The following is a 144179-nucleotide window of genomic DNA, read 5'->3' on the forward strand; positions in this document are numbered from 1 at the left end:
TAAGTTTGACATATTCTATAGTTAAGTTTTTTTTTTTCTTGACTTGTATACCATAATGTAGTACTTGTCAATACATGTTCTTCGATTAGCGGTATATGCCTAATTTTGAGTCACGGTTAAAATGTTATGGTTTTGAAAAATTTTAAACATTATTATTTTTATCTATATCTAAACTAGTCTATGCTTTTTTCCTATAATGGATCCAAAAACTTATATATACATGGGAATGTGTTCCTTATTAAACAATTGAAAATACCTAAATCATAGGAAAAACTCACATACGTGAGACATCTGAATCAGACTAATTAGACCCTTTGCATGATCGGCCACTAGCAATTCAAGTTTCACTGTTTTTGGCCATTTCTGGCCATAAATAAGCTACACCCAACAGCCTAATTGATTATGCAACATCCCATCCCAAAATACATCAAAATTTTTTGCACGTTGACCGAGTTTATCTTAAGTCACCAATCATAGTACAATTATATGATCTTAAAGAGCACATAATCAATAATTTAAATACCCTCATCACATATATTAAAAGAAAATGAAAACGTCTTCAAAGGTTTACACTACCAGCTAATTCATCGTAAAACAAAAAATTAAAAGTTTTGCAAGCTAGTATAACAAGTCATGTAAAATTGTGAACCAAAATACCACGAGTTAAAAGGCTGGTACATGTAGTGCTCTTTTAAATTGAGCTTTATTTGCTTACTATACTCGATCTTTAAAATCTTATTTGCTATACCTTGATCCCCTCAATAAATTCCTAGATCCATCTTGAGTGGGATAAGAATTGATATGAACCTAGGTCGACTCGCGCCTAAACCCTTATTATATTAGTCTGGATCTAATTATTTTTAAGTTCTAATGGTCACCTTAATTCCTAACCTACCTGTGATTAGAAACCTTGGAATATTGAAGACGCCACAATAGGTGATGTATATCCTATTGATAAGTCAAAACTAAAACAATCATTCACTAATGTTGTTTTAGGTGTTCAAAAATAACAAAGAGAATTCAACCTCACAAATAATTTTCTGTATGAATAAGGTACTAAATATTATTGATAAAACAAGCCCTTAAATAGACTAAAAAATTACAAAATAAAACCCTCATTATCTAGGGAAAACCAGCCACCAAAGAATAGGAAACCTAGCTTGGCCAAAATTTACTTCATTTCCTAATCTAGTTTGGATTAATTAATTCCTTTATTTTGAATAAGGAATTAATTAATTTATAATGAAAATAATAAAATAATAAATTTCTTAAGTTGATTTGTCTAGCAAATAAATAAATAGAAACCAAATGAAAGACTAATTTCCTGAAATAAAAAATCAAAATCAAATTAGAAAACTAGTTGACTAGTTTGACTACTAAGATATCTTTGACCAATCTCCAGCTTGTTTGGGCTCCAAATCAGCTTCCATATACCATTTAAGATGCCAAATATAATTACTAATGATTCCCACACATTGGCCCTTGATTGGAATAAGTCAAACAAGAAGAAAAGTCAAAGTCAGTGGCTAAACAGCACATTTTCGACCAAATTGAGATAGTGTCCATACAAGTCCTTTTTAGATGCTTTTGATTCTACCTTGGTTGGATTCCATGTCCTCTTAATGATATTCATTGATTTCATGAAGTGTTGGAACCATTCCTTGCTGTCCGGAGTCGAAATTTGCAAGAAAACAGCTGCCTAGGTCCGTATAGGCTTCTACCACTTGGAAGCTTAGAACAGGCTTTGTATCTTCGCGTATGGACAAGCTCTTTTGAGAATAAACTATTTCCTATGTAAATGCTCCTAGGTTGTCCTTAAACCTATTGGCTTGAGCTCTAGTGATCGGCCCGGTCTTCATCCGTATCGGGTCAGCACCCTAGCGGGTTGTCGGTTGTACGGGCGCGGGTGGATTCTTGTCATTCCCCTCCTTTTGAAAAGGATTTGTCCTCAAATCAAGATCATCACCTGCAGAAAAAGGAGATAACTCAGCAACATTAAATGTGGCACTAACATTTTATGTCAGGACCCGTTCGAAATTCCTCACCGGAACCCTAGACAAGCCCTGATCCCAGGGAAACCCTACCGGACCCTCCAATGGAAAATCCGGCAGAACCTCCCCTAAGAGTTGGACTTACCACAAATTTACTGCACTGAAAACACACTTCTATATACATCCCCTTATTCCTCCCAAGTTACTACAATATAATTCCACAAATTTCCAGTACTCCAAATGAATAACGGTAAATCAGTGCATAATTAACAACTAAATGTCCAATACAGTATACAGAGCATTATACAAATAAATGTGGAATTAATACAATGTCAGATAAAGAAGCAATACAAGATGAAGAGGAAAAGGGGAAGAAATGCTTCTTGGAATTTCGGCAATGAACTGAGACGTCGGGCTCACCCCGGACGATCAACGTCTCCCAACCTGGACCTAGGGGAACAAAATTTAAAAATATGAGATGTTAATCATCTTAATGAGTGACCTTATCTACTGTACAATTATAATAGTAACGAAAATTATAGTACACTTGATTAATTAAGAAGAAATAAATAAATAAATAATAATTCATTGAAAATAATATTTTCTCTTAAACCCCTCACTATTTACTCCGTTAGAAAGGTTCCCCTTTTAAAACATTTTCACAAAATCCGTTATTCGTATGCCCCCAAATCAAGGAATAATTAATCAAATAACTTTCAAATAAAATACAAGAATTTAAGGATCCAAATTTAAATAAAATGTAATAAAATATAATAAATAATTTTAGAACACTTTAGGGTTTGAAATTTCTATCTGAAAATTTATACTTGACGCACTACACCATATACTAGTGATGTCTCCGATACCCAGTGTCCCGAGCACCGTCTGGCGGGGGGGTTAAAGAGAGAAACTTGCATACGGTCGTTTCGGCGTCTCGACAGCGCCGCTGCTTAAACCGTCATCCCGGCCATGGAGGGGGCGGCTGATGCGCATTATATAAAACTTGCCTGCCCTCGGTCCAATGGCAACTCACGGGAGACATTATAACTTCCACGCTCATCCACATATACAGTATAGAACACCAGTACTGTATGAGTGCGTCTAAAATAAATAACCAAATTTTATTATAAAAAGGTACGTAATTTTTTCCAAAATTCACTGTGGGAATTATACTATTTTTCGAACTCAACCTTCCACATTTTTCTTTAACATTTCCAGTACAAATCCACCAATAACAATATACAAATAATTTTTCTCGTATCACAAAGTCCATCAATTAATATTCCACGGGCATAATTATAAAATTTGAAACCACCAAACTTAAACCAATATTTTCCTTAAAATATTTAAAATCAAATCATGCCCAAAAATAATATTAAAATCCAAATACAATTAATTAATGAAAACACATTTCTCATGCGTAATAAATACAATTAAATCGCAATAATAATAATCGAGAATTTCTTACTAACCCAAACTTCCGTTTAGCATCAATGGGTGTATATATATATATATATAAAATAATATTTTTCCACAATTATATTTAAATTCCACCACATGAGCATAATTCTAGATATCAAATTAATACCAAATAAATATAATTAATCACCCCAAAATAGTTTTAAAGGTAGGTCACTCACCTGGAACACACAATTAAACCACGATCCACCATAGGATCGATTCGTCAATCCACACGTGCTCCTAAAATAACAATTAACACATAGTCAAATAAAATAATATTTTATTCAGACAAATAATACCCGGTACCCGGGGGGACTAACACAAATGTTAACCAAAATTGACAAGTAATATACCGAATCGAAGCTTGAGTGACGAGGATTACGAATCTGGTCTTACTTTTCAAAGATCGGACCGGTGGTGGCCGGAATCTCACCGGAAAGCTCTCGAATTTTAGAGCCTCAATTCTCCCAAACCGTCATGAATTGGAGGAAAAGGATACCGGATTTGGATTCAGGGGGTCGGAATTAGTGGGAAGGGACCGGCGGTGCAACTGTGTACTCGCCGGAACTGGATTTTCCGGCGAGCCGCGGAGACCCACCAGAAACCGTAGCCTCCGGTGGCCGATGGCTGAGTTTTTTTTTTGGGGTTTTGTAGATCGAAGGGAGAGGGTTCCAACAGGACCGGCGATGAGGCAAACGGAGGCTGGAATTGGGAGAAATCTGGGTTTGAAGCTTTCGGCCCCTCGTCAAAAAATACTCCGATCCCCGGCTCGTCGGAGGTCCGGTAGCCATGAAATTTAGTGGGCTAGCCGTAAATGAGGAGGTGGTGAGGGGTGGCTGGGGTGTGTGGCCTGAAAAAGGCCGGAAATGGGTCAAACGGCGGTCGCCAATGGTGGAGGGGAAAAATGGCCGTCGCCGGAAAACGCTCCGATCCTAGCGCGTTATCAGTTGGTGGGCGTGAGATTTGGGTGGACGGTCGGAATTGAGGAGGCGGAGGCAGTGGGGTGGCGCGTGTGGCCCTCCGGTGGCCAGACGATGGCGAACCGATGGTGACCGATTTTTCTCCCCCTCTCTTTCTCTCTCCTCCTTCTCTCTCCTCTCTCTCCTCTCTCTCTCTTCTCTCCCACCTCACCTAATAAAAACCACGTGGGTGCCACTGTGCACTCACAGGAACGGCTGAGATTGCGACACGTGGTGTTTTACTGTTCACCGATTCAAAAATATTAAAATATTACGGTATTCGAAAAATTTCGCATGTCCATAACTTTCAAACCACATGTCCAAATTGGATGTGCCGCTAGTCTACGGACTCGTATCGACGAGTACTTTACAAACATGCATGAGTCAAAGCTCAACTTTACATAAATAAAAAGTCAACTCCGGCACCCCTTGGATAGTTTGGACCTCAACTTGTTTTGCTCATAACTTTCAAACCGTAGCTCCGTTTTCAACGTGCTACTAGTCTATGAACTCGTGACAATGTATACTTCATAACGGTACCTCGATCATACTAGAATTCCATCCGAGTCAAAAAATCAACTTTTGACCCTTGGGTCAAAGATCAACGGTCAAAGTCAACGGTCAACCTCGGTCAAAGTTGGAAAATTTCCGTTGTACTTTGGGACGGGATGTTACATTTTACTCACTTGTTAAATCAAGTTTTCAGGCATTCTCGTTAATCCACTCCAAAACTTGAAAAGGTCCATCCACAGGCACCATAAGCTTTGACTTTCTTTGTTTTGGAAACCTCTTATTTCGTAAGTGCAACCAAACCAAATCTCCTGGGTCAAACACTATCATAACAAAATCTAGAAATGCATACTCATTATGGCAAAAATTACACTTTTTAAAGTTAGCAACTAATCTCTTCCAAATTTTTAAATTTCCATTAAGTAAAGCTCTTAACAATGCAGAAAAAGTTCTATACAATAAAAGCATCTTTAAATAAGCATCTTTATAAATCATAACTAGCAAAGGTTTGTCCTTAAAAAATCTTAGATAAAAATTCTTTTTCTTCTTTTCTTTTTTCTCTATTTCCTTCCCATTCACAGATTCAATGGGTTTTACATCACTCTTCGCTTTTGCACCAAATTTCTCACGCTCTGGTTTATTATAATTTTTCCACTCAACCTAGGTTTTAGAAGACTTACCTTGGACAGCAAGCTCACCTTTTCCCTCTTGAATGGATGGTGAAACCGTTGGTGCCATACTAGTCTTCTCTTTGAGCCTTTCCGCTTACCTCATTTGTTGCATTTGTAATTGGTCTCTAAAAACCTCCTTCGGGGTCAATGGCTCCAGCTTAACCTTCTTGGCTTTAAATCTAAAAACAATACAATTCTCTCGACCATAATGAATAGCATCTTTATCAAATTGTCGTGGCCTACCTAATAAAATATGTGCAGCATGTATAGGTACAACACCACACAATACAACATTCACATATTTATCAATGCTGAATTGTACTTCGGCTTGTTTATTTACTTTCATCTCACCACTATCACTAAGCCATTGTAATCTATATGGTTTTGGATGTTTAATAGTTTTTAAGCCTAATTTATCAACCATAATGTTACTAAATACATTTGTACAACTTTCACTATCAATTATCATACTATATACGTTACTTTGAATTTCGCATCGGGTGTGGAAGATGTTTTCTCTTTGAATTTGATCCTCATTTTTGTATACAGTAAGTACCTTCCTTGCAACAAAGCTCAAGTCAGCCCATGAAGGTTGGAGTGTTTCAGATTCCTCACGCTCATTCCCTCCAAGTTCTTCATAATCCAATTCGGCCTCTCCCCTACTTTCCTCACTTTCGGATTCTAGTTCACCATTACCTTTTAGCACCATGATCCTTCTATTCGGGCATTAATTGGCAATGTGTCCTCGTCCCTAGCACTTAAAACACACAATTTCATGAGTTCTAGAAGGTTTAAAATCATATTTACCTTCATTTTTGTGTGCTTGGACAGATTCGGTTTTGGACTTTCTTTTCGGCCGAGTGGTGCCTTCTTCTCCAAGTTTCGGCTTTTGTCTTACTTCAAAGGTCGGATTACTTCTCCAAGCACTTGGATTTGACCTCCAGCTACTTGAAACTCCTCCAAACCATGAGCTTGTACCTCTCCTTTTAAATTGATGCTTAATTTTAATAGCCACATGCAACATCTCCTCCAATTCCATATATTGTTGCAATTCTAATTGATTTGTTATCTCACGATTCAAACCACCTAAAAACCTTGCCATGGTTGCTTCTCTATCTTCATTCATACTCAACCTCATCATGAGCATCTCCATCTCCTTGTAATAAGGATTGTAACCTTTGATGTAGCAACCTATGGCAATGAGTTGGTACAAATCGTTTCCTTATGGCTCTTTTCATTTATCGCCAAGTAGTAATCAATTCATCACCTACTCTCCTTCGGATATTTTTCTCATTGGTCCACCATTGGAGTGCATAACGTCCAAACTCCATTGCTGCCAATTTAACTTTCTTGGCCTCCGAATAGTTGTAACAATCAAAAATCATCTCCATACGCTCCTTCCATTCTAAGTAAGCCTCCGGATCACTTTTTCTCATGAAAGGTGGTATGTTTACCTTGATATTTCCAAGATCATCATATTCATTCCTTGCTGACATCCCATGGTTTTGACTTCCTTGGAGTGAAAAATTTTCATCAAACTCCTCCTCCAAGTCATCTTCAAAGTTACCTTCCTAAAATTCCTCTCTAAGTCGGCCTCGACCTCCTCGACCTCGTCCTCGGCCTCCATGAGTATCAAATCTTGTATTCGGCATTCTTTGGGATGTTTCTAATCTATCCATCCTTTGATTTATATGGTCAAATTGAGTATTCATCAGCTGTAATTGCTCCAAGATAGCTCTCATGTCCGTTTGCTCACCACTTCTCGTAGCTTGGGATTCACCTTTGAATCCTATGGATTCTTCTTCATTAATTCTTAGTGGTGGATTTCCCCTTCTCAACTTTGAATCTAACATGTTAGTATGAATAATACAAAAATAAAATAGGACCTCACCAAAATCACTCCCTTACATGTTTCACTCAATTAAGGTCTCGACACTCGTGTTTTCACACTACTTTCGGCTCTTTACCCTCTTTTAAACTCACACACTCTTGCCTTTTTTCACTCAAAGAATTATCTCAAAGTTCTGAATAAAACACCCACAAAACAATAATTAGATTACAAGTATATTTTAGTTAGACTTATCAATAAAACAGTAGCAAAAAACAAGCAATACCAAATGAATTTTGAACACCTAATTCTCGGCTTTTCTAACCAAAAATAAGGCAATTTGGTAAAGCAAATTTTGGAATAAATAAGAAATGGACCAGATGGTAGGATATTAAGAATTAAAGAATAAAAATTTAGAAAAAGAAATTAAACACGAACAAGAATCAATTTGGACAAAAATAAGGAATAATTGTTGCTTTTTGTCCTTTGTAATTCAAGTTTTTGTATCAAATCCTTTAACTAATTTTAATCTAATAGTTTTAGCACCCAAAGTTTAAATATCCAGCAGCAAAAAATAAATCTCCAGCAACTCCAAATATTGAATAGATAACCAACAATTCAGCGGGTCAAAGAAATTTTCAGCAAACAAATTCCAACACCAAATTCAACAAACCGATTTTTTTTTTTTTATTTGGCTTTTCTTCTTCTTCTTCTTCTTGTTCTTCTTGTTCTTCTTCTTCTTCTTCTTCTTAAAATTTTTACTTAAATAATGTAAAACAACTCCAGTAGCACAATCAACACCAAAAAAAGTGCAATTTCAACACCAAAAACTACCAAACCCGTGACCACCAACAACAAAATACAAATTTGTAATTTTTTTGTAAATTTATATATGTTGCAGCAAACACACTTCTTCTTCTTTTTTTTTTTTTTTTTTTGAATATATGAATGAAAATATTTAAGATCAAAAAAGCAAAGAAAAATCAACAATAAACTAAATTACTAAGAACAAAGATAAAAGACAACCAACAAACTAGGAAACAAAAATACAATAAAACAAGGAAATCCTAATTTGACTAGGAATTTCCTTTTTTTTTTTTAAGATGCTGAATTTTATGAGATGGATGCAACCTTAACCTAATGCTAAAATTTTAGATTAACACAAAAACAAATAAATCAAATAAAGATAGATCAAACCTGAACAACATTTGGCTGTGATACCAAATGATACAAACCTAGGTCGACTCACTGCTAAACCCGTATTATATTAGTCCGAATCTAATTATGTTCAAGTTCTCATGGTCACCTTAACCCTTAACCAACCTATGATTAGAAACCTTGTTATATTGAAGATGCCATAATAGGTGATGGATATCCTATTGATAAGTAAAAACTAAAACACTCATTTACTAATGGTGTTTTAGGTGTTCAAAGAGAATTCAATCTCACAAATAATTTTCTGTATGAATAAGGTATTGAATATTATTAATAAAACAAGCCCTTAAATAGACTAAAAATTTACAAAATAAAACCCTCATTATCTAGGTAAAACTGGCCACCAAAGAATAGGAAACCTAGCTTGGCCAAAATTCACCTCATTTCCTAATCTAATTTGGATTAATTAATTTCTTTATTTTGAATTAAAAATTAATTAATTTACAATGAAAATAATAAGATAATAACTTCTCTAAGTTGAGTTGTCCAGCAAATAAATAAATAGAAACCAAATAAAAGACTAATTTCCTAAAACAAAAAGTCAAAATCAAATTAGGAAACTAGTTGACTAGTTTGACTACTAAGGTATCTTTGACCAATCTCCAGCTTGTTTGGGCTCCAAAGTAGCTTCTATATGCCATTTAGGATGCCAAATATGACTAATAATGATTCCCACACGTTGCCTTTTGATTGGAATAAGTCAAACAAGAAGAAAAGTTAAAGTCAACAGCTAAACAGCACATTTTTGGCCAAATTGAGATAGTGTCCATACAATACCTTTTTAGATGTTTTTGATTCTGTCTTGGCTGAATTGCTTGTCCCCTTAATGATATTCATTGATTTCATGAAGTGCTGGAACCATTCCTTGCCGCCTGGAGTCCAAATTTGCACGAAAACAGCTACCTGGGTCCGTATCGGCTTCTATCACTCGGAAGCTTAGAACAGACTTTGTATCTTCAGGTATGGACAAGCTCTTTTGAGAATAAACTACTCCCTGTATAAATGCTCCCAAGTTGTTCTTAAACCTCTTAGCTTGAGCTCTAGTAATCCACTCAGTCTTCATCCGTATAGGATCAGCACCCCAGCAGATTGTCGGTTATACGGGCTCGGGGAGATTCTCATCAAGGATCCTCTCCATTCAAATTTTTTAATGGAGGTTTCAATTTTGCTTAATAAAAGTTTGCCACACCAGCTTTTCAGATCAAATGGTTAGAATTGTTTCATATCTTTACTTTTAATTTGAAATAATCACATTAGTCCTTGATGGGGTACTAATTTTCTTATATAGTTTAAAATTAAAAATTAATTAATAAAATATTTTTATCCAAAATTGAATTGCTATTAAATTACTCTTAAAAGAAAAATATTTTAAATAATATATAATATATTTCCATGGTAATTTCCTGTTAATAATATTTATAATTAAATATCATATTCTTTATAAAAAATCAAATTCAATTTGTTCTCATTCAAAAATCTTATCTATTGATGGTGTAATGGTGGAAACTCTACAGGTATGTTTGGAATGACAATCAGCATTTTCATAATCTCTAAATCTATTAACAGCAACTTTGTTTTTAATTTCTTTGATCTTAATTTATTTTATTATTTACTTATAAATATTATTAAAAGATAATTATCTTAGAAATATATATTATTTTATCCCCCTCGTATTATTGCCACAATGATAACAGCAACGCTATGAGAATCCAAATTTTATAAAAAAAATTTACCAAATGATACATCATCATACCAATGTATCAATATATTATTAGTTGAAAAAAAATAATATAATCTAAAGAAGTTTTTTATTTGTTATTATTAGTGTTGTTCATAATATAACTTATTGCTAACATGATAAATGTTAATTGGCTGTGTTTGTTATGTTTTGGCTTTAAAACTAAAATTCTAATATGGAAAAAATATTCATATTGGATTGCCAGTTAAATTGCGTGATAGGAAAACATAATGAAAAATAATATTTTTTCCAATCTAAATATGAATAAATGGTTAAGTTGGTTGGTTCAATTTGTAAATTATTCACATCTATTATGTTATAGGTTTGAAACATTTATATGGAAAAAATTATTGTAATATTAAGAAAAAATAAATAAGTAAACTCTTAAACGTATAAATGAATAAAAAAATAGATTATCATATTATTTAATAGATAAATTTGATGAAAAATTATTCCATAAGCTCATCAATCTATACCAACAAATACCAATATCAAATAATAATGCTTTTTTCATAAATCAAGTCGCCATTGAAGATGCAAAAGAATCTTCAATGAAAAGTGAATCATGATCTATATGGCATTGGAGTTAGAAAATTTTGCTATTCATATGGTATAAATATTCACTTAATGGACTAAACTCCAAAATAAAAACCAATTAACAATGTTCTTGTCTAATATTAATCTGCTTTTTTTTTCTTTTTAAGAAAAATTATATACCTGATAAATATTATCTTAATTTTCTAATTGAGTCGTATTTAGCATACCTTCAACAATCATCTTTACAGTGTTATTTTTTTTTTTTTCCCTTTTTAACCATATCAGCTTAACAATGTTATAATAGAAATATTGGATGATATTGTTTTTAAATAGCCACCTATATTTGTTTTTTTAATATTAGATTTTGGAGGATTTGATTTGAACTTTAATTATTATTTAAAAAATACTGACATTTATCTCTAAAAGCATGCCGGTCCATATTCCTAATCCTAAGGCGGTAGAAGAATTTATCAATCCATATAGTTGTTGAAGGGGGGGGGGGGGGGGGGGGGGGGGGGGGGGGGGGAAGGGGAGGGATTGCCGGTGTGGAACTTTAAATTTATCAGAAATAAAGATAAAACAGTATTTCCTACTAGCTGGCAAAAGTACTGCTCAGAATCACCTCCCACAAAAAAAACAAAAAAAAAAAAAAAAAAAAGGGAATGAAAAGCGGCTGAGGATACACTAAATTTGAAGGGGGGGAAAAAAAAACTTTAAATTTATCAAAAATAAAGATAAAAACAGTATTTCCTACTGACTGGCAAAAGTACTGTTCAGAATCACCTCCCACCAAAAAAAAAAAAAAAGGTAATGAAAAGTTGCCGCTATTATTTGACAATTCATTATTTTAAAACTTTCAGCCAAAAAAATCATTACTTTAATTATCTCTCTTTCCCACATGTGATCTTTTCTCCATGTGATCCTTGCCAAGGCGAGCCACTGTGCAACCCATCATTCGCTCCAAAATTAAGATCAGCTTTCACATGTTTGATTGACAATGACAAGGTTGTCTTCTTGTTTCGAGCTGAGTCGAATAGCCACGTGATTCTCCTTTTAGGCTTTTCCAATTCTCAATAATTTTCAACAAAACAACAAAAAATGTACGTATATCAAGTATGTAGCTATATTAATCAGTGGGCTGTCTATCAGAGATTGAATTCAAAATTTGCTACACTGATATTTATATATTAACCCATAAACAACACCATTCTTTTTTGATTTAAAAAAAGTGAATATGGAATAAATAAACGTGCCTTGATCAAATTATATTGCCACTTCTCTAATTAATTTCTCTGATATCATTTCCATGGTGGTGTACTGAATCACAAACCAAAATCATATAAGAAATCTGGTATATTTTTAGTAATGTTATATGTACTATTTAGTTTATCAAATATATATTTATTATTATTTAATTGATTAATATTTTAATATAAATTTAGATAAGTCAACTTTTGACATTTTAATGTTATTCATACACTAAATACTAGTGTAGCAATAGAATTATTTAATCTATTATGCCTAAGAAATAATTAAGCTCTATACAACTTATATATATATATGCACTTGACAAGGAAAAGGAATAGAGCACATAGATATGGAGAATTCATTAGGTCACCAATATGTGTACGTCGTTTCTTCAATTGGGCCAACTTTGTCCGGTTACTCTTTTATTTTATTTTTTATTTTTTTTAATTATTAATATGTTTATTAATTTTGTGGACCGTATTGAATGCACATTCTTCAAATTATTGAAATGGTCGGCAGTGGTCACTGATTTACCAAGAAAGAAACAGGTGGTCACACTTACGAAGCTGCTGTGCGTCGGACATGATCAGTGGCGAATGTACTATGAGGCAGGCGGGCAGCATGTCTCCTCAATCATTTTACTCACTTAGGAGCAAAAAATGTATGCTTCAGGATTTCGTAGTTTTTTAGATACAAAAATTGTCATGTGAATTTTATACGTGAATTTTACACAATTTTGTATCTAAGGACTATCAAATTTCTAATCCATAAGAGTTTTTTTTATCTTATTTATGCCGTATTTGATGATGGGATTGGAATTGAGATCGAAGTACATGGAATTAACATTAAAATTAACACTGAAATTTCAATATTAATAGAATTAACATACTGTATTTAAGAAGAGGTGGGTGGAATTAACATTAAAATTATTTTTACATCTATTTGAAATGTCCATATAAACGCTTATTAAATTTGTACAATTTCTATATTACCTTAGTTTTATTTAATTTAAAAAAAAAATCAACAGGACAACTCTTTCTCTCTCGCGACTCTGCTTGCCTCATCCCCTCTAACTTTCTCCACTTTGGTAGGTCCCTCTATTCTTTTCCTTACCTGTTCAACTTTCGAAACCAATAGTTATTGATTCAACTTTTTCAACTCCCATCTTCTTTGCCTTGCTAGAGATGATTTCATATTTTTATATATGGGATTTTGTTTTGATTTTCATTGCATTTGGTGGATTATTTATTGGAGAAAAAGGGGTTTTAATCTAATATCTCGTTCCAAAAAATGCTTAAATTTTAAAATTTTAATTGAGTTTAACTAACTAGATCATTTGTTAATCCCATATTTGATTTTTTATAAGGTTAAGGTTTTTGTTTGACTAGTATACCATAGTGTAGAATACATCGATATAAGTTTATAAACTGGAAATATACTTAATTTTGAGTTATGGCTGAAAATTTATTATTCTGAAAATTTTCAAACATCGATATTATATTAGTGTCCAAACTAGTTTGAAATTTTTATCTGTTAGTAAACTAGAGACTTATATATACATGAGGAACCATGCCCTTTATTAAAAACTTACCAAAATATCTAAAAAATTCCAAAATCTCGAAAAACCTAGCAAACCCAACAGAGACCCGAATTGGATCGGTCCAAACCTGTTTGAGCAACAACTGGGTTAAGCCGGTTTTGATCAAATTTTTTACCACCTTAGTGCCATATGCATCGGCCGTTGTGGAAGCCGGTCGAGGCAATCTCGACCACAAATTTTCCAGCTAGTTGGCCAATGGACACGTTGAGATCGGCGACCTAAAGCTGGCGATGGTGAGTTATGGGTCTTACGATAGTTTGGCCACTTTTCGACCATTCTATATCGAACCATACTCCTTATCCACCATTTTTGAACCCTTTGAATCAATTGGCACTCTCTGTTTGCCAATATTCCTCACCGTTTGAGAGATCCATCAACTAGAAGTTTGATTAAATCTTTTAGTGTGTTTTTTCAGCCACCAATGACACTTTTGGACTAGGTGAGCATACCATTGTATTTATCATCTCTTGAGCTTTTGGTTGATATAAAATTTATGAATTTTAGATATTCTTTGATAATTTTTTCATTTTTGAATTAATTAATTAAATACTGGATAAAATTAGACTGTGTTTGAATAATTTAGGATAAAATTAGAATTGATTTTGTGTAATTAGATATTAGTAGGATCTATTAGAATGTTTAATTTCATAAACTTGGCTTTTGGATGAAAAACTTCAATTTTGGATATCAAATCTAAAGGGTTTGTTATATAATTGGACTATTCGATATCTAATTTATGTAATTTTATAGTTGTAAAAAATATTTTAAGACATTTGATACGCACCAATGATTATATTATAGACACCTGTATTGAATCAAGAAGTGACCCTGCAGAAGAGTAGGAGTGAGCATTAGCGATACTTGTGAGTGGTTATATTTTCAAATAGTTTTGCACATGCTGGTACAATATATATGGTTTGATTTAAATATTTATTTTATCTATATATAAATATTAATTTATTCATATATATGTTATAATTTCATATGATTTTTGATAGTATTTTTAATGATTTTAAATTCTAATGAATTTATAATGAACTTGTAAATATTGCTATTAAAATATTTTCGTAATTAAACTTTATTTTAAACCTTTTGAAAAATAATTATTTTGAAAAAGCGGATTGGAAATTTTATATTTTTAAGTATATTTAAGTGTTTTATATTTTTAAGTACTTAAAATAGTTTATGGTTATATATATTTCACTGTTGGTATTTATGTTTTAGCATGCAATGATGATTTGAAATTTTTAGAATATTTGAATAAATGGTTGGATTTGAATATTAAATTATGCTTTATGGTACTATATTGTTGGAAAAATAAAAAAGTATAAACCTGAAAATATTATTTTATAAATATGCATTGTTATTTTTTAATTTATGTATCATATAGTACTAGTATATTTATTTAGTATTATATTATAATGCGCAGGTGTGCCACGATGTCTATAGTACACTATAGGTCATAAAGTGGGTTCACTGTACAGGTTTATTATTGTCACAATATCTTTTATACACTAAGGGTCGTGAAGTATGTTTATCTGTTTATCCCATAGGTTTGTTTATTGCCATGATGTGTTTAGAATGCTAAAGGTCATAAGATAGGTTTGTGTATTGCCATGATGTGTTTAGAATGTTAAAGGTCATAAGATTGGTTCATTCTACAGGTTCTTTTTCATTTTACTATGTAGTAGTGTTTTGAGATACCGTGCATGTAACATCCCAGTCCACCCCTATGTGATATTGTCCACTTTGGGTCTCGTCCGCACGGGTTTAAAACGCGTCATAGTGGTTAGGGGTCCCATCCCTTCACCTACCAGTCCCACTGGCCTGGATCTCCCTGGCCTAACCATGATACTGTCCACTTTGGAAGCTAGATGGTGAGCTCAATCCTACCCCTTACGGTTTTCTATGAGTCTCTATAAGACCACGTAATGCTTCACAAGGGAAAAATATCCACACCCTTATAAGGCATGCTTCGTTCCCCTTTCCAACTGATGTGGGATCTCACAGTGCACCACTTGATAGCTTTAGGTATATCGTAGGTATATTAATTATGTTTTTGAATACATTGTCAGTTTCCTAAAAGTTATAGTTTTACTATACTTTTCATAATTATTTTATGAAGTTGGGGAGTCTTGAGAGGATTCCTAAGGTGGTGGAAGATAAGAATATGCTTCACCACCCCGAAAAAAAAAACAAAAACACAAAAATCCCAATTATAATTTAAAAAAATGAAACTCATTCCCTCGAGAGGCTTACTAATTTTAGGAAACTCAATGTTGAAAAAATCCAAATTTGCCATTTTAGGATACAAGAATAATTTTTAAAAATGCTATTATCGCTATTAATGAATGATTAGAAGTAGAATTTACATGCTACATGTTAATGTAAATGGCTATTACAAAGAGTTCACTTTTAAAATTTTATTATAAAAAATAATAAAATTAAATATCCCAATTAAAATTGCCATATATGTCAGGACCAGTCCAAGATCCCTCACCGGAACCCCAGACAAATCTTGATCCCAGGGAAACCTTACTGGACCCTCTAATGGAAAATCCAGCAGAACCTTCTCTAAGGGTTGGACTTACCACAATTTTCCTGCACTGAAAATACACTTCTATATACACCATCTTATTCCTCCCATCTTATTACAAAGTTTTATCACAAATTTCAGCACTTCAATAATTAACAGGGAACCAGTGCATAATTAAATAAATAAATATCCAAATAGTATACAGAGCTTTATCCACTACAATTGAATATGAAATTAATATAATACAAGATAAAAATAAATAATACAAGATAGAAAGAAAAGGAAAAGCCTCTTGGACTTTCAGCAATGAACCAAGACATCGAGCTCGCTCCAAGACGATCAACGTTGACTAACCTAGGCCTAAGGAAACGGAATTTAAAAACGTGAAATGCTAATCATCTCAGTGAGTGATCCAATCTACTATACAATAATAAGAATAAAAGGGTAAATAACTTAGTTAATTTATTAATAAGAAATAAGTAAATAAATAATAGGTAATTAAAAATAATATTTTCCCTCAAAACCCTCACAATTCACTCAATTTGAAAAGTTCCATTTTTAAAATATTTTCACAAAATCCAACATTTTATGCCCCAAAAATCTAGAAAATATTTAATTAATAATTTGCAAATAAAAAACAATAAATTAATAATCCAAAAATTTTAGTGAGAAATAATTATAAAAAAATAAAGACTAATGACAAATATTAAATTGGAAATAAAATATTGTAAACAATTAATACGAAAACACAATAAAATTTACATTAACAAAAAATGATTCAAGAAATATTTAAATAAATAAAATAAAACCAAAATTAACAATAGAACTCAATTTAGAATACCAAAACAATTTAATTTATAAAACACTATTAAAAATATTTTAATTTAAATAAAATTCTAAAATATTGTATAACTAAAATTATGTCGTGAAAACAATATGATACACCCACTATATACCAGTGGCGCCAACGGTAACTAGCGTCCCAAGCACTGTCAAACAGGAGGTTAAAGAGAGAAACCGGTATACAGTCACATGGTGTCCCACCGTGCCACTGCAAACAAACGTCCCGGCCATGGAGGGGCGGCCTACCCTCGTCCGATGGCAACCACAGGACAACCCCATAAATCACTTGTGCGCTATCCACACCCACCTGCATGCTCACCACATCCACCTGTGCGTTAATTATATCCATGTATTCAGAACACCAGTACATGTATGGTGTATCTAAAAATCATAAAATCAATATATTTTTTCATATCTCAAAACTTCATAAATACCATCGGGTTTATTCCATCCAATTAAACCTGTAAACTTTCCACAATTCCTTTATAAATCATCATCATAAATCCATCGTATAAATTCCATCAATTTCAAATCCATCAATGAAATTAGCAATAATTTAAAATAAATATTCCTTCAGTTCCTCAAAATTCAAAATATAATTAAATTCTACAATTCATCAATATATAAATACACTTTTATAAAACATAAATAAATTCACAATTAAATTCAACAACAATTCAAAATCACAATTTCTTTAAAATTGAATTTCATAAAAATAAAATCTCCATAATTTGTCAAAATCAAATTATGCTTTAATACACATATACATTTCAATTTATTTAAATTGTACCATCAAAATTCCAAATATAATTTTACTAAATATTTAACACATAAATATTAAATCCAAACATTTAATTATCACAAAATAAATATAATTTAACATCCAAAAATTAAGTTTGAAGGTGGGTCACTCACCTCGAGTATGCAATCCAACCAAAATCCTCCATAGCATCAATTCTATGACTCACACGTGCTCCTAGAATAACAATATTATACATGATCAAATAAATTAATATTTTATTCGGATAAATAATACTCGGTACCTGGGGAACTAACACAAACAGTATCCAAAATTCGCAAATAAGGTGTCAATGGAAAGCTAAGGGGACAAGGTATACGTTACCAATGTCCATTGGACTCAACTTGACCGGAGGTGGCTGAAAAGTGGACGGAAGGTTTCGGCCGAACTTTCCCCTCTTCTATCTCACAAACAGCTCAAAATTTAGACAAATGGAGGTTATTTTTGGAATCAGGGGGTCAAAATCTAGGAGGAAGGACCAATCACGGGACCAGTGGCCTTCGAAAAACCGGTCAACCACCACCTCACCGACTGCTGGCTTTGGGCGATAATCCCAGTGCATCCATCGGCCAACCAGCAGGCGACTCGGCGCCCGAACTCGTCCAGCCATGGGCCACCATGTCGTCCAGCGCGTGTAGCCGTACGGTGGCCGAAAGAGATGCAGTAGGGAGAGAGAGAGATTGACAGGAAGGAGAAATGAAGAGAGAAGGAGAAGAAGGAAGAAGAAGCCTGTGGGGAAATTTTCCACTTGGGGGAAAAGGAAAAAAAGAAAAAGAAAATAAATATATATATATATATATATATAAAATAATATTAAAATAATATAGTATTAAAAAAAACTTTGCAGATCCATAACTTGTAAATCACATATCCGTTTCGGATGTGCCACTAGTCTATAAACTCATATCAATGAGTATTTCACAACCGTATGAGTCAAAGCTCAACTTTGCACGAACAAAAAGTCAACTCCGGCACCCCTTGAACAGTTCGGACCTCAACTTGTTTTGCTCATATCTTTCAAACTATAGCTCCATTTTTTACGTGCAACTAGTCTGTACACTCGGGTAGATGCATACTTTGCAACGATACCCCAGTCAAAGAGAAATTTTATCTGGATCAAAAAGTCAAATTTTGACCCTTCTCGGTCAATGACAGTCAAACCCAATCAATCTCGATCAACGAGAAAAAAAATTTTCGATGTTGTTCGGAACAGGGTGTTACAATATAAGCAAGTCAATGTGATCGATGATACTAAATAACAAGACTCAATAATTTTTCTTTCAAAAAATTAGTACAAGGAGTACTTAACTAAGCAATATATGTATGCACAAGTACAAATACATGTTGTTTTAGTGAAGTGAGGCTGCCTCAACATATTTATTAGGTTGTGAATTTGAGATTATATATATATATATATATATATATTATTAGAAATTATTGAAGTGATTAAAAAAAACACATGTTTTAAATAATGACATTGGATAATATTTTTTTTTTTTTGGCTATTTTAAATAATAGAATTGGATTATGCTATTCTAAATAATTGAATTAGATTCTACCATTTTCTTATTAGTTTAAATAATGAAATTGGATTATAATATTTTCTTATATTCAAGTGCAGGCACTTTAATTTTTCTTTTGGTACCCATTTAACACTTGTGTCTTGGCTCCTTTAATGTGAATGAAAAAGAAGAATCAATAAATTTAAGTAATAGAAAGTAATAAAAGGGTTTTGTAATCCAGGTTGTTGATTGTATAATGGGTCTTCTTCTTCTCCTCCTTCCTCTCCTCTCTCTCTCTCTCTCTCCAAACGTTGGATTAGGGGAAAGATCTTTTATCACATAATATTTTTATGATCAAGTGGGATCATGTTTGACAAGTAAAGAATTAGATAGTTCATAATGGATACGTCATTCAAGGATCAAAGAGATGTTGAGGATTGAAAGGAGATTTTGAGAGTTTAAGAATTTAATTCATTCTCATGTTGAAGACTATACTAATCATTCAATTAAATTTTAGGTTGTTTAGGAGCCTCCTAGGATGGGTGTTATTAAGATTAATGTTGCTGCTTCTTTCCCTACTCTACGATGTTCTATTAGACTCATTGCTGAATTTCTTTTGCATTTAAGTAGCCATGGTTTCATATCTTGACAAATTTTGCATTGCTGGCAACAACGACTGCTGTATTTAATGCGCTTGAATTATCATCTCAAGAGCAGTGGATATTAATTATATGTGAATCTGACTCTAAAAATGTTATTGGATAAGGCCAACTCAAAATGCAGTTGAGAATGTGAAAATGTCGTTAACAAAATAAGGTATTTTGCTTGTGGTGGGTTTTTAGAGAGGCCAATGAAGCTTCGCATTTTTCGAGCAAATGGGAACTCTCTTGCTCACTTCAAAACGGATTAATTTATTAGCATAGCTGATGCTAGTCACGAGGTTAAATTTGCTCTATATAAAGATGGATGTATATGATTTTGTTTGTTGATAATGTATTCTTATTCAAAAATATGATAATAATAATAATAATAAAAAAGTGAGTCTAGAAATCTTATGATGGAGAGGAGGCTTTACAAGCGCCACCATGGTTGTGCAATTCGCAATTCCAAAGGTGGAAGCTTTGGAAGCTCATGCAGAAATGGCTTTTGTCTAGGATCTATTTCATTTATACCTTTAAAATTTACATCAATTACAATTTAATCTTTTAAAATTTGAAATTTACAATCTTATAATAATTTGAATGATATTAATATAAGAAGTGTGAATGAAATAATAAAAGTGATTTTTAAAAATTAAAAAAACAATCGATATTTTTGAAATTAAATCAAACTTCAAACAATATATAAATAAAATTAACTAGGTGGTGTGTTCAAAGTGGAAGGTTGAATCGAGAAAGGCGACCATCGAGTGAATTAAGGTTTTTTTTTTTTTTTCCTCCTTTTTTAAATATTAATACACAGTTTTAGGCTTGCTTTCGTGCGCGTGTGTTTGTGTATATTTCCATGTGCCATATTGATCCACTTAAATGATGATGTGACAAAATCTATTAAAATCTAATAGAAACCATAAAATCTAATATACATCCCTTTCGGTATTGATCTTGATTGTCCCTCTAAAGGTTGAAAAAGAAGATCCTCCTTTCCCTACCTTACATGCAGGCAATTTCATCCCTGACAAAATGAAAATTCACAATCAGATGCTCATATTTTTGTCTCTAGCTGAAGTTGTTTAGCCATGCAAATTGAGAGATTTTGGTTTCCTCTTAGAAAGAAATTTAATATATTAACATATTATTATTTTTTTCAATCGTGTGCAACTACTGCCCCTGTTTTAGAAAATAAAGTTTACAGTTAGCTGATATAATTTATAACGAAACCATATCTGACTAGTTAATTGGTTGTAAGAGTAATCTACTTAGTCAGTTTTTGCATTTTATTCTTTATACCAAGTTTGCTTGAAGTACGCATATGTATGTAACCATTCCTTTTATTATCTGGAACGAGTAATTTATGTTTCTGCAACTTTTTTGGTGGATAGGCTGTTGTTAATGAAGAAAAAGAAAAGAGTACCACTATGAGTGTATGAGGTTTAATCTCTAATTCTTTTAAGTGGCTCAGTTTTTCTTTTACATAGTTGTAGTTTAGCTTGGGCCTTTTCTTGTTTTGTACTCTAAAATATTTGTGTCATGGTTCAAATGCAGTCCCTGAAGCTAATATGCAAATATTTCCACCAACTAATGGAGGAGACAGAGGAGGATGGGGTTATCAAACTCTCCAAAGTCCAAGTGCTATCATATCTGGATAAACTAATTTCTATGTATTACATTTTCTTATCAAAGCTAATTTTTTGGTCTTTTTTTTTAAATCATAATTTTATTAGATGTAGCAAGAACTTATGTTCATTGGATTGCAATTGAGAAAAATTATATATATATATATATATATATATATAGAAAAAAAAGAAGATAAAATTTTGTTACTATTATCCTTTTGCGAAATATTTTGTGCTGGAAGAATTAATTTGAAATGCGAGGTATTGTGAGTCTAGATAAGGCTCTATGGTTTAAGTGGATGAAATGGTACCATGTTGTTGACTAATGCAAGAATTAATCTTATGTTTGTCACTCTGTTGATTATGTACTTGCAGTATGTATTTTTTAAAATTCTATTTCATGATAAAAACTAACTATTCATGCATGTTTGCAAAATTTTTTAATCAACATTGTCAAAAGTAGAGCTTAGCACCATAACCAAATATGGTCCTCTAAAAAAAACACCTTGCTTCGATCACCATTTGTTTTTAATTTGAAGATGCTATGAATTGTCTACAGCCATCAAAGAAATTTGGCCAATAGGCATGAGTTAAGGTGGAAGAAACAAATGGAAAAAATAATTTGTTACACTATTTACATTTGACGATTTCAATCATCTTTGTTTTTTAATAATTTATTCGGGCTTCATGACTACGTAATTTCTGGACTCCTTTGTGATTTTCCATACATTTTTAATAGGAATTTTAAAATGACTTGAAAATGTTGAGTGAATTTAAAATTTTAAGACTAATTTGGGACAATTTAGAAGTTTTACAAATCTTTTATTGTCAAAATTGGATTGATATTCAAACTAATAAAATGCTGTTGCACAATTAATCATGAGAAAATTTCAAGCAGGTTTTGAGGTGGTTTGCTACCATAGTTCTCTAGGTTTTGTTTTTGTGTGTGTGTGTGTGTTTTTTTTTTTTTTTTTAAAGCAATTGCAGCATGTAAGTATCGATATATTTCTCCATATACCCTTTGCTCGGCGCATGACTCAGTTGAGTCTCTCCGTGATGCATATTCAGAGACTGGAGATAAATGTCAGTGACATGCTCCAGATGATGTCATAAATCAGCTTGTACTTCCACCTGAGATTGGCCAACAGTCAAGAAGACCAAGAAAGAAATGGATTCAGTGTCAAGGAGAGGAGCGTATTCAATATAGATGCGGGAGGTGTAAACAGATTGGTTACAGTAGACGATCTTGCTCGGCCGCCATATCGCTTGATAGCACTACCAACCAACATCAACATTCAACATCTGGACCATAAATCTCTCTATGCTATATTAAGCCCCTGGGGGTATGCTATTCGGTATATCTTACTATGTATGTGTAGTTTCGTTATCCTTTTAGTTGCGGTATGCGAGTGTTATGCATGTTGTAAAAATGTAATTAGTAGCCCAGATGCTTAATGTGTGATTTGGTAAAAAAGTCGTTGGTTTCATGTATTGTTTTGTTGAAAAAGTCATTTGTCGTATTATTTTGGTAAAATAGCATTGTGTGCTCAGTATTTTGTATGTTTTTTTACTGTTACAGAGATGTTATTCGATAATAGTGATAATACGATATTAATGTGAGTAAAGAATTTTGGTTGGAATAATCATTTATTCTTGGTGCACATATACATTATCAAAGTAGGTGTATTAATTTGTAATGATTCATAACACTTTTAAAAGAATTGGCAATTACCAATGGCAAAAAATCAGCAATTACCAATGATTCATTGGAAATCAAGCATATTAGTAATTTCATCGATAATTACCAAAACCCCATCGGTAATTTAAATTGGATCATTTTTTCAAAGCAAATCACCACAATTTAATCCAACAACTTTGATAATATGTGTTTCTACCAAGAACATATTAAATCTAACTTTATTAATAATCCTCAACAATCCAATCCACAAAAAAGTTTGGAAAAACTGGAAAATTTTCAAATAAAGTTGATTACCGATGGTGCATCGGTAATTACCGATGTCGACGATTTCATTGGTAATTATCGAAACCCGTCGGTAATTTAAATTGGATCATTTTTTCAAAGTAAATCACCACAATTCAATTTGACAACTTTGATAATGTGTGTTTCCACCAAGAACATACTAAATCTAACTTTATTAATAATCCTCAACAATACAATCCACAAAAAGTTTGGAAAAAGTTACAAAATTTCAAACAAAGTTGATTACCGACGGGTTATCAGTAATTACCGATGAAACCATTGCTAATCCATATTAGGAGTCCATGTGGTTGCTGGAACAATTATTGACGGTTTCATCGATAATTACCAAAACCCCGTCAGTTTGACGATTTTTTCAAAGCAAATCAACACAATTCAATTCAACAACTTCGATAATGTGTGTTTCCACCAAGAACATGCTAAATCTAACTTTATTAATGATCCTCAATAAAAAAATCCACAAAAAGATCGGAAAAGTAGGAACTTTTCAAATAAAGTTGATTACCGATGGTGCATCAATAATTACCGATGCCGACGGTTTCATCAAAGTTAAAGATCATTAATATAGTTAGATTTTGCATGTTCTTGCTGGAAACACACATTATCAAAGTTCTTTGATTGAATTGTGGTGATTTGCTTTTAAAAAATAGTCAAATTTAAATTACCAACGAGGTTTCAGTAATTACCGATGAAAGTGTTGGTAATTTTTCCAACAAGCACATGACTCCTAATATGGATTACCGACAGTTACATCGGTAATTACCAATGACCCATCGGTAATCAACTTTGATTAAAATTTTCTAACTGTTTCCAAACTTTTTGTGGATTGTATTGTTGAGAATCATTAATAAAGTTAAATTTAGCATATTCTTGGTGGAAACACACATTATCGAAGCTATCGGACTGAATTGTGGTGATTTGCTTTAAAAAAAAGGTCCAAATTTAAATTACCAATGGGGTTTCGGTAATTACCGATGAAAGCATCAATAATTTTTCCAACAAGCACATGGACTCCTAACATGGATTACTAACGGTTTCATCGGAAATTACCGATGACCCATCGGTAATCAACTTTGGTTGAAATTTTCTAACTTTTTCCAAACTTTTTGTGGATTGTATTGTTGAGGATCATTAATAAAGTTAGATTTAAGATATTCTTGGTGGAAACACACATTATCAAAGTTTTCGGATTGAATTGCGATTATTTGCTTTGAAAAAAATGATAAAGTGAAATTACCAACGGGATATCAGTAATTACCGATGAAACCGTTGGCATTGGTAATTACCAATGCACCATCGGAAATTAACTTTATTTAAAATTTTCCACTTTTTCCGATCTTTTTGTGGATTCTTTTATTGAGGATTATTAATAAAGTTATATTTAACATGTTCTCAGTGAAAACACACATTATCGAAGTTGTCGGAATGAATTGTTGTGATTTGCTTTGAAAAAATGGTCAAATTGAAATTAACGACGGCCTATTGATAATTATCGATGAAAACCATCGGTAATTTTTCCAATAAGTACATAGAGATCTGAAAAAATTACCAATGATTTTCATCGGTAATTACCTATATGTTGTCGGTAATCAACTTTATTTGTAATTTTCCAACTTTTTCCAGACCTTTTGTGGATTCTTTTGTTCAGGATTATTATTAAAGTTATATTTAGCATGTTCTTGGTGAAAACACACATTATTAAAGTTATCGGGCTCAATTGTGGTCATTTGCTTTGAAAATTACCGACAGCCCATCGATAATTACCGATGAAAACTCTTGAGGTTAGACATATTCCCAAATAATTTCCTGTAACATCTTAATATGCTAAACAATATCACATGCAATTATGTACATCAATTAAACAAAATTACCACTAAGTTCACCATAAGAAATGAAGTAATTACCATAGAGTTTCAATTAGATAATAAAAAAATATGAACATAGTCTTAACGATGATATATTGGATGTCAAATGAACTATTGTAAGCAGTCTAAGCAATCATTTGTAACCAATCAAACAGAGGCTGTGTGTATATTAGATGGTGCTTTTGTTGCCCCATAATTTGCATTCATAAATTTCTCGTTAAAGTAGAACACTCTTCATTCAAAACTAACAAAAAATCCAATTGAACAACCAATGGTAAAAGTTGCATGCTACAGGACCAAAGTCATCAAGAAACATATAAATTGCCAAGACGAAACAGCAAAAGAGTCATTGAAGTATAAACAACCCAAATAAAGACAACCCACCAAGCCAAAAATAAAGCCACTTCTTTAAGAAAAGCAGAGCAAAAAAGTAAACCACAACCCAATTGGTAATCTTCGACGGAATTACCATCAAGTTGAGATAATCCTAGAAAGACAAGTAACAAAATTGGGGGTGCAAGAAACTGCAAAACTACAAGACATAAGAAATGATTGTGAAGGAAAAATTTTGCCCTGCTAAATTCCAAATTAAGGACTTTGCTAGCATTCAACCTCTAGTACCAAGACAAAAGAGCTTTGTTCCAGTACATTTGCAAGTTCGGTTGCAAAGCAACAAGTTGAAGGAAACCCAAAAGCAATAAGCACCAAATCCTAAATTTAGCAAAATTCGAAGGGAAAGTTCCTACACTTCCAAACAATCTCTCTAAATGTCCAACTTTGTTGACCAAATGCACATCTTTACCATCACCAACGTTCTTGTTGACCAACATTTCTGATAAAGGTTTAATCCATAGAATTGCGGTGAATAGAATCACCAAATAATTTGCATATAGAATTAGTCTAGCAAACCATCCGCATGAAATCATTGCCAATTAGACCTGGCCTGATCAATTCCAAGCCAAAACGCGTTGGCACTCTTCGTTGCAGGCATAAATAGAAAACTAGCCAAGCAACCCATTAAAACAGCAATTGAAGATCTACCAAAACCATTAAGTGGACCAAAATTGAACTCCAGAACCGAAGGACTAATTAGGAAGCAAACCATATTCCCAGCTATGGCTCCCAAAGTCCCAAAGAGAACATTTTTTGCCTTAAGAAAAACAAGGACCACTGGCTCGCCGGGAACTGGATCCTTTGGTTCGTTCATCCTCGACGCAAATTTTTCAATAGAAACTTTGGCGAGCAACATCAAAAACTTAAAAACACCCACAAATCCTAATAGAACCGGAACAAAACCGGCATTTGCTAAAGACCTAGATTCTTTCGATCCACCATTCAAGTATTTCTGAAGCAACAAAGAAGAAATAACCACAAGCGAGAAGGTAAAAGCATTCTGATACTCGTAGAAATAAAGGCGAGATTGAAGATGGGCATCGTCAAGCATTAGCTTGACGATCTGAGCATTGCTTTCATCGAACTCAAACTTGTTGTCCTTGGATTTGGTCCTCTTTCTAATCTCAGCATTGGTTTTGGATGAGAACCCAGAAGCCGAATCGGAGGAGCCACAAAAGGTTTCCTTGTATTAAATCTAAAATAAAGGACATCCAGGTCTTTTAAAAATTTTTTAAAAGTGTAATGGATATTAAAAGACAAAATAAAAAATTTCATCAATGAAAAAGTATATATTGTCATGGTCCTTTTTGAAAGGGCATTGAACCAAATTCCTCAATGAAAATGATGAACAAACATTCCGGCCCAATTTCAACATGATTTGGGCAAAGAAAGAAAGAACATGCGAATTATTAGTGGGCCCAATAGAAAAAAGCAAATAACAAAAAGGGTAAAAAAACTAAGAATGCCTCCGTACGGTGTAAAATGGTGAAAAATACAGACCTTTTCTAAAACGCATAATTATGCCCGTCATCCGCCTATTTAACCTGATGATTTATTCATTATACTTCTAATATTTTTTCTTCCTTTTCCCATTTCAAGCCTGTCTGCTGAGTCTTTCATCTTTCACTTGTAAACCGTTTAGGAAAAATCTGGTTCACATTAAACAAATTGACAAGAAAAAGGAATTGGTGGGCATATATGTTGGTATATAAATAGAAAAGTAAAATATATATGGGTATATATATATATCCAAGCAAAAAGATGATTAATGGTGAAAAATTATAGAGATCGTGTTATGTTTTGGAATCACCCAATGGCTCTGTAGAATTTTTCTGCCCAGTTGAAGCTTCCACAATCTTGATCTTTAAATAGCCATGGCGAACAATATTACTGGATTTATTAATTTATTATTTAAATGGAGATATTTAGCAAATAATATTACTAGATTTCTTTTATTTTGATCTTTACATTTATTTAAGGGAATATGAAAAATAAATAAAGAAATAAAGAAATAAATAAAAATAAAAATAAAAACTATGCCAAGTCTAAGGTTGAAGACACTCTTCTTCCCTCCATGGTAAGTGTGGAGTGGGGTAGTCTTATTTGATGTGACCACAAAATTTTATAGACCACATTGAAAAAAAAACTATATTTAAGAGATAAAAATGGAACACATAATATAGTTTAAGAACCAAAGCGAGAAAGGCAATTATATCTCGTCCCAGAATACATATTCCACCCCTATAGAAGAAGGGCTCGTAGTATATAGGCGGGGTGTTTATAATATTGGGCAAGATTAGCGTACCACCTCCCCACCCCACTCCTACTATGAAGGCAGAATAGGTCATCTTTAGAGATAGATATGGATTGGATTGGTTCGGTTTTGGACCGAAATACAATCCAATCCATACATATCGGTTTTTCTAATTTACAATCCAAACCAAACTATTGAAACATCAAATCCAAACCAAACCAAACCATTTATGATCGGTTTGGTTTAGATTGGTTGATCGGTTTGAAACTTACTAATTTATAAATATATAATACAAATAAAAAAATTTTCAAATATAAAATATAAATAATAAATTATAATTATCCAAACATAAAATACAATTAGAATAATACAACATAGTCTACAATGGAAAATAAAGAAGAAAATATAGCAAATGATACACATCATGCACTTATTAAATAGCAAACATTAATGTCATCATCTCACTCCTATAAAATCAAATTAAAATTGTTAGAACAAATAATATAAAATAATACATTCGTCAAAATTCATTCACTCAAGAATCAATGCATAATTCCTTTTTTGTTTTTTAACCTTAAAACTTTAGTAAATCATAAGTCAATCAACATTGACAGATTCACTAATTTTAGTTGATTCTGTAAGCTTTACAAAGATCAAAACAATAAAATTAGCAATAAATTATATTTAAACATATATATATATATATATATAAGTAACAATTGGATACAATATATGTAGATATATATATATATATATGATGGGGATGTAAAAAAATATATATATATTATGGTGATGGTGATGGACTGGTGGTGGGCGGCAACAAAGGTAAATGTTTAGTTTAGGGTTACAACTTACAATTTGATTTGGAATTTGGGATATGGGGATGTAAAAGAAAATATATATATATATATATATATATATTAAAAATCAATATATAAAAATGGAAAAAAGATTAAAAATTAATATATAAAAATGAAAAAAAATTCTAAAATTAATATATAAAAATGAAAAAAATAAAAAAATATATAATTTTTTAGTTATATAATATATTATTTGGATTGGATTGGATTTATATTTCCAATCCATAACCAATCAAATCCATACAATTTATAATATTTTGAACTCAATCCAATCCAATTGATGTAAAAATTCAATACAAACCGTTAAAAATGGATTGGATTGGACGGGTCGAACGGGTTGGATTGGATTTTGTCCACCCTAGTCATCTTCAATTTTTGTTAAAAAAATATAAATAAAATAAAAAATATTTTTTTTATTTGTTTAAATTTTTGTAATCAGTAATAATTTAATATGATATCAGAATCCAAAATCCAACAATTTTAATATCAAAACTCAATAATTTTATTCAAATATTAAAAAAATAAAAATAAAAAATAAAAAAACATATATAAATCTAAAAAAAAAACCGGAAAGAAACTCCATCCAAAAATTTATTAAAAAAAAAAAAAAAAAAACACATGTAAGTTAAAAAAAGAAGCCTACATGTGACTAGGAGTATTAAAAAAACATAATAATAATAAACTGAAAAATCTACTTCAATAATATGATATGATTTTTTTCTAAATCTTTTACTTTTTTTTTTTTTTTTCATATTCTCCTCTAGCTATTTCAAAAATGAAATTTAAGATCATCATCAGAGCTCCAAAACCTTCAATCACGAAAACAAAAATGAAAGGGGCATTTTTGCCAAGAAATGAGTGATACAGAGAGCACCTCCAACGGCACAGAAAAACCATGGTCAGACTAATTTTATCACTTGGAGAATAGCTATGGGTTGGACCTTTTTTTTCTCTCTCTCTCTCTCTCTCTCTCTCTCTTAATCCCTCATTGATATTATTTAATATTTTTTTCCCCTCACAGGACTTCATAATATTTTGGAAATTCTCCGTCTCGAATCGCAGGAGTACTCCATGATTCTTTACAGAACACTTCTGATTGAACTTCACTGTTTCCTCCTTTAAGATGTTAGAAGGTTGGCAAAATTGAAGGGCTTTAATTAAGGGTATAATGGATAATTCATCAAATGGTGGGCAAAATTGTGTGTTTCGAAAAAATAGAGCATTTTTCAGCTTTTTACCCTCCAAGTCGACATTGCTGGTTTTTCTCCTACCAAAACACTCTTGATTGAACTTTTTGTTTCCTCTTCTAAGATTTCAAATTGTTGGCAAAATTGAAAGGTTTTAATTAAAGGTATAATGGATAATTTACCGAGTTGAATAGATGAATAGTGGACAAAATTATGTGTTTTGAAAAATGATGAGCAGTTTTTATCATTTTACCCCCAACGTGGGCATTTTTGGTTTTTCACCTAACATAAACCTTGCGGGCCCAAGATGTGAACGAGGGATGATTTCCGGATGATTTTCCCACCGTGGGAGAGACATGGGCCTGTATGTCATCAAAATGAATCTGAAGCTCCCTCTTCTCCTCATTTCTTTGCCCCCAACCCTTAAAAAAATAATAATAATAATTAAAAATAATAATAAATATAATATAATAATAATAAAAGGAAAAGAACAAGAAGAAGAAGAAAGAAAGAAACTTAGCCTTCTTTATCTCGTTCTTACCAATAATTCTACCTTCAAAGCTATTAATGAAAAAAATAACCACAACCAGTTTAATAAATTCATTACTCTCTATTAATGAACAATACAACCAAAACATTCTTTTATTCTTCTTTTTTTTTTTTTTGTCCCTTTTTGGTTTCTCTCTTCTCCCCACTTCTTATTTCTCTTCATGAGATATAATTAATTATATGGTATAAAGAGATAAAAAATTTAAGATACGAAGAGGGCACAAAAAAAAAAAAACTTTGGAGATTAAGATACGAAGAGGGCGCAAAAATGTCTAGCTTTGGGTAAAATGACCCACATATGTTTGGTGGCTTAGCAACATAAATATGGAACTGGTTGGTAAATTAGCTAGGGTTTTCCAACTAAAGTTAATTAATTAGGAATGGATAAAAATATTTATGCTCACGTCTATTTATTTTTTGCTAAATTAAGAATAATCATGGTAATAATAGATAAAGAGATTTGATATCGCAAGAGCATCTCCGATGCTTGCCTTGTCTAATGCTAAAAAATTTGCCGCATCAAATAGATGGATAGAATTTAGAAAAGATTCTCTCCAATGGTTTTGTTAATGAGTTCTATCAGGTTGATGTAGCAAAAAAAAAAAAAAAAAAAGAAATGAAAGATGTGAAAGTGAGCTTTTATTTATATATATATAGAGAGAGAGAGAGTTAGTTAAATATGCTGACTATGATAGCCGCCTAGAAAAACAAATTAGAATTTAAGTTTTAAACGGTTTGACCAGGTTTAACTAGTTGAACTTTTTGTGGGCCCTAAGTTTGACATTTTCTATAGTTAATTTTTTTTCTTAACTTGTATACCATAATGTGTTACTCATCAATATAAGTTCTTAAATTGGTGGTATGCCTAATTTTGAGTTATGATTGAAATATTATGGTTTTGAAAAATTTTAAACATTATTATTTTTATCTATATCAAAACTAACCTAAGTTTTTGTCCTATAGTGGACCCAAAAACTTATATATACATGGGAAAATGTGTTCCTTATTAAACAGTTGAAAATATCCAAATCATAAGAAAAACTCACATACCCGAGAGACCTGAATCAAACTGACTAGACCCTTAGTGTAAATGGCCACTAGCAGTTCAAGTTTCAGTATTTTTGGCCATTTCTGGCCAAAAATAAGCTACACTTGCTAGCCTAGCTGATTATGTAGCAACCCCTCCCGAAATACATTGAAATTTTTTCTCGTTGACTGAGTTGACTAGGGTTGACCGAATGGGTCCATGATTGATTTTTTGTTGGGGATGCATTTCCATATTGATCGAGGCACCATGGCAAAATATGCATTGAGCTGAGTTTGGCGACTTATAGCACACCAAAAATGGAGTTGTTGAAAGTTATAGGCGAAATAATTCGCAATCCGAATTGTCCAAGCATTGTCGAGTTGACTTTTTTATTTTTGTAAAATTTGGTTTTGATTTGCATATTATTCTAAAGTACTTATCGATATGAGTTTATAGACTAATGGTACACTTAGTTTGGATTTATGGTTGAAAAGTTATAAACGTTCAAAGTTTGGTAAATTTTTCCAAGACTACTTTTACTGGATACCAATATGTGTGTGTGTGAAAAAGGTGTTCACAATGTCCACTGACATTGTGCCATGATGTCAAGCAATTAGCCAATCCCATCAATGCACGGTGGCACCCATGGAGACTTTATTGGTGAAGAAAGGGTGAGAGAAAGGAAAGAGAAGGAGGAGATAAAGAAAGAGAGGAGAAAGAGGAGAGAGAGGAGAGAAAATCGACCAAACGTCGTTTGTTATGCTCCGGTCATCGACGGTGTGCACTCGCCAGCCCATAGTAGCAACTGCCTCAAGACCGATCGACTAGCCGAACCTCGTGGCAAGCACGGTGGCGACTGGCATAGATAGACCAGATTTTCGACGATGGTGTTGCCCGCTTCATCAATCATTTTCTCTCAACCCAGCCACTCCTTGTTCTCACCATCCATACCACTTTGTGACCCACCCTTGGGTCATCCTTCCAACCAAGTTTGACATCCGATGGTACTTGACGCATCAGTGCAGGAGACATTTTTTGGAGATGGTGGCAACTCCCTGGTTTCCTTGGTTCTGTTTAGTTTTCGACATGTCTCCATCCTTTCCCACCTATTTTGACCTTTCTAAAACCAAATTTGAGGTACATTTCGTGCAAAGCTCACTAGATTGGGAGATTCGGGGACAGTTAGTATGTAATTTTCTTTGTTAGATCGTGGCCACCATCTGTCCAATCTCCTCCGTAGATAAGACCAAATCTGTAATCCTCATATCGTGAGCTTTGTTTTGGTTTATAATTTGTCTATTTTGGATAAAGTTTGTATTAACTCCTCCAGGTAAACCATGTATTTAGGTATCCATGTAAGTCATGTGATCGTCCTTGTGGAGGATCTGAATTGATCCGTTTTCATAAATTTATTTTTGGGCTGTAATTATTATGTATTTATGTTTAAATTTTTGAATATTTATGACATGGTTTTAAATAAAAATTATTATTATATTATTTTGTGCAATTTATGTGATTTTATACATAATTGTTGCATAAATTTATTTTATAGATTTAAAGAAAATAAATTGTGTTAAATTTGTTAATTTCATTGTTAAATTTATTGTGCATAATGTATATATATATATATATATATATATTTGTGGTTTTTAAATATTTTTGAAATTGAATTTATTGTGGTAAACATTGAATTATTTAAATTGTTAGATTTACGATGATGGTTTAAATGAAATTATGGAATTTTATGGGTTTAGAAATTGTACTAAACTTGGTGGCATTTTATGAAAATTTTGGTATTCATAATATTGCAAATTTTATAATTTTAGATGCATCATACAATATTTGTGTTGTATATTAGCTATCCTATGGGAGTTATGGGTAAGAGGATTGGGAAGTATTTTGCATAGTGACAACAGTCGTCCCCTCTTAGACATAGGATAGCAAGTTATTAGCACTGGCATCTTGGGACACCAAGATAACTGTTTGTACGTATCTCCCTTTAACTTCCCCATCAAAATGGTATTTAAGATGCTGAGTACTATCTGGTATCAATTGGTATATAGTGTGATGTATCAGGTTGTTTTTTCGTTTCTTTTAAACAAAAAATGTTTTAAAATGTATTTTATTATATTTTAATTATTTATTTCAAATTTATGTTTGAAATTGTTTAAAATACTATTTTAGAAATTATTTAAATTGTTGGATTTAATTTTACCCAATTATACTAATTTTATTATTTAAATAAATTATTTAGTTATAATTTTATATATTCATGTTAATTTTATTTTTATATTAAATTTCCACTATACAATTTATTTATGATTTTATTTTATTTTTCCTACATTGAATAATTGTTTATCAAATTACTTTCCATGTTATTTTAATTTTTAAATCATTTATATTTTTATTTACTTTCTTTATTTTTGGAGAATACAAAAACTATGGGTTTTATAAAAGTAGTTTTAAAAATGAAAACTTTTCTACTGAGTGAAATAGTGAGGGTTTTGAGAGAAAATTCTAAATAAATATTTATTTATTTAATTATTTATTCATTTATTTCTTTCTTATTTATTGTCCTTATTTTATAATATGATATGTTGTTTCTGTACTTGAGTGCGACTCGCTTTAATGATTAGTATTTTTTTATTTTTATGTTTTTAAATCCATTCTCCTTAATCCAGGTGCTGGTGGCATTGACTATTAAGGGGTGAGCTTGACGCCTTCTGTTCGGTGTCATATTCTAAGAAGAGCGTTTCATTTCTTTTCTTTTCCTTTTCTATTCCTGTAATTTTTCTTTCATAAGTTCTTGTATTTGTATTAAATTTTTTCCTTGAATTATACTTTTTGTTAGGACCCAACCAAGATTCCTCACCGAATCCTAGACAAGGCCTAATCCTAGAGAAACCCTATTGGACCTCCAATGGAAAATTCGGCTGCATCCCCCTAAGGGTTGGACTTACCACAAAATTTTCTGCACAGAAAAGACCCTAAACACACCCTCTTGTTCCTTCCACTTACTGCAATCTATATCCATAATTTGCAGCACTTCAAACAAATAGCAGAAAATCAGTGCATAATTAATTTATACAATATATCCAATGTAGTATACAGAGTATTAAAAGAATCCTAAGTATGAGAGTTATTACAATACGAGATAGAAAGAAATATTACAAGATAGCAAAATGAGGAAATGAAGACTTCGCGGACTCTTGGAAACGATCATGTCGTCGAACTCACCCTGATCGATCAACGGCTACAACCTGAGCCTAGGGGAACAAAATTTAGAAATATGAGATGTTAGCCATCTCAGTGAGTGACTCAGTTCTAATGTACAATAATAATAAAAATATTTGAAAATAATATTTGTACTCAGAACACTCACAATTTACTCCGTTGGAAAAGTTTCCCTTTTAAAACACTTTCACAAAAACCCCATAATTCGTATATCCTAAAATAAGAGAAGTCCATAATTAAAATAAATGAAATATTGAGAAATTAAATTTTACCTAGAGAATAATTGAATAACAATCAATAGAATTTATAATAGAATACCATTTTATACACAAGGTCACAATAAATAAATAAATAAATGCTAAAATTCATATTAAAAGCATCTAGCACAAATCAAATTAATTAATCAAGAATTAATTCAATGAAAAAAATCAAGAAATACTAATTAATAAATAAAATGCAATTAACATGCAATAAATAAAATAATGAGAGACACCAATTAATTAAATAATAAAATCATGATTAAATACCTTTAGTTTCAAATAAAATTTGAAAACATTAATTATTATAAATACGATAAAATGCAATTAAATCCATTAAATTTTAAAATATGATTTTAAAAAACATATTTACGTTTAAGAAATCATGTCAAAATATCCTAATGCACCATACTATATACCAGTGATGTGCGATGGTGTCCAGTGCCCCAAAGCACAGTCTGACGGGGAGGTTAAGAGAGAACTTGCATCCGGTCACCGTGGCATTCCACTGGGCCGATGCTATCAACAGTCACCTGGCCATCGAGGCGGTGGCTGATGCTCACTGTGCATCATACCCTGCCAACACTTCAGGTCCATTGGCTTAATAATGAGCGCTAATCATATCCATGTAAATACAGTACAGAACACCAGTACTGTATGAATGCATCTAAAAATCATAAAATCAATATATTTTTAAATATCGAAATCTCATAAATTCCACTTCAAATCCGTTGGTTCACATCACCTTTAAACTCATAATATTTTCACATTTATCTTTTAATCATCCGTAAAAATTCATCACTTAAAACCAGTGATTGAAACTCCATCGATCATCAAATATTTAAGTAAAATATTTTTAAGCATAATAATTCCAAATCATATATTTCCTCAATTTCTCAAAGAAATCAATTTAAATAAAATTTATTTAAAATCACAATAAAATTGACGATGCATAATTTCACATAAAAACATTTTATCAAATATAAGTAATCCACAATTTACTACCGCAACAATTTAATAAAATTAAATTCATAATTACTCAAAAATCATTCAATTAGGCATCAAAATTTCAAATAGAAATTTACTTAACATTTAACACATGAAATATAATTTTCAAATATATAATCAACACAATATATATACAATTTATCAACCCAAAATAATTTTGAAGGTGGATCACTCACCTCGAGCACGCGTATCAATCAAGATCCTCCACAAAATCAATTCCACAACCCACACGTACTCTTAAAATATCAATATTATGAAAGACCAATTAAACTAATATTTTATTTGGCTAATTAACACACGGTACCCGGGGAAGCTAACACAAACGGTAACTAAAATTCACGAATAATATACCAAAATGAAGCTTAGGGAACGAGGATCATGGATTGGGTCTCACCTCCAGGTGATCGGACCCGAGGTGGCTGGAATCTTGCCAGAAAGGTCTCGGGTTTTGGATCCCCGGATCTCACAAACCGCTGCGAGTTGGAAGAATCCGACCTCAGATTTGGGTTCTTGGGGTCAGAATTAGTGGAAAAAGGTGGGCAGTGTGACTAGGAACTTGCCGGAAATCGGTTTCCCAACGAGCCGCCGTGGTCACCAGAAAGTATCACTGCCGGTGGCACGTCTGGTGGTCACTGGCCATGATTTTTGGAGAAAAGGTAGATCAAAGGATGGATGAACAGATGGGACCGACAATGAGACAAACAGAGGTCGAATTGGAGAGAAATCACGGTTTGAAGAAATAGGCACCGCGGCGGAAAAAAGCCTCGATCAGGGTGCATCGATGGCCGGATAGCCGTGAGTTTTCTTTTCAGGTGCGTGTAGAAAGGGGTGGCCGGAAAAAGGTTGAAACGGCGGCGGCCAGCGGTGGTTTCTCTCCCTTCTCTCTCTCCATTTCTCTTTCTCTCCTTATTAGCTCAAGCGTTTTGGCCAAATAAAAGCCACCCGTGGGTGAAGCTGTTCACTCACGGCACAGGCTGAGAGAGTGACATGTGGCACACACTATGCACACGTTTTACAAAGTTTAAAATATTAATAATATATTACGGTATTCGGAAAACTTTACAGGTCCATAACTTTTCAACCAAATGTCCAAATTAGACGTGCTACTAGTCCATGAACTCATATCGATGAGTCCTTTACAACCATACAAGAGTCAAATCAAAATTCTACATAAATAAAAAGTCAAACTTAGCACCCTCGGATAGTTCAGACTGCAACTTGTTTTACTCATAACTTTCAAACGGTGGCTCCGATTTTAACGTGCTACTAGTCTACGAACTCGGGATGACATGTACTTTGCTACGGTACCATGGTAAGTGCAAAATTCCATCCAGAAAAAAAATTCAAAATTTATCCCTTCTCGATCAACGGTGGTCAAACCCGGCCAACCTCGGTTAACGTGAAAAAAATTTTAGTGTACTTTGGAACGGATGTCAGACTTTTAGTATGCTCTAATTACCTATTATGTTGTATTATTGTTATTTATATATTTTTGTGCATGTTGTTGTTGTTATTTTTGTTATTAAAGTGTGCCTCTTGTGGAAAATCTTGTTGTAAGGTGGGAGAAATAAGGTGGTGCTTTATTGAAGTGTGTTTTCTATGCAGGAAATCTTTGGCCAAGTCCAATCCTTAGGGGAGATACTGTCGTATTTTCCGTAAGAACATCCAGCAGTGTTTCCCCTAATCAGGACTTGTTTAGGTTTCTGATAAAAAGTCTTGGATAGATCTTGACAAAGTTGCATTCAGATGGAAAACTTTAATTTTAGATACCAGGCATTAAGGGCTCGCACTAATTAGGTCATTTGGTATTCAATTTTAGTAACTTAATATTTGTAAAAGTTATTTTGGAATATTTAGTAGGCACTAATATCTTTGATTTAATTTTAGGAGCTTGAAAAAAAAAATTTATTATTGTTTTAGGATCCAAGATTAGGAGTGGAGGCTATCCATCAGTGGATTATGCTTGAACTACTATCTCTGAGTGAATATTATTTTTGAAAATATTTTAGGGTTATAAATATGGTTTATATTAATAACTTCATTTTTGGAAGTATGAATTTGCATGATTTTATATTATGCGATAAATGTTTTATATGATTTATTCTTTTCTGAAATAACTGTGAGAATGTTTTGACAGAAATATATTTTCAATATTTGATTACAAATATATTAGTACATAATTGTGTTGGTATTTATGGATTTATTAATATGATGGAATTTGTTAAAAATAATATTTTTATGTGACTGATATTGTGAGATTATGATTTATAGATTTTATGTGTATCATTACCTTACCATAATTATTGGATTTGACAAATAATGATACGCACGGTATATTACCAGATCACATTGATCATGCATTTCACCGAGGTTGGATGTAAGAACCTAACTTTGTAGTATCTTAGGATGCTAAGAACCATGAGACAGTTTCTCTCTCCCCAAGGCTTTGTGAAACACTTAGAAACTAGATGTGATCATATGATAGAATTTGATAGTGGATATATACATGGATGGTTGATGATTATTTGGATTATGGTTATTGAAATTCGAATTTTTGCTCATGCCATACACTATTGGGAAAATAAATAGTTTATATAAATTATATGAATTATGGTATTTGTCTTATTGTTTTATGTTTTCTCGTGAGATATAAGAATTTTATGCTTTTGGAAAAATTCATTGGTCTTGGTAAAATTCATTTTCCAAAATAGGAGACTTTATAACGAGTGAATGAAAGGTTTGAGAGAAATATTTTTGCTAAATGTAATTATTTTTCAAATTTTATTTTTATTCACTCACCAAACTTTTTCTTGGTTTTATGTTTTTAAACTAATCCTCTAGATCTTAACTGACAGGTAGTGTGTAGTACATTTGGGCATTCTTCATCTTCATGTTCGTGTTTCCATCATTTTCACATCTTCATCTTCATCGTACTTCCCGTGTTGATGTATTTTTCCTTTTATGTATCATTTTATGGGACTTATATTTTTTTATTTAGTTTAAACTCATATACATCTTTTAGACTACTTTTGTGGATTGACTATATGTATAACTTTTATTTTATCTTTCTTTTTCTTCATAGTTGGGTTTAGAGCTCTTAATGTTTATGTTAATGACTTTCTTGGAAATTTATTAGATGTGCTTATGATATATTTTGCATGTATTATTGGATTATATCCAATTTATGGGGAAGTTCAACTAGATTTTCAATATAGAATTTGATGGGGCTTCTTTAGGCATGACTACTTCAAATTTTCTAGATAGGGACTCCAAGGGGCGATCCTATCTCTAACTCAGCATTTTCTTTATATTAGTCAATTTTCTTTTGTTTTTTATTTTGTTGAGCTTCCAATTTTTTCTTCATCTTCCTTGCTTTCAAATATCTCCTTTTTCTACTACAACTCAATTTCTTCTTTTTCCTCTTTATTTTTTTGTCTCTATTAAACAGCATCCATTGTTCTAGGGCTATACCGATCACAAATGAACATTATCTTCACCTTTGAATCCATCATAGATGAACCATACCAATTACAATGAAGAGGGAAAAAAAATGGGAGCCATGGAGATTTGGTTGGGGAAGAGACATCAATACTCTTTTTCAGATGAACCACCAAAGTTTTTATAATTAGTTTTCAATAGGAACCTCTTTTTTTATTTTTTTATATATATTTTTGCTAGGCAACTTTCTTTCCACTTTCTCTCTCCTCCTCTAAAAATTATAGAAAACAAGAAATAAAAATAATAGAATAAAATAAAAAAACAAACCACTTAAAATATTACACATATTAAGTGTGGTGCCTTCAATACAACCTTCCCTAAAAAGTGGAGGTCTACTTAATGAAATTTAATTTTAAGTATAATCATTGGAGAAAAATTTCAAGAGACATTATTTATTAATAGACATTTTGTCATATTAGCATTAAATTTTTTAATTTTTATGTCACATAGACTTTAACGTACAAAATTATTGGAGATGTGTGAGATCCAACATCGGTTGGAAATGGGAACGAAGCATGCCTTATAAGGGTGTGGATATCTTTCCCTTGTGACACGTTAAAAACCGTGAGGGAAAAGTTTGGGCTCACCACCTAGCTTCCAAAGCAGAGAGTATCATGGTTAGGCCTGGGAGGCCTGGGCCAGTGGAATTGGCAGATGAAGGGGTGGGACCCCTAACCACTATGATGCGTTATCATCTCCTAGAGATGCATTTTAAACCCTTGCGGACGGGGTGTGGACTAGGCTGTTACAGTTGGTATTAAAACCAGCACCAGGATTGATGTGCCAACAAGAATGCTGGGCCCTAAGGGGAGGGGTGGATTGTGAGATCCCACGTCGGTTGAAAATGGAAAAGAAGCATGCCTTATAAGGGTGTTGATACCTTTTCCTTGTGACGCATTGAAAACCGTGAGGGGAAGGTTTGGGCTCATCACCTATCTTCCAAAGCAGACAATATCACATGCGAGTGGACTGGGCTGTTACAGTTGGTATTAAAACCAGTACCTGGATTTGTTTTGCTAGCGAGGACACTGGACCCCAAGGGAGGTGGATTGTGAGATCCCACATTGGTTGGAAAGGAAAACGAAGCATACCTTATAAGAGTGTGGATACCTTTCCCATGTGATGCATTGAAAACCGTGAGGGAAAAGTTTGGGCTCACCACTTAGCTTCCAAAGCAGTATCATGGTTGGGCCTGGGAGGCCCGGGCTAATGGGACTGGCAAGTGAAAGGGTGGGAAACCTAACCACTATGACGCGTTACCATCTCCTAGAAACACATTTTAACCCCGTGCAAACGGGGCCCAAAGCGGACAATATCACATGCGGATGGATGGGTTGTTACAGATGCTTTTAGAACTTTATGTAAAGGATTCATACATATCTTCTATGTATCTATCCATATAGTCCAACCAATAACACATTATTTAAATATTTTTTTATTTTTTATTTAAAAATAAACCATAATAGGAAAAAAAAAAAAAAAGCAACTTATAAATGTATATAATGTATATGGGATCCAACATTAATAATTATTCAAAATTTCATTACAAGGTTCTTGTCATATCAAATCTAAATAGATAAATACGTATATATAGTTGCTAATGTGAATGATTTTCTGAGTTAATTACCTTATTATTATAAATTATGATCATGTAAACGGACAAATGCTTTTCTTTTTTTTCTTTTTTTTTGGTAATGATGAATTATTTTTATTTTATCTTTATTTCAAATAGGAGAAGTAAGATTTTCATCCAACGCGAAGTTGGAACCTTAAACTTAAACATGTACTGTCAATGAATTTACTAGTGGTCTAAACCGGGAGGTACATTAATTAGTATCTTAGTAACACGTAGTTGAACCCACAACCTAACAGTATAGGTTTGAGGCATACCGAATCTCATTTTGCTTAATTGTTGTTACGGTTGGGGGTTGGGAGGCGTCAATTGCTAAAAAAAAAAGAAAAAAAACCAAGTGAAACAAACCTATTAAAATTTTTAATTGGCCAGGCTAACCAATAACCATTCATCATTTCATTGGGGCAAGGAACACGAAATGACTGTAACAGCTAGCAGTGGGACAAACGCATCGTGATCCGATTTTGAATAATGGAATGGTTTTCGGGGATGAGTGTGTCAGACAGATAAGAGAAAAAGAAAAAGCTAGAAAGACTAAAATTTACCAATAGCAGGCAGGTTCAATATCCATTCAACGGTTCAAAAGCCATTCAAACCCAACGGTTATACATTATTTATAATTTGAAAATTTAAATTTTTCTTAATTTTAAAATAATAAAATAATAATTTTTAAAAAAAATTACAAATTTTTTTTTTTTTAGATTTTTTAAAAATCAAACTAAAAAAGAATAAATTAATACATGTTGAATAATAAATTAAGTAATTTCAATATTATAAAACTTATATAATTATCAAAATACTTCATCTTTAATGGATCTAATAGGTTTATGGGTTTATCATGTTTTATCCGTTAAAACTCATTAATTTATTGGATCTTATTGGGTGACATGGATACGAACCCGACATGATATCATTAATCCAAACTCGTAAATTATCGTGTGAATTCGTATCATATTATCGTGTCATGTGAGATTTTACCAAAACTATCGTATACTGATTTCTACCCACTCCTAGCACTGATCTCTACCTACTCCGTTTGTACACTGATTTCCACCTATTTTTTTGATGATATGTATGGCTCATGATTTCCATGTGTATTACAGTGAGTAATTATATAATTAGTATGTAATCGTACATAAGAATCAGTTTATGTAATGACAAAAGACAGAGATCACGTGCATTACATTATATAAAAAATCTTTAGTTTTGTGTCGTATACCGCACGCATTAGTCAAATGAAGTTGGCCTAGCCATATTCCCCTTAAATTCATACCCACATGTATAAAATTATGGACTTGAGATACGCTTTTAGAAGTTGATGGTGACCGGATTAAAAAATAAATAAATTCAGAAACCGACAAAACTGTGCAAAAATAAATACATGTATGCAGGTTCACTAATCTCCGTGCCTCAGGACCAAACTCCTCCTCTGCAATACCTAGCTTCTTCTTCTTCTTCTTCCTCTTCTTCTTCTTCCTCGGCTTGCTTATATCACTTTGTTTCATAACAATATCAGCAGCCATGGGAGAGGTAGGAGAGATAGATGCAGCATTCATCCAAGAACCCGAGGACAGGCCAAAACCATCCATGGAAGCCCAAGGCATTCCATTGATTGACCTCTCAGCAGTAGTAGACTCCTCCTCTTCTTCTTCCTCTGACCACCCTGAAGCCATTGAGAAGGTGGTGAGAGAGATCGGCAATGCATGCAAAGACTGGGGGTTCTTCCAAGTGGCCAACCATGGAGTGCCCATTGAAATACGCCAAAAGATGGAGACGGCCGCCAGGCAGTTCTTCGTACAGCCATTGGAGCTGAAGATGAAAGTGAGAAGGGATGATCCGATGGTGTTTGGTTATATGAAGCCGAGCGTACCAAGAATGTGAGAGACTGGAGGGAGGTTTTTGATTTTACAGCCCGAGATCACACTTTTGCACCGGCTTCTCCTGACCCTGAGGACAAGGAGTTGAGGGAATGGATAGTTCAGTGGCCTGACTATCCTACTGATTTCAAGTAATTATAATTCATTTATAAGCTCATGGTCATATTCATAACTTTGATGTGATGTATAATTAGGTATTATAGATCAAATCAGAATAGGTGGGACATGGTATCAACTTGTGGACTTCCACAGTTGATAATTAATTATTAGTATATAGTATATTTGTATATGTACCTTCTAAATTAATGTGTTGATGATGACCAGGGATGCTTGTGAGGAATATAGTAAAGAAGTGGAAAAACTAAGCCTAAAGTTGATGGAACTTATTGCAGTGAGCCTAGGGTTAAGAGCAAACAGGTTCAGTGGCTTTTTTGAGGAGCATACAAGCATTGTGAGAATGACTCACTATCCACCATGCCCTTCTCCTTACCTAGCACTTACTCTTCGTTGACTTCTCTATGCTAAGTTAATATAAGTTTTCCCCTTAAAGTGACTTAAAGTTCATTATATAATGTCTATATATTATTATTATTTCTTACTTTTTACGTTACAAATGTTAATTAAAAGTTTGATATGGTTAATGAATTGTTACCAAATATGATTTTGAAAACAGAAAATGCTTATGTAATTATTAAAATTTAGTTTATTGTTATGATTTTTTTTTTTTTTTTTTTTTTAATAACTAGGTTTGGAGCAATGACAGATATGAGAGCGTGGAGCACAGGGTACAAGTAAACTCTGAGAAGGAAAGGCTTTCTATTCCATTTTTCCTAAACCCGGCACACCATACCATAGTGAAGCCCTTAGAGGAGTTGACAGACCACAAAAATCCTTCCAAGTTTAGGCCATACAACTGGGGAAAATTTATTGCTGATAGGAAAATTAGCAATTTCAAGAAAATGAATAGAATCATTGAAATTAATCATTTTAAGCTATAAGAAGGATTTTTTACCCCACTTCTGTCGGACTTAGTTTTTGCTTGTTTTTGGCTTTGCTATTAAATTTAAATAAAACGTGGTATTATATCATTATTCTACTACTCAATGGCCATACATTCATGTATGTTAAATGCGTTCAATCAATAATAATAAAGTTAAAAGAGGTGGAGCAGGATCTGTTTCTTGCATCTTTGTGCATCGCTTATACAGGTTGGCAAAATGGGCTCTAGATTGTGTGTGTGCTCAAACTTGGGTTGAGAAGGGGCCACCATGATGTAATTTCTTCTGTTATTTGATGAAAGTCAATCTTTTCTGCCAAAAAGAGAAAAAATAAATAAGAAAAAACAAAGTTTGCTCAGTTTCCTGCATGTTATCTCTTGATTACATCATCATGTTGCACTCTCAAGAAAATTCATATCCTTTTTCGTTTTCTCCGATTCTTTTCTTTTCCGTACCAAACACAAAATTGATTACAAAGTTTGCATGTATATTATTATGAGGGTTATATTAAGACTATATGCATTTTTTTTTAAAAAATAAAAATTATATACATATATAGACATAATACTAAACAAATAAAACACAACGGATTCCAATTTTGAATGATTCGAAAAGTCTTTTTGTGCATCGTACTCTCGCTGGTTTAATAAGACTTATTCTAGATTCTTGTTCTAATTTTGATTCCTTTCAGATTAGTTGGAACCTTAGGGGTTGTAATAAATTGGCCCATGGTGTTTGCCAGTGGCTTATGTTGTTGATAGAATATATACAAATTATGCCAACTATGGGTTAAGGATAATTATGAGAACTGTGGGAATATGCTGGCATCGTTAGTTGCAGATCATCATAAGAAACAGCGACTGTTGGTAACTGATCAGAGCTCATCATAAGAGAATGAAGCTGTTGGTAGCCGGTCATCCATTAGCAGCTGATCATCACAAGAATGACATTAGTTATTTATAAGGCTATCTCAAAGGAATGTGTACGATAGAATTCTTATCAAACAAGGAGTCTATCATCCTTGGTTATTTACTAGTGTACATAGGTTTGTATAAATAGCCAAGACAATGTTATTAAAATCGGACAATAAATTAATTGGTATGATCGTGATTTGTGGAAGTGAATAAGTTGAATAAATGAAATAATTAAGAAAATATTATTATTATTTTATTTTATTTTCTGTTTATTGGTTAAAGAGATGGATCATAAATTGATAAGATGGGCCACGTGAGTAAAAATCTTTATTTTTTTATTATTTATTAAGATGTAATGTAATGATATGGCCACGTGCAAATCCAAGTTTTTAATGTTACTATGATATTGGACAAAATGATAGTGATGATGAGAAAGCACATGTCATGGTTGGAGAGTGGAGATGAATATAATTTGCAGATTCACATTAGATATAATTTGCTATTTATAATTAATTAGATTTTTTTATTGTGTTATTTTTAAAAAATAGTATTTATTAAAATTTTATTTTATGGATGTAGTTATTATTTTTAAAATTAGATGTTGAATTTAGAATTAATAATCATATTTACATTAATTAATGATATATTGATATTATTATAATTTATTATTTTTATTACTATTATTTTTAAATAAATTTTATTATACACGTTTCATTTCGATATAAGTTTCATAATTTTAACAAATCGATTCACGTTTCGAATTTAAAAACATGTAAAAAGGCAAGCCATTTAATAAAAACTCAATATTTGTTTCATAATTAAATTTGTTTTTTTTCAAATTGTTATTTTCATCATGGTATTAGAGCAAACTTTCCTAAACCTCAACGTTAAAATTGAAGCTGAGCCAAAGCTGTCAATACAATCTTTTCATCAGTGCTCCAACCTCATTTCCATCAAATTGGATTCATCAAAGTATCTCTTATTGCGATCACAAGTTCTTCCACTTATCAGGAGTCTAGGCATATATCATCACATCAACAGGCCAGACAAACCATTAATGGAACTTATCCTTGAAAATGGTGATAAGGTTCTCAATCCAAACTATGCTTTCTAAAACAACAATGACAGTCTTCTAACCACTTGGCTACTTGGTACAATGAGTATAGATGTTCTTAGTTTCACTTTTGGACTAGAGACATTATATTTCATGTGCCATTTCATCGAAAAGCACCTATTACCAAGACCAATAGAAAAAGAGATTTTTCTCACATATAACATCATGGGATTGAAGAAAAGAAATCTACCAATCGATGAGTATATTCACAAATTCACTTCTAGCTATGATAATCTTGCTGCCACTAGGTGATATTGACAAGTGTTTTCATTTGTCTCGAGGTCTTAGTGTTAAATATCAAAACTTTTATTTAGCTATGTTATCTAAAACACCATAATCATCCATTACACAATTTTTGTTGGCTTTGAAAGAAAATGACCAAGCTTTGTCAAATGATCAGTGCGAGGAAAATTCATGAGTGGATCAATCTTAAGCCTTTGTAAACAGTCATGGTAGAGGAAGGGGATGTCAAGGAGGACGTTTTTCTTCTCATGGGAAAGGTTTCAGTCCTACTGGCCACTCCACATTCTCATCTCCTGCAAATAATTGGAATCATCAAACAAATCAAAATCAATGAGCTTCTGAAGGTAAAACAGATGCTAATCCTGCACCTAACATTGCTGTTGTGTGTCAAATTTGCACAAGGTCATCATATAGCAGACAAGTGCTGCAATCGTTATAACATTGTCAATGAACCAAGAAATGTACAGCAAGCCTACGACTTTCCAAGGAGATGATGACGATAACGTGTTTTATGCCGTTTCAGGTTGCCAATGGGTTCCGATACTGGTCATGACAAAATTATTGTTGGAAATGGAAATTCTCTATCTATTTCACACACTGGAAAGGCTGTCATTCCCACTGTCTCTATTAATCTAAAATTGAATGATGTCTTGGTGGTTTCAAAATTAAAGAAAAATCTATTGTCTATGAGCAAATTAACTTCTGACAATGAGTATACTATAGAATTCACTTTTTTGAGCTTTGTAATAAAATATCAAAGCAAGTAGATAATAGTAAGGAGGAGTATGAAAGTTGTCTATATGCACTTGACAATGGATATCTAAAAGCATTAAATGCTGTACGAAAAAGAACAGTTTCTGGCCTGTGTCATTAGGGTCTAGGACATCTAAATTCAAGAGCTTTTCAAGTGTTAAGTTAAAATAAAAATATTATTATTTCAAGTTGGTTAAAGTCCTCAATTAGTAATAGCAGTCAATTAGGAAAGCAATGTAAATTTCCTTTCAATATTTCCAATAATATAATCGATTTTCCTTTAAAGAAAATTCATTGTGACTTATGGGGGCTAGCCCCAGTAATCACAAATCAAGGATTTAAATATTATTCAATTTTGTGGACGACTGCACCCATTTCTCATGGTTATATCCTAAGAAAAGAAAATCAGATTTATATGACCCATTCATTATTTTTCAAAAATTTATTGAAAATCATTTTGAAAGAAAAATCAAAATCTTTCAACATGATAATGGAGGTGAATTTATTTCGGAATTTTCACAGTCCACTTAGCTTCATGTGGAATACAATAGCAATTTTAATATCCAAGTATTCCTCAACAAAATGGCATTGCTAAAAGAAAATATTGCCATATTGTAGAGAAAGGATTGACTATGATGTTTCATTATAATTTACCATTAAAGTATTGGGTTGAAGCTCTCTTTACTGCCATTTACCCTATAAATCATTTGCCATCAAGTGTGCTAAAAATGGAAAGTCCCTATTATAAACTATTTAGACATGAGCCAGATTATAATGGTCTTTAAGTTTTGGGCCATAGATGCTACCTTCACTTAAGAAAACAAGGTGAACATAAGTTTACTATGTAGACATATCCTTGGGTATTTATTAGATATAGCACTTTACATAAAGGTTACAGATGCCTTGATCATATTTCTCATAAAGTATATATATCTAGACATGTAGTTTTTTATGAAGAAACTTTTCCTTTTGTATCTAAAAATAGCTCTTCTGATAATATTATGGTGGACCCACTACCTCTAACCAAATTTCTAAATATTGATGAATGGATTCGGTATCCACACGATCAATATTAACGGCCAAACTGAACCCATTCCTCATCATGTGATGTCGACACCTCATGTAAGTTGTTGCGAGTCATCTAATGAGTCATTGTATCTCAGTGCACTACATATAGAGTCCTTAGATCATCAAGAGATTAAAATTAATACGTCCATTGAAATTCAGCAAGGACCTATTACCACATAATCCCACCATTATGTGTCACCCATTAGTGCTTCCCACACCGAATCAATAACAAATTCCTTAGCTACAAGTGAAAATGTATCACGACCTGATAGTAATCCTCATCTAAAAGTTGGGTCCTCACCAATAGATTAACATACTCAACCCGATATTTCCTCTCATTGGTTTGTTGAGGTGCTTATTCGCAATAAAAATCCTCAACCGGTCCCATCATCCACACATAGTTATCCAATGTTAACAAGTCACCAATTGTGCATGCATTCTGAATGTCAAAATGAATTAAATTTGTCTCCTATTTCTCATGCTAGCATTCTAGCCAATACATGTTATCCAATACTTGAACCAAAAACCTTAAAAATAGCTCTTAAATCAAAGGAATGGGTTGCCACTATGAAGGAAAAAATTCAAGTGTTGCATAATAATCATATGTGGGTGTTGGTTCCTTGTCCAATTGATGTAAATGTGGTTGGATGAAAGTGGATCTATCACATGAAATTTAAATAAGATGGATCTTTGGATAGATACAAAGCTAGACTGGTTGCAAAAGGATTTACACAAGTATAAGGGTCGAATTATGAAGAGACCTATAGTCCAATGGTATAAGGCTCATTCTCTTTATAGCTTTAATGTCAAAGTGGCATATAAAGCAACTAGATGTTAAAAATGCTTTTCTTTATGGTGATTTAAAAGATACAATGTATATGGAACAATTTCTAGGTTTCCATGATCCACTCAAACTTTTTTATGTCTGTCTTTCAAAGAAGTCATTTTATGGTTTAAAATAGGCACCAAGGGCTTGATTTAGCAAACTCTTTTAGTGCCTGATAAAGTTTGGTTTTCTTTACAGCAAAGTTGATCCTTCCATATTTGTTTACAACAATGGTAAATATCTTGTACTTCTTTTAATTTATGTTGATGATGTCATCATAACAGGGATAAACACAATATTTTTTAGCCGGATTATTCATCATTTGGGCACACAATTTGCTCTCAATGATCTTGGAGCTATTCACTATTTTCTTGGCAATGAAGTCAAATCCTTTAATGGGGGCCTTTTCCTATCACAATCCAAGTATAACAGGACTTACTTAAGCATGCAAACATGCTTGAAGCAACACCTATGAATACTCCAATATCTGTAAAAATGCCCAATTAATATATGCAGATGAACCCATGAATGCAACAAAGTATTGCAGTATTGTAGGTGCTTTACATTAACTAACATTCACTAGTCCAGATATACAATATGCAGTGAATAGAGTTTGTCAACATTTTTAGAGTCCTACAATGGGAAATCAAGTGCATCTTACATTATTTGTGTGGAACTATGGATTATGGGATTCAGTTATGGGCACAAAGTTCCTCTACTTTGTTTGCTTGTTCAGATGCAGATTGGGCTGGATTTCCCATTAAAAGAAGAAAGTACTTCAGGTTACTGTGTTTACTTAGTAGCTAATCGTTTGTCTTGGTCTTCAAAGAAGCAATCCATTGTATGACATTCAAGTGCAGAAGCAAAATACCAGGCAATGGCTACAGTAACTACTGGATTACTTTGGTTCTCTTATATTCTTCAAGATATTGGTTTCTCTTATACCAAACCAATTAAGCTTCTATGTGATAACATGAATATATTACATATGACTATTAATCCAGTATTTCATCAAAGAACTAAGCATTTTCAATTGGACTATCATTTTGTTTGAGAGAAGGTTGTTGATGGTACAATGATTATAAGGTACTTACCGTCCTCTCAACAAATAGCAGATGATTTTACAAAGGCATTACCCAAAGAATTGTTCACAGATTTTCATTTCAAGCTGGTAGTTCTTTCTAACCCCTCGCCACCTTGAGGGGACATGATAGAACATATACAAATTATGTCGGCTATGGGTATAAGGATAATTATGAGAACTATGGGAATATGTTGGCACTGTAGCAGCTGTTGGTAACTGATCAGAGCTCATCATAAGAGAATGAAGTTGTTGGTAGCTGGTCATCTATTGGTAGTTGATCATCACAAGGACATTAATTATCTATAAGGCTATCTCAAAGGAATGTATAAAGATAGAATTCTTGTTGGATGAGGAGTCTATCATCCTTGTTTATCTACCGGTGTACATAGGTTTATATAAATAGCCAAGAAGGTGTACAAATGCAAAAAGTAAGTAAAAAGGCAAGCCATTTAACAAAAACTCAACATTTGTTCACAATTATTTTTTTTTTTTTTTCAAACTTCTATTTTCATCAGTTGTTTGCCAATGGAGTTCTAAGTTCTTTGTTGTTGGCTCTTTTCTTCCTGGTCAATTACCAAAGCCTTTTGTTGTTTGTATGAACCAGGAAATGGCATAATGTTGTTCCCTATTTCTTAGCGTTGAAGCCTATTTGGTTTATATAACAATCCAATTTCAGCAAAAATAAATAAATAATACAACAAATAATTCTAATAATAATAATAATAATAAAACTTTACTATTTAATGTTATTATTTTACAATTTTGATATTTTATTACGTAATTTGCATTTTTGCATCATTTTTCTTTTGTTTTATTACTTACTTTTAGTATTTAGACATATTAAACTTGGCATTTAATTTTTAATATATATATATATATATATACATATATGTATATATATACTTACTACTTATAAAATTTAATTTTATATAATATTATAAATGACTAATTGTAATATTAACATACTAATAGAATAAACTATTAAAAAAAGTCTATTATAAGTAGTTTCAATTTTATTCTTTTTATTTTTCATGAAACCATAATATTTTTTAAATTTATTTTTTATGGAAAAATAAATTTTCATGGCCTATCAAAATAAATACATGTTTAAATACCATATATATATATATATATATATATTAATTGTTACTTAATTGTCCATCAATTATTTTATTTTTAACTCTCATTAATTATTGTTTTTTATTGAAAGAATATTTAAAATGTTGATTTCAGTAAGAAGTATATTATGTATGTATTTTTAATTTACTCATCTAATTGTTATTTTTTAAGAAACCACGTCAAAAATTTAGTAAAAAATACTATAAATTGTCTTCAATTGTAACTGCCACAAGAGCTAGGAATGAAAATATAGGATTTAGATCAACTGGAAGCTTTAATTCTACTCCAGTCCACAGCGAGATGACGCATTGTACTCCAATTTACAACCAGATGAAGCATTCTACAAACTGAACAATCTATAATTTTGTTTAGCATCAAACTAAATCATGTGGCCCTAAAATAGAATTTGTCGAGATTCTAAAGTTTTAAATATAAAAAAAAAATTGAAATTTTACTTTTTTTAAAGGATTGAAAAGAAATTTAGATCCCAAATGAAAACAAATAAAATTTCTATACGAGATAAAATTTCTATACTATCTATCGAAATTTTCATGAAAATTTTTATCAAAATATACACATGAAATTCTTAACAATTTGGTTAAAAATTTATAATATCTATCGAAATTTCCATGTAAATTTTTAAATTTTCCATAAAAATTTTGAAAATATCTGAAAAAAAAAATTGAAAAAAAAAAAACTTATCAAAAAAATTCGTAAATATTATTGATGTTAGTAATTTTTTTACCAAATTAATTTTAGTGATTTTTTTTTTTAACATTTTAATTATCTTTCAAATATTTAATGATATAAATAAAACAGAGTGAATTGAATTGAATAATCTTGATAAGTTTCATTCATTGATAATATATATATATATATATACTTGCTATACGTTTTGTATAAAAATCTAAAGTCAAGTTGAGCACCCAGACCGGAGGCTGCCCGCCCGGATGACAAGATCTGATGTTAAAGGGTGGCCCCTTATTTAGGATAAGCCCAGTGTAGTTGGATGGAAGGATAGAAGACTATATGCACCACCGGCTGGTTAGAAAACTCTAGAGTTAAGGCATACTAGGCTAGGAGGAGGCGAACTCTTCCCATAAGGCCCTTGCAATGCAGTCTATCAATGGCCCATATGACATTTATCTGTAGGAGGGATGTTGGGGGATACGCTTAGCCCGACGCGCTGCTTCAATGGCTCGATATGAGAGACGACCAGCTCTACAACTTTTAGTGAGTTTGATTCTTCTTCTTCAGAAGAAGACCGCCCTTCCACCTCGACCTTGAACCCAACTCGTCGGACTCACACTTTACCAGACCCTCTTACCAGAATGCACGGGAAAGCCTTTTCTGGTAGACCTGGACATCTTTCCATGGCGCAAAGTCTCTTCTCATCTCCGGAAGAGGAAGTGCTTGCCCTCGTGGACGGGGAAGACCTCCTTTGAGGAGCAGGTGCTAATGGAGCCTTTTCCTGAAATCGACATAGATAGTGGTTCCGTGAATAAACCGGAAGCAAGGCCTGCGCTTCCCACTAATCCAGTCCCTTCCAGGGGGGAGGAAGCTGGTCCCTCTAATCGGGCCCCCCCAATAGTCCTATTAGTCAAGCTTTGATTTGACGCCAGCTGAAAAACGGATGCGCGTTACTAGCGCGGCACCCTTGGATGGGTAGGCGGTAGTAAAGGTAAAGGCGTGGTCGGGCCCTTGGATGGGGTAGACGGTAATAAAGATGAAGCCGGACCGTCACACCCAAGAATTCCCAATCTCAACAAACCTGCCCCGACTGAAAATCCCGCTTAGAGATCGCAACTATAGTCAGAGTAGGAGTTCCCATCCATCATCTCCGTCGAGGCCTCATTTTACCTTCAAATTACGGCATCGGATTGAAACCTCCGAAACTGCTTGCTGAGATCGGCATAAAAGATAGGGATCGGATGGAGGGATTTCTCAACCTCTATTTCTTTCACTTGAATCTCGCTCAGTAAAGAGAGTTGTAGATTCGTAGAAAAGGGGAGGAGCCTTTACTTTTTATAGTAAAGCGCTAACGCTGCCATTTTTCTAAAGCCGCCCTCTCGCCCGGGATGAATTCAATCAAAAAGCTTTTTGATTGATTCAGGGTGCAGCGAAGCCAAATTCAATCAAGGCAAGGGGGGGCTTACTTTTCCTGGATCCACAGATGTAGTGGGCGGTGAATCACTAATCAAAAAGCAGATTTTGGAGAGATTCTTCATCGATGTAGTGGCCGGTGAATCACTGATAAACGTAATTCTAGAAGGGCGTTACCACAAAAAAAAAAAATCCGAGTCTTGGCAGTTCAAGTGACAGTTTATTAGACTCGTACCACTAAGATGGCGAGGAAACTGACTTCCGAGAGAGCAGCTTTCGCCTCGGTAATTACATAACGAGAGATAGCCTAGCCATTCCACTCTACCTGGGCAGTAGGGTGGAAACCCCCTCACGACTACTAAAAGGAAAGTAGCTTGATTGGTTCGAATCCAATTCGTGAGATGGCGGTGATCTTTAGCTGGTCTGAAAGAGTTCACGATCGGATCTAGGGGTGTTAACCCTCGAAGGATGGCTAAGAATGTCCATTAAAAGGCGCAGACCGGCCCAATTGGCTAGCCCCCCTTTTTTTAAGATTGGGGCCTTTAGTTGCATTCGAGATTTCATCGTTCTTACTACGCCCGGCAGCTTATTAAAATAGTAAGATACTACCGCACCCATTTGTATTGCTACAATCATGCTTACCGATATGCAACTGACTAAACAGGACATATGGCCGGGCAGGACGGCTTCGTTGACCCCGTAAGGGTGATCCATCTTGATGACTAATTCCACGATAACAAGAAGTAGAAATTAATCGTTCGATGTCTGCTCGTTTTCCCCTCATTTTTCTTTTCAAATAAGAAAAAGCGGGTGACTGTACTCTGCCGCCCTCAGTCAAATTGGTTAAAAGGGTTTAGAGTTCCTCTAAGGAGGGTTCTCTCGTGGCGGTACGCGGATTGTCGAGGGCCCGAGCTCCCCGCCCCATTGTGTTAGATGCCCTCTCTCTTCTCTTAAACATTGTATTCAAACGAGTTTTTCTACCGTAATCCCACGGGTTTATACGAAGACGAGGACCTATTGTGAACTCATGGTCAAATTCCGAGGCGGACTTTCTCTTCTCTATGGTAGCATGGTCTTCTCCTAGGGTTTCTCTTAGTGGAGGAAGGGCTACTGGAAGCCTAGAATTAAAATCCGTCTGGGGACTTCCCATTGGCCTTCCCAAATCGTCTGGTACTTTGTCCGCTCTCCCTTTCCTAGTGAAGGAAAGAGAGGTCTTATTGTGAAACAAAAAAGCCGCCCCGCCACAACAGGCGGGTTGGTTCCTCTGTCGTCGCCGGGGAGCTCTTAGTGAGGAGACCTTAGGATAAGTTGCTAATAATAAGAAAGGGGCAAGCCAAAACCTACTCCTAACAAGTAGCTGAGTTCGGCTTTCAGGGCTACCTACTTTAGAGCTTATGTAAGGTAGTACCCTAAAGGGTACACTTTAAACGCTAGTTTCTCCTTAAGAGAAATAGCAATACATAGAGTCTCAATAATAAAGGGAGAGTTAAGCTACTAAGAGTTATCTAACTAAAAGTCTTAGTAGCTATAAAACTCAAATAAGGAACGTTACCCCCCTATGTCCCCCTCGGGGGGATAGTAGAAGCAATAGCCCCTCTATTCCATTCCTTCCTAAAGTCAGGAATGGCGGGGCCAGACGGATTTTCCTTCTAGGCTTCCAATAGCCCTTCCTCCACCAAGAGAAACCCTAGGAGAAGACCATGCTAAACATATAGGCCCAGTTGTATTTGATTTGAACTAATTCGAATCTCGTGACCCATGATCCTTAGGAAGGGCTCGATCCCAGACCAGGCTCCGCTCAAGGTGATGGATGACTATCCTTATTTCAAGAAACCTATCAAAAATGTGATGTCTCAAGGTAGCGGCCAAGGCTCATGAGTTCATGAATGGAAGAAGGGGACTTCTGGTCGTGAATCGTGCAGGTATTTGTGCTGGACGCTCCGACTGCCATCATTAGCTGTTATGAGCGGACTAACCCGGAGAGAGATTCAACCGCTAAAGAAAGCTAGTAAATCGATTTGAAGTCGGTTTAGGCCTCCCTAAAGAGGAGAGCCAGTCCCTTGCCCCTGCCAATTATTCAATCAGCTTCAAGATCTTGTGAATAGCCTCTCGTGGAACCAGCCCAGCCTCTTCAAAAAAGCTTTGCTTGGTATCGCTATTTCTCTTGCCCAAGTGAAAGAAGGACAGGGAACCCAACCCAAGTTTCAGAGGCAAGCAGCGAATTTACTTTCGTGTTCAAAGCATTGTCCGAGTGAAGGAGCTCCTAGTCACTTCCCGAATGCCTCTTTACTTTTTTATGGAAAAGTCTTTCCAATGCCTCCTTCCTTGCCGCCAACGTACGCTACTAGGAGAGTAAGAAAGCTACCTTGCTTGCTTGCATTCTAGAAACGGTAGCTTCCGCGCCCTTCCTGCCTGCTGAAATTGATGTGAATGATCGTGACAGCTCTTCAAATCCTAGAAAAGAAAAGAGCAATCTCAAAAAAGGAGCGGGAAAGAGGCCCACGTCCTGCCAGAGGGTTATACCATGGGGACAGCATAATTATAAGGATATAGCACTTCTATTATATAATAAGGAGATAAGCAAAGATAAACTTGATCTCCGCCCTGATATCCCGAGCGGGGTGCTGCTTTTGCTGCACTCAAGTTTACAGTGTGAGGCTTTCCCAGGCGATGTTTTCTATTTACATTCCCGTCTCTTAGAAAGAGCCGCTAAACGATCGGACTAGACAGGTGTAGGTAGCTTGACCGCCCTACCCCCTTGCTTATAGATACGAGATACTTGGTCAAAATTATCTGAGGAGACTGGCTAGCCTACCTATCCTGAACAGAGATGGAGCAACTAGTGCTCAACTTCTGTCTTTGACTAAAGGTAGCTTGCTTACTCAAAAGAGAGATTCTGTCTCACCCGCCAGCCGGACCGCTCTGAAGAATTCATGGGCCGGGTGGACGGGGACCGTCGAAGAAGTGCCTCGACGCGCTGTAGCCACTACTTCTCCTCCTTTTATGCAATTATGAAAAGTTGGTGAGCCGTGTGATGGGAAACCTTCCCGCACGTTTCGGAGAGCACTGAATTAGAATGAGAGGTTCACCACCACATCATTGCATTCTCAAATTTCGTGCAAGCGGTGTGCAGCAGGAAGTCGCAATCCATCTTCTTTCCGAAATTTGCAGATTGATTCATTAGAAGCATGGATTCATTAGAAACTAAGAATTACAAGTTAATGGTTAATCACATAAGAATGAAAAATAATGACACAAAAATATAATATTATGTAGAATTGGTATTGATAATATTTAAATTATTAGTATTAAGCAAACAAAAATAAAAAAATGATGGAATGTATTATACTAAATATCAAAGACAATCACATGTAATACGAGATCTTTATTGTTGATATAACAATAATTATATGAAAAATTATCAACGAGATACATCTTTAAATAATTACTTTTCATATTTCATATCTCAAAATGAGAACGAGAAAGAGATCAACAATTTTCAATCCCCTAAAAATTTTTATAAGTATTGAGATAATATTTATGAATATAATGTAATTATAATAATTATTTTATATTAATTAATAAACAGTTTTATCAAATATATATATATATATATATATATATATATATTTGCATATTTTTATTAATAATAGTTTATTTATTATTATTACAACTTACTATAAATAAATTGATTAAGATAAATATAATATTTATTCAATATTTTAGCAATTTTTATAATCAATTTGATAATTAATTGATTAAATAAGATAATCCTAAAATTTCAATAAAAATTTTTATTTTTTAAAATAAATTACCATCAATTTTCATTAGTTTTTATAATTTTTTATCAATATTTGATATTTTCTGATATTTTCATAAAAAAATTTGTATTTTAAACCTTAGAGACCAAAATTTTGAACTTTGCGAGCGTCCAATTAAGAGTAATTTGTTACATCATACTAAATATACATATATATATATATATATATATATTATCTAACAGTTGTATATAAAAAGTTTTTCCTCATTATAGTTTCCTCTAGTATGTGTGTGTTATCTCTCACTCATATCATTATATGAATTATGACTAATTAGGGGATCAATTGTCAATCCAAATGTGTTAAAATTTTATGATCAAAAAATAAGGTTCCAAGGTTTTTTTTTTTTCCTTGGGGGAGATTGAAATTTACAATCAGCATTCTTAAAGCAATATGGATAATATTATTTTAAGAATTGTTAATAAAAGAATAAAAGAAAAGATGATAACTTTTTGATATTTGAAAGGAGGTTGATAATATTTATAAAACTAGAGCAATTAAATTATATTTAAGTTGAACTTCAAGAGAAGTAGATGAAATTAACCCTATATGATTCTAATAATTTTTGTACTGTTGTTGTTATAATAAAGTTTTGCATGTGGCCATGGTTCAAGGATGGTGAAATATCGTTTACGAGAGCGATGCCCTTATTGATGCCATTTATCAATGTTTTCCATTGGATTGTGACTTCAACGTTCCAATTGAGCGTTCAGCTGGTCGAGGGCGATGTAACACGAATAAAATGAACACATAAAGCTTAGGATATTTTTGAAAAATCAGCAACTTTTTCTAAGAGATAGATCCCTCGAGATGCCTCTCTAGTAAATTAAAATTTTAAGACTTATAATTTGGCTAGATGCAGACAGTGACAATAAGTGAATTATAGGCATTAGTGGGAGTGCATTTTTTTTTTCTGAGATTTCTTTTTATATATATATATATATATATATCTTGTAATTTCTGATGATTTTTCATTTTTGAATCCTCGAAATTAATTAAAAATCCAGCAAGTGAACCCTCATCTTTCGATTTATTGCAAATTAGATTGTATTCCACTTTCGGTTAACAAGATATTAGTGGCCATCCTTGTTAGTCATGGTCATCATAAAATACCACTGGAAAAGAAATTATGCAAATAGGACTTCACGCATAGCAGAAATTGAAAATTCATCATGGGTGTAAAAGGAAGTACAAGATTCTTGCAATTTTGAAACTGCAACTAAAATAGTAGTGGAAGGAAATTGTGTAAGCATGGGATTTCCATCCGTAACTAATGTATAATGGTAGAAGGAGATTGTACAAATAAATCCTTACCTGTCCTATACAAATATCTGATCCAGTGGTAAAAGTAAAAACCATTGAGAATATATTTCCTTCCAGGTTCAATTCATAGATAGATTATGCTAGTTACACGTAATCAGTTGCTAAAGGCACTGTAGATAAGCTGGGCCATGATGTCCACTACATAATATATTATATAAACACACCATGGTAAGCATCGATCCCTCCACAAGCTCTCTTCTTTTCCAAAAAGCAATATTCAGAAAAATTAAGATAAGCAGGCAGCAGCCATGGGAGAAGTCGATGAAACTTTCATCCAAGACCCCGAGCACAGGCCATGCCTCTCCATCATCGAAGCCGAAGACATTCCATTGATCGACCTCTCACCCATAATAACCTCCTCTTCCTCCTCCAACCCAAAAGCCATTAAAGAAGTGGTGAAACAGATAGGCAGTGCATGCAAGGAGTGGGGATTCCTTCAAGTGATCAACCATGGAGTTCCTGTAGAAACACGTCACAAGCTCGACACCGCAGTGAGGGAGTTCTTCAAGCTTCCATTGGAGGAGAAGAGGAAAGTGAGGAGAGACGAGTCGAAGGTAATGGGTTACTATGACGCTGAGCTCACTAAGAATGTTAGAGATTGGAAAGAGGTTTTGGATTTTGTGGTGAAGGAACCCACAGTTGTGCCTGCTTCTCCTTATCCGGACGACAAAGAAGTCACGCAGTGGTACAATCAATGGCCTGAATATCCTCCTCAATTCCGGTAATTAATTATATATGTAATTTTGCTGTAAAATGTGTCTGCTCCTTCAAGTAATATATTATTTGACTGTATAAATTATGTATATATGCTTTTGCAACTGGTACTGAATAAAGTTTTAATATATAGCTTGAAAGTTGATTTATTGTAGTGACAAATTATAGTGCCTTATTGATATATATATATATATACATACTAGGGAAGCATGTGAAGAATATAATGAACAAGTGGTCAAATTGGGTTTGAAGTTGATGGAGCTCATTGCTATGAGCTTGGACCTTCCAGCAAACAGGTTCCATGGATACTTTGAAGATGAAACCAGCAATCTTAGAATCAATTACTATCCACCATGTCCATCTCCTCACCTAGCTCTTGGACTTGGTCGCCACAAGGATGGTGGTGCTTTAACAGTGCTAGCTCAAGACGATGTTGGGGGATTGGAAATCAAACGTAAAACTGATGGAGAGTGGATTCGTGTTAAACCTATCCCACATGCTTTTGTCATCAATATTTCCAATATACTTCAGGTACCAATTCTCTTAACTAGCTTTGAATTCGTTAGTCTTCTTCTTCTTATTCTTCTTTATTTATTTTTTTTAAATATGTTAAAACACTTTTGGCCACAAACATATTGCTTGGTTACAAAAATGCTTATTGATCACAAAAATGTTTATTGATTGTAATTTATGTTTGTTGTGATTCTATACACACACACATATATATATTTTTAGAATTGTACGTGGACACACACACATATATATATTTTTAGAATTGTACGTGGACACACACACACACACACACACATATATATATATATATATCAGATTTTGATATGCTGGCAATTCACACACATATTAGATTTTGATACGTTGGCAATATAGTTTTCACTTTAAGTTAGGAATAATATTAATGAGATAAGTGTCGGAAATAAAATTAATAAAGCAAGTATTAAGTGTTCCACGTACCTATATAGGCTTTCAAAATATATATATATATCTTCTGCGTGCTATTTTAGGGGATTGTTCATGTTTAGCTTTTAATCATAGCCATTATTTTTTAGTTCATTCAATCTGATGGTCAAGAATAAAGTCACATCTAAGTATCAAATGAATTGCACATAACTTAACTCAAAACTCTATGATTTGATTAAAACCCACGTCAGAATTTAACCTCAAATCCTCCGATTTTTCTTATAAGATTGCATCTTCTTCTTCATCATATATATCCTCCATTTTTGCCCAAGTTTGCTGGAACATCTGCTATACTATTTCGTGATAAAAGTGGAGAATTCGATGAAAAGATTTTCTGTGATTTCTTTTGCTTTTTCCTTTTTTTGTGTAATCGAATTTGCTGTAAGATTTTTATGAGGACAACTTCTTGCCGCATTGTACTTGACTATTAAAATAAATCATAAACATGATCGGAACTTTTTCTAAGAAAGTATATATCTGATTTAATTATTAAAAAATAATTTCTTTTCTTTTTCCCGGAAAGAAATTTTTTTCCTTTCAAAGTGCCTCAAGAATCATTTGATGAAGCGAGCGTGAGGACGGACTGGTTCAAGGTTGAACCAGTGAAAGGAAAATTGGAGGGAAAAAAATGCCTCAAGAATCTTTTTTTTTTTTTAGGTAAACTATATTTTTTCTTTCTTTTTTCTTTTTTTTTTTTTTTTTTTTTTTTTGGGGTATATGTTCCAGCCAGTGTGGGCAAGATTTTTTGCAAAAATAGAATTGAAGGATTTGATGGAGAAGAAGAAGATAAGCGTATATGGTGAAGAAAATTGAAGAATTTGAGATTCAGTTCTGATATGGATTTTATTCAAAACTCATGTGTATTGCACATGAATAGAGTTTAAGTTGATCATGTATAACTCATGTGATATTTAATGATATGACTTTACTCTTGGCCATTAGATTGAATAAATTAGAAATGGAATGACTATAATTAAAAGCCCAAGCACATACAAACAGGAACCCGAAAAAGCAAACAGGATCTTTGTCCATAATTTCTATTCTAACCTTTTTTCTTTTTCTTTTTTTTATATTTGAAGTGGGAGAATTTGAACTCAAATAATTATACGAAAAGTAATGATAATTATTACTGAATTGTCCCCACAAAGACCATAATTTTTATTCTAAAACTGAAATTCCTAATAGAAATCAATGTCATTGTATAAGGAAATGATAACATATTGGATTGTCCTCAATGGGACATGAGTATATATAATTGACTTGATAATAGAAGTATTTAGTTATCTTACATATGGCTAACTTGGTTGGAGACTTTTAAGGTTTGGAGCAACGACAGATATGATAGCGTGGAGCACAGGGCGCTGGTGAACTCAGAGAAGGAAAGGCTTTCCATTGGACTCTCTCTGAACCCTGCACACTACACTCTGGTCAAGCCCTTGGAGGAGTTAACCGACGAGCAAAATCCTCCTAAATTTAGGCCATACAGCTGGGGCAAGTTTATGACTCATAGGAAGCTCACTAATTTTAAGAAACTCAATATTGATAACATCCAAATTGACCAGTTGAGGATTCTAGAGTAAATGTAAATGAAATAGTCCTACCATGAAGGTATCGTTCAATTAACGACATTAAACGCAGTTAGACATTTTAATTATGCATAGCTAATAACCCAGTGACAAATACACCATATCTGTGTTTTAACAAAATATGAATATTTGAATGGTAGAATATATATATATATATATATATATATATGAGCAAGTATGTTACCCTGAAGTAGAACCAGAAAAGCAATAATAAAGTTTCCCAAATTCATGTACTGGAAAGTTTCCATATATAGATTCATGTTATATGTTGTATTTCAATACGGAATAAAAGGTAAAAGATTTTCAAAAGGAAGAATGCATTGGATTAAGATTGAACTAGTTTCTATTATTATTATTAATATTGGATGGAATGATAAAGGTTTAATCAAATTGTTTCTCAAATTTCGAATGCCAGTTCATCGTGACATAGTAGAAGCTCCCATATTTACCAAAGAACAAAAAAGTAGAAGCTCCCATTTCGTTTTGTCAAATTCTTATTGGGTGTGTAAAGTCATTCAGGATAGAAAAGTCTCAAGTAGACGGCCGTCATAGGAATGACCTAAGCCCAAACAATTGCTCTTTCATATTGGGCCCAGTGTAGAGCCACAAAAGGTATTTTTGCCAAGCCCAACTAAGATAAGTCTGATATGTCTCTATATATATTTTTTTATTCAACAAAAAACAAGAAGATTTTCTTTGATGATGTTATTGCAAGGTTTAGTCAATAACACTGCTTTACGAATTATGATTGCAAGCAATATAAATTTCAATTAGTGTCTGAAATATAATTCTCAAAACTATACTCTTCACGTGGGATTAATCAAATTTTGGCAATGACATCATGCCACATGAAAAAGATAAACATAGACAAAAGTATGCAAAGACTGAATACAAATTAATTAACCTACGCTAAATATATCTAGTAATATTGTATATAAAATGACCTTTCATGGACCAACCCACCGCTTGTTATTCTCCAAAAAAGCAACTCAAGTCCTTAGCTTAGCTTGTTTGAAAGCAAAGATTAGCAGCCATGGGAGAGATTCATCCAAGACCCCGAGCACAGGCCAAAGCTCTCCACCATGGAAGCACAAGGCATGCCATTGATTGATCTCTCTTCCTCGGATGACACTGAAGCCACTGAAGAGGTGGTGAAAGAGATAGGCAGTGCATGCAAAGAGTGGGGTATCTTCCAAGTCATCAGGACGCGACAAAGATCTGAAGGAGCGGATCAGATCAGTGGCCTGTATATCCTCCTGGATTCAGGTAATTATCACTCATTTTCATCACATAGATTTATAAATATATCTAAAAATATATATTAAAAAATTATTTGGTAACATGTTGATTTTTTTTTTTTTTTTTGGTTTAATTGTTTAAAATTTACATATTTCAATTATGTTTAGTGTTAACAGAGTTTATTAGACACCTTAAATAGCCACAAATTTAAGAAAAAATATTAAATAAAAATATTAAATTGAAAACTATTTCAAATTGTTTTTAATTTAATTCTTTTCTCCTTTAAATTTGTAATTAACTAAGATGTTTAACAAATTATAAATAATAATAACATTTAAAGTAAGCAAACTAAACAAATTTGTAAATAGAAAAAAAATAAAAAAACAATATGTTATTAAATGACGCCTAATTAAAAAATAAATTTGGTGTTTTGACAATTGGATATCAAGAAATATCTTTTTGGGCAAGTTAAATTTGGAAAACAAAAATAGGTTTGTATGGAAAAAGCTATGCTAAAATTAAGCTATGCCAAAAGTATCACTTTTTTTTTCTTTTTTTTTTATCCTTTTGATTTTTCGTATTCTTCCATTATTTTTTTTTTCCTTTTTTTTTTTTTTTTGGATATTATCTCCTTTTCCTTTATTTGTTTCTTTTTCTTTTTAGTCGTCTTTCTTTCTTTTTTTTCTTTTTTTTTTTTCAATCTTTGTTCTTTTTTTCTTTTTTAATTTTTTTTTTTTAATTATTGCATTAGTTCTAGTTTCAATTTTTTTTCTCTTCTTATGTTTCAATTTCTTTCCCTTTGTTTTTAATTTGCTTTTTATTTCTATTTTTTTAGTTTTTTCCCCTCTTTATGGATATCTAGATTAATAAATGCAATTGTGACAGTTTATATTAATGATTTTATATATTAATAGATAATATTTTAAAAAAATTAATTAGATAAAGGGCTAATATGTATTTTCATATTGAACTTATCTAATTGGAATATTAGCACCAATGCACCTGAACTACATAGTTTAACACTTTGCCTTCTAAACTTTTTTTTTCTTGTTATTGTACACCCCGAACTTTACTTTTCTTTACATTTTGCACCCTCCTTTTTTTTCTATTAACTTTTTAATAGACTTGTTATATATTTAATATGCTGGACAAAAAATACTGATACAAGTGCAATTTTGTATAATTTAGGGTGTAAAATGTAACAAATTTTCAAATAAAAATGTTAATGAAAAATCAGTAAACTTTTTTGACTAATGAGAATTATTATTCTTTAATAAATTAGTAATGTTTGAAAGGAATGCAAATGTAATTTTTGAAAATATAAAAAAATGTATAATATTGTAAACTATAGAGATTTAAAAAAAAAATACTTATAAAAAAGAAGTAGTCAAGTATTTATAAAGTCTAAATATGTTATTTTTTTATCACATGTTTTTTTTATATTTATATTTATTATTTTTTTGAAAATACTTTTAATATTTTTTAATTGTATTGTTTTTTTAATAGAATTTTGCTTTTCCCAAAAGAATTGATTTTTTAATGCTTGTTCAAATTTTTATTGTTCTTTATCTTTTTCTTGGATATTAAGTTTATTTTTATAAAATTTAAATAATAACTTATACATACTATAAAGATTCTAAATAATAATAAAAAAATGAAGACCATTAAAAAAAAAAGATAAGGTAATTATAAAATCTAAAAAATGGAAAATTATTATTAGAAAATATATTATTTCATTTATTACATGTTCTTTTTACATTTATATTTATTATTCAGGAAAAAGATACTTATAAGATTTTTTTAATATATATATTTTTTTACTTTTCCAAAAAAAATATTTTTTAAAGCATATAATGATTTTTATTTTTATTTTGATTTTTGAAAAATTATATTTTAAATTCTTTTTAGTTCTTTTAAAAACTTCTTTAAAAATTAGTAGTATTATTTAATAATTTTTTATATTTACTTAATTTTTTTATTTGAAAATTTTTACATTTTGCACTTTAAACTATATAAAATTGCACTTTGTATCCTATTTTTTGCTCCTTGTGATAAGTATGTGACTAGCCTGTTAAAAAGTTAATAAAAAAAATAATAATAAAATAAAAAAGAAAGAAGGTGCAAGGTTTAAAAAAAAGTGAAATTCAGGATAGTGTACAATGCTAGAAAATAGTTTAGGGTGTAAGGTGTTAAACCATGTATAGTTTAGGGTGTATTGATATAAATATATTTATTTAATTTAAATTATTTTGTTTCATTCAAAAATCAAATTAATAAATATATATTTATATAATTAGTCTTGTCCAATTGACACCAAATACAAAACTGTATTACTCTTATTTCATTTAATCTCAATTTGAATCCACTTCAATCCTGTCTATCAAATAGGCCATATATATATATATATATATACATATATATATATATATATATATATATATATATACATATATATTTATATATATATATATAAATATTTATATATGTATATATAATATTTCTATAATGTGAATGTCCACATAATTTTAATATGTAGATGTGTACAAAAAAAAGGCTGTTTTTTTAATAAACCTCATCTTTGTATGTGTGTTCATACAATAAAATATGTGGACATCCACTTCAAAAAATCTCATATATATATATATATATATATTGGTATTATATGAGCGGAAGTAAATGAAAGTAAATAGAAGAGGTAACAAAGCCAACCAAGAATAATTAATTAAAATAAATAAATTATGAATAAAATATATTGAAGGCGGTAGAATCAGCCAAGCAATATTGAAATTTAAAATAATATAAAATAAATAATTTAAAATAAGTAATTTAAAATCAATGCATAAACGCTTACTTGATTATAGACGAGTACCACAAATTGGTATCTTAGTTGATTACAAAGCACTCAAAACTAAACACTCAAATATTTGATTACAAGTTGAATATGGAAAAAGGAGAAGAGGAAGAAAATCGAAATCTGCCAAGAAAGAAATTCTCCTAAGCTCTTTTCTAACCCCTTACTAACTCTTCCATCAATATAGTGGTGAGGCCCCTTTATATAGGCAAAGGAGAGTTTGGTTGAATGATTGTGGTTCCTGTTGATGTTGTGATTATGTCGATGAACAGTGTTAAACAGTGTCTGTAAATAGTATCTGCTTTTTGCTGTCTTTTACTATTCAGGAATAGTGATTATGAACAGTGATTCTCGTTATCTATTTTTATGAGAGGAACACCAAAAGTAACTTTGCACTATCAGTAATTCCGAATCTAGTTGTCAATTAGTCAAATCCTAAATTATAGAGATCTTGACTATCTTGATAAAGTGAATCTGTCCATCTGGTGGAGGTTTCAGCAAGATTCTTTGATTTGTTGCCACTTGATTCTGCTTTGAGATTGCTAGAAGCATCATCAGATGTGTCTGAGTCATTGAACAGTTGATCTACTTCTGCAATTAATTTCTAGATATGAGCAAGCAGTTCCTTTTTTGATTTGTTGGAGCTTACTGAAACTTGACTGGAAGCTGGTTTGATTTTCTGAATGGGATGGATAGGATATTCTTCCATAACCATTTTACGGTTATGGTTGAAGTTCCATTTGTCCCACCATTTGATTGAATGGATTTGGTAAACAATATATTTTTCATTGAGGTACTGTCACCTGAAAATTCTTGAAACTTTGTATTTGGGCATAAAAATAAGGTCAATAGGGAAGCCAGATTCTTGGCGGGTGATTTTGTAATGTTTTTCAAAATGGGAAATTAAGTGTTGGATTTGAGGTGGAAGATGTTTAGTCTCAGGACCATGATCACACCACCAATGGAAAAACCAACTAGGCAAATTTCTTTGAAGTTTGGAATCCCAATTGATGAACCATGAATGGGAATATGATTCATTTTGATGGAGGAAGATTTTGTCCCAAGCATCAATATAATCAAACTAAGTGAAGGAATATTAAGCATATTGACATCACCGGGGGTGGTGATTTGTTTTGATTGATAAGGGGCTTGATTCCACTCTTCGAGAGTAAGGATCTTGTGAATCCAAAATTTACGTGAAATGATGGTTTGATTGTCTTTTTTATCAAAAAGAGGGGTAATAGTGACTGATTTGGTGTGTTGTAGAATAGTGGTATAGTATTTGAGATTTTCTCCAGGAAGTTTTGGGATAAAATAGAAGTTTGGGGGAAGAAATTGAGTAACAATTTGATTAACAGTTGGAAGTTTTTGAAGAGAAGGTTCAACATAAAATAAAAGATTACGAGTGATATCAAAATAGAGAGATGATGGAGCTTGAGTTTGATTGATGGGGGTGAATAGTTGGCTGGGAACCAAATGGTATGGATTATAAGATTTGACAAAGGCAGTTTGGTAATTGATTTGACTGATTGGAATAGGTTGAGATAAGTGGGTAGAGTCAGTGGGAATTAAGGTCTGGTCTTGAGTTGATTGGGTTTGATCTGTTTTGGAAAGATTTGGATTTGGGTGAGGGGTAGATGACCCCTTTTTGGAAGGCATGATTAGGCCTCGGATGAGAAGTCTTTCCCTGCAGAAATTCACGGGTTAGGAAATCAGGAATGCAATTTTGATTCCTTTCATATATGCAATTTCAAAATCAAAAATACTTAATATAGCTTGCCATCGGGCAAAAATTTGTTTTGATGCAATATTTTGAACATCTTTTTCTAAAACGTGTTTGGCACTCTGACAATCAATACGTACTAAAAATTTTTGATTAAGTAAATCATTTTGAAATTTAGATATACATAAGACTAAAGATAAAATTTCTTTTTTAATAGTACTATAATTGATTTGAGAAAAAGTTCATGTTCCAGAATGAAAACGGACTATTTGTTCAGGGGAATCAGGTGTAATTTGTTGAAGTAGAATCCCTCCAAAGCCAATTTCAGAGGCATCAGTTTGGACAATTTTAAAAGAATCATGTGAAGGAATGCCAAGACAAGGAAGAGTCTTAACATGTTGTTTGATTTCTTGGACAAGTTTGGTATGGACTAAAGACCAAGGTGGGGGTTCTGATTTTAATCTGTCAAACAAAGGTTTACATTTGATTCTTAGATTACTATAGAATTCGGCAATGTAATCTAAGGAGCTTAAAAATCTTTGTAATTGGTTTTTATTTAAAATTTCATCAGGAAATTTATCAGCAAATTCTATGGCTCTAGTGATTAGAGTAATCTGGGACTGGTAAATATTTAAACCTAATAATCGAATTTTTGTTTGAAGTAATTTTAATTTGGAAGCATAAACAACTAAACCATGTTTTTTGACAATATCTAAAAATAATTTTAAGTGTTTCCAATGTTGATCAATGGATTAGGAATAAACTAAGACATCATCTATATAAACAATGGTAAAATGGCTGTAATTATTAAATATGTCATTCATCATTCTTTGAAATTCACTAGAGTATTTTTTTAATCCAAAAGGTATTACATTCCATTCATAATGACCAAAGGGGGTTACAAAAGTAGTTTTGTATCAATCGTCTTCACTAATTTCTATTTGCCAAAATCCTGATTTCACGTCAAATTTTGAGAAAATAGTGGCTTGATTAAGATGATTGATTAAATCCTTCTTATTTGGGATAGGGTATCTAATCCATTGGAGGCATTTATTAAAGGGTTTATAGTTGATTACGAGTCTAGGGGATCCGCATTCTAATTCAGCATTTTTCTAAACATAAAAAGCGGAACAAGACCAAGGGGATTCACTAGGACGAATTAATTTTTTAGTTAGGAGTTCTTGAATTTCAATTTTACAATATTCCATTAGTTCTTGATTCATTTGAATTACTCTAGCTCTAGTTGGAATATTTCTGTCATCAAAATCTTTTTCATAAAGAAGTTTAACTATGTATTTTGCCCTATGCCAAAAAGCAGTAGGTATTTCAGCACAAACTTCTTTAGTTAATTGTTGGTGAAAATATGTGATTTTGTTTTAAAGATAAGAATTAGATAATTGATTTTCTATTTGTTTATATTTAATTTCTTCTTATAAGAAATGTAAATGTTTAATTTTATTTTGAATGCGATTGATCATTTTTGAAATTGAATTGTCTTTTAATGTTTGAATATTATGTGATTTCTGAATAAATTTAAATTTAACCTTTTCTCCTAAAGGGTGACTGATTATTTCATCATTTTCTGTGGTGAATGGGTATAACAAAGAAAGAAAGGGAATACCTAAGATTACGTGATCTGTCATGTTTCCAACAAGGACAAATAATGTTTTGAAACAAATTTTATTATGATAAATATGTGCGTGATTAATTTCGTATTGTAAATCCATTTTACTGCCATTAGCGGAATTTAATCTTTCTTTAGTTTTTGTATAGTATTTACTGGGTATAAGACCTTCTTGAACACAATTTAAATTTGCACCTGAATCTAAAAATACGATTGTTGTGAATTAAAAATCTTTAATGATTATGGTAATATTTATATGCCATTTTCTAAGTTTAATTTTTCGAATTGAAGCTAAACAGTTTTCATAGGAAGATCCTTCTTCTTGTTCGTCAATTTGATTATGAATAAGTTTTTGAGGTTGTTCTCGAATAAATTATAATTGGTGTTTAATTAAATGGTTTTCTAATTTTAATTCTTTAATCTCAGACTTGATTGTTTTAATTTCTAATTGCAAATCTTGAATAGTTATGTGTTTATTTTTTGATTTATTAAATGTCTGTAAGACTTCTATCAAACAGATTTTTCGACTACTTTTATTAAGTTGATTTGTTTCTTTGGTATTATCAGTGATGATCTTTTTGTATTTTTTTCATGTATTCTATCCGTTCATCAGAATTATCTAATTTGCTAAGTAATTCTAATATTATATCTTCATCTTCAGTGGAATTCGTTAAGACATTAATTGATTTATTACAATAGTTATCTCAACAACAGGCATCTAAACATCTTAAAGAATATTAGGGTTATCTGTGTCACTAGATAATTCAAAATAATTGGTTGATTCATCATAACTGGATTCAGTATAAATATTGTTTTCACTGTGTTCACTATCTGTGTTGTGAATGCCGAGGACGTTGATTAAGTTTTATCTTTGATCTTCTAGAATTTCTAATTGTTTGATTGTTTACTTAACTTTACATTCATTAGCAAAGTGACCAAATTTATTACATTTAAAACATTTGATTTTTGTTTTATCTTTTGACTCTTTTTTATGTTTATTTGATTTATAGAAGTTTTCAAATTTGGTTTATTGAATTTATTGGTTTTGTAATAAGTTTTATGATTGGAATATTTATTGTTTCGGAAAGTTTTCCTATTTGAATTTTTTTTTTATTTTATTTTATTTCTCCTAGAGGGTGCTATCGTGGATAGACCGTATTGTTGATAAAGTTTCCTAATTCATATTTAGTTTTTCTTTTATCATTATTTAGTTGATTTGCTATTTTCATATCAGTACACATTTTTAATCCTTCTTTTTTTATTATTGAAACTCTATCTGCATAAGTTAATGAATCGTAATCTATGTGACCATTATCATTACTTAAGACATTTATGATTTTCCTAGCAAATAATTGGGATAAACCATTGATAAATTTTTCTTTCCAAAAGGGTTGATTACTGTCGTCTCTCATCATAATTCCAGTTGTAAATGTTTGCATATACCATTCGAAATCACTAAGGGTTGGACAATGTAAATTGGTTAATTGACTATGGATTCTTTCTGTGACAGCAGTAAAGGTTACTCTAAAATGTTTTATTATTGTGGCTAACAAGGTATTGACACCATCTTGGATACCTTGACCTATTGATTCATTGAATATTGGGAATCCTTCTTCATCTAATTTATTAGCATAAATGATTTCTGATTTAGATTATTCGGTTAAATATTTTTCCCACCAGTAGTATAACGTACCAGTAAAACCTGTGACTAATAATTCAACAATTTCAGGTTGGAGAAGTTTTTATTAGTAAAATAACTATTAGCAACCATGGATATATGATGTAATTTGTTTAATATTTCTTGTTCTTTTAATCCATCTATATTCCATTTGTATAGTTTGTCGGAACTTACAGAGAATTTATTTCTTTGGGTTGATTCTTGGAATTCTTGAGGTAAAGGCTAATTATTCCATTTTTTAAAGGTATTAAATCTTGGTTTTTGATTTTTAAGCCTATTAAGATGATTATCTAATGAAGATTGATTTGATTTTGTATCAGATGAATTTTGATTTTTAATGGTAGCAAGATTGGAAGAGGAGGCTTCATTTTTGGAAGTTGAAGCTTTTAATTGTAATTCTTTTAAGAGTTGACTGAGTTGGTTTGTTTTATTGGGAAGGGTTGGAATTTTTGTAATATCTGAAAATTTTATAAGTGGTTGTGGTTTAATTTCTTCTTTAGATGAATTATCAATTTTGGTTTCTATTTTATCTAGTTGTTTACCTACCATAATAATACTTTGATTTGTGTAATTATTTTGTTCAATAACTTTTCTAATTTCATTAATTAAATCTTTACTTTCGTGAGTGAAAGTTTTAAATGGTGAGGCTATGACTTGATTTTTTAAGTGAAGAATGATTATTTTCTCAACTGGACGATGACTAGACAGAACTATTGATTGATTTGATTTAATCCATTTTTCTTTTGTTAGAGTTTTTAAATCGTTTAATTGATAATAATATTTTTCAAGATAATCGAAAAATTGTATATCAAATTTGAGTTGTAACATTAATTGTTTCCAACTTTGCCAAATTTGAGTTTTTGATTTTTAAGCCTATTAAGATGATTATCTAATTTGATATAGATGGATTAAAAGAACAAGAAATATTAAACAAATTACATCATATGTCCATGGTTGCTAATAGTTATTTTACTAATCAAAACCTTCTCCAACTTGAAATTGTTGAATTATTAGTCATAGGTTTTATCGGTACATTACACTACTGGTGGAAAAAACATTTAACCGAACAATCTAAGTCAGAAATCATTTATGCTAATAAATTAGATGAAGAAGGATTCCCAATATTCAATGAATCAATAGGTCAAGGTGTCCCAGATGGTGTCAATACCTTGTTAGCCACAATAATCAAACATTTTATAGGAACCCCTACAGCTGTCACAGAAAGAATCGATAGTCAATTAACCAATTTACATTGTCCAACCCTTAATGATTTTGAATAGTATGTGCAAACATTTACAACCGAAATTATAATGAGAGACGACAGTAATCAACCATTTTGTAAAGAAAAATTTATCAATGGTTTACCCCAATTATTTGCTAGGAAAATTAGAATTGTCTTAATTAACGATAGTGGTCACATAGATTACGATTCATTAACTTATGGAGATATAGTTTCAATAATCAAAATAGAAGGATTAAAAATGTATACTAATATGAAAATAGCAAATCAACTAAATAATGATAAAAGAAAAACTAAATACGAATTAGGAAACTTTTGTCAACAATACGGTCTATCCACGATAGCACCCTCTAGGAGAAATAAAATAAAATAAAAAATCAAATAGGAAAACTTTCCGAAACAATCATAAAACTTATTACAAAACCAATAAATTCAATAAACCAAATTGTGAAAAATTCTATAAATCGAATAAACATAAAAAAGAGTCAAAAGATAAAACAAAAATCAAATGTTTTAAATGTAATAAATTTGGTCACTTTGCTAATGAATGTAAAGTTAAGCAAACAATTAGAAATTCCAGAAGATCAAAAACAAAACTTAATCGACATCCTAAGAATTCACAACATAGATAGTGAACACAGTTAAAACAATATTTACACTGAATCAAGTATTCATTTCGAATCCACTAGTGACACAGATAATTCCAATATCACTTTAGGATGTTTAGATGCCTGTTGTCTAAGTACTTATTGCAATAAATCAATTAATGTCTTAACTAATTCCACTGAAAATGAAGATATAATCTTAGAATTACTTAGAAAATTAAATAATCCTAATGAAAGGATAGAATAATGAAAAAATACAAAAAGATTATAACTGATAATAATAAAGAAACAAATCAACTTAATTAAAGTACTCAAAAAATATGTTTGTCAGAAGCCTTACAAAGAATTAATAAAGCAAAAAATAAACAGATAACTGTTCAAGATTTGCAATTTGAAATTAAAATAATCAAGTTTAAGATTAAATAATTAAAATTGGAAAACTACTTAATTAAACACCAATTACAATTTATTCAAGAACAACCTCAAAAACTTATTCATAATCAAATTGACGAATAGGAAGAAAGATCTTCCCATGACAATTGTTTAGCTTCAATTCAAAAAATCAAAGTTAGAAAATGGCATATAAAAATTACAATAATCATTAAAGATTTTCAATTCACAACAATTGCACTTTTAGATTCAGGTGCCGATTTAAATTGTATCCAAGAAAGTCTCATATCTAGTAAATATTATACAAAAACAAAAGAAAGATTAAACTCCGCTAACGGAAGTAAAATGGATTTACAATACGAAATTAATCACGCACATATTTATCATAATAAAATTTATTTCAAAACATCATTTATCCTTGTTAGAAACATGACAGATCAAGTCATCTTAGAAATTCCATTTCTTTCTTTGGTATACCCATTCACTACAGAAAATGATAGAATAATCAGCGACCCCTTAGGAGAAAAGGTTAAATTTGAATTTATTCAGAAATCACATAATATTCAAACATTGAAAGAAAATTCAATTTCAAAAACAATCAATCGTATTTAAACTAAAACTAAACATTCACATTTTCTACAAGAAAAAATTAAATATAAACAAATAGAAAATCAATTATCTAATTCTTATCTTCAAAACAAAATCAACGATTTTCAACAACAATTAACTAAAGAAGTTTATGCTTAAATACCTAATGCTTTTTGGCATAGGGCAAAATTCATAATTAAAATTCCTTATGAAAAAGATTTTGATGAAAGAAACATTCCAACTAGGGCTAGAGCCATTCAAATCAATTAAGAACTAATGGAATATTGTAAAATTGAAATTCAAGAACTCCTAACTAAAAAATTAATTCGTCCTAGTGAATCCCCTTGGTCTTGTTCCGCTTTTTATGTTCAGAAAAATGCTAAATTAGAACGTGGATCCCCTAGACTAGTAATCAACTATAAACTCTTAAATAAATGCCTCCAATGGATTAGATACCCTATTCCAAATAAGAAGGACTTAATCAATCGTCTTAATCAAGCCACTATTTTCTCAAAATTTGACATGAAGTCAGGATTTTGGCAAATAGAAATTAATGAAGAAGATTTTGTCCCAAGCATCAATATAATCAAAATAAATGAAGAAATAATTAAACATATTGACATCACCAACGGTGGTGATTTGTTTTGATTGATAAGGGGCTTGATTCCACTCTTCGAGAGTAAGGATCTTTTGAATCCAAAATTTATGTGAAATGATGGTTTAATTGTCTTTTTTATCAAAAAAAAAGGGGTAATAGTGACTGATTTGGTGTGTTGAAGAATAGTGGTATAGTATTTGTGATTTGCTCTTGGAAGTTTTGGGATAAAATGGAAGTTTGGGGGAAGAAATTGAATAACAATTTGATTAATAGTTGGAAGTTTTTGGAGAGAATGTTCGATATAAAATAAAAGATTACGGGCGATATCAAAATAAGGAGATAATGGAGCTTGAGTTTGATTGATGGGGGTGAATGGTTGGCTGGGAACCAAACTGTATGGATTATAAGATTTGACAATGGTAGTTTGGTAATTGATTTGACTGATTGGAATGGGTTGAGATAAGTGGGTAGAATCAGTAGGAATTAAGGTCTGGTCGTGAGTTGATTGGGTTTAATATGTTTTGGAAGGATGTGGATTTGGGTGAGGGGTAGATGATCCCTTTTTGCGAGGCATGATTAGGCCTTGGGTGAGAAGCCGTTCCCTACAGAAATTCACGGGTTAGGAAATCAGGAATGTAATTTTGATTACCTTTGATATATACAATTTCAAAATAAAAAATACTTAATATAGCTTGCCATCGGATTATGAGTGTTAAGGAATATGAGTATATATGAGCGGAAGTATATACTCTACTCATATACTAGAGAACAAAAAGAACATATATATATCTACTACATGGTATCCTTCCCCTGCATGATTAGGAATGATACCAAACATATATATATATATATATACATCCATGTATATAGCTTAATTTCATATCAGTTTACATGGCTTATAAAATTCTTATTACAACCAAAAATTTTGGTTTTTGACAAATTAACATATCTAAATGTATGTTTATGTGAACTCGATCAAGTAATATCATATTATTTGTAAACAATTAGTAAAGTGCTATTGTCTTATTGATAAATGTTTTGTAATTCTGCCACTTTGTTGAAGTACAAATATATATATATATATATACATATATTGTGGTTGAAAATCATATTTGAACCAAATGGTCAATATATTATTCAAACTTTTAAATATAGGCTATGTAATTAAATTATACATATCATAATATAATAATTGTGTAAGTAATAACTTGAGGACGTAGTTTAGTAATCTAGTTCATTTAACAATTTTTTTCTAAATACATTAATATTATTTGTATTGAATATCAATATAGACACTTTTTTATGGTTTGGAGCAATGACATATATGAACGTGAAAAACCTTTCAATTCCATTATTTCTTAACCCGGCACATTACACCAAATTCAAGCCCTTCGACGAATTAACAAACGAGCAAAATCTTTCCAAATTTAGGGCATACGATTTGGGGCCAGTTTATCACGCATAGGAAGGTCAAATTTTAAGAAACTGCTTCATGTTGAACTTCCCAATTTACCATTTCAGGGTGGAAAAATAAATGGGTGAATTGGAGCTTGGAGGAGAAGTATAAATTTGTATGTATGTATTATTAAGCATTAATAGGATAGTTTAATTTTGTTTCATGTATTTATGTTGTCCTATAGGTCTTCATTAGGAGTTTATGGAGAGAGCCTTTAGTATATTTATTCTTAATGAATAAAGATAAACAAGGAAAAAAAAAAAAAAAAAAAGAAGAAGAAGAAAAAGAAGAAGACCAAGAAGGGAGAGAGAATCTCCCTATTTAGTAAGGAGATGCTTCCAAAAACATGATTTGGTTATTTTATTCATTTATTTATTTATTTATTTCCATCTTGGCCATATACATATACATCTAGAGAGTAATAATAGCGTCTTTGGCAGAGCTTTTGAAGCTCTAACAAGTGCTGCTGCTAGGGGGAGGGGGGGAAATTTTATCTATGTGTTTGGCCAAAAAAAATAATAACAATAGAAAAATAGAAAGTGTTTTTTTTTATTATAATAAAAAAAAAAAAAAAGCACTTTGGTGTTTCCTCTAAATAAGTATTTCAAGATGAATCTAAAATAGTACAAAATGCATTAATGAAATTATAAAGATATCATAAAACCTTAAAAGTGTTTTCCAATCGTGTTTAAACAAATATTCATTATGTATTTTATGAAGTACTTATAACAAATGTATTACTGAAATAAGTGCTGCAAAAATTAAGTGTTGATAAAAAACCTAAACTCATCCTAAGCAATAAGTTATGGCGTTGTTAAGATCGTGATTTATTCATTCCTTTTTCTTCTTTTTTTCTTTTTGTGGATAAATCATGGATTATTCACCCTTGGATTTACATATTAATTCAAGGGCTAACATCATATTTGTAAATAAATATTTGTCAAATATATCAGTTCATATTTCCCTATATACAAGGACAGAGATAAGATCTTCATTTTGGGCCCAAGATTCTTTTTCGTAAAAACTTAAAACAAAAATATTAACATTTAACATTTAATAGTCGAAAAAAAAAAACATTTCATTTGTTTATTTTTTTGGCACTAAAAGAAAAATAAAAATAAAAAGTGTATTTTTTATATAAAAAAAGAAAAAAAAAAAAGCACTTTGGTGTTTCTAGAAATAAATGTTTCAAGATAAAATTAAAATAATACAAAGTGCATTAACTAAATCATAAAAATGTCATAAAACTTTAAGGTGTTTTTTAATCGTGTATAATATAATATTCATCTTTTAATTTATGAAACACTTCCTAACCAAAATGTTAAGAAGATAAGTGCTAAAAAAATAAGTTTGATAAAAAAATCCAAACTCAAATAAGCAATGATAAGTCACTGAGTGGGTAAGATCATGATTTATTCATTTTCTTTTTTGTTTTTGTTTTGGTAAATCATATTTATTCATCCTTGGATGTAAATATTAATTCAAAGACTAACATCATATTTGTTTAAAAAAAAAAAAAAAAAAGGTGTTTGTCAAATATTTTAGTTCAAATTTCCCTATATATAAAGGAGAGCTAGGATCTTCATTTTGGGGGCCAAGATTCTTTTCATAAAAATTGAAAACAAAAACAGTAACATTCAACATTTGATTGTAGGAAAAAAAAAAAAAACATATAATTAAGTAATGCAAAAATATATAATTGCTTTTTAATTAATTTATCTATAAGCTTCTTGAATTTCATCATTTTAGAATAATTCCTTCTTTGTGCATGTAATGCCAGCTCCCACTTTCGGAAACTAATCTCATCAACTGGTAATTTGTTTAAATAATAATAATAATAATAGTTCACAATCATGTATTCTCTACCAAAAAAATATTTCCTGATTTCCTTATTCCTATGCCGATGGAATTGAAAAAAGTAGAAGAAGCTAATATGTATGGAGATTTTGGCACTGTATTTCCATTATAGATTGTAGAGTATAATAGGTTGGAACATGTGTAATTTGTCCAGATGAGTATTTTTTTTTTTTGGCTTAAATCATTTTTTTTTTTTTTGGCTCAAATCTAGATTAGGGTAAGTGATAGTATCAGAATAAAAACAAAAATTAAAAAAAAAAATTAGGTTAAGAGATAGTTGCAAAATATTTAATATACATATATTATAGAAATAAATTAATACCTAATTAAAAAAATAAGTGTCAATTGAAAAAACAGATTATAACGTGAATGGAGGCCCAAGAAATATTTGAAAAAGAAATTGGGCCAAGGGAGTCATGACGGCCCACAGGCCCATGCTTGCCTCTGCTCCTGCCTATATGTTTTGATTCCCCATGTACATCTAGTTGTATACTTTTGCAATGTCAGGAAATATAATTTCTATGGGCAATAATTTTTTTATTTTTATGACTTCCAATTATAAGCAAGCATTGGATTTTTGCATATGTTTGGATTTTTTTATGTTTTGAGTTATATGTACATCATTAATATAATTCTAATTCTAGATCCATATTAAATTAAAACATCGTATGATTTGATATCCTTTAATGCAAATTAAATGAAACCGATAAACAAAAAGAATTAATTGTTGTGGACCATAAATTCTTTCCTTTTTTTTTTTTTTTTTAAACGATTATGCTTTAAACAGAAGGAAGAGCCTGTAAGAGGTGTTTCTAGTGTCTTGCTTTTTTAAAAAGAAAAAAAATTATATGCACATATATATATATATATATGCCAATATTTTTCTAAAAATATATCAAATTTACTTTTGTTAATAGGTAATTTTAAAAGCGCCCTTTTGTAAAAGAAACACTTTTTACCAAAATATTATAATATGATCCCTAGAGGGACAAAAATTGGGAAAGAAAATTAATAAACGTATTTTCTCATCCTCAATTATTTGGCATTATGAAAGAAACCAAGTATAGTGTTTTTTTGAGCTGTCTATTTCGTCGCTGATCACCCGTGTTCCACAATGATATATAATTTGGAGTCTTTAAGTACAAAAATTGATGTTGAAATTGAGAACGATAAAGTGGTTTAGTTAAGTTGACGACCATCATTATGTGTGCCAAATATGGCATGGGAGACACAGAGGATAGAAAAAATGAAAAATGTCAAATCGATCACTGCAAGCAGATCGAAATATGTAGCATAACATATGGAATTATGGACCATATGCCAATATTATTATTATTATTATTATTATTATCTCACTCACTCCACATACAAGAAAATTAAGCCTGTATTCACAAAAATAAATAAATAAATAAATAAAGCCTGTAACTTACTACACATTGTTATCAATTCATCGCTCAAACATCAAACCCATCAAAATTTGACCAATCGGGAAAGGATAAAAAGGGAGAAAAAAAAAAAAGAATACATAATTAATCACTTTTAAACAAATAATCAATAATTACAACAAGGTTTTTCAATAATTACAACAAGGTTTTTGTCTCTGCATCATCATTCAAGGATAAAAACCAATGAAAGGAAGAGGGGTTGGATAAGCGGAACTTCTAATGAATGCCGGCGACATGTTCTGATGAATCACAATCCCTACTGCCTCCGCCACCACGATCACAAACTCTATCGCCATTTTTAGTAGCTCCACGCACATTTCAATTCTCTGAATCACCATTTTTGCCTTAACTTGTAAGTACCTCTCTCTCTCTCTCTCTCTCTCTCTCTCTCTCTCTTCTCCTATATATAACCTCTATAAATTCTAAATATATTATTTCCTTCTATCTTCTCTCTTTCTTTTTCTTCTTCTTCTTTTGTGTCTTATCTCTGGATCCGCGTACCCCTTCACTTTTTCCAAAACCCCAGAACGGCTATTTATATCATGTCTTTCTGCAAGCTATCTATATAAATATATATATATATATATATATGTATGTAACAAGTTAAAACCCCAGTACTTATATATTCTACTACCAAATGAAGCAAAAAAGAAACAACTGTATTGAATTAATGATTACCCATAAAAAATTAAAATAATAATAGAAAAAAGACTCGCTTTTCAACTTTAGTTTGAAAAGATATATAGAGAGATGTTAATAGTTTGAAGCAATTACCTCAAAATGGCCATTGGGAGCTCCCAAGGGACACCTCTCTCTCTCAGTCTTATCCTCTTCTCAAGTCTTGATGGGAAGGGATATATGTCCCTGCTAAAGTTCGACAACGAAAATAATATCCCCAAAGAGAAACTAAAATTATATCTCAAAGTTTGGACAAAGTCATATGACTCATATCCATATGCTTATCCAAACTGGGTATGAAATAGGGCTTCAAGATACATGGGATTATTTATTATATTATGAACATGATATTATAATTATCTGTTTTTAAAATATTATTAATTAGCCACATGACAAAATAATAAAAACAAAATCGGTCAACCGACGCAATCTGTACAATAGGACAAAAATCAAGCATTAAACAAAACCATCTTCCTCCACCAATTATTCATCATTTATTTTAAAAATATATATTACTTAAAATATTATTTGCCATAATGCCAATATGGAAAATGTTTGCACTGTGATTTCATAATCGTTTACGATTTAGTACCTCAATTTTCAAAAATAGTAATTCAGATGTTTAATTTTTAATTTATTATAGATTAATTTAATTTTTGATTTTGTCTAATGATTTTATCCACAAATATATTTTTTAAATGAATTGAAAGTAGCAAAACATGTGAGGAAACAAATTATGGCTTTGGTTGTGAATAAAATTATTATCTGTTTATTTAATCAAATGCAATAGATTAAAAAAATTAAAAATTTAAATAGTTATTTTAAAAAATTAAAATTGTTAAAAATTTGAAAATTGAGATATAAAAATACCATTAACCATATTATTATGAATATCGTTAGGAAAATTATGCTTCTACACATAATTCAGCTGATATATTAATATATACCACATATTTCACCAAATTTTATATTATTATTATTATTTTCAACTATCTTTATTATCATTATCAACTAACATAGCATTAATTTATTTATTTGCTCTCATTTAGTTCATCAGTCAGTAATTGTCTACTTAAATAGTTAGCCGTTAGCAAAAACAAAATATTTTTGTCAAGTTAATAATGTTACATATAAAAACTTCAATATGTGGTGGAATAAGAGGTTTTAATTAATTTTTTTCCCCCTTTTATATTTATATCTGTGCTGTGAAAAGGGGTGTTTATTTTTCTAATTTTTATATTTTGTACAACAAAAAATAAATTATTAACCACTGCAATCTATCTTTGGTTATCTCCATAATGGGGAAGGTTACACCTACAAAGGATTTAACAAAACAAATAATCCTAGCATTTCATTGTTATTATCCAATGGTGAACAATGCTTATTTTTAAGAAAATAGTTGATAAGATTAAACATTGAAAGTTAACACATTTAAAATAAAATAGTTACAAACCATTGGATAAATCCCATTTAACCATATCCCATTTAATGGTTAAGATGGTTTGTCAAAAATAGTTTGTACAGTGAAAAAGTCTACCTTTATAATATAAGAACATGTTAATCATTGGATAAATTTTAAGTAGCCCGTTTGTTTGGCAACTTTTCATAGATGTTCCACTTTATTTTTAAAAAAATTATAATTTATTCCTCTCACATTTCAATGTTAATGTTTTAATTTAACTCTAATGACATAATTAATAAAAACTAAATGCGAATAAATTGACAATTTTTCTTTTTTTTTAAAAAACAAGATTCAACTTTCATTCAATAAAAAACTAAAGGAGAGAGAAATATCCTGTGACAACGGTTTAGAGAGCCATGGTGGTCCCTCTTCTAGCCAAACAATAATATCACTACAATAAAAAGCAAATTTACCCAGAGAGCGAGCCACCTCATTAATGGATCTTTTTGGGGTTAACCTCATTAGTGGGCCTAGGTTGATAGCAAACAAATAAAAATCAAAACAATGAACCTTTGATTTTATCCACTCAATCATGTCCCCATCAATTGAGAGACACTCGTCATGACTTTGTAGAATTTAATAAAACAATTTGCTTACGAAAATTTTAAATGAAAGTAAGTTGGACAAATTTAATGAAAGTTTATCATATAGAATAAAAATTTGTCTAAGATTTAGATGTTAAAGATAGGGAAAGGCTGAGAAAAAATGCAAGCGAGGTTGGAAAAGAAAGAAGCTTGGGGAAGGTGATGAACGAGAAAGATAATGTTGTTCCTTGAAATTTGATGCTGTGAAGAGATCTAAAATATTTTGATGGATAGGAGAAAATGAGAAGACGATCCACATTTGTTAGAGAGAAAGAAATGTTTGGTATGGATGTTGATATGGAAAATATTCCATGTGTTATACAATCATAGGCAAGATTAAACAAAACTTCAATACTCTAGGATCATTAGACTACGTTATGCAGAATACATATTTTTTTAAAAAATAAAAATAGTTATTCATAAGAATAGAAAATAAAAAATGATTGATAATTTTTATTTATATGTTTGGTAAAAATAATGACTTAAAATTAAAGTTTATGCTTCATAAATATTTTTTTTTTCAAAAAATTCAAATTTAGTAAAAATTAATTAAAAATTAAAATTTATATTTATTTATATATTTTTAGTATGTGATAATCATTTTAAATTTAAATGTAATAAGGATATTTTAAAGTTTATCTAAATTAAAAAATAAGATTAGGGATTCTGAGATTTTAATAAAGAATTGTTATTCCTTTAAATGGAGACATATTTATTCTTATAGAATAGTTATGTCAAGTTTAAAAACTTTGCAAACATAATAAAACACAAAATTTATGGAATAAAAATTCTATTATTGTGTTTATTTCATAAACCAAACATGCCCTTAAAGTTTTGAAGTTTTGGTTGGATTTTTTCCCCCTTTTTTTTTTTTTTTTTTTTTTTTGGGTTAAGCTAAACCATATTGAACCAATGAAAGAAACCAATCAACTATCATTGGTTTGGCCGGTTTGTTATTTTATTATTTTTTTAAAATATTTTTTGATAAAATGATAATTTGTTAATAGGTTGAATTTATTATTATTAATATTTAAAACTAAGTAATTTTTTTAAAAAATACATATTAAAAATATAAATGATTATAATAAAATATTAAGAAATTATATTAGGTATAGTTAATTTGATTCCATTTGTTTTGGTTAAAAATGATCTAAATTTGTTTTGGTTAAAAATTATCTAAATAGAATAAATTAACAACCAAATTCAATCCGAATCGAATTTGTTCAATTTTGTCAGTTTGAGTTCACACCTAATATTTTGGCATTAAATTGCTTTCTAAAAACTCACAATGAACATTATTTTAGTGGGGTTAATTTCATCTATCTCTTTTAAGGTTTAATTTAAAATTTTAAATACAATTTAAACCATTTGATTTTAAAAATATTATCAATTTTTCTCAAATTTTAAAAAATTATTATTTTTCTCCTTTATTATTTCATTCACATTTCTCAATTTAATATTATCTATAGGTGTTATTTGTAATTCTTAAATTATAAAAAAAAGTATTCTAATTAGGTAAATTTCATAGAGTCTAGAAGAATTATACACTATTCAGTAAAACGTTAATATTACGTGGAATAAAACAACTTTTTAGCAAAAATAAAAATATAAAAAAATGATTAATAAAAATGTTAAACACAAAAGAAGTGGTCATCTTGCTCTTTTTCATTTTTTTTTTTTTTCAATGGAGTGGCCATCCGGGTCTTGAACGCATGTGATTCTTTCCTTACCTCACGCCACGTTGGCATGTAGCCGTTGAAATTTGAAATTCCAACTATAATTGATTTTGGCCTCTTGAAATTTCCTTTTTGACCAAAAAGCCCCTCGTAATTCAAATCCCAAAGCCGCGGTGATTTCTACGGCTTGCCCTTAATTTCAAATCAAGATCATATCTCAGCCGTTGATGGAATCTCACTTTTTGAGCTCCGCTCAAAGCCTCAAGTACCACTACTTTCTCAAACTGTCAGATTTGAGCAAGAGAGAGAGAGAGAGAGAGAGAGAGAGCTCCAAACACTGTGATGTTTGAGTTCGACACCAAGAAGAAACACAGAAACTGGAGAGATAGATGAGTGTTTGAGTCATTTCCCACTTTATTTATTATTTTTTTCTTTCATTTGCTTCCAAGATTTACTGGTAGATACTATTTCAGGAATTCCTCGACTTGGGATTTTGTTTTTCAATTCATCTTTCAGGTATACAAATCCAAAATCTATAATACCCATTTCTCATTTCAGCTTTTTCATTTGAAATAAATCCGTGAAATATTCCATATGTCTTTTGCATAAACATATTTGCTGGTTTTTCTTGGATTTTTGAGTATATTAGGATGTTGAGGGATTTCAAATTCTTACGCCGGAATTCCGGAAAGAACGAAGAAGCCGAGAATGTGCCTGTAGACGGCAAGGAATCGTCGGTGGCGATACGAATCTCCACCGACTCATCGAGGCCTCCTCTGAATGCAATCCAAGAGACTGCTGAAAATCCCAAGCCAGAACAAGAAGTGGGTACTCGGAGTAAGGCCGATAGAACCCCATCTAAGGCCAAGGCCAGAGTTGCAGATCCCACATTGCCTCTTCGCACACCGGACAAGTATGGAGCTGGGTTTTCGACAAGAGGTCGATTTGGTTGGGCACAGAAGCATGAACCCAGTTCTGTTTCCAGTGATTTGCGTGACGATGCGAGCAATCACTCTGCCCAAGTGAGCAGAGGAGCTGGAAATTTTAATGGGAGTTCTACAAGCTTGACGCCTCGGGCAACAACGAGAACGGTTGGGAGACCAGCGTTGAGCTATTCAGAAAGCAATTCGACGCAAAGCACGCCCACCAAGAGCGTCTCTAAGCCTCCAAATACTGGTCTTCGTAATAAGGTCGATGGAAGTGCTGGCACTAGAACTGGGAATTTCGCTGCACTCTATAGAGGGATTCCGATTTCTGGTGGACCACCTACTGTGGTTAATACAGTCAAAGTCCCTCACTTCGATCTCAAGGAAGATCCATCTTTCTGGATGGATCATAATGTACAGGTAATCTTTAGTAATTTTGATGTTTTCTATGCAAATTTAAGTAATTCATGGCTAATTATGGTTGTGGGATTGTTAATCTTGCTAGGTTCTTATACGTGTACGTCCTCTCAATAGCATGGAGCGGAGCACTCACGGTTACAATAGGTGCTTGAAACAAGAAAGTGCTCAGAATATTACATGGATTGGGCAACCAGAAACTCGTTTCACATTTGATCATGTAGCCTGTGAAACTGTAGACCAGGTCTATTACCATCCAAAATTTTATTATTATTATTATTATTATTATTTTATTTTTTTATTTTCCTTCTTTAGCCAATTAATTTATTTTAAATTTGTGGGTTTTGCAGGAAATGCTTTTCAGAATGACTGGTCTGCCAATGGTGGAAAATTGCCTGTCAGGTTACAATAGCTGTATGTTTGCCTATGGTCAGGTATGGAGTGGGGTTTTAGCAGTTTTACAGTTGATAATTCACATAATACTACTATTGTATATTAGATACTTCTATGCCGTGCTGTGATGCTAGCATTTTTCCCTTCTGTTGATACAATAAGATATTGTGTAGAAAATACTGATATTGCTTTCTGACCCAAATGGATGCTGAATGCTGTACTTACAACCATAGAACGTCGAGCATATGACCCTTACTTTACCGTTAAAACTGGTTGCGTATCTGCACTTTAATCTTATGGTTCATCTTTATAAATATGGTGGAAGTCTAAATGTCTAAACTTTACTATCTTATCTAGCACTTATATTATTGAGGCAAAATCCTCACAGTATTATCCATGTTTAGGCAATCTCTTTTGTTTTTCATCATGAGCAAAGTATTTATCAATAATGAAATATATGGACTTACGGATTACACTTAACGAATTTGTATGTTGCAGCATAATTTATAATTCTTTAAACTGAATGATGTTTGTTGTTCAGTAGTCACAAGTTAAGGTAACAATATTCCATATAATTTATTCCTTCTAAATTTTTGTTTTTAAGAGCGTTTTGAATTTGTAGACTGGAAGTGGGAAGACATACACAATGCTTGGGGAGATTGAAAATTTAGAAGTCATGCCCAGTCCACATCGTGGAATGACTCCACGCATATTTGAATTTTTGTTTGCAAGGATCCAAGCGGTAATTTCTGTTACTTTTGGCTAGTTCACTTTTATATGCGTTAGCATGTGTATAGTGGTTGTATGTGGTTCTTATCTAGCTTTCAATTTACAGGAAGAGGAAATTCGAAGGGACGAGAAATTAAAGTACAATTGCAAATGCTCCTTCCTAGAGATCTATAATGAACAGATTACGGATCTCCTTGATCCTTCATCTACCAATTTGCTTGTAAGTTTGGTTACTTTGTAAGTGCATTGTCTTTCAATCAATAAGTGATCATCATTATTTTATATCTTACCGGTTACTACTTTATATTTTTCAGCTACGAGAGGATGCTAAGAAGGGTGTCTATGTGGAAAATCTCTCTGAATTTGAAGTTCAGACAGTGGGGGATATCATAAGCCTTCTAACCCAGGTTACAAATTTTTCATCATTATCCTTTCTAATTTGAGGCATTAGGATCTTTCTCACCCTCTATCCTTCTCTCGACATTATGTTCAAATTTCCATATAGGGTTCTTCAAATAGGAAAGTTGCAGCAACAAATATGAATAGAGAGAGCAGCCGTTCCCATAGTGTATTTACTTGCGTAATTGAGAGTAAATGGGAAAAAGATTCCACAACTAACCTACGATTTGCTAGATTAAACCTCGTTGATCTGGCTGGTTCAGAAAGGCTAGTCATCTACCCTAAACTTGTTGAATTGTGTATACATCTATTGAGATATTTGTTTCTTGTTATCCTTACTGATCAAATGATTGTCCATTATAGGCAAAAAACTTCAGGAGCTGAGGGTGAGCGTTTAAAGGAAGCTGCAAATATTAATAAATCATTGTCTACATTGGGGTACTTCTTCACTTTTTCAACTATTACCTTAATTTCTATGACTTATTTATATAGTTTTGGACTTAACCATTTGTAAAGTTAGTGTATTAAAATTGGATTTATGCATTGGCAGTCATGTGATTATGGTTCTATTGGATGTGGCACATGGGAAGCCAAGACACGTTCCATATAGAGACTCAAGGCTAACCTTCCTTTTACAGGTTAATTATAGTTCCTTTTCCACTGTCTTTTATCATACCTTTGCATCTTTTCATCATGACTGTAATCTTGGCACTTTAAAAATACAATGTAGGACTCACTAGGTGGGAACTCAAAAACAATGATTATAGCAAATGTCAGCCCTTCTATAAGGTTAGTTTAATGACTGTAACTCCTTTAACATTATATCACTTTATATCAAACTCAACAATATAATGAACCATCGTTATTCTTTTTCTCTTTTATTTTTGTTTTTTTCAAAAACCATTTTTCAGCTGTGCAGCTGAAACACTGAACACCCTCAAGTTTGCTCAACGAGCAAAAATGATCCAAAACAATGTAAGCTCTCTTTTATGATCCGAGCAGTACGATTGGATTTCTGCTTTAATTAATATGATTGGATTTCTGCTATAATCAATCTTCTGGGCTCATTCTTTCCTTTATTTTTTTTATCTTTTTTATTTTTAATTATCTTTCATTGCACAGGCTGTGGTGAATGAAGATTCTACTGGTGATGTCATTGCCTTACAACATCAAATATGGCTCCTAAAGGTGGTGCAATTTTTTTCCCTCTACAGTATATGTTCTGTTTTGTATGAAATGATCTATATTCAAAGCTGACTTTTGGAACAGGAGGAACTTTCTATTCTTAAACGTCAGAATGTCTCTCGGTCTTTATCATTTGATTTGATGGCTGGTGAAGATATGAGACAAGTACAAGAAAATGGTCTTACAGAATATGTATGTGAAATGGAGATAGATAATGATGACAATTCACTCAAAAATGAATCAAAAGGCACCGTGAGAATGTCTAACAAACAGGTATACTACATGTTATACCCTTTTCAACTTTACAGATAAGCTGAAGTATTTGATTTGCTTACTTTACCAATTATAACATTTAGTTGAAAATGATGGTACAGTTAAAATCTTTGGAGACAACACTTGCTGGTGCATTGAGGAGGGAGCAGATGGCAGAAACCTCTATCAAGCAACTTGAAGCTGAAATAGAGCAGTTGAATCGCCTGGTATTTTGTTTTTAGTGTTTTCTTTTGCCTTTCAGAATTGTCGTTTGCATTGTGGCTTAATTGCCTGGCATTCATTACTTCTCAGGTACGTCAAAGAGAGGAAGACACCAGGTGCACCAAAATGATGCTGAGGTTTCGAGAAGACAAAATTCAGAGAATGGAATCAGTTATTAATGGCTCCATTCCTGCTGAAACTTATCTACTAGAAGAGAACAAATCATTGTCAGAAGAGATTCAGCTGCTTCAAGTTAAACTGGATAGAAATCCTGAAGTAACTCGCTTTGCATTGGAGAATATAAGGCTTTTAGACCAACTTCGAAGGTAGTTTCTGCAGAAATCATTCAACTCGAATTTGTTCTATCTGTTTTACTTCTCTACATTTTTGCATTTGTAGATATCAAGAATTCTATGAAGAAGGTGAGAGAGAGATACTTTTGTCTGAAGTGTCTACACTGCGAGATCAGGTGTTCACATAATCTAAACGAGATGAATTTGGTTTTCAACTGGGTTGAATTTAAGACCATGTATAACCAAAAAAGAAATTACCTTTTCTCTGCAGCTGCATCACTTTCTTGATGGAAACTCTAAACAGCAAAGTAATCCAAACTCCATTCTGGAACCTCAGGTTGGTTTTATAACCTCTTTAGCATTTCAAGTTTTTCCTTCATTCTGGGAATATTTTCTTTAACTTTTTGATGTATTTTGCTGTATGAAAAGCTTCCAAGGAACCTTAATTTTGTATGCTTATTTCTTCTTTATTCTCAGAAATTTTCTTCTCCATTGACACAGGAAACCGTGTGCATCAGCAGGGAAAATAATTCTCTCCATTTGGAGGTGCACTTAGTCCTCTTTCTCTAAGCATATTATTTCTACCACCTTAAATACTTACGTTCACTTTTCATTGATCCAGTCACAAAAAACTCTCATGGAGTTAGAGGAATGCAGGCAAAACTTAAACTCTTGTTTGGATGAAAATGCAAAACTTAATAGGTGAGATTATTCAGTACACTGAAGTTTCAGTTGGTCTCCCAGTTTTAAGTTTCAGTTAGCTTTATATAAATTTGCTAGGAATCCTTAATTGTTAAGGTAGTTATGTAAAAGATAGAGACAGAAAAATGTGAAGAATGGGATATTTTATTATGCTTCTGTACATTAGATTTTATAGCCTTCTCTAGGATACAAAATTGGTAACAAATCTCCTTAATTAAAAAAGGAAAAAAATAAAACTGATTCCTAAATATCTGTACAGCTCATAAATTTCTGAACTACCTAAAACTAAGACATAATCGAATACATAGGAACTAAGAAATTACATAGGTACAGAATCTTCCAACATTATGCTTATTTCTTATGTGGTATTTAATTCTCCACTAACTGTGCAGGGAGTTAGAAGATTTACGCACGATGTTAAACAATCTCAAATCTTCAACCCTTGATCAAGAAGATAGTGTAAAGACTGTAGAGGTATTCTGGTTTTCTAAATGATTTTTTCAGCATAAGGGATCAATTCTTATCAGCCTCACTGTAGGGTGGTCTATATTGATTGGTAGATTTTATTGCCAGGCTTATTTGTTGCCATATTTGTTTGTTGTTTGTCTTACTCACCTTTTAAGAAGTTAGTTTTGCCTTCTTTATATCCAAATTTACTAATGGGAAGAAACATTAATTTTAGGATTTAATGAAGGATCCACCTTTTCATGTTCAGGTGCAAAACGCAGTTCAAACTAAGGAGATTGAACGGAAACATGAAGCAATGATGATTAAAAATGCAGAAGAAAATTTGAATTTGCAGTTGGAATTGGATATACTAAAGATGATTCTCAAAGAAGAGAGATCATCTAGTGGCAAAATGGAGGAAAGACTTATGTGCCTAAACAGAGATCTTGAGCAAGCAAAAGAAGAAATTTTGTTGATAAGTAAACAGTACGAAGATGCAAAGAGTGAACTGAAAGCAGCAAAGTCTGTAATTGAAGCTATAGAGTCCCAGCAGATTCTGTCAATCAATGAGATGGAGGAACTCAGGAGCAGTAACACCCATCATGTGCAACTTTTGCAGAAACAGGAAGTTGAAATCTTGTCCTTGAAAGAACAACTTGCTTTAAAAGAATTAAGAGATCTCTCACCTTCCAACTGTTCTGAGAATGACATCTCTCTGTTACAGTCAAAAGTGAAGAGGATGCAACATTCCCTTGAAAAGGCCAAGAGATTAAACACATGGTACCAAAGTGATCGTGAATTTCAGGTCTCCAATGATGAAGAAATGGATGAGGTTTGCAGGCAGGCTGAAGCTGAAACAGCTGAGGTGATTGTCTGTATGCAGGAAGAGTTGGCCATACTTCAGCAGCAAGTGCAAGATAGTCATCTGAAAGAACTAGAGATGAACAAGAATGTAATGTTTATGAAAACCGAATTGAAGGAGGTTCAGGAAAAAGTATACTTCTTGACCAAAGATAATGAAAGTTTAAGCGAGAAGCTTGAGGAGAAAGATGAAGAACTAAGAATCTTATCTGAAGAATGGGAACTATTGACCAGTGAGCTTGAGGAAGTTCTCTCTGATGGATGTGAGATGCTGACTAATGCATCTGATCAACTTTCCCTTATATCTAGCTCCTTTCCACAAAAGAGGATATGGATTTCTGAACATGTTGGCAGGATGGTAAGAACCATCTCCGAAAAGGAATTATTAATTGAAGAACTGAGAAAATGTTTAGAGGATGCAAACAACAAGAGAAGTGATGTAGAGTGCATGCTGAAGTCATTGAGAGGAGCAGCAATGGTTATTACTGAAGCTCACCAGCAGGAATGCAATGAAAAGGAGAAACAAATCCTGCAATTGACATCGCAGTTGACTGCAAAGGCATCTACCACAGCAAAGCTGGAGGACCGAGTCAAATTGCTGGAAGATCAGGTCAGAAGAACATCAGATTGTGCAACAGTTGCTTTTGTCGTTGTGAATAGATTATCAGAAGTGAATCACAATAACCTTGAAGCATTAGAGCATAAGAATATCCAACTTTGTGAAGCAGCTGAAATTAGCTTGAGGAAAGATGCCCTTCTCAATGAAAAGGATGCTGTAGTAGAAGAAGCAGAGAACCAGATCCAGTCTCTCAGAGCAGAACTAACAAAGTTGGAGGGTATCTGTGTTGATCTAAGACAAAAACTTTCTAAGGAGCAGGAACATGCTTATGCTAGGAAACAAATGCTTGAAGATGTCAAAGAGAAAAACATTCTAATGGCAAGGGAAAAGCTAGCTGAGCTAAGAACTGGTGTCTCCAGTCTTAAGTCATGCATGAGTACATACGTGGAATGTTATAGAAGTCCTGAAAAGAATAGTTCAGAAGAAGTTTGTGCATCTACCGAAGGAGAAGAAGAAGGCCGGGTAAGTTAACGTTTTGCTTTCTCCTATCTTAGAGCATGAGGTTGACATCTATGTGATAGATGGGGTCCTTCACAAGAGTGTATCATTTAATTGTTGCTATAATTGCAGATAGCCATTGGAACATGTCAAAGCAACAATGTAGATGACAGATTTGTTGAGGACTCGAGAACAGACATGGCCAACTGTTCTCTTAAAGTGGGTAAAGGGGTAACTAACTATTCATCTGATCAGGAAAATTTGAAGTCCAGAATACCTTGTGAGAATGTTCATGAGAGAGATGTTATGATTATACTTCTGAAAAAGGAAATAGAATCTGCTCTCAAAAGTTTGAAAGAGGTTCAGGCTGAGATGGAAAAACTACATGAAGAAAAGAAAGAGATGTGGAAGTCTGAGCAACAGAGTCAGAAAAGCATAAAATCTTTTACAACTCAGGCACTGAAACTGCAAGCAACCATGAATGACTTTGAAAATCAATCTAAGCTCAAGATGGAAGCTTTGAGTCAAAAGTTACAGGCATTTGAAAGTATTGTGCTAGAAGCTGGCTCTCATTGGTACCACACAAAAGAGGTAGATCCTTTGGATATTCAGAAACTTATGCTATTTTTGTTCATGGAAACTTCTATTATCTTCTTTTGATTGTGTTACCAGGAACAACCCACCATATGATATCCTTTTACACCATGTCGAAACTTTTCTGTTTCTTCCGTTAACTGTAATGAGGATAGTAATGATAAAATTAATAGTTAAAAAAAATTTCAGAGATAAATGATTCTGTAGACTTTAGTCATATACATTCATTTTTATTTTTAGCTGTTCTATCCTTCTCTTTGTGTATTTATTTTTCTTTCTGCAAATGGAGATTATAAAATACTGCCCCATTTGTTTTGTATATAGTTTTCAGCTCATCATGACTTCATTGCATATTTTTCCTAATATCTTCTTTTCACTTTGCAGTTGGTTGAACTAGAACTTGATGATGGAAAGTTGGTTGCAGCCCAGAAAACTGCAGAAGTTGCTTGCATTCTTTCTAAATTTGAAGAAGCCCAAGATACCATGAAGGAAGCAGATATTATGATTAATGGACTGATGATAGCCAATGAAACGATGAAGCTTGAAGTAGGAAATCTGCAGAAAATGTATGCCATCTCAATCAATGACAAGGATACATTAATGAATGAGGTCCAGAGCTTGCAATCCAGCAATCATCTAAAGAACCAACAAATTGAACACCTTGCATCTGACCTAATGGAAACAAAGACTTTGGTTGCAGAGTTAGAGGGTATGATTGCAGAAATCCAAACCTCTTCCACAGAAAGTTTCAAGTTATTAGCCTCTGACTTCCACAGCATGAAATCTCTATTTTTTGAATCCTCAAAGCAAGTCCAATCGTGGCTTGAGGATGTCTGGTCTGACATAATTGTGAAGGACTGTGCTGTGTCAGTTCTACATCTCTGTCACATGGGAATTCTGTTGGAAACAGTGATGGGACTGAATGCAGAGAATGGACTGCTTCAACATGGCCTGTGTGAATCAAATTCTCTCATAGCTGATTTGAAGCAACATAATACTAAATCAAGAAGAGAGCTTGAGATGTGTAGAGTCATTAAGGGGAAATTATTGGCTGACATTAAGAACAGTTTTGATCGCATTTCCAAGAAAGAAGAGGAAAATCAAGAGCTCAGTTTCAAGCTAACCACTTTTGAGAAAAAGATATCAGATTTACAGCTTCAAGAGGAGTTGATGCTGCAGAGGTCTGATTATATGGGATCTCAGCTTGCTATATTGATGAAAGAGCTGGACTTCAGTAACACAACTTTTGTGCAATCCCTTTTGGATGAAGAAAAAATGCTAAAATTTAAGGAGAATGTCCTCGAATCTCAAGCTGAGAGCTTCATGATAGATTGGTGCTTGAAAGACTTTGAGTCACTTATCTTGGCATCAAAATTAGAAGAGATGGCTTTGCACAAAGCTGAAATAGAGAGAGAGCATATAAGCTGTTGTGCATCTCTTGAAAAGTTAAAAGAAGAAATGATTCTTTTCAAGGTAGATGCAGGATTGAAAGAACAATTCTTAGCTGATGAGGAAGATGAGGTTGGTTGCCAAATTTCTGTCCTTGGTCAGAAGAACCAAAAGCTGCAGAAGGAAATGTGCAAGCTGGAAAGCTTGTTAAAAAATGAGCTGGACACGAAAAAGGAGGAGCTAAGCCAAATGATCAAATTAGAGAAGGAAAATGAGTCGCTGAGGATTGAGATCAGTAAGTTAAAGACAGAAAACAGCTTAGTTATCGAACATTTGGAGGAGAAGAATTCTGATATAAGTGTTTTTGAGAAAGAAAATCACCGCTTACAAGAAGCAATTTTGTCTGTGGAGACTCGTGTTGCCGGTCTGCAGATGGATTTAGAGGTAAAAAGTTCAGACATGCATAAAATCAAAGGATCACAAGCTGCTGCGGTGGAAAGAGTGTACTTGAAATGCCAGGATTTGCAAACCTACAGCAATAATATTGATACATTGATGAATGGTACAAATAATCTTCTGAATGAACAGTACTTTATGATTGTCGAGAATGCATTGGTAGAAATAAGTAAACTTACAGAGAGGACGTCTAAATTCACAGAGGAGCTTGAGTACCTGGAGTGCCATGCTAAAGAGCTGGTATCTGAAAATTTGTCTCTTCAGACTGAGCTACTGAGGAAGGATGATGTTCTGAAAGGTTTGTTATTTGATCTAAGCTTGTTGCAGGAGTCTGCAGCTAACACAAAAGATCAAAAAGATGAAATTGAAGGAATGATAGCTTCTTTGGAGGCTTTAGAAGATGAGCTTTCAGTGAAATCGGGTGAGCTTGATGAGGTCGTTGCTAGAAGGCAAATGCTTGAAGCTGAGTTGCAGGATAAAACAGAGATGATCTCTGCTCTTGAATTGACTATCTCGAAGGAACGTGAGTACCAAGAATTGCTTGCCATTGAAAATTCAATGTTCAGAGGTCAAATTGAAGATGCCTTGGCAGCAAAAAGCTTAGTTGAAGATGAGTTGACAGAAAGAAAGAAGATAAACGAGAGCTTAGAATTGGAACTCTTGGAAATGAGCAATGCTCTTGGCATAATGACCGACTCCATTGAATCCCTGAAATTTGTTCTAAATGAACTTTCTAGTGAGAGGGATCATCTTCAAACTGAGATGCTTAGTTTAAAGGAAAAGCTTGAAAGGGAAGAGGCACGTGCTGAAGAAAATGAAGCAATTGCAAAGGAAGCTCAAAAGGTAGAATCTTAGTTTAACCCAAGCCATAAAACACTAGATCTTTAATTTGATTTTCTTCATGTTCTGAATTCTAGTTTGTTACATCTATATCAGACGGCTGAATCAAGAAAGATCTATGCCGAAGACAAGGAGGCAGAGGTGAAACTATTAGAGAGGTCTGTTGAAGAGCTAGAATATACTGTAAATGTACTGGAAAACAAGGTTGGTTTTAAATCTTTTTTAACTATTGTACCACTCATTCCACATAACTTTTTACCAATGTTCACCCATGTCTTGTGAAACTCCATCTTTTTAGGTTGATATTGTTAAGGGGGAAGCAGAACGTCAACGGTTACAGAGAGAAGATCTTGAATTGGAACTTCAAAGTGTAGAACATCAGCTACAGAATGTTAAAAATGCTGATGCTGACATTAAAAGGTTTAGAGCTGTTCCTTCTATCAAATATGCTTGATTAAAAAGACATATTTTTTTCTTTCTACATAGATTACTTAATTGTTTCTGTGAATTGACTTGCGAACTTCTCCTATAGGCATTTAGATGAGAAAGAGAAAAGCCTTCAAGAAGCCCTAAAGCATGTTCAAATTCTTGAGAGGGATATAACTGAAAAGGATACTGAGGTGTGAAGTTCATTGCTGTATCTTAGTACAGAGTTGCTTTTAAATTTGTCATAAGCTTGCTACAGGATTCCTCATTTTCTCAAATCACTTTGAAACCAATGATTTAAATGTGATTTCAACATCTGATTATCATGGTTTTCTTTTAAAAAATAGATTGCCCAATTCAAAACACATATCTCTGAGCTAAATCTTCATGCAGAAGCACAGGCTTCTGACTACAAGCAGAAGGTATACCATCAGTTAGCAATTGATTGCATTTCATTACTCCAAACAAAATATGATAGTTTATTCCCCAATTTTTTCCTCCTACCAAACTTCTAAAATTAATTAAAATGCAAAACCTGGAAACAGTTTAAGGCATTGGAGGTAATGGCTGAGCAAGTCAGACCTGAAGGTCATTCCAGCCATGTCATAAATTCTTCTTCAAACAAGTCGGAGAAATATGCCACCAAATCTAGGGGTTCTGGTTCTCCTTTTAAATGCATTGGCTTAGGCTTGGCACAGCAAATAAAATCTGAAAGGGATGAAGAGCTTACTGCTGCCAGGCTGCGTATTGAAGAGCTTGAATCCTTATCTGTCACCAGACAGAAAGAGGTAGGTGTTGCTGCCCCAAATTGGTTGCCACAATTTGTGATTGACGATTTACATATGCTCATTCTGTTCTATAATTTGTTAACATTTTTCAATAATATTCAAGGGGTCTTTTCATGATGCAGATATTTGCACTCAATGCCAAACTAGCTGCTGCTGAAAGCATGACACATGATGTTATTCGGGATTTACTGGGAGTCAAGTTAGATATGACCACCTTTGTGGTAAATTATATAGCTTGACTATTGATCTACATATATGTCAATAGTGTGCCATCTTGCATAATATATGTTAAGATCAAAGATTACTATAATATCTTTCCTTCTTAAGAAACCATGCATTCAAATATGACTTATGGAAGTTAAGTTGTCGGTGAATAACATTCCTGGAAGTTGTCGGTGAATAACATTCCTTCTTTTCAGATAATCGTTCATCTTTAATGCATTACATTTCTTTAAGGTACAGAGACATTTAGCAAAACTAAATTAAGATAAAGGACTAAAAAATTGCTCATTTTCCACAGAGGGTTTATGCTTGAATGTCCAAATAAGCTCATCTCACTTTACTTGTATTTGTTAATGATAGTCACTGTTGGATAATCACCAAGTACAGAAGATTACCGAGAAAGCTCGACTTCATAATCTGGAATCTCAAGAAAAGGTATTCTCAGCATTAATCATACTGAAATTAGGTTGCATATCTCGATGTATTTTGTTATCTTAAATTTTGTTCTACATTCAGGGGCAGGAGGTTATGAATGTGAGAAAACGGCTAAATGAATTCGTTGAGGAGAGACAAGGGTAGGCAACCATTTACTTTGAAACTAACATGTCCCTTATCAGTAACTCAGTTTTCCCGTTTTCCTAAGTTTCTTTAACCCTTATATTCCAGATGGCTAGAAGAAATTGATCGAAAACAGGCAGAACTTGTGGCTCTGCAAGTTGCTTTGGAAAAGCTTCGGCAGCGTGATGAGTTACTTAAAACTGAAAATGAGATGTTAAAGGTTAATATAAGAATTTAAGCTTTGGAAATATTGGTCCTCATCTAAACATATTTGTTTCTGTCTCCGTACATAGATATGTATATATGTGTGTTTTTACTTTATGGTAAGCATTACTTTATTTGCAGGTGGAGAATGTAAATCATAAGAAGAAGGTGATGGAGCTTGAAGAAGAAGTAAATAAACTGTCAGGCCAACAAAATCTTCAACAGCGCATTCATCACCATGCCAAAATCAAGGTAAGATAATCTGAAAACATTATTATACTCTTTCCTAATAATTCTATGCTTTCCATTTCTCTTCCAAATCAATGTTAAAGAGTGATTTTCTAACACTGCATCAGGAAGAAAACAACATGCTGAAAATTCGTAATGAAGATCTTAGCACTAAGCTGAGGAGGACAGAGAACATTCTTTCACGGGTCAAGGATGAGCTCGCTTCCTTCCGAGTCTCCAATGGGAGGAATCCTTATATTGATTTTGATGAAGAGAAACGGTTGAGTGCCAAACTGAAGGTCAGTAGGGGGAAAGATAGATATGATGATGCTCAAATATAGATATAGTTAGATTTTGATTGCTTACAATGAAATGAAACTGTCACAGGAAAGTGAGGAGGAGAAAATGCAATTAGCACAGAAGTTATTGGGACTTTGTACTAGTGTTTTGAAGGTAGGTGAAAAGATGGCAAGCCAGTTTAATCAATCTGTTCCTTCTCAGAATGCAAAAGCTAAAACAAGAATTATATGGGCTAAGGGTTTGAAATTTTTATGTGCCTCATTTTCTTCAGGCAGCTGGAATTACAAAGCCTGTATCCAATATAAATCCCTCTGTTGCTGAAGAAGCACTTGAGCAAATCAAGAATAAATTTACTTCAATGGAAAGAGAAATGCAAGATTTGAAGTTCAAGGTAAATATATGATTAATTTATTCCTTGCCATTTTTTTTCCTTTAGTTTTACATTGAATAAAATTGCCTTTTTTTCCCCCCCTTTTTCTTTTACCTCACTCTGCAGAACAAAATTGCAAGTGAAAGAATTCGATTGTCCGAGCTCAAGCCACAATCTTCACCAATAAGCTCCAGGGCAGATGATAATTCTCAAACAGCAAAGAGGGTGTCCCAACCTCCATACTTTTCTGCTTTAGATCGTTGATTATCATCATGGTGTTAATTAGAGTGTGTTAACTTTTGCTAACGCATTCATTAACTAATTAATTTATTAATTAATTTCCCTACATTTTATAGGCTTTCAATGTGTAAATAATTATTATTATTATTATTTTTTTGTGCTTATGTAAATGTTACAATTTTCAACCATGAATGTAAATTAACAAGTTTAGCATTTGCCATATTGACACGTTATTTTCATGTTCATATATTCAAATTAACAAAGTATTTGTTTTGTTATGATAAAAAAAACAAAAACTAAAACAAAGCATTTGTTGCTATCTTTATCTAGAAATAAACCTTATTACTCTCTTTTATAAAGAGAAATCAAAATATTAACTAATTCTTGTCAAAAAAGAATATATATATATATATATATACACACACACACTAATTAAATGATAAATATTTTTACTAAATATAAATCAGTCTTCATTATCATGAAATGATACTTCTTCCAAAAGAAAATATTTTCAATACAACCAGAATTTATATTTCCTTTTTTATTTGAATTTACAGGTGAAACCCATTCATATAAATCCCATTCAGGTATAAGAGAGAGAAGGGAGTGTAAACTCGGAAAGCAATAGAATTTTTTCCCCTCCAACGACTTCCTTGCTTTGGTAATTTGTGCTCGATTAGGAGGTTTTTCATTTTTTATTTTTTTATTTTTTTATTTTTTACCGTAAAAATTTTATTTCAAGGTTACATTTCACGTGGTAAAAGCGTACACATTTGACTCTGACATTTGCCAAGCCTTTGAAAACCTACGAGACTAGAAAGCCATAACCCACCTAATAGACGTTGTGCAATTCCTCTTTTGCCCTTCTTTGCAAAAGCTGCAGAGAAAGCTGCACTGGTTCTCTGATTAGTGTGATATGGAGGAATATAGAAGCTTTTGGCTTCTAAAAGGAAAGGGCAAAAGAGGAATTTCGTAATGCATTACAGCAGAAGAGCTAGAAAAACTCCAATGGCCTGCCCTTTTTTACCACTTTCGAATGCCAAGTAGGTTTCATAGCTCATTGGTGCTGAATCCTTTGGCCTTCTCTGGGTTTAGTTTGATCTCAACACTCCAAAACATTTATTTCTGGGTGTTGCAGTTTTTGTTGCTTTGTTCTGAGTACCTATCAAAAAAATGAGTTCTGCAACCTTCGGTTCCATTTGTTTTGATAGTGGATGCTTATGGAAGGTTTAGTACCATTAAAGCTCTTTCATTTTATTATTTTATTATTTTTTAGAACATGCAGAAGAAGGAAACAAGTCCAAGTTTAATTTTTTATTATTTATTTTAAATTTTTTTTTGGCTAAATTATGAGCTTGGTTTATTTGTTGAATGAAAAAAGTGAAACTTTTATCTGGGTTTCTTTTATCTCTCTCTCTCTCCTCTTTTTTTTTTATTTTTTTTTATTTTATATATGCATCCGTTTCCCAAGAGCCAAACTGAGAATAAAACTGGATGTTAAATTTCTGTTGCTGCTTTGAGCGCTTTTCTAACTTTGTGGGCTATATTTATTATTTATTTAAATTATTTCCTTTTATCTTTTTTCAACTTAATGTCCTTTATATATATTTGAATGCAGAACGAAATCAATGTTTCAAAAACTAAGAAGCGAAATGGAGGAAGGTTTGTTAAATGTTTGGCAAATACTAAAACTCAGAAAGCAGAAAAGGCAGTTCGCATTGGTGTTCTTGGAGCCAGTGGTTACACTGGTGCTGAGGTAGAGCGTCTCACTCACCAACCCTTTTCATTACATTTTTTTTTTTCAATTCTTTTGGGAGATAGATTTATTATGATATTGTTTGTGAAATATATTTTAATTCTTGGTCGTAAGGATGGGTCTTGAACTAGAACTTTGGAATTTCTGGATGAGCCAAGGTTAATTTTGGAGAAAGAAATAGTAAATACTGAAAGTCATAATTCTGAAGTACTATGGAAAGGGTTTCCTAGTTGGGTATGAAGATTGAGATGGGTTGGACAACTTTAACACAGCACGTCGAACTAGCTCTGTATTGTCTTAATACAAACAAATTATAATATGTTATGATGTGAACCATATCTTGCAGATTATCCGGCTCCTGGCAAACCATCCACACTTTGGCATTACGTTGATGACTGCTGATAGAAAAGCTGGTCAATCAATTGGTGCAGTGTATCCTCATTTAGTCACACAAGTAAGAGACTTTAGGCTGAAAATGTTTTCACTAATGGCCAAAGCATGTATGTAGAGATATTATCAGTTTAAACTCGCTCAAGCCCGGGGCATTTCCTAAGTATCTATTTTTATATCCTATATTTTATCGATTGTACACAGATCCCCGGGTTTTGTAGCAGAGGTCAACAGTAAAGATATTTCCATCCATTCTGTACTTTCTGGCTTCTTTACAATACAATCTTTCATGACAAACAAATTTTGATTTTTGCTACATGTACAGGATCTGCCAACCTTAGTTGCTATCAAGGATGCTGATTTTTCTGAAGTAGATGCAGTATTTTGTTGTCTGCCACATGGAACCACTCAGGTCCTTTTATGTTTCTGTTGTATTTCTTAGTTCCTTAACTAACAAAATTGGTTCCTAGTTCAGTTTTCCTTCAAAATTAGGAAATACATTTACTGGATCTCTTTCCCTTAGTTATAGATATGTTTGGTTTTTTACTTGCAGGAAATTATCAAAAGCCTTCCAACAAGTTTAAAGATTGTTGATCTCTCTGCGGTACGCTCTAGTTTATCACCACTTTGTGCTGCACCTTTCTCTTTTTCTTTTCCTTTTTTTTTTTTTCTTTTTTTTCTTTTTTAATAAATAGAATAAAATAAAGAAATTGTGTATTGACATCCTATCATAGGAGAGGAACTCAAATATTATTGTTCAAAAATTGTATATGATGTGTCTGCAGGACTTTCGGCTACGAGATATATCTGAGTATGAAGAGTGGTATGGTCAGGCACACAGAGCACCAGATTTGCAGGTAAAGTAATTATTTCTCTTTTTCTGTATGGCTGTCACTAGTTTACCCCCTTAATGACTACCATTTCTACATATTGTTTTGGAGAAACTTTTAGAAATGAAGTGGGCATTAACTGATGAATAGTGTTGTAAGAGTACCTTTGTCTGGCACTGTTTTCTGAAGTCAAAATTGCACTTTGTTGATCCAAATGCTTCTTTTTAAGTCCACTAAACCTTACTCTTCAAGGAAATGCATGCTCATTGGCTTTTAACTCAACTGTGGCATGGTTTACTTATTCCACGAATTTCTGCTTTTTGGATTTGCTGAAATGATATATCAAATAAAATTTAGCATTGTTATCCTTGAAAAGTTTTATGTTTTTATACCATTAACTTGAATGTATTTACAAGTTCTATTTTCATGGATCCAGAAAGAAGCTGTATATGGTTTGACAGAGATTGTGCGGGAGGAAATTAAAAATGCACGCCTAGTTGCCAATCCTGGTTGCTATCCAACATCCATTCAACTTCCCCTTGTTCCACTGATAAAGGTCTGTCTCGTATTTTGATTTTGTTTTAAATTTCAGTTTCTAGTGAGACTCATGCTTAGGGTTAGTCGATTAATCACATGGCATCCAATAAGTGACAAGTTATGTGTAGACTATGTACGTAGAGGTTCAGGGAGCCAGGGAGTTACTCTAGATTCCAATTTAGTGGCAAAAGGAAAGAAGGAGAAAGAAAACCTGGAATACTTCAGAAAATAATCTGAATCTGATAGCCTTCTCAAAAGGGCAAGTCTAAACTTGATTTTGACTGTGATTTTAGTGGAATTACAAACCAGGAGTTAAGTATATGTTGAAACCTTAGAACAAAAGGTTGAATATATTTATATGATCTGTGACAATATGGAGGCTTAAGATATTTCAGGTGAATATGTGGTGCAAATAGATTTGGAATTTAGTTAGAGACATTATATTCTGAAAGATTTTGCTTTATCTACCCATTATGTACATGAGAATGGCTGTCTCATGATTACTAATATTCCAGTTTGGCCTTTTTTTTGCTTGTTTCTTTCCCTCAGTGCTTTGTTACACACCTTCTGATGTTCTGTCACATGCAGGCTAATCTCATTGAGTTTAGAAATATCATCATCGACTCAAAATCTGGTGTCAGTGGAGCAGGTTAGGATATGATCAACTAGCTCATAAATCTTTATACAGATGTTAAGTTCTAGACTCTGGTACTTTGCTTGATTTCTAATGTAAATTGGTTCACTGCAGGGCGTAGTGCAAAAGAGGAAAATTTATACACAGAAATAGCTGAAGGCATCAAGTCTTATGGTGTTACCCGTCATCGCCATGGTAAGTTTTTGTACTCTAGTTTGTTGAGTTACCATTAATCCCAAAAATTCAAGTCGATAGGAACTAGTACCAACTATGTATATTGAGCTAATACAACAAAAACTTGACAGACTTAAAATTGTATTTTGCCAAGTACTTTTGTCTGTTTAGTTGCTTTCACAAGGAGGTAGCCTTGTTTTTATGTCTAAATTTCAGTTCCAGAAATTGAACAAGGGCTATCTGATGCTGCACATTCGAAAATAACCGTCAGTTTCACTCCACATCTAATACCAATGGTGATTATTATACCTTGACATATTATGTTATTGCAGTATACAGATTTGCTCGTTGCTAAGATAGGACTAAACTTTAAGTTCTTGTTACTGTCTTTCAGAGCCGTGGTATGCAATCGACCATATATGTAGAAATGGCTCCAGGTGTAACAGTTGAGGACTTGTACCAACAATTGAAGACGTCCTATGAGGTACACCTATTTAATTCTTCTTCTTCTCATTGAGCACCTGCATTCATATCTGATTGTCATTCTGTACAGAAGGCAGCATTGGAATGAACTTCATAAGTTGGCACTTCTTCATCAGAATAGCAAAATTTTCTGTGCAGTAAAAAAAACAAACAAATAAACAAAAGAGAGATTGAGAGATGTTTCAGGTGATCGGTTTTGGTTGCTAAAGGTTATCTTCAACCCTGTCGAGCAATAACTTTCATAGGTCTAGAAAATGGTTTACGTGATGATACTTAAGTCAGCTTAGAGAATCACCACTGAAGCAACCAAAGTCGTGATGCTGAACTTCATGTCATTTTCAAATTTACTGTTCTGACTAATGACACTTTTAGGGCTTAATTTTTCTTCTTTAGCTGAAGAATATTCACTCTGAATTGCAAGAGACAATTGGTTTTTTCTTGCACTTTGCTAATGAGTAGATCGTAAAGGAGCCTTTTATATTTAGATGCCATTGATTCCCTTGGAATAGTATGATGGTACCAAGTGACTTCAACATGCACATAGATTCATCATTCATGTGCATATTTACACTACTTGTTGGGTTGCATTTTCTTTTATTCTGATTGCTATTTGTGAGATTTTATTCATTCGTGTGCATATTTACACTACTAGTTGGGGTGCATTTTCTTTTATTCTGATTGCCATTTGTGAGATTTTATTCATTCGTGTGCATATTTACACTACTAGTTGGGGTGCATTTTCTTTTATTCTGATTGCTACTTGTGAGATTTTATTCTTTCTTTCTTTCCACCATGATTTTGGTTTCAGGATGAAGAATTTGTCAAGTTGTTGGAGAAACGAGCTGTCCCACGCACTCATGATGTCCGGGGCTCTAATTATTGTTTCATTAATGTCTTTGCTGATCGAATTCCTGGACGAGCAATTATTATTTCTGTTGTAAGTCCATCCTTTTGCTATTTCCTTTGCAAATATTGACTTATGGATCATACCATGAATGGCTAAGCTCTTAAAATGTTGGTGCAGATTGATAATGTAGTTAAGGGAGCTTCAGGTCAAGCTTTGCAGAATCTCAACTTGATGCTGGGATTTCCAGAAAACACAGGGCTTCTTTATCAACCCTTGTTTCCTTAGCATGTATTCTTTTTGACCGACTAAGAGTAAACTTGATTCTTCGGCTAAGAAGATTCTTTATTTTATATTTTTGTCAGTAGTTTGTAGTTTTTTTATGAATTTCTGGTTCATTCCAAAATGTTGGTTTTGATGTTCTTGTAGCTTCTCTCTTTAATTTATTGGTCCAGTGCCACCTTTTGTAAACTATTGCCAAGGCAAAATAAAAAAGAATAAGAAGGAGCTTCTTTTATTGTATTATCTGGCCATATTATCCATATCATGCTTTGTGAGACTGTCTATCATCATGAATAACTATAGCGCATCTTAACAGTTTATGTGGAGAAAAACTTGTAAACAGCTGTAGGATTTTCTGCTTCTGTTTCTGTAGCTAGCTGGTTGTCATTGCTTCTAGTAATCTAATCCCCAAGGACAAAAAAAAAAAAAAGAAAAAGGAAAAGAAGTAAATTGCTAAGGTATACCTGCTAATATAACATTTTTCCGAACGATTTTAAAACTTTTTTGAAATTCTAAAATTTATATATATATATATATATATATATATGTAACTTTTTTTCTTTTTTTTCAAATTCAAAAGTTAAAATTAAAATCTATATCTTGACCACAGGATTCTTCTCTTTTTTTCTTTTTCTTTTTTACTTTTTTTTTTTGGCAGATATTTGACACAAATAATATGATATGAAAAATACAAAAGCTTGCATTATGTCTTCTATATTTGGTTAAATAGTTTAATCCTGTCTCTGCTATGGCAACAAAAAGTTTTTAACTAGCAAATACAACTCAAAATCTTATTCAATTTTGTAATTTTCAAAGAATCGAATTTAATATATATTGTTATTATTATTTCTTAAATGAAAAAAAATTAAAAAAAAAAGAAAAAAGAAAACCGAAATTATAAGATTATCTATATATATATATATATTATATTTTAATTATGTTTAGATGTCTACATTAACAACAACAACAACAACAACAAAGAGAAAGAACGTCAAAAACAAAAACAAAAACAAAAACAGAACAGCGAGAGAAAGAGAGAGAGCTCACAGGAATGCTTATCTTTGCCTCCAATTCTTAAACCCTTAGGTTTTTCCATATTTGAAGGTTAAACCCATTGCATGGCGTTTTGGATAAACAAGGAAATCTAAAGCAACTCTGTTACTTCACATGAAAAGCGAGTAGTACGGACAATGGCGAACCTTTATCCCTCTAATTTGTTATCTGCTTCCACTCGTTTCAAAGCCTCCACTGAAATGGCTCTCAAGACCCATCACCACCCTTTTCTTCAGGGATTCAAGGTAAGCTTGCTTGTCATTTTCCTTTTATAGATTTCCCTCAAATTTCAGCATGCAATTCTTTTTCTAAATATCTGCAGTTTATCGTGTTTTGGCTTAAAAGTTTACTAATTGTTTATTGGAAATATTATTAACTTTCTCCCGAGAGATGTGATTTATTTCTCAGAAATAGTGGGTCAAGAAATTCACCATGGAGTTGGGTTTGCCGGGAGTTTAGTTAACACGATTCTTCTTTTGTTATTATCGGGTGTATAGAAATAGGTTTTTTTTTTTTTTTTTTTTTTAAATTTTTTTTTTTAAATATATATGAATTTTAATTGTTATTTTAATTTATGTTAACTGTGTTCATTATTGTTATAAATGTAATTTTATATTGAATTTGTTTTGTGCTTATGTTGACATTTGTATAAGTAGAGTTTATTTTTTTTAAAAAAAAAAATGAACCTACAAATTCTAATGTAGTCACCTTATAGAGTCTGGTTACCTGTTAGGATTGGAAGTGCAGTCACTAGAAAATGAAATGGAGCATAATCTGGTGTTTGTCAAGCCTATGCGTTTGTGTGTGCAATGAAGAATTTTAATTTCTCCAAAAACCTACCATGAGAATGTAGACCTGTATTCAAGTTTTTCTCTTTGAGCTAGAATTTTAATGCTTGAGTGTTTTTTGAGAATTTGACCTCTCTTTGTGGCATTGTTACGAGAATCCTGAATTGTCATCTATATGGCCTGTAAACTAGTTTTTGAGTGGGCTTGAAAATATTTGTGTTTATTTATGTTTTTTGTTCTGTCACTCTTGAATCCAAGTAGCTGCAGCATATTTTGTCTTTGATGTGTTGCATAGGACACAGTTTTTGCCTCATCATGTAGTCACCTGTATTATGTATCCCCCTCCCCCTTCCCCTTTTTTTTTGCAGAAAGAGAAGCACCACTTAAAATGGTTACATTAGAAGTCTGAGAGTTTAATTGATTAATTGGAAAAAAACTTGTATGTGCAACTAAAAGAATTAGTGCTGATTTGTTAGAAAAAAATATTTGATGTTAGTTTGTGGTTACATCTATTTAGGAAACCATAGCCATTAATCATCTCTTTTACTTGAGTTTCCTGATGGGTTGTGTAGCTTTCTCAATTCACTAGGTTTACTGTTTCCTTTTATTTGTAGGAGGGATTTTCACAATATGATAAAAAATGCCACTATAGTTCAAGTTTTATACCATCAGGGTTATTTCAGAATTCTGGGCCCAAAGTCATGTGTGCAATGAACATGGCTTCAGGGCAGTCAGATGATCCTGGGAAGACAAAATTGGAACGCCTGCAGGACATGGCAATCAAACTGTGGGAAAGTACCCCTGCTCCAGTAAAGAGTTTCCCCTGGAATAGAGCATTTGACAACTTCGTCCAACTCATCCTTGACCTTATCTTGGCAGTTGTCAGATACTTAAGTGTACCTCTACTGGTGGTGTCCTCCCTTAGTGAGATATCATATTGTGCACATGAAAAGAAGCTGTTTCTTATGCCTGTCCCATTACTTATTGGAATTGCTGTTGCTGAAGTCTTGAGGCAGACAGCCTTGGATGTCTCTCCACTTCTCAAGGTAACCTGTCTGTGAAGAGTCACTCGGCTATTTATTAACTCAGTTAATTTGACATGAGGGTTACTTGACATGAAAATTGTGTCAACAACATCTTGTGACATTTATCAACATTCAGTTTAAAATGGCATCATGTAGTGATTTAAAAGTCATGATTACTAGATTCATATGCGTGGGTGAAAAGATTTGGAAGTTACATTTTTTTTTCTTTTCCATTTTGGATCTCAATTGTGGAGATGCTTAATGGTTTTTAGAAGCATCTGGTTCGGCTCCATTTGATGGATTTTACATTTTATTTACTTGGGAGATCTTTGATCAATCAGTGTAGGCTCTTTTCTGAAATTCTTTTTCACTTTTCCTTATCCCAATTTTGATAGTCCTTTTTATATATTGATAAGTGAAGTACTATGATGCCAGACTAGAGAGCTTGTTGGATTGCCTCATTTCTCAGTATTTCGTTTCTTGAAAGAGGCCTACATTTTTTTCCAGTTTATTTTTATCAGAATTATTCTTATTTGTATAAATACATTGTTCTTGTCTGGCTTGGTAGCAGGATGCAGAAGTTCCATGGCATCTGATTTGCATGGCTATTTTGTTCACGCTTCTTAAATTAGCAGGGCCATCTCTACCATACTGGGGCCGGATATTTGTCCCACACTTTGCCAATGGGGGTTTGTTTAGAACTCTATGGGCATTTTGGCAGCGTAGGAAAAGGCACTGAGAAATTAGAGCATTCAGTAAATAAGATCCAATTCTTGCAGGAAAAAAATATAACAGGTACTTCTCCTTCTGGGGCAATTTTCTTTACTTGAGAGGACGTCAAATTTCATTCTCTTTTTTTTTATTATTATTATTATTTTCTGTTTATATTATATGATGTTATTATTATACTGCACAGCTAATGTAACTGGTCAATCTGACAAATTATACATCTTCACTTATGATTAGATACAGGTGGCATATTTTCCAATGAAAGTGAAGTTGCTGAACAATCAGCTATAAATTTGAATAGTAGATGTCTATGAATAGTGCCTTCTTGTTCTTAACCAATGCAAATGTTTGCCTGATCAACTATTTTTTTAATTTTTTTTTTTTTTCTCTTTTTGTTGAAGGTTGAAGAACAGGGCAGAAGGAGTAAGGATCTTTCTTGTCAATTTTTGGGCAGAGCATTGTAGTGGTTGTCATTATTGTAATAAGAAAGTTCAAATTAGAATTTCATTTGTCAATTTGATACAATACCTGTAGTCAATGAATAGCTATATTTTGATGCTTTTTTGTGTTCATATGGATGTACTTTAATACACAGGCATTATAGATTGAGTTCATGCTATTTCAATTGGTCACTTTATCATGCTGTTGGCAATGAACAGTGCAAGACAATGCAAGGTTACTACTGCTTACTTGGAGCTGTATTTTGGGACCTATGGTTTAAAAAACTTAACAATGACGGTCACTTGAATGCTGCTGGTCCAACTTTGTTTGTGGCCTTAGGTGGGAAAAAATATATATATATATATATATATATTAAATAGAATTTTTATAAAATAATTATAAATTAATCTATATTTTATAATATATTTCTTTTTGGTTTTATTTTGAATATAGTGAGGAATAAGGCCCTTTGTTGTTTTTATACTATACTATATATATATATATATATATTTTCCCTAAATGAAGGGATGTTTAAGCAAAAAAAAGAAAAGAAAAAAAAAATGAAGGGATGCCGATAAATAATTTTTTTTTTTTTTTTTTTTTTTGGGGGGTTTAAGACAGTTTACATTTTCATAAAAACAAACGTAAGATGCAAAGTTGAAGTTATTTTTGCTTGAAATTGGACAAGATTATTGAATAATATGCTAATCAAATTTTATAAAAAAAAAAATAAATAAATAAATAAGCAGAAGAATTTCATGTCAAATAAGATTTGTATTATATATGATAGAAACTGCAAAGATAATAAGCTTAAAATGTATCACTACGGTCTCTTTTCTTTTTCAGCATTGACTTTTATATATATTTTGCAAAATAAAAATTTGACGACGTCGTGTAGCAAAGTAGGATTTGAAGCCCTACGTAATCTGTTTTACAGGGAAAATCTGTTTCCCTCCGCTCGCTTCGTTTCTCTATCTCTCTGTCGAGTCGGTGACTCAGCCTCCACCACCACCGAGTTTGAACGATTCCACCGCCATGAAAGAAGACCTGGAAGAACAGCAACACGAGCTCAACTCAGACACTGCCTCTGCCGACTCTCACAAGCGAAAGCTGGAGGATAACATTCTGCTCGCCAAGCAGAAAGCTCAAGAAATTGCCGCTCGGCTCGTCAGCAATGCCGAGTCAAAGCGCCCTCGACTTGACGACGATTCTTCTGAGGCCCTCCCCCCCTCCAACTCCAACTCCAACTCTAACTCAGTCTCTAACCCTCCCTTCCCTGGTAATAATATTTCCCTCCTATTCCAAATTTCCCCATTATTTTCTAGGGTTTTAGCTTTTCTTTTCTTTTTTTAATTTTTTTTCTTGCCCTTGTTATATATTAACATGGTTAACCCTAGCTAAGATGGAGCTCTCATTCTCTAAATTTTGGATAAGTTATTACGGTCAACTGTGAGAAATATATATCTCTTATTATAGCATTAGGTTGAGTTTTTGAACAACATTTCTACCAGATAACATTTACTTACATGAGAAAGAAACTGTTGCTGGTTTTGCAAAAACAAGTTTTTCAAAACTGATGGAAAATTAGTGGAATTTTATATTGTATATTGCCATTCACTTATGGCTCTTTTACCCAATATTTTTCTTTAAAAAAAAAAAAAAGTATTATTAAATTTGCCTAATTTTTTTTCTGTCTGGATGGATATTTCCTCTTGGGGTTCGATATAGAGATCTAGATTATTCAATATTGATTGGTTATTTAACTGCATCAATGTAATTTTTTTTTTTTTTGGTTGGTTGGATCAGATTTCACATTGATGCAGGACATACCAACTAATTTCTTAATTAGGTCTGCCTTCTGCTGTTTGAATATTTGAGCTTCTGATAACATATAAATATAATATAATGGTGATCCTAATTTTGAGATTGTACAATGCATCCTGTAGCTAGAGCAAAAATAGTAATTCTTCACTCTGTGTGCTTTTGTAACTATGCAGTCTGGTGGAATGAGTAAAAATTCGTAGTTTAGCTATCCGTGATTTCTTCTTCTTCTTCTTCTTCTTCTTTTTTTTTTTTTTTTTTTTTTTTTTTTTTTTTTTTTTTTTTTTTCATTGTCTGGTATTTAATTGTCTAGTGCTTGCTCATTGGCAGGCTTTTATTTGTTAGAACTGTCACTGAGTTCATTTATACATGGGAAAATTTTGGGGGTTGGGGGGAAGAAGAAAAGAAAGAGTCCTTCAAATTTTTTGTATGGAACATTATCTCCTATCATTTATTTTTCTCATAAAGCAACAAAGCCTTAATCGTGCTCATATTTTTGTCTTTATTTTATCGTTAGTAACTATCAAGAAGTTTACTGATAGGATGTTTTCTAATTTGCAATTATTTACAGTTTTCTTTGCTGCTCAAGCACATGCTCCACAAGGGTCAAGCAGGAAAATAAGTATTCCAAATGGCAAGGTACTCAATCATATATTGCTGCTTCCCAATCTTTGTAAGAAAATAAGTATTATTCTTAGCGTAATACTGATAAAGTTTATCTGTGATTTTAGGTTGGGTTGATTATTGGTAAAGGGGGAGAAACAATAAAATACCTACAACATCAATCAGGAGCAAAAATTCAGATAACCAAGGACTCAGAAGCTGATCCTTATTCACTGACAAGAGATGTGGAATTAACGGGTACATCAGAGCAGATTAGTAGAGCAGAACAGCTTATCAATGATGTTATAACACAGGTACAGTGATGTCTTACGTATGTTTGTTTGATGAACCAAAAACTTGTTCTCTAATTGTTCATCATGATATTGCTGGAACAGACAGATGCTGGGGGCTCTGCTTCATCTGCAAACCATGGATTCAGCTCTGTTCAATCTGGAGCAGAGCAGTTTATCATGAAAGTTCCTAACAACAAGGTAAATAATAAATATGTTGATTACTCTTCTCCTTTTATAAAGCTAAGACTAACAAATATAATTTACACTGGTATTTGTAGGTTGCTTTGCTCATTGGCAAGGGAGGAGAGACTATAAGAAATATGCAGAGCAAGTCTGGGGCTCGTATCCAGGTCTGTAGTTTAAGGCAATAAAAAGAAAAAAAATAAAAAAAAATTGGGTCCTTCAGCTTCTTTCAATCACATGTTATTTATGGATGCAAATTATAGAAAACGTTGGTAATAAAGTTGAATTGTGTATTAGGTTATTTTGGTTGTATAAATTCCTTTTATCCTCATTAGGATGCATAAATTGTTGCACATACCTACTTTAATGCCCAAGTTTTAACTTGGATAGCCTTTTTCATTTGAACATTCTGAAACAGTTTGGAAACTCCTAAAATGTTACTCACATAGCATTGATGGTGGGCTTCTTTTTTTTATTATAGATCTAAAATTACCTGGACACATGCTCATATACTCGTCGACTTGTCAAATTTATGCCATTTATTTTGTTTTATGTATGCTAAGAATTTCTCTAATCTATTGTGGCATATATGATACACTTCTCTTTTGCCAGATTGTACCATTGCACCTTCCTCCTGGTGATACATCAACAGAGAGAAATGTGCATATAGATGGACAGAAAGAGCAAATTGATGCAGCCAAAGAATTGGTCAATGAAGTAATTAGTGGGGTGAGTTCATATCGATCTACTGCAAGCTTTATTGATATCCAGCCATTATTTGTTCTTGTGAGCTTTCTAAAGTTCAACACTGTGATAAAGCAGTGGGACTGTTGTTATTTCAGACCTTTCTCTGTTTATATTTTATATTATGATCGATACCTTTTATGTTGTATTGTGTTTCAATTCTGGAAAACCAAACTTTGAACTTTAATTTATGCGAAAGCAGCATATATTTTTCTAGCATTGATGATTAAAAATATATAGGAGGTCATGTTTTTCTGTCTTTATGGTATTAAATAAATAAGAGTTTTATAATGTCATAGCATGTTAAAATTTGGCTCCTGATCGTTTCCTTATTTAGTCCTGATCTGGTTAACAGCACTACAACAAACAGGGGAAAACTTTTAAGCGAATAATTGCATTAGGCACATGAATTGAACCCATGGGATACAATTGCTTCATAACTAATATTTTATATTATTTCATTTCCTGCAGAAACGTTTAGTGAATGCGTCTGGTGGAAATAGCTATGTGCAACCTGCTTACACCCCTCCTGCTAATTGGGGCACTCAAGTACAACCTCCAATGCAGCAGCAACAGCCTCAATATGATTACACTCAGTCTGGAAGTTATATTACACCTCCTGCGTCTGCCTCATACTATAGTGGCTATCCTACCCAAGTAGCAGGTTGGGATCAGGCAAACCAATCAACCGTCTCCCAGCCACCTCAGCAAAGCACTGGATATGGGTACTATGGTCAACAAGATGGTTACTATGGTCAACAAGCTCAGTTAGGTTCAACTCCACAAAATCCTGATTACAGCTACAATCAAACACTACCCAACTATAGTTACGATCAGAGCTACTCTCATCAGTCAGCGAATTATGGGCATAATATCCCAAGTCAAGCTGCAGTACTTGATCAACCAAAACAAAACCATTCCTTAGGATATGGACCACCCCCGGTGCCATCAAACCTGAATGGAACTTCTTTCTCTCAAACTGCTCAGCAATCACCTGGTGCTCATCATCATGCTCATAGCCAGCCAATGGCTAATCCTCAGGCTGGGTACTGGACTTACCCAAACAGCACAAACCAACCTCCATCTCAAGCTTATAATCAAACGGGTTACTTCCAACCAAGTTATGGTGGGGACCAGCAAGCCCAGGTCCCTCCAGCATCGCAGTCAGAGTATGGAGAAGGTGGGTATCCTTTTCAGTCAGCCCCTGAACCTGCACCAGCCAGTTATGTCCAAGAGACACAGCATCCTGATCATGAAGAGCCGCAGCTGGAGCAACAAAGCAATAGGCTTGATGATACCTACCCGAGGGCTACTGGAGATCAAAAAACTTCTGATGGGAATTTGGTCGAAGGCTCTGCACCTGTTGTGCAGGAAACTCGCAGTTCTCCAAGCTGAAGTTGGAGCTAGAAGAGGGTGTATTCTTACTCTTAATTGTCCGACCTCATTTTGTTTTTCTGTGATTGGTTTTTATTTCATAATGCTTTCATATACCGTCTTTGTTGTCCAAAGCCTTTCATACATACATAGTTCTGACATCTCATTTTCTGTTAAGATATTATTTGAAAGCAAGCATCAGCACCTGGTTGAAGAAATTCAATAAGCTTTTAAGTTTTATGTCGGTACATTTAATTATTTAAAGCGTTAATTGAGAAACTATCAAACTTTTTTCCCAAATTCATTTTATTTCTTTTAACCGTGTAGTGAGTTATTAATTTACGGCATCATTTGGGAAGGACTATGATGTAAAAGATTTGAGATTTATAACGTTTTCCTATTTTTGTTACTCGTAAAGTTGTAATTCCTACATCTCTTTCATCTATCGTTGGCATTGTGCCAGGTAAGCCCAAAAAAAAGAAAAGGGTTAGGTATCATTTTATATTTGTTGGATTTGGATCTCTTCGTTCATATTGAAACGGAGGACTTAAAATTTTCAAATTGGCTCAACCATATGATACAGTTTATTTGGAAAAATTATGAGCTATTGGATTCTTTGTTCCCCCCGCGCCCTTAAAATAATAACACAATCAGAAAGAGGAGGAGGAGATGATAGTTGAAGACTTTTTTTTTTATATACTTTCATTAAAAAATTACAATAATTCTCTCATCCAATATTTTAAATCCATGATCTACTGTATACAAATATGAATAACTTATCAATTAAATCAATTTTATTTGCTAAAAACTGCCAAAAAAAAATCTATATAAATAAAATTTCAAATTTTCTTTTTCCTACTAATAAGATTTACATATGATTGAGCAAATTAGATTTTGCTCATAATTAATTACTTTGTTGATTTTTCTAAATTTTGTTTCAGTTTATGTTGCAGAGGCAGAGGCCCTATACTTTGGAACAAGAGCAGAAGCATAATAATAATAATAAACTTAAAAAAAAAATTGGAAAAAAGAAAAGGTAGTCTTATAAATTAAGATGGAGATGCAGTTAGAAAATGTGATCAGCTTTATGTTACAATTATGTTTATTTTGTTACAAGCAGGTAACACTACATAAAATGCCACTTGAAAGTGGCAGAACAAAAGCATAAAACCAAATGCTGAAAGACAAACTGGAAGGCTAAAAGGCAAGGATTCTCAACCGATCAACAATTCCAAACCAGCAAAATCCACCATTACAATGAAATGGAAAAGCCCTTTTACTCCACTTTCATGTCTAGACTAAGGAGGGAGGATGATATTAAATTTCATTTTCAAAGCCAGTACTGGCTTACAGAGTCGTCCTTCTTCCATAACAGCATTGTCACAATTACATTGCATAGACTATTTCTCCACTACTATCGATATCCAGGTCAGGATCCGACTCCAGATCTTCTTCCATGTCATCGTCAATGTCTAGACTGCCATTCAGATACTGGTTGATACTATGAGCACCAGCTGCAGGTAAAGTAGCTTCAGAAATTATCTGCATTATTTCATCAATGCTTTGCATGGGTTGATCAGACTCTTCGAATTGGTTCATTGTATTTTCATCCATAAGATCTGCTGGAAGGTCCTTTAGAAACCACTCATGATTCCTAATCTCAGGAATGGATATCCTCTGTTGAACAGTTTTATTAAAGATACTCAAATTAGAAGAAGATCAAATTCTTCTGTATAAACCCACTCAGATAAGGGAAAGCAAGCTGTAAAGTGGAAATACATCATAGACAAAGCAGATAAATACATGGTGAAACAAATCCTCCCCCACCCTCCTTTCCATAGAAAGCCACAGAGACAGAGAGGGAGAGAATGTACAGCAGATAAAAAACAAATTACAACTGAAACAGAAACAACATACAACTAGACAAAATTCTCCATTCAATTTCAACATCAAATATAATTTAAAAGCAGAGAAAGCAATGGGGATGGCCCAACTCCTACAAATACACAATATAAATTCTCCATATTTTACTCAATTAGCAATGTGGTAATGCCACAGAGATACATTGCCGGACAATGATCACTGCTAAATGAAGTGAAAAAATAGCAACATAGGTAGAACAACCGTCAAAGACCTGGTGAACATAGCAACAATATTAACCAACAAACTGAGGAAGAAGCATTGTTGTAATGACAAACCGAGGCAGAAGCATTGTTGTAATGTTTGTTCTTTTTGGAATACAATGCAAGAGTCAATCATATAAATAATGAACAATGGCATGAATATTTCTTGTCATCCAAGAATTGTATATGGATCAAAACAAACCAAATTTTCATATACACAATTTGGCTTACCTTTGCAGGGTCAGCTACAAAAATCCTTGAGATCAGATGGCGGCACTCTGGAGATATATGAACATAGTCGGGAATTGAGTACTGGACATTCAAGATGCGCTGCAAGATTCATATATCGATTTAGCTCAGCAGTGCAATGAAGTAGAATACTCGATACTGAAAAGGTGAAAATTTTACATGGATTGTTTTGCGGAAGTTCTTAGGCTCCTCTGGGTCCTCAAAAGGGTATGCACCCACCAACATTACATATAAGGTTACACCACAAGACCACACATCTGCAATCTGATTGGCATATCAAATTTGCAAAGTATCATTGTCATGTACTGAATTTATCAGCATGCATGAGCATGGACTAACAAACTACACCTTACAGTTGTGTCAAAGCAAATAATATTCATTTCTATAGTTGACCCATGAAAGCAGCCAGCCCTCGTGTGGCAAATTCTGATCAATTCATTAATAGAACATGCTTCTGATATAATTTGCAGCAGGGAATAGTTCTATACTTGAGCCTCATAAGCTATAGCTGTATTAGCAGTGTAGGCTTGGTTGATAACTTAACACCATAGATGTGTTAGAGGGTTACAGATAATTGAGTTCTGTAAATCATCCAGAATCTCCTTATAAACTACCCAAAACAAAAAGCTAGAAAAGAAAAATGAAAAAAGGGAGTTATAGCTTAAAGAAAGACAAAACTTAATCTATTGGCACTATAGCTGGTACAATTTTTTGCTCATTCCAGATGCTAGCAGCAAGGCACCCAAGATCATGGCTTTTGAAAGTGCAAAGGAACCTAGTTAAAACCATAATACACGTTGGAAGCGCTTACCTTGGCTTGAGAGTTGATATTCACACTATATGTTATAAAATTAAATGAAGAATACTTACCCAATAATTGCAGGATGCTGACAACATTTTAAGGCCACATAAACAACTTAACAGTATATAAGTGAGATAAAGATTTTGACTACACAATTTTAGTTAAACTAATAATATGAAATAAATTATGAATGATTACATTCAGGAATAAGTATAGGATACCTTTCAGGAATAAGTATAGGATACCTTTACAATAAATACAGGAAAGCAATCATTATTAAACAAGACTATATGATGTGTTTTTTGTGCAAAATCTAAAGCAGATTGCTTCAAGCAGATCAAATATTACCTTGCCGTCATATTCTTTTTTAAGCAAAACTTCCGGAGCAATATATGCAGGGGTGCCAACAGTTGATTTGGGTTGTGAGTGCAGCACTGAGGACTGAAAATCAAAGACACAGACAAATTACAAGGATTCTAAAGCAGCACAGAATGCCGGATGGCACAATTGAAGAAAAAAGAATCCAAGTAGATTATATTACCAGATAAAAGCAGAGAAATTCCAAAAAAATGCTGTTACTTACTAGAAGAGAAAATATACAACAAATTTCCATTAGCATGCATATATGCATTCACCAACCATTTCATTTAACGAATAATGTTTGGTTTCATGCATATATACAACAAATACAGAGATTTAACCATATGAGAAAATATACAACAAATAATGTTTGGTTTCATGCATATATAAGAGACTTAGCCATAAGCAAATGTAGACCTCCAAAAGATAAAAGAAAAAAATGAAGAACAGCTAGTACCTTAGAGTATCCAAAGTCACAAATCTTCAAGCGTGGCGCTGGACTTCCATCCAACAATGTATTCTCCAATTTCAGATCACGATGACATACTTGCTTCATGGAAAAATGCAGCACAAGAAGTCCATGGGATGTTGTTTACTGTGTAATAAGACAACATGAATAAAGATGGAAGACATATTTAACATACCATGGAATGACAGTAGCTGACTCCTGATATAAGCTGTTGGAAGAAGAAGCGTGCCTACAGCAAAAGACAATGTACATTAGAAGTAAGTCAGGGCTTCCACTGAAAACAAAAAGGATGCATCAGATAAGAACCTCCTCCTCGCTGAACCTTCCAGCATTGCATATCCGCTCGAAGAGTTCTCCTCCAGATGCATATTCCATCACAATAGCTAGATGGGTTGGTGTTAATATGACCTACAGTTCATTGTAAAACCACTGAATTGAAAGATTCCCATAAGATAATGCAAAATAACATGAGAAACGAATATACCTCTTTGAAGCGGACAATATTGGGATGCCTCAGTGACCTGTGATTTATAATTTCTCTTTGTACATTTTCATCTATCTGTTACACACAATTTGATTGTAAAGCAAATCAATAGTGAACAGAGCTCCGAATGCATGAGTAATCATGAAAAATGATTGTAACTTCAAATTTTATTCACATCCATCCCAAACACTTCTTATCTAGAAAGTCAAACCTTTAGAGTGATTAAAATAAATACATCAGGCAGGGAACATTTAGAAAATAAAATGAAGCTGCATTAAAAAAAAATACTCTCTAAATTGATTATTTGGGTCCCATGACCATGAGAACATAAAGGTCCACTCGTTAATTTTGATCAGAAAAACAAGACACGTTCCTTGACTAGAAACTTTTTTATTTTATTATTATTATTATTTTTTTTTTTTTTTCTTTCCTTGAGTTACTTGGTGCCCAAACAGGATCTTCCTGCTCCCATTAGATTGTCAATTCTTATTTAGTTATTTATATGTTTTTGATATTTTCAACTTCCCAGTTTCTTTATTAACAAAAATGTTGGGAATTGAAAACGTACTATTGTTGGCATTTAATTTCAATTTTAGCCCCAAAGTAAAACTAAGATAAAAAGAATAACATAGACAATTTTATTTGCTTATTCAGGAAAATGCAATTTCCACTGTCATTTTCTGACCAATATTGAAAACCGACAAGGGCTTTAAGTTCATCAAATTCCAGTCACACCGACAATTTAACTTCACGTCGAGAGAGAGAGAGAGAGAGAGAGAGAGAGAGAGAGAGAGATGGTGAATAAAATAATATCAAAATGCCATCAATCCTTGCACGCAGGGTCCTAGAAAACGACTAATAAAAACCACAGAAAAACATTGGAAGTAAACTAAGTTCCAAACAAAAACACCTATTATGTCACTAGAACTGAAAAACCCCTTAATCCCCAAGCGCCAGTAAACCAACGAAGCAATGGACCAGCACACTTCACACTTCACAAATCACCAAAAACTACTTCCTCAGAGACCCATTGTCATAACTTTCCTAAAATATCAACGAAAACGAAGTGATAAGCAGTTCATTTAAAAATATATCAATCCTCAAAGTCCCAAAAAAAGCCCATAAAAATACCCAATTTTAGCAAAAGAACAAAACAAGCAAATTCTAATGTTAAAGCCAAATACCCACCAACTAAAAACAGCTGAGAAAAATGCAAAGCAAAGCAATTTAGACACTAACCTTCTCACCTCTCTCGATGTACTTGACGGCAACAAGCTCTTCCGTCTGCTTGTCCCTCATCAGCCTAGCCACTCCAAAATTGCCAGACCCAATATCTCTTACAAGCTCATACCGATCGCTGTCGTGCATGATCGGCAAGTCCATGCCCGGTCCGACCGTGATCGCCGACCGATCCATCTTCTTTCTCTCCACAAACAGTTCCACCCAAAAATAACAAAAACAAACCCAGTACTTGTACAAAGCTCAGGTATCAGAAAACTCTGAAACTCACATTATACATAAGAAACAGAAAAGAAGGGGCAAAAATGGCTACGAGCAAAAGACCCACGTCGAGATCGACCCAGATAACCGAAGTTGATGACCGGGGGGTTAACGTGGCGCAACGAGAACCACTTGATTATAAATAGAGTAGAGAAAAAAAATCAAAAAAGAGAGCTTGGGTGGGTGAAGAAAAGAAAGTGAAAGATGGGTTAGAGTCCGTGAAGCTCCACCGAATCAGAAAAAATGGAGCTTTTGTTTTTCTTTCTTTTTTTTTTTTTTTTTTTTGGGGGGGGGGGGGGGGGGGGGGGGGGGTTTCCAGATTCTTTATTTAATATCCAAATTTGTCAGCTTTTGATGATAGAGAAAGAAGAAAAACTTGAAGTTGCAGAGTCGGTGACACTGCTCGTGAACCCTACCGTCTTCTCTTTCTCTCTCACTGTGTGTGTGTGTGTGTGTGTGTCCACACGCTTTTTTTCTGTAATGAGTGTGGTGTTCTGGTTTTATCCAAAAACCGAAACCAAAAACACCTTTTTGGGGAAAAGCTTTCGAAGATTTTTAATCCACTGCCCAACTCGTTGGATTTGGACATTGCAATCATCTATTTATCGTCTCAAATTCAGTGAAAATTCAATTCCCCTAATTACATTTTTGTCCCTACCCTCTTACATTTTTTCCCAGCCACTCCCTGCCTCTCTCTCTCTCTTCAAATGTTACGTGTATTTATTATTATTTTTTTTTTTATGTAAATTTGTTAGGGGGTAATCCCCTAAACTGCATTACTTTTTGCTTCTCCGACTTATTATCTTTCTATTAATTTAATATAATTATACAATTTTTTCAATAAAGTTAATAAATTGAATCATGCATACTGTCCGAAATAAATTAAAATAATATCAAAACAGAATTATAGTAATTCATATGTTTAATTTTATTAAATTTATCTGCCAAATTGCAGTTGTAATACGCGAGGAGAACTTTTACAAGTAGGAGGCAAAGCATAAAAAGTTGTATGGATGAAAGGGGATAAAATGTAGTTATCCCTATTTTTAAATATATATTATAATTTTTTTCTTTTATTTTCATGTTATGACTATTTTTATTTATTGATTTTTGCTTTTAATAAAAAATAAACAATTCAAAATTTTCTTATTGAATATATATTTCATTTGAATCTAGTATTCTACTTTGAAGATTAGATAGGAACGACTTACTATATTTATTTCATAGCTAATATCTTATCTAATGTACAGAATGACATATATAACATACATGCATAAGACAGCATAAGGTTTTTTGTTTATGAATTTTTTTCTCCTCAAAATTTTTTGGTGATTGCTCTTTGAAAAAATAAATTAGATATCTAAAGGGTAAGATTCCCTTTTTAAAATTTTCCAATCAAAACCTAACTACTATTTTATCATCATAGGAAGTTTGGGATAGAACCAAAATTTTATTTTTCTATTTCACAAAAGTTTGATTACATATAATTTTGATAATCTAATCCATATATTATATATAATTGGACTTTAAGTATCGAACTAATAATTTATGAACATTTGAATATAACTATATTCAAAAGAATTAGCCATACAGGTTAATATAGGTTAATATAGCTGGTAAGGGGAGGTACTACTCAAAACCCCAAGACTCTATATAAAAATAGGAATAACTATTTATACTAATAAAAAATGAAGAAAGAATTGAAAATTTTTATTTATATGTTGGATAAAAATATTAACTTAAAATCAATATTTAGCCTTTATAAATATTTTTTTTAAAAATGTTCAAATTTTGTAAAAATTAATTAAAAATTAAATTTTATATTTATTTATATATTTTAATATATGATAATAAATGTAAATTTAAATATGATAGTAATATTTAGCATATTAAAACATAGGAATAGGAATTTAAAAGTTTTAAAAAAGAATTGTTATTCTTTTCCGAGACTTGTGTGATACCACAGCATCCTTAAGACGATTTTCACTTCACCGGTGCAGATAATTCTGTGACGCTCATCTTCCAGGATACAATGGATTCTTAAAACCTTAGACAAAGCACCACCAACGTCTCACTCTTCGAACTGTCGGTACCTAAGCTTTACCACTCTATGCAACCCAACATTTCCTCACAAGTTTTCTCTCTCAATGCTCAAGGAACTCAAAAACCTATATATTTTCTTATTCCAAAAATGAAATTTTGATCAAACCAAACTCATCATGAATCCCCATTAGTACACTTTAATACCCATTAAAGACAAATCATTTAATTATCTTTAATACAAAAATGTTACATTCTCTTACATGAAGGATTTGACTACTAAGGACAATACAAGACTCTGGTGGTAAAGCTCTACGATTGGAACCTCCATAGAATAGGTAGATGTTACTCTTTAAACATTCCCTTGTGAAACTATATTTACTCTACTAACTGATGGTAGATACAATATCTTTGAACCATTTCGTCGTTTATGTGAATAATTATATAATTCACAAATGATTCCTTCCTAGTATACTTCGGTTTTCATTGTTGTGTTCACTTTGGTTTTGAACACTTTCCTGGTTTTGTGAGAATTTTTAGAGAATTGCGCCCTTAACAATTCTCCTTGAAGCGGCCACTCTACTCTCTCACATAGGTGATCCCTATTTCAGATTGTAATTAGCATGACTATGTAAAATTTACCAAACACACACATATAAAAATCTTAAAAGCATACTTTATGTTTAACTTTCATCTACCACTGTTTCATCATAAAAATGGGCAGAAGACTAACCTCCATAGTGATCCATATTAGTTTTTACAACTGCGTTCTCCCATGGAACCTAGATTTTGGGATCTCCAATCAACTAGGTTGGTTTCCATCGTATCGACTTCTTTTACAGGCTTCAATCTCATTCCCTATATGATTTCTCAACTAATTTTTTATTTAACCCTTTGGTTAGCAGATCCACAATGTTATTTTTTGACTTTACATAGTCTATCAAGATAACTTCAATTGAGATTAACTGTTTAACAAATTGTGTCTTCAACGAATGTGTCTAGACTTTTCATTATACATAATATTTTGTGCTCTGCCAATTGCAGATTGACTATCATAATGTAAACTTATTGCTGACAAAGATTTAGGTAACCTTTAAATGTCCTTTAAAAATTTGCGTAACCATTTAACCTCTTCACCACATTTGTCTAATGCAATAAAGTCAAATTCTATTGTGGATCGAGCTATAACAGTTTGTTTTGAGGACTTTCATGTTACAGCTGCACCTGCTAATATGAACACATAACCACTCGTAGACTTTGAATTCTTGATATCTGATATCCAATTATACTGTATCCTTCTTATACAGCAGGATATCTTATATAGTGCAGTCTATAATCACGAGTATATCGTAAGTACCTTAGCACTCTAACGATTCATTTCCAATGACCATCATTTGGATTACTCGTGCATCTACTCGGTCTACTTATAGCATATGTTATGTTAGATTTTGTACAATTCATCAAGTATATTAGACTTCCAATCACACTTGCATATTTCACTTGAGATACACTCTCTTTTATTTTTGGATAAGTGTTAACTTACATCTATGGGTATTTTGGTTATATAAGTATCATCTTTACTAAACTTAGTCTGTATTTTATTCACATAATGCGTTTAACTAAGAATGATTGCATTCAAAGTCCTAGTGATTTTCATTTTTAAAATCACATTAGCAAGCCCTATATCTTAATGTCAAATTTGAATTTTGACATTATTTTTGTAGTTTAGACCATGCTGTCGTTACTACCTACAATAAGTATATCATCTACATACAAACAAAAAATAATATATCTAGTCTCTGCATCTTTTACATAGACATATTTATCACACTCATTTATTTTAAATTCATTATTTAACATGGTACTATCCAATTTTTTATGCCACTTTTTTTGAGCTTATTTTAGTCCTTACAAGGATTTTACCAATTTGTAGACTTTCTTTTCTTATTCTGGTGTGGAGAAACTCTCAAGTTGTTTCATGTAGATCTTTTCATGAAGATTTCCATTAAGAAAAGCTGTTTTAACATCCATTTGATGTACTTCAAGATTTCGTAATGCAGGGATCGCTAGTACAATCCTTATAGAATTTATTCCAGTTACTGGAGAATATGTATCAAAATAATCAAAGCCTTCTTGCTGATTGTATCCTTTAATTACAAGTCTTGCCTTGTATTTATCTATTGTTCATCTGCTTTCATTCTCTTTTTAAATATCCATTTGTAACCCAATGGTTTACAACTTGGAAGAAGATCTACTAACTCTGAGGTATGATTCTGCAAGATGGAATCAATTTCACTTTTTATGGCTTCTTTCTAAAACTTTTCTCCAAGAGAGTTTACAGCTTCTTAAAAGCTCTAAAATTCACTTTCTAGCATGTAAGTAAGAAAATCTAAACGAAAGGATTTTTCCAGTCTTACTCTCTTTCTTTGTCTAATATCAATCTCAGTCTTAACTTCTGTCTTTTGTTCTTGATCACTATCATGATTATTCTCATTGACAGCATCATATGTTTGTTTTGACAAACTCGGTCATTCTTTAAATTTATATAGAAAAATGTGCTAAAAAAATATGCAATTTTCGATTTCATTATCGTGTTCTTGCGTATATGAAGAATTTCAGACCTATACACAAGAAATCAATATGTACTACTATTTTGTGCATAACCTATGAAGATGTAATAAATTGTTTTGGGATCTATAACCTATGAAGATGTAATCAATTGTTTTGGGATCTATCTTCACTTTCTTAGGAGTAGGTACCACTACTTTGATTAGACACTCTCACACTTTCTAAAAAGTAGATACCACTACTTTGGCTAGACACCCCCACACTTGTAAATATTTATAGGAAGATTATCTTCCTTTTCAAAGCTTATAAGGCGTCTTCACTTGATCTTTCTAGGACACCTTATTTTAAATGTAGTTTGAAGACAACATGCTTTTCCCCCACAAGTTCTGAGATAATCCCGAACTTATCAGCATTGCATTCATCATATCTTTTAAGGTACAATTTTTCCATTCAACCACACCATTTGACTGTGGTGAATATGGTGGAGTAACTTATAACAGCCCAAATCATCCGCGTTCGATATTGTCCTCTTTGGGCCTGGGGAATCCTCTTACAACCCAGCCCTCAAGGTTTTGTCAAAACGTATCGTACGAGAAAGGTATCCACACCACCGTATAAGGCGTGCTTCGTTCCCCTTTCCAACCGATGTGAGACTTCACAATCCTCCCCCCTTGGGGCTCAGCGTCCTCGCTGGCACACCGATCCGGGTACTGGCTCTGATACCATCTGTAACAGCCCAGACCACTGCGTCCGATATTATCCTTTTTGGGCCTGAGGGATTCTCTTACAACCCAGCCCTCAAGGTTTTGTCAAAACGCATTGTACGGGAAAGGTATCCACACCATCTTATAAGGCGTGCTTCGTTCCCCTTTCCAACCGATATGAGACTTCACAAACTTCATATCTAATACCATGTTGAGCATAATACTCACCAAATGGAGTTATATACTCTCCATCATGATCACTTCTTATTACTTTAATCTTTTCATTGAGTTAATTCTCAACTTCAGTTTTGTAGAGAATAAAATGTTCAATTGTCTCATCTTTGCTCTTAAGTAAGTATACATAGTAGTATTCTATGTTATTATCGATAAATGTGATAAAATATTTATTACCTCCTCTAGTTGTTGCGAATTTCAAGTCACATATATCACTATGTTTTAAATCTAAAGGTTTGGTATTCCTTTCAATCGTTTGATATGATAATCTCATACTTTTTGCCTCTACATAAGTTTCACACTTATGGTTGGAATCAATTTCAAATATGAAAATATGATTCAAATTAATTGACCTCCATAAAGAATTATAATTAACATGACCTAGTCTACCATGTCACAAATTGGAAGACTCAAGTAAATAAGCAGAAGAAGTACTAGCTTGATTAATTTCATTTGGCTTTATAGTCATTACACTCTGTTTAAATAAACTATTAACTGCATAGCCTTTTCCCACAAACATTCCATACTTGAACAAAACAATCTTATCAGACTTGAAAACCATGCTTGCCTAGAAGCGATCCAGACATCAGATTTTTACGAATGTCTGGTATATACAGCACATTGTTCAGAGTCAGGTTTTTTTTCAGAGCTCATCTTTAAGAATACTTTGTCCTCTCCTTGGATTTCAAACGTGGCAGAACTGTTCATGAACAACTTCTCTCCATTTTTACTTGATTCAAAAGAAGTAAACAAGTTCTTGTCTGAATATACGTAGCGGGTCGCACCAGTATCAATCCACTACTCTTTAGGATTTAATCTCATCAAGTTTACTTTAGAGACAATAGTACTCAAATCGATATCATCAACTTCTCGAGTGATTTGCTCCATCATCTGTGCTTCTTTGTTCTTCTTCTTTTTCGAAAGCCTACATTTTGCCGCTTTATGATCCATTTTATCATAGTTAAAGTATTTGCTTTGAAACTTGGCCTTCTTGGAGATCTCTCATATAAGCCCCCATTTGAAATCTCTTTCAATTTTCTTCTTATTTTTTGAGCATTGATCATGCTCCACAATATTGATTTTGACCTTAACTTTCAAAGATCTTTTATTCGTATTGTCATCTTCGGTATGAAGTTTGCCAATACAAGTCTACATATCTATTTCCTTCCCCTTATATTTGAGGTAATTCTTGAAGTCTTTCCAACAAGGTGGTAGCATCTCAATCATAGTTGTTATTTGAAAGGCTTCACTAATTATCATCTCTTCAGCAATAAGTTATTGTATGAGCACTTATAATTCATGTACTTGACTCATTAAAGGCTTTGAATCCACTATCATGAATTCCAAGAATCAGCCTACTACAAACTTTTCGGAACCAGCATTCTTTGTTTTGTACTAGCGATCCAAAGTTTTCCATAGCTCTTTTGCTGTTTTCGTGCTACAGTACACTCCGTATAAAGCATCTGATAGACTATTCAGGATATAATTCTGACATAAATAATCAGAATGCTTCCATGCATCTACCGCTATAAATGTTTCTCTATCACTTTCATTATTGCTCGGAAGTACGTTTTCAGTCAAGAACCTCACAAGATTCAAGGTGTTTAAGTAAAACAATATTTTTTGTTCACACTTCTTAAAATGTGCTTCATTAAACTTCTCTGGTCATTCAGCATGATTCGCAGCATAGCAACCGGTGCATGGGGAGGTATTTGGACCATAAGAGTTGGAGTTAGCACTTGTGCAATGAGGACAGTATCAAAAGTCACATTATTTGATCCATTTGTCATTTATGTAAAATCACAAAATAGAAATCAATTAGTGTTGTTTTAAACCCCAACAAACTAATTATAACCAATTTTAAATAAGAAATTACAACATTGTAATTTTTCTGGATTTCTTTTCATACATCCACAAAATTTTTTGTATACATCACATCAGAAAATTGATGTATATACTCATAAAATTACTTTATACACCCATTAGCTATCATTATGATGACATCATCATCAATGTCCTGCTGACATGGCACTGTGTTGATGTGGCAGCAGTGATGATATGGCATTTAGTGCTGACATGGCATCTAGCGCTGATGTGGCATCTACTAGTGTGGTAGTCAGCATATGTGATAGATGATGTGTCATGTTGATGTGTCTAGATGATGTCACCCATGACAGCCACATGGACCCACCACAGTGTAGCACATGTCTTCTGCTATTGGATGACATGTGGCACTACTGGCCCGACACATGTCCAATGCCAACACGCGACATGTGTCCCTGTCATTGGGCGACACGTGGCCCCGTGTCGTTGCACAACATGTGGCCTACATCGCTGCGCGACTTGTGTTCCCTTTCATTGTCCAACATGTGGCCTCGCCACTATCCAACACAGGCCTTTCCATTGTCCAACACATGGCCTTTCCACTATACACAGTGTGATGCCACTCTTTCCATGACAAGTGCCAGCTCGAAATCTTTTAGGCCAATGGGCCTGGTTTAGTATTGGACCTTGGGTATTGGACTGAACAGTAGCTTGTTCTATACACGGGTTGGGCTCTCATATGGGTTGAATGCAACAGAATAAAAATTCTACCCCACGAATCCAAAATCTGGCTCGTTTACTTGAGTTCTGACCCATCTTGAACCCTTATCAAGGTCAATTTTGACCCGGCCGACCAAGTTTCAATTTTTTTTTTCACTTTTTCCAGCTTTTCGGCATAGAAAAATTATCAAAAAATTACCAAATTTTTTATAAAATCATGGGTAATCAGATATAAGAGCCAAATATTGATAAAACAAAGGAAAAACATATGCCTAAATAGATTAATATGCACGGGCCAGGGGAATTTTTTTTTTCTCTTTTCCAAAACGAAACAAGTATATAACTGATATCTATAAACAATTATCCAAAATCGTCTTAAGCTTGTAGGAAAATAAGGAAAATAAAAATTGTAGAATAATAAAAATTGTAGAATAATAAGAAACAAATTTTCAGAACCTGTTTATCTGTTGGTGTTGGTTAGTTGATAGATTTGTCCGATGCCTATATGATACTATAGTGTCTTTAAGACTATTTTCACCCTACCGGTACAGATGATTCTGTGACGCTTATCTCCTAGGATACAACGGATTCTTTAGACCTTGGACACAGCACCACCAAAGTCTCATTCTTCGAACTGTCAATACCCAAGCTTTACCACTCTATGCAACTCAACATTTCCTCATAAGTTTTCTCTCTCAATGCTTAAGGAACTCAAAAACCTATATATTTTCTTATTCCAAAATTGCAATTTCGATCAATCCCATGCACCATCAAAACCCCAATGGAAAAACTCATCATAAATCTCCATTCATACACTTTAATACCCATTAAAAACAAATCATTCAATTATCTTTAATACAAAAACATTACAAAATTCATAGAAAAATGCATGGTTTAATAATAAAATTCAAAATGATATTTTTTTATTACAAATACAAAATGATATTTCTGTAATATATTAATTTGATAGTGTGTTAAAAGTAACTATAAGGGTTTTCATATAATTATATGACCAGAATCTCAAGTTCGCTATTTATATGGTAGATATACACAAACATATAACTGCAAAATAGAGTAATATCAAAACATAGAATTTTTTGCTGCAAAAAAAACTGAAAAAGAAAAGAAAAACTCTAATATTTTTTTTTTTTTTATGTAACTCTGATTTAAAGTACTATTCATAAATGTGGCTGAATTTTCTTTCTAAGCAAATATATATATATATATATATATATGAGTGAATTTTAGTTCCAAATACATTTATATGAGAGCATATTTAAAAAATAAATTGATATTTTACCAGTTGCGAAAATAGAAAATATATTTATAATGTGTTCAAATTAAAATTTTAAAAAAATATTTAACAATGTCATGAAAAAATAACATTAGTATATTTGTCTTTCATTAATAAATTATCTAAATTTTTTTTAATCAACTAAACCAAAAAAAAAAAAGTTTTAAAATAGACTGTCAGCAAAAATATATTAAATTTTTCATAAAACCAAAATAGTATATTACATATATTTAAATATGAAACCAAGTATAGAGGTATATATCACTTTTCTTTTTCTTTTCTTCTCTCTCTTTTTTTTTTTTTTTTTTTTTTTGTGGGTAAATGGAGTTATATATCACTTGGGTGCATATATAACTGTCTATATTATGAGAACCATTCTTATATTTTATAAACAGCTCCATACCCTCTGTGATGCAATATGATTATTTATTTATTTTTTGGTCTTCTCTGTAATGTAAGCAATATCATTCCGGAATATTCTTTGGCTTTTTCTTGGTGCAACAAATTATATGTTGATGAATTCCATCTATTTAATTAACAAACTTTTCAAAGCACCAAAAAATAAAATAAAAAATTATTCATTTGTGAATGCAGCTTGCAGAATCACAAGAATTCATGGGTCATAACCCATTTTCTCTGTAGTGTTAGCTTTTAAATCTAAATTGTTTAACTATGGCTAGTTAAATTGTGGAAGTTTGTATTGTTGTTTTAAAGAAACAATAATTTTGTTATTTGATTGTCTTTAAAGGGATACTTAATTACCAAGCTGATATAATGAAAATTTACAACTCAATTTTATTAAATTGGATATCCTTAATTTTTCCACCAAGAATGAGACGAACAAATTGTGAAGAGTTACCCCCCAAAAAAAACAAAAGGGAACAAATTGTGAAAAGCAAAATATTTGCTTGTTCACTTTCTTGCTTAGTTACTACAAATTTTGGCATGTAGCAAAAATGATTGAGGTACATAGGTGGAAAGTGGTTTCCTCAAACACAGGGAAACTGGCAATTCCTATCAGCTACCACACATGACTTTTTAGGTTACTTCAAGACGGAAAAAGGCCATCCATGCATGCTGTCCATGAAGGTTTACCTATTTTATCTTTAAAAAGGTTTAAATATTTGTACATAGTTACCAAAAAAAAGAAAAAAAAGGTTTGTGTATGTATGGAAATGATTTAGAACAATAGAAGGATCTATGTCTAAAGCGACAATTTTTTTTTTTTTTTGGTTTAAATTTCCGGTTGATATAAAATAGTGCTACAAGATGATACGTATATAGCACATCCTATTTGAAAGTTATTAAAATTAAATAACTTGTACATACAGTCAAGATCTTATCAAATTGATTAAATTAAAAAGTTTGATCTAATAGGTTTTTATTGTGTATGGTAATTAAACAATGTTTTGTTGGAGCATACTAACATCATAAATAGAGAAGATAACAACAATTCAATTTTTGTAATATCATTAAATTTCCAACATATTGAAATCATATATGTATATATACAAATTAAAAACTAATTACAAAGAGATATTTTATGGGGACTGGGTGATAATAACAGTGGAGTAAAAATTTATAAGTATTTGTAAGTTTAGCTCAATAATGAAAATATTGAAAATAATCTTGTAGATATAGGATTCAAATCTTATATGGATAAAAATCTTTCATTTCTCAAATTATAATTAAAAAAAAAAAGAATTTTATTAGATAAACTGTTTGTCAAATCCTAATAAAGAAATTAAGATAAAAAAAGAAAAAAGAAAAAAAACAATACATCAATTTGAATCATTATTTAGAATATAAAGAGAAACATAATGAAAAGAGTCAAATTGATGCAAATACCTTGTATTGGCATCAATCATGGGTTGAACTTTAAGATAAATTGGCATACTCCAAAGTAATAAGCTCCATCAATTCGCCTTAAAAAATTAATATTCTTCCACCCATAAAGTTAATTATTATCTCTCTTCAAGATCAATTGAAAACATGTCTTAAAAATCAACCATAAATTTGTCTTCAAGATCAATCAAAAACACTTCTTCCTTGATGTATTATAGAATAAAACACTAACAAAAGATGAGAAAAGAACAGATCAGAGATAAATAGATAGTAACTAAAGGAAATTTGAAAGTATGTGACCATCAAAAATCTGATTTGGACTAAGTACTATGTGACCATCAAATATTTGAATAAGACTAAGTACTCTAAAAAGATAGACACTAGGGTTTGAGCAGTTAGATATCACAAAGGAAAAACAACTGCAGCAGGTAATAGAAAGAAAAAAAAAAGGCACTAAAAAGGAATTCATTTTTAACTTAAAGTTAGAATTTGGTTTCAAAGGTAATAGTTGTTGATTTCCAGCAAAAAAACGAAAAAAAGTAATAGTTGATGATACAATAAAAAAAAAAAGTACTGTTGTTTTTATGTTAGCTGCTTAATTAAATATATATAACTAAAGGAAGATATAATTTTTTATAAATAAACGAAGATATAACTTGTTATATAAGTTGCCATGTCGTAAATTCATAATCATTGACCATATTTCATAGGCATCGATACCTAAAATTTGACTTCTTTCTTTAAGCTTATATGGATTTTAAATCTAAATAAAAATATTTTTTTGTTTGATAAAATCCATCTAAATTTATTTTTCCTTCATTAGTGTGTGTATATATATATATATATATTTTTTTTTTTTTCTTTTTCATGTTTGGGCCACTTGGATCCTAACAATAATTTAACCCGCCCAAGCCCACATCCAGGATGGAATGATGACCACGTACCTGGGCCCCAAGCATTCGTTCAAATCGAGCCGTTGGTTCCCTCCGTTGTGGATGACATATATATACGTATAGAAAAAAGAGTAAAAACGGAGAGCTTCCATGAATCCTAGAGCAAGGTGAAGAAGAAGAAGAAGAAGAAGAAGAAGGAGGAAAACCCAAAGGGCCCAACCAAGGCATGCTTCTTAGCAGAGCTCGAGGAGGTGACCTCTCTTCCTTGGCTCTCGTACCCAACTCCTCCACCAGCTTCCTCGCTACCTTCTGTTCTATCTCCATGCGCAGCTCCTCTTTCTCTCTCCTCCGTTCCCTCACTCTCTCACTTTCTCACTGCCAACACCACCACTGCTACTTCCGACCCATCTTCACCCCTCCGCTTTCCGCCGCCTCTAAAACTTTCCGGTTGCCAGCGGTTTCCTCTTCCGGTACTTTTGCCGAACAGTTGGCGAGCGGAGTCTCTGGGACGGAGGAGAATTGGGGTTTCAGCAATGTGGACGAAAGAGAGCCTTTTGATTACGAAAGGAGCTTTGCGTCGACGGATTTGAAGCATTTGGAGTCGCCGGAGCTTGAGGTTAAGGAGCTTGAGGAGCTGCCGGAGCAGTGGCGGAGGTCCAAGTTGGCGTGGCTTTGTAAGGAATTGCCGGCGCATAAGCCAGCGACGCTGGTTAGGATACTCAATGCGCAGAAGAAATGGGTGAGGCAAGAAGACGCCACTTACGTCGCAGTCCATTGTATGCGGATTCGCGAGAACGAGGCTGGGTTTAGGGTAAAGTTCCTATTTTTAAGAATTTCTATGTCCTTCTGTGTGTTTTTTTATTTTTATGGGGTTTCATTTTGCATATTGTTCATTCTTATGATCTTTCGAGAAAGAAAAGTATGCTGCGTTGTATGTTTATGGAATTTGTTGAAGTTCAATACCAAAGAAAAAACATTTTTTATAGTGCTTGGTAAATTTATTGTAACACACCCATAATTCATTCTGGGTGACTTTGTTATTAGTTAAATTATTTCGGTTAGAAAGGATTGCTATAGTAATCAAATATGTTTAAAGCAGTTGTTTTTCATTTATATTTGTTAATTCACAATCTATGTTATGTGTTGGAATCGAGTAACATTCAAATTACTTCAGCTACTGGAATTTTGGTGATTCATTTTTTTTCTTATGAATTAAATCTTTCCAACATTATACTGAAATTTTAAAACAAATAATTTTTTTTTTTTTTTTTTTTCCTTTGGCTTATTTGATAAGAGATCCTTGGTTTGGTGACTTTATTCACATTTTTTTTTTTGACAGGTTTACAAATGGATGATGCAACAGCATTGGTATCGATTTGATTTTGCTCTTGCTACTAAGCTAGCAGATTACATGGGTAAGGAGCGAAAGTTCTCAAAATGTAGGGAGATATTTGATGATATAATCAATCAGGGGCGTGTTCCTAGTGAATCAACCTTCCACATATTGGTTGTTGCATATCTTAGTACTCCAGTTCAAGGGTGCTTGGAAGAAGCATGTAGCATCTACAACCGAATGATTCAGCTGGGAGGTTATCAGCCTCGGCTTAGCTTGCATAATTCTCTCTTCAGATCTATTATTGGTAAACCAGGAGGGTCTTCAAAACAGTATCTTAAACAGGCTGAGTTTATTTTTCACAATTTGGAAACAACTGGGCTTGAGATACATAAGGATATATACTGTGGCCTCATTTGGCTACATAGCCATCAGGATACCGTGGATAAAGAAAGGATGACAGCATTAAGGACAATGATGCAACAAGCTGGAATTGAAGAGGGCAGAGAAGTGCTTGTTTCTGTCTTGAGAGCTTGCTCAAAGGAAGGAGACGTTGAGGAAGCAGAAAAAACTTGGTCCAAACTCCTGCTTCTTGATGATGGTCGCCCTTCTCAGGCTTTTGTTTATAGAATGGAGGTCCATGCGAAGGCTGGAAATCATAGGAAGTCTCTGGAGATATTTAGAGACATGCAGAAACATTTGAACTCGACCAGTTATCTGGCATATCATAAGGTGATAGAAATTTTATGTAGAGCTCAAGAAGTTGAACTTGCAGAATCTGTCATGGTAGAGTTCTTAAACAGTGGTTTGAAGCCTCTTATGCCATCTTATGTTGATTTAATGAGTATGTACTTTGACTTGGGCTTACATGATAAAGTGGAATTAGCCTTCATCCAGTGCCTTCAGAAATGCCGACCCAACCGTACTATTTATACTATATACTTGGATTCTTTAGTGAAAGGCAGTAACCTTGAAAAGGCTGAGGAGATCTTTGACCAAATGCAAAATAGTGGGGCAATTGGTGTTGATGCTCGGTCGTGCAACATCATATTAAGTGGATATCTGTCATCTGGAGACTATGTGAAGGCAGAGAAGATATATGATTTGATGTGCCAGAAGAGATATGATATTGAATCAGAATTGATGGAAAAGATCGATTATGTCCTGAGCTTGAGCAGGAAAGTGGTTAAAAAACCTTTAAGCCTGAAGCTAAGTAAAGAACAACGAGAGATCCTAGTGGGGTTGCTGTTAGGTGGTTTGAAAATTGAATCAGACGAAGAGAGGAAGAATCACATGCTCCGCTTTGAGTTCAATGAGAATTCTGGTTTGCATTCCATTTTGAAGAGGCATATTCATGATCAATACCATGAGTGGTTGCATCCTTCCTGTAAGACAAATGATGCTATTGAGGACATACCATGTAGATTTTCTACCATCTCGCATTCTTATTTTGGTTTCTACGCAGACCAGTTTTGGCCAAAAGGCCGACAAACAATTCCGAAGTTAATCCATCGGTGGCTGTCACCACGTGTTCTTGCATACTGGTATATGTATGGGGGGCACAGGACTTCATCAGGAGACATTTTGTTGAAGCTAAAGGGAAATCAGGAAGCTGTTGAGAAGATTGTCAAAACCTTGAAAGCAAGGTCCCTGAATTGCAGGGTGAAAAAGAAGGGGAGAGTGTTTTGGATAGGCTTCTTAGGAAACAATTCAACCTGGTTCTGGAAACTGACAGAGCCTTATATTATAGACGACTTGAAAGATTCTCTAAAAGTGGGTGGTGAAACCATAGGAAGTAGTACATATGAAACTGAAAACATTAGCTTTGAAAGTGGGTCTGATTCTGATGAAAAGGCTTCTGATTACAGTGATGATGATAATATGTAGGGCTTCTTTTTGTGTGTGTTATATACAGGATCTATTTTTGCCCTTTCAATGGGAGTGCCGGATCCACTGGGTCCAGGGAAGCTTAACATGCATCTCAACCATTTGGAATCTCCATCCTGGGCAGCTTGAGTTGTACATACTAAACACACAAAGAGTAGTCTTAGAAATCTGGTCAGCGGCCAGTTAGATTGGCCTCTTACAATGTTATTTATTCTGCTTCCATTGAATGAACAATCTGTTTCAGTCATTTGTCGTAGTTTGGCATACTATGAAGTCATGTACTTGTACGAAAGACTTGCATCTTCAATCGATCAAGAAACAAATGCATTTTCAATCGTATTTGAGGACTTCTTTTTACATCATCATCGCCGTGTAATTACAAATTAATAATAACATAATAAACAAATAGTTACCACCATGAGTTCCTGCAATATGACTACCTAAGTATAATTTGCCATAATTTACTTCAAAATGAGTGAAACATTGACTCTGTTGTCTGATTTTTGATCATGGGCTAATTCAAAAATCAAAATGATCCTTGGCATGAAGCATTCATTTAAAAATGCATATTTTTACTGCCTCTAATGGGAGTTTTATGGTTATGGATAAATGGAGCCACATTATACAGCCTCAGCAGTGTTTTGCATCCTTTTGTACCACCAGCAGGTACCACCCCTAGAGACTTGGAATCCAATTGCTTTGAGTATGATATATTAAGAACTACTACATTCCCACTCCTTGTGTTATCCGCAAATTGCAGGTTAAATGGTTATGCTATCTTGCTTCTGTGATTGCTATTATCGGGCTTGTCATATATAATACAATTTATGTTTTAGCTTTTTGGGATTGTATGCATCAGACCGTCAATATATATACATATATGTCTTTTTCCTGATTAGAATTTTGAAAGAAGTTTATAAATAAAATCTCTATAGAACATCAAAAATTACATTATTAATACTCCAGCATGTAGGACCTTCTGATTATAAAATGAGTATATTCATTATTCATAAAAATATTTCCATTCCAAACAAATAAGTATTTAGTAGTTGACTGGCTCCTTGCAGTATACGTTTGAAAAACATACTGTGTTGATTACATTTGGGGGGTAAACCCACTTCTGCTCTGAAACAAGTCTAGAACCTTTTTTGTGAACATGATTGAGACTGATAACAATAATTTACTTGATTTCGGAATTGGTTTTGAACTGACATATTTTTGCTTCTTTGTTTTGCAATTGGTGCCCAGCAACCTTTTCAGTTAAAATTTTGAGGCACAATTCCTACTGAGCTATGGTAATTAATTATTTTCTATAAGTGTTTCTGTTTAACTTATATATGCTATTTCTATAACTAGGTAATCAAGTGTGTAATGCTTTACATCAGGACTCTGGAAAGTTTATATTCGGGAATTATCTGTATCTGGAACTACCAGACAAAGGTAAGGGCCATTTTATGTATCTCTACATGGTAATGTTTCAATATTTATACATATTGCCAACTTGACAATGGAGAAGTCTTCAAGCTCACTGATTCACCAAGTACCTTCTCCTCTACTGTGTCCTGCCTTGTCTAATAGCACTATTGTAAGCTCTCAATCATTCTATATCTACATTATATACATAATGGGATTTTAAGAAATTATATTAAATATAGTTTTGTTTTCTATATGGTAGGGCACAGTTTACAGGATTTTCAAGAAAAATAGAAGGGTTTTTAAATGAATTCCTTATTCGGTATTGTCCAGTGCAATGCTCATGCTCTACTTGCTTTCCTTAAGACAAATGCATTTATGTTGATTACCATCAATTCTATTGGGTGTGCCATTGAGACCATTTGCCTTGTAATGTTCATGATCTATGCATCAAGAAATACCAGGTCATGTACTATCACAATGTAAAGATACATGACTAGTTTATATATATATATATACACACACACTCAATATAAATTTTACATTGCCGTATACATTTTTTCAATGGTTTTTTTATTTGACCCTGTGGTATATTTAACTGTACTATATATTTTGGATACATCCCTTTGTTTTCATATTGCTATATGTGTTTCAATTTCAACTCATGAATTTCTCATGTGAAATGAAATTTAAGAGATCTTGGCTTCATATCTATTTTAGATACCTGAAAATTTTTTGTGATTTAGAAAATATATCACTGTTTTATTCACCTTTATGCTTTTGTTAATATGATGGTGTTCATTGTTGTTTCATTTGTATATGGAGAGTGTTCAACTTTTATATGCAGTATAGATATTTTCAACATGTGAACAGATAATGGGCAATTGGCTATTGTTATCATTTGTTTTGTTTTGATTATTTAAATTTATTATGTTGTTTTTTCCAATAATACAAATATGCTTATCCTTCTCATAGGAATGCTTCCTTATGAATTTGATTAGGAACTCAGTCCGTCTCCTGCTCAATTATTACTGCCCTCATTTTCTTGTTGAGTTGAGTATAGTTTCGGCCATTATGTTAGTAATGAAACTGAATTTGAACATGGCTTTGAGTGCTTCCAGCCTGGCTTGTTGCAGCATAGTATATAGAAAGTGTCATAAAACTAACTGAAGATATAAATGCTGGATTTTTCTAACACTTATAAAATCAACTGCTGATTTTGATTCTGTTAAATTGACTTGCCTGTATGTTTTGCTCTGATGGACATTGGCAGCTCATTGCACGTTCAAGCAAATGGCATGAATGGGCAGATGGAACATGGTATCTGGTAATTAAGCAAACATTTTTTTATCCTCGGGCTGACATGTTTTATGTGATGCCATTTCTTTGCCATATTAGTGTGTTATGCCATTTGTCTCTTTCTTTTACTCCAGGGTTGTTGGGATCATCTGCACTTTGGTAAGGAAGGTTGTCTCCTAATTCCAGGAATGCTGCTGTAACGGCTCTGCGGGTCAACACTTTGGCAACGATATTAAAACGGTAACCCAGTCCATGTTTCTGTTAGGTTGTTCGCTGCCTTTAACATCTTTGTCTTGTTCAAACTGGTGGTTAGACATACTGTCAATGTGGTATTCATCTGTTTTGTTGGACTCATTAGCTGTCTGATGCGGTGGTTACTTCTTGTAGAAAGCCTAGCTTTGCCTACTTTGCTGCCTGAAGTTTGAAGAAAAGTTCAAGTCCTCGCACTTGCAAATTTTACAGGCAATTCAAATGCACTCGATTAAGTGTGATTATGTACTGTTGTAAATAGGATTGAAAGAATTAGATATTACATGCTGAGGTTTTATACTTGCAATAAGGTTTTCAAGTTATCATCAATCTCAAAATCTTAACCATGTAAATGAGCTTAAGTTTCTAATAAATCTAACATACTAAACCTCATGTGTAGGCTGACCAAATAAATAGGAACCAAATGTGGGCTTAGATATCAGCAAAGTAATAGATTACTAAAGACAAGGGGTCAGCTGGATTTGAACACAAGAACACGCAGAGAATACGGCTATTATGGTACCATGTACAAGTATCATCAATCCCAAAAGATAAAGTTGTTAAGAAGTGAGTCCAGTTACCAATCAACAGAAAACACAACAATATTGGTTACCCAATAACAAATATGAACTGAAGTCCAATTGAAGATAGTGGACCCATGTTCTGACACAAAAGAATTTCCTTAGCAGTACGTGCTAGCACCTTTCGGTTGAATAGACCCATGTTTTGGCACAAAAGAATTTCCTTAGCAGTATGTGCTAGCACCTTTCGGTTGAATAGACTGGTTACAGTAAGAAAATCTAGGGTGCTATAGTTTAAACTGGAAGTGCAAAGACTAAAATGCTAGACACCTATAAGCAATAGACGTGAAAGAAGAAGAGAGAAAACACCTTATCTGGAGAATAAAACAGAATACTTGTATTATTCATAAGAAAGTAATTTATACTACATTTGGAAACCTCAAAATAACAAACTCCTAAAGTTAAGGAAAGAACTCTTAACTAATTCTAAAATAAAGGAATTCCTAAAATACTTCAAAACTCCTAACAACCTATGACTGCTAACACTCCCCATCAAGCTGGACTGTACAAATTGTACATTCCTAGCTTGTCCATCAATATTTCAAACGTGGCTCTATGTAGTCCCTTTGTGAAGACATCTGCAGTTTGCTGTGTAGTTGGTACATAGGCCATACATATCGTTCCTTCCTCAATTTGCTCCTTGATAAAGTGACAATCTATCTCCACATGTTTTGTTCTTCACATATACCATCTGCTAATGCTCTCAACTCTGCTTCAGCACTGCTTCTTGCCACCACCGTTTGCTTTTTGCTTTTCCAGGTTATCAGATTTCCCCAAACAAAAGAACAATATCCTATAGTAGAGCGTCTATCTTCAGCTGCTTGCTCAGTCTACATCTGTACATCCTTCAATTCTCTTATCGTCAGTTTTTCGAAACAGCAATTCTCTTCCTGATGTACCTTTTAGATTCCTCAAAATCCGGTAGGTAGCTTCCATGACAGGACCCGTCCCAGGAACCCTCTCAGGACCTTCCGGATGATCCCGCCTAGTGAAGTCCCACTGGACAATCTCTAGAAAATATCCAATGAAACTTCACTTTAAAACGTAGATAATCAAACACCAGTATTAACATTAATACCTCAAATATATAAATATTTATATAAATAAGTCCACAACCGGCCTACTGTACTACAGGCCATAACTACACATATGAGTACTATGGTTTCTACTGAGTCCCATATTTAAAATCAGAGCATTCTAAGAGTGTCAACAAAGTCTATGAGTACAAATAAGTAATAAATAAATCTAGAAGATAACAATAGGTAGATAAAGGACAAATACGGCTGCTGTAGTGGAAGGAAATAAGTGATAAGCTGTGCACGAGGTAGACTGCTACTAGCTGCCTGGGCCTAGGGGAACGAATTTAAAACAATAAAACGTGAGATAAAGAAATCTCAGTGAGTCGCATAGTATAATAGAAAAATAATGATTTATTTCTGAAATATCTTTCTCTCAATACCTCTCATTCCACTCGTTGAAAAGTTCCCCGTTTAAAAATCATTTCACAAAAACCCAAACTTGTACCCCAATTAATATCATGAAAACCGATGCTCAAAAGTATGAATGAACGATCATTGTAATATTATGAAATGTCTCAAATCAAGATATAAACACCTGAGCATACACTATAATAAATACAGTTCCACCAAATAAATCTGAAAATGCAGAAATCACCACAATATTTATAAATCAACAATATATACAAACATATACAATGTACCATACGATGTACCAATCTGTAAACCGTGGGATACACCCACCTCACGACCTTCAATATATGAATGGTGTCGTGGAAATAATAAATAACCGTCGGGACGTATCCAACCTCACGGTCTGTGGCAATAATAAACCGTTGAATGATACCAATCTCACGGCACCGTGGTAATAATAATAAACCGTCGGATAAACCCGACCTCACAGTCCGTGGTAATAATAGATAACCGTTGAATGAAACCAACCTCACGGCACCGTGGTAAACCCAGCGCGCGGTAATATAATATAATATAATACCGATTTAAGGTATTGGCATTACATGGTACATCAATTTAAAAATAACCAATACAGTATACGTGAAACAATCTTGTAAGATTATATATATACTTTTCCAAACGATACTGTATCATAAATCACAATTTAACATTTAAACTTCCACCGCTTAATTAAATACTTCAAAAATCTCAAAACATCATTTCATACGAAAACCAGAAATACCACAGTGAAATATATTCACCATAAACCAATTTTAAGCACATAAAATTATAAAATATTTGATCATGCTTAAAATCATATTATTTTCAATCTGATTTCTCAAACCAAATAGTTACCAAAATGATTTAAAATCTCAATTTAATTACCAAGATATTTAAATACCACAAGTCCATTTATGGACCCATTAAAATTGAAAATCACTTAAAATATTATCAAAAATCATATAAAATGATAACACATATATGTGAAAGCAAATATTTGTATATGCATAAAACAACATTTCAATCAAATGATATATACGTAAAATATTTAAACCCCATATATACTATACTATATACCCAAATCATTTAAAAATGATATAACCACTCACAGTACTGTAGATGCTCACGCCTGCTCCTCTACAGGATCGCCTCCAGGCTTAACTCGAGTGCCTGTAATATAACAAAATATTCCTCAGGCTCCAAACAACTAAACCAGAGACACTTGTATAATCCAAATATTTCAAAATAATTTAGAGTACTACAAAATTGCATAAATTGGACACCGGACAATCCAATTATACCGCGTATCCTTAGGACCTCGTACCCAAAATTGGGGATTTTCACCCGAAGCCTAATATTTCAAAATTGAACCACCTAATGGGTCCTAATAATATCCAATTTCACTAATTCAATTCCAATTTTAACTAATTTGACCAATTTTGTCCAAACACAGTGCCTAACTTATCCGAAAATTAACTAATTGATCCAAAAATGAGAAAATTATCAAATGACCTCCAAAATTCACAAACTTTATATTGATGGAAAGCCCAAGAGACAAGGAACTCATCAGCATACTCACCTTGGTCCAAAGTTTCCTTCGGTGGCCGGAAAACACTGTTGAAGCATCAGTCGAACTTCCCACTGTCGGATCTTTCAAACAGTGAGGAATCTGGACAAAATAACCACGGAAATGAGTTCAGAGGGGTCAAAAATAGTGAAAAGGATGTATGGGTTGGCCTGAAACGGCCAAGAAATGAGAAAATCTGACGACCCACCTCGCCGGCTGCCGCGAACTTCGTTGGCCCGATCTGGCCGCGTCTGACCGCTTCTTGCCGTGAAATTTCACGGCTGAGCTCGCGTTCAGGTGACCTTCCTAGGTGGCTGGCGCGTGTAAGTGGTGGTTGGCCGGAAATGGACAAAACGGCGATGACCCGGTTCGACGGTAAACGGGTCGAAACGACCCAGTTCGGACCCACGGGTCTGAGGAGAGAATTTCTCGGGTTTTGGGGAAGAAATGGGTATTTTTGGCTTTGTTTCCTGTTTGACACGCTTACCTAGGCTTATATAAAGCCTTGGATCACTAACAGACAAAAACTGGGGACTGGCTTGGATACTGATTTAAAACTTATGCTTAAAACTTCTCAGAACTATAACTTTTTATTCCTAACTCAGAATTTGGCGTGCCGCCAGTCTATGAACTCATATCGACGAGATCTACACAATGGTACCTTAGTCAAACCAAAAATATTGGCTATTGAAAAAGTCAACTTGAACCCATACATTATTCACTAGGTCAAACTTAGTCAATTTGGTCAAACTTGTTTAATCATGTATATTTTTTGATACGGGGTGTTACATACCATGTGTTTTACGCATGGATTGTGCATAAACTGACTTACTCGGCTCATAGTAAATATAATATCAAGTCTAGTATGGGACAAGTAGATCAATTTTCCCATGAGTCGCTGGTATCTCCCCCTATCTACTGGCTGTCCATCTGTTGATGCATCGAGCTTCACTGTTGGGTCAACTGGAGTCTCTGCTGGCTTGCACCCTAGCATACCGATCTCAGTAAGGAGATCCAGAACATATTTTCTCTAACAAATCATAATACCGTTCTTGTGAGTTCTTGCAACTTCTAAGCCAAGAAAGTATCGTAGTTGATCAAGATTTTTGATCTCAAATTCTTTAGCAAGAGTGCAACGAATACTCTTTAGTTCATCATAATCATCCCCAATCAATATGATATCATCCACATACACAATCAAAATGGTTACCGTGCCATCTCAATGCTTGACAAACATAGAATGATCAGACCCAGTTTATTTGTACTGTTGACGAAGTAGTGCCTTCGAGAATCGACTAAACCACGCTCTTGGTGATTGTTTGAGACCATAAAGAGCCCGTTTAAGCTTGCATCCCACCTTGCGGTTGTTACTAATTCCAAATTCTGGTGGTAGATCCATGTAGACTTCTTCTTCTAGTTCTCCATTCAAAAAAGCGTTCTTCACATCCAATTGAAACAAAGGCCAATCCAGATTCACAGCTATGGACAAGAGTACTATAATTGTGTTCATTTTGGCTACCGGAGCAAATGTTTTCTCATAATCAATCCCATAAGTCTGTGTATAGCCTTTTGCAACCAGTCGGGCCTTGTACGTCTCTACTGAGCCATCCGCGTTATACTTGACGATGAAAACCCATTTACATCCCATTAGAGTTTTGTCTCGAGGAACTTCGACCACTTCAAACATTCCACTCTTCTGTAAAGCGTCCATCTCAACCATGACAGCTTGTCTCCATCTGAGATCTTGTAACGCCTCCTCTATGGTATTGGGAATCTTGTGATCTGCAAGATTGGACACTGACTGCTGTATAGAGTTAGACAGGTGAGTGTAAACAAGAAAATTGCCTATAGGATGTTTGGTACATGATCAAGTTCCCTTGCGAAGTGCAATAAGTAACTCTTCTCCTTTATGTGGATGCACTAGATCCGCTTCCTTATCATGGGTCTCCTCTTCTACCTCATCATTACTACTCAAGTCAATTTCAGTACCAGACATCGTATTAGAGTCTTGGATGTGTGAGTCTCTTTGTATCTAGCCACCTTTCAGACTTGTGCCCTAAGAATAAGCAACATCAATAGACTTTTTAGCGTTGTTTTTAGGGCTATAAATATGAACAGAATCTGACTTAGGATTTTCTGAGGAAGAGGCGGAATTTTAAGGAAGAGGAGAGATGAGATTTTGATTTTGAATGTGAGTAGGGCTGGGCGAAATTGAAGGAGGAAGTGATGGAGTGATATGTGGAGTTGAATTCGAAATTGAGGGCACAAAATTAAGAGAGGAAGATGGAGAAAAATCTGGAAAAGCAAAATTAGAATTTAAATTTGGATTTTGGACAAATTTACATGAGGATTTTGGATTTGAGAAACCAGATTTTGTGGAAGAATTAGGTACAACAGAATTCGAATTAAATTGAATATCAGTACTTGAAGGAAAATTCGAATTTGAAGGGTTATAATCAAAGGATATATCTGAATTTGATGGTGCCAAATTTTTAGGAGAATCTAAGTTGGATGATGAATTCGAATTTGATGGGGGAAAACCAGAATTTTTTGAATTAATCTCTTCCTTATCTGGACTATAATTCCAAAAATATTCCCATTCAAAATCTGAAAAACGTTCTCTCTCTCTCTCTCTCCCCCACAGACTTTCAACACCAACTCTCTCCCCCTGAATCTGTGTTCTAGCAACAAAATGATTTTCAAAAAATATAACATTCCGAGAAACAAAATATCGCCTTCTTTCCATAGAATAGCACCTATACCCTTTCTGCGTTGTGGAATATCCCACAAATATACACTTGTGTGCCCTGGGATCTAGTTTACTTCTATTTTGATCTAGGTTGTGGACAAAAACTGTACACCCAAAAACTTTAAGACCAAGATTTGAGAAAACTCAGGTATCTGGGTATGATTTTTGGAGTGTGGTTAAAGGACTTTGAAACTTTAAGACTTTGGATGGCATCCTATTTATCAAGTAACAAGCAGTCAAAACAGCATCCCCCCAAAAACACTTTTGTAACCTAGATGCGAATAAAATTATCGTCGCAACTTCTAACAAGTGTTTATTTTTTTTCTCAGAAACTCCATTCTGCTGTGGGGTATCTACA

The 144179-nt window shown here is 33.0% G+C and overlaps 8 protein-coding genes and 2 pseudogenes across 10 annotated transcripts; 7 read left to right on the forward strand and 3 right to left on the reverse strand.

Annotated features, from left to right (window-relative positions):
- Nucleotides 1-25879: 25879 nt before the first annotated feature.
- Nucleotides 25880-32876, reverse strand: LOC112490692 (uncharacterized; annotated as a pseudogene).
- Nucleotides 32877-42864: 9988 nt separating this feature from the next.
- On the forward strand, nt 42865-44239 carry LOC107411237 (protein DMR6-LIKE OXYGENASE 1-like; annotated as a pseudogene).
- A 14644-nt stretch (nt 44240-58883) lies between these two features.
- On the forward strand, nt 58884-62283 carry LOC107411232 (jasmonate-induced oxygenase 2). Of its 2 annotated transcripts, none has more exons than XM_025071228.3 (3): nt 58884-59435; nt 59632-59959; nt 61714-62283. In XM_025071228.3, the coding sequence occupies exons 1-3, from the start codon at nt 58963-58965 to the stop codon at nt 61981-61983; spliced, it is 1071 nt and encodes a 356-aa protein (XP_024926996.1). In that variant the 5' UTR covers nt 58884-58962; the 3' UTR covers nt 61984-62283. The 2 variants fall into 2 exon arrangements, with proteins under 2 accessions (XP_024926996.1, XP_015874263.1); XM_016018777.4 differs by having other exon boundaries at nt 58885-59435; nt 61723-62278.
- A 17070-nt stretch (nt 62284-79353) lies between these two features.
- LOC107411246 (uncharacterized) lies at nt 79354-80246 on the reverse strand. Its single transcript, XM_048481205.2, has 2 exons — nt 80058-80246; nt 79354-79844 (listed from the first exon to the last, which is right to left on the reverse strand). The coding sequence occupies exon 2, from the start codon at nt 79619-79621 to the stop codon at nt 79451-79453; it is 171 nt and encodes a 56-aa protein (XP_048337162.1). The 5' UTR covers nt 79622-79844; nt 80058-80246; the 3' UTR covers nt 79354-79450.
- Nucleotides 80247-83902: 3656 nt separating this feature from the next.
- Nucleotides 83903-98401, forward strand: LOC107411197 (kinesin-like protein KIN-12D). Of its 2 annotated transcripts, XM_048481202.2 has the most exons (38): nt 83905-84199; nt 84333-85029; nt 85115-85270; nt 85377-85460; nt 86042-86161; nt 86255-86368; nt 86463-86555; nt 86654-86814; nt 86911-86985; nt 87098-87185; nt 87278-87336; nt 87459-87522; nt 87670-87735; nt 87817-88005; nt 88107-88211; nt 88297-88532; nt 88606-88675; nt 88771-88836; nt 89001-89045; nt 89122-89201; nt 89594-89675; nt 89917-91590; nt 91699-92157; nt 92545-94848; nt 94942-95049; nt 95144-95265; nt 95378-95465; nt 95619-95693; nt 95817-96059; nt 96182-96280; nt 96642-96716; nt 96798-96856; nt 96948-97059; nt 97185-97295; nt 97400-97570; nt 97659-97724; nt 97843-97962; nt 98068-98401. In XM_048481202.2, the coding sequence occupies exons 2-38, from the start codon at nt 84334-84336 to the stop codon at nt 98203-98205; spliced, it is 8673 nt and encodes a 2890-aa protein (XP_048337159.2). In that variant the 5' UTR covers nt 83905-84199; nt 84333; the 3' UTR covers nt 98206-98401. The 2 variants fall into 2 exon arrangements, with proteins under 2 accessions (XP_060667378.1, XP_048337159.2); XM_060811395.1 differs by lacking the exon at nt 95619-95693 and having other exon boundaries at nt 83903-84199.
- A 750-nt stretch (nt 98402-99151) lies between these two features.
- On the forward strand, nt 99152-104351 carry LOC107411213 (probable N-acetyl-gamma-glutamyl-phosphate reductase, chloroplastic). The gene is made up of 13 exons (XM_016018758.4): nt 99152-99408; nt 99800-99937; nt 100284-100391; nt 100653-100739; nt 100881-100931; nt 101113-101184; nt 101594-101713; nt 102283-102343; nt 102443-102523; nt 102719-102798; nt 102897-102986; nt 103794-103922; nt 104010-104351. Exons 1-13 carry the CDS (start codon nt 99355-99357, stop codon nt 104115-104117), a joined length of 1179 nt encoding a protein of 392 aa, XP_015874244.3. The 5' UTR covers nt 99152-99354; the 3' UTR covers nt 104118-104351.
- Nucleotides 104352-105061: 710 nt separating this feature from the next.
- Nucleotides 105062-108346, forward strand: LOC107411196 (uncharacterized). The gene is made up of 4 exons (XM_025071257.3): nt 105062-105409; nt 106567-106998; nt 107549-107772; nt 108108-108346. The coding sequence occupies exons 1-3, from the start codon at nt 105302-105304 to the stop codon at nt 107714-107716; spliced, it is 708 nt and encodes a 235-aa protein (XP_024927025.2). The 5' UTR covers nt 105062-105301; the 3' UTR covers nt 107717-107772; nt 108108-108346.
- Nucleotides 108347-109022: 676 nt separating this feature from the next.
- LOC107411206 (uncharacterized) lies at nt 109023-113403 on the forward strand. Its single transcript, XM_016018751.4, has 7 exons — nt 109023-109426; nt 110540-110607; nt 110700-110885; nt 110967-111062; nt 111143-111214; nt 111660-111776; nt 112263-113403. Exons 1-7 carry the CDS (start codon nt 109183-109185, stop codon nt 113184-113186), a joined length of 1707 nt encoding a protein of 568 aa, XP_015874237.3. The 5' UTR covers nt 109023-109182; the 3' UTR covers nt 113187-113403.
- A 782-nt stretch (nt 113404-114185) lies between these two features.
- LOC107411256 (serine/threonine-protein kinase SRK2E) lies at nt 114186-119735 on the reverse strand. The gene is made up of 9 exons (XM_016018801.4): nt 118892-119735; nt 117653-117727; nt 117475-117576; nt 117344-117397; nt 117157-117249; nt 116688-116780; nt 115697-115801; nt 115520-115618; nt 114186-114842 (listed from the first exon to the last, which is right to left on the reverse strand). Exons 1-9 carry the CDS (start codon nt 119066-119068, stop codon nt 114552-114554), a joined length of 1089 nt encoding a protein of 362 aa, XP_015874287.1. The 5' UTR covers nt 119069-119735; the 3' UTR covers nt 114186-114551.
- Nucleotides 119736-131394: 11659 nt separating this feature from the next.
- LOC107411208 (pentatricopeptide repeat-containing protein At2g15820, chloroplastic) lies at nt 131395-134833 on the forward strand. The gene is made up of 2 exons (XM_016018753.4): nt 131395-132085; nt 132614-134833. The coding sequence occupies exons 1-2, from the start codon at nt 131501-131503 to the stop codon at nt 134492-134494; spliced, it is 2466 nt and encodes an 821-aa protein (XP_015874239.3). The 5' UTR covers nt 131395-131500; the 3' UTR covers nt 134495-134833.
- The last annotated feature ends 9346 nt before the right edge of the window (nt 134834-144179 follow it).

The sequence above is a fragment of the Ziziphus jujuba genome, chromosome 9 (assembly GCF_031755915.1).
Source record: "Ziziphus jujuba cultivar Dongzao chromosome 9, ASM3175591v1".
In the NCBI taxonomy this organism is placed as follows: domain Eukaryota; kingdom Viridiplantae; phylum Streptophyta; class Magnoliopsida; order Rosales; family Rhamnaceae; genus Ziziphus; species Ziziphus jujuba.

What these genes read in the sequence shown, in the direction of transcription:
- LOC107411206 (XM_016018751.4), top strand. Translation starts at nt 109,183, where the DNA reads ATGAAAGAAGACCTGGAAGAACAGCAACACGAGCTCAACTCAGACACT. An exon ending in CTCTAACCCTCCCTTCCCTG is followed by an intron (nt 109,427 to 110,539) that starts GTAATAATATTT and finishes AATTATTTACAG; the next exon opens with TTTTCTTTGCTGCTCAAGCA. An exon ending in TCAATGATGTTATAACACAG is followed by an intron (nt 110,886 to 110,966) that starts GTACAGTGATGT and finishes TTGCTGGAACAG; the next exon opens with ACAGATGCTGGGGGCTCTGC.
- LOC107411208 (XM_016018753.4), top strand. Translation starts at nt 131,501, where the DNA reads ATGCTTCTTAGCAGAGCTCGAGGAGGTGACCTCTCTTCCTTGGCTCTC. An exon ending in AGAACGAGGCTGGGTTTAGG is followed by an intron (nt 132,086 to 132,613) that starts GTAAAGTTCCTA and finishes TTTTTTTGACAG; the next exon opens with GTTTACAAATGGATGATGCA.
- LOC107411197 (XM_048481202.2), top strand. Translation starts at nt 84,334, where the DNA reads ATGTTGAGGGATTTCAAATTCTTACGCCGGAATTCCGGAAAGAACGAA. An exon ending in TGAGAATGTCTAACAAACAG is followed by an intron (nt 88,006 to 88,106) that starts GTATACTACATG and finishes ATGATGGTACAG; the next exon opens with TTAAAATCTTTGGAGACAAC. An exon ending in TTGCAAAGGAAGCTCAAAAG is followed by an intron (nt 94,849 to 94,941) that starts GTAGAATCTTAG and finishes CATCTATATCAG; the next exon opens with ACGGCTGAATCAAGAAAGAT.
- LOC107411213 (XM_016018758.4), top strand. Translation starts at nt 99,355, where the DNA reads ATGAGTTCTGCAACCTTCGGTTCCATTTGTTTTGATAGTGGATGCTTA. An exon ending in AGATTGTTGATCTCTCTGCG is followed by an intron (nt 100,932 to 101,112) that starts GTACGCTCTAGT and finishes ATGTGTCTGCAG; the next exon opens with GACTTTCGGCTACGAGATAT. An exon ending in CCCTTGTTCCACTGATAAAG is followed by an intron (nt 101,714 to 102,282) that starts GTCTGTCTCGTA and finishes TGTCACATGCAG; the next exon opens with GCTAATCTCATTGAGTTTAG.
- LOC107411232 (XM_025071228.3), top strand. Translation starts at nt 58,963, where the DNA reads ATGGGAGAAGTCGATGAAACTTTCATCCAAGACCCCGAGCACAGGCCA. An exon ending in GAATATCCTCCTCAATTCCG is followed by an intron (nt 59,436 to 59,631) that starts GTAATTAATTAT and finishes TATACATACTAG; the next exon opens with GGAAGCATGTGAAGAATATA. An exon ending in ATATTTCCAATATACTTCAG is followed by an intron (nt 59,960 to 61,713) that starts GTACCAATTCTC and finishes ACTTGGTTGGAG; the next exon opens with ACTTTTAAGGTTTGGAGCAA.
- LOC107411246 (XM_048481205.2), bottom strand. Translation starts at nt 79,621, where the DNA reads ATGGTGATTCAGAGAATTGAAATGTGCGTGGAGCTACTAAAAATGGCG.
- LOC107411196 (XM_025071257.3), top strand. Translation starts at nt 105,302, where the DNA reads ATGGCGAACCTTTATCCCTCTAATTTGTTATCTGCTTCCACTCGTTTC. An exon ending in CTTTTCTTCAGGGATTCAAG is followed by an intron (nt 105,410 to 106,566) that starts GTAAGCTTGCTT and finishes TTTTATTTGTAG; the next exon opens with GAGGGATTTTCACAATATGA. An exon ending in ATGTCTCTCCACTTCTCAAG is followed by an intron (nt 106,999 to 107,548) that starts GTAACCTGTCTG and finishes GCTTGGTAGCAG; the next exon opens with GATGCAGAAGTTCCATGGCA.
- LOC107411256 (XM_016018801.4), bottom strand. Translation starts at nt 119,068, where the DNA reads ATGGATCGGTCGGCGATCACGGTCGGACCGGGCATGGACTTGCCGATC. An exon ending in AAAAAGAATATGACGGCAAG is followed by an intron (nt 115,802 to 116,687) that starts GTAATATTTGAT and finishes TATGCCAATCAG; the next exon opens with ATTGCAGATGTGTGGTCTTG. An exon ending in ACTTCCGCAAAACAATCCAT is followed by an intron (nt 115,619 to 115,696) that starts GTAAAATTTTCA and finishes TGAATCTTGCAG; the next exon opens with CGCATCTTGAATGTCCAGTA.